Genomic DNA, 144,179 nt, shown 5'->3' on the forward strand with positions numbered 1-144,179 from the left:
ATGAACAGAAGAGACCTGCAAAATCTTTTTCCTGCAGTATAAACTGTGCAGTAGGAAATGAAATGGAAAGGAAAGGAAAGGAAATTCACTCCTATCTTAAAGGATATTCTAAGAGATTTCTTTATCCTCTGAACTATTTAGGTGATCTGAACTGCAAAGCTGGGAACTAAATCTTCCTAAAACACAGAGCTATGCCTGTCAAAGGTTCTGTTTTTGGTCACCAACTGGACCATGAAGGCAGTTGTTCAGCTTAGTGTCTATCTGACTGATCATTAGTGCCACTCTGGAATGTCTGAGAATAGGTGGGGATGGCAAAAGCTGAGGGAGTGAGGAGGATAGATGGATGGGCTCATCGGCAATTCATGACTAAGGACTTGTCTACATGAACACTTAGTTAGTGACAAGGTAGGCTGTGAAACTACACATCACAAGTCTGCCAGGCACTAATTGTCCATGTGGGCCCTGCTGCAATTCACTAACAGTTCCTTGATTATTGTTTGATCTAGTCACATTTCAAAGTGAAGTAGATCAAAGAGCACTAAATGTTCTTGTATACAAACCCCGATTCTGCTAATTTAGCCCTTATCTTTCAATTATCTGAACTCTGATTTTTGCCAACTTGTTCCTCAAAATTGGACACTGCAGGCCAGATTTCCAAGGGTATTTGGGCACTAAAGATTCAAGTCTAGACTTTTACCTTGCTGTTGAGCAAAAAACATACAGCTTTTTATATATATCTAATCCTCTCCTCTTCCTTTAGCTCAGATTGTTATCTAACACGGCTACTTTGTGGTTCTCCTGAATTAACTGTCACCTGTGTGTGTACGAGCTCCCTAGTGTCATATTGAGAGAGTGATAACTGTAAGGTTGTCTAGTCAGCTTTGTGTGTTAGTCATTAATGCTGTCCAAATAGGTAAAAAAAAATCTCTGTTGTAAATCCCACTATTTTAAAATGGACCTCTTGCCTTCTTGGAATTTTGACTTTCCTTGTTTCCTTTTCATATCAGAATCTATGATACTTAGATTCTCAAACACCTGAAAAACTAATTGTTTCCTGGTTCCCGGGATGGGTACCGGTAAAATAATCAAAGTTTGGATGTATAATTATTGGAGTTGAGCAAATGACTGGAAGCAAATATCTTACTAAACAAATATAGCCCTTTTTCTGTTCAGATTTCCCACAATTTTTTGTAGTTAATTCCTTATTTGAAACTATGAGCTGAATACCATAACTGAGAAAAATATAGGATTGTTTAGGGGTGAAAGTTCATCTTTTTTTGGTGAAAATTATAAATTTTGAGATTTTTCTGATCAGCTCTACAAAGTACATTCAGTGACTAATTCTACTTACTCTGTCACATATTTATGGCGCACGAGTCATTGAAACTTTGTCTGCAGATTTTTCATGAACAATTTGGGCGTATTAAATCTGAGATGTGTTGGTTAGTTTTGATGAGATACAGGGATCATATGTTTGTTTCTGTCCCCTGACTCAATGAGCAAACTTCTTAGAAACAGGTTTCTGGTGCAAATATTTGCATTTAATTTAAAATTATGTAAATATTTGCGTGTCAATTTAAAATTTGCTATCTAATATTGTCTAACATTTACTTAAAATTTCTGTTAACATTCCTGCCAGTTAATATTTTTTTCTTGAGCATGTGTGGAAAGTGAATACAAATGACACTGCTGAATTAAATGCCAACTAATGTTCATGGAATATTTTACAGTACTTGATTAATTTGTATAATTACTTTTATTTGAAAATAGCAGAGATACTGGGCCAAGTTCATCCCTTGTGATATTCCATTGACATTAATGCAGTTAAAGCAGTGATGGATTGTTTGACAATATTTTTCCTGATTCTTGTTTCTCAAATGACCACCTAACTTAATCTTTTGCATCAGCGTCAAAATCCCTCCTTTAGACCCTTCTGAATTTGTGGAGTAGGCTTGGCCAATCAGGGAAATGGAACCAATGCCTTTTAACCATATGATCAGAGTTTAAAAGTGCACCACCAAAAATGGAATTAGACAAATTTCTATGTGGAGTTTTCAATGTTTTTACTTGCAAGGAATTTTCTGCAATAAAATGTTGCACTTACATAGAAGCCCCCCATACTCCCCAAAGGGCAAATATCAAGTTTGCATTTTCCCAGTGATGTTTTTACATTGCTCTGGTTGAGAAAATGCCTACTATACTAGCTGCAGATGATAAACAAAGACTTAATTACATCTTGCTGGCAAACATATATTCTTCTCCCTTCTCACTTTTTTCTTTATCCCCATAGTCATTAATATCTAATGCCAGACGGAGAGAGAAGGTGCAGAGGAGGAGGAAAGTCAAGTAATCTGCCTTATCTGTGGGCTTTAGTTTCAGTTCAGCTGCACTTAACTACAAATATATTATTTTTTGCCACAACTAACATAGCTTCCTCAGAGCATATCCGTAGTCAACCATTCTTGCAATTCAGTAAGACCCACGTAATTCCAACATTTCCCTCCCCTGTTTAATTTAGCCGCCATGCTCAAGCAACTGATGAATGCTGTAAGAGACACTACTTGAAGTGTTCCAACTGGTTCCATGTAGATTTTATACACAAATAAGCTAGTGCTTAACTAACTGTTTCTATTTCTTCTCCCTAAGCCTTCTGCCTGACAGCTTATAACTCTCATTTTTAAATGAGTGAGTAACATTTTCAGGTTCTTTTGTTTTTTATTTTTATTTTTTTTTGCCCTGAAAGGCTGCCTTTGTCTGAAATTCTGCTTGTCAGCAGAATTCTAAGCAGCAACACAGGCTTTTCATTTCAGAAGTGCTTTTCTCAGTAAGGGATGCTTACCCTTTGCAGTTCTAGAGGAATTGTTGTAATGGGTATTAATAGTATTCCCACATAGTGTGGTCAGAAGGAAGGGAAGAAAGGCATCATCTTGGCCTCAAAAAGTGATTTCTTCGGCAATTGTGATGAACAACAGAATTTAGCTATTCTGGAAGGAATAGCCAGGAGTAACTTTTCCTACCAAAGTGCTGGGTATGGTACATAATCCCACTTCTAGCCATTGTAGTGGCTCCCAAAACGTACAGTCATCTGTCAGACCCTAGTTTTATACTGTGACCTGAAACTTCTCAGCATAATTTAAAACCTACAAGACGCCAAACCTATTCCTCCCATCCCTCACCAGGAGTTTAGAAATTCAAACTCAGGAGATCCTGTATGCTTTAGAAATAGGTGGGCTGCTGAGAATCCACTTATATGCAATGGCTAATTTGATTACAGAAATGTTTTTTCTTCCTCCTCTATAGCTCCCATGAGCCCTCCTTCAGCCATAAAAATACAAAAGTTGTGTAAAAGGCAGCAACCCAGCACAGGGCATTTTGTTCTCAGACACAACTTAGGTATCCCATTCTTTCATCGCCAGGCAGATTAAATGAGACTGTAGCATGTTTGGAGGCCTTCATGAGTGTTTCAGTACTGATCACCTCCTACATTCACAAATCTTGAGCCAGCCCCCTTCCCCATCACAAAATTGGCTTAAAGATCATGAGACCTTAAAAAATAATACATGTTGAGTTTTTTATTTGCCTTCTGCTTTGAGTGTCACAGGGCTGGCTTCAAAGGAGTCAGAAGCCCAGTCTAGCTGTGATTGACAGGCTCCACTGAAGGGAAGAGCCAACCCAGCTCCTCCAAGGGATAGTTAACTGCCTAATTCGTTGGAAGGCAGCGAATTAAGGGAGGACTACCTGGTGGGGCCTAGTAAAAGGCTCAGGAGAGCTCATGAGGTGAGAGAGAGACACACAACATACTGCTGAGATGAAAGGAGGCTTCAAAAGAGGGGAGCTCCTACACAGCCTGAACTAGACAAAAGCTCTTCATGTAGGGAGGCCTGGGAGAAACCTTGAGTAAACAGGAGAAAAGACTGTGGAGCTCTCCAGGCAGTGGAGAAACCTGAGCCTTAGAACAGAAGCAGCTAGATCCTAGGGACTTTTTTGTTTGAGACTTCCCGTTTTCATCTGAGGTAAGACCCTCACTTGTAGAAGCCCTGCTGTAAAGTTTGTAAATATTTGGCTTCTCCTTGACCAGGATGTTTATGCACCCTCATGTGGGAGGGGGAGCTGTGGCAGGCCACAGCAGAGCCACACTTGGCTGTGAGAGGGATGCTTGTGAAGCGATGGTGCCCGTTCTATGCTGCGCCTTTAGGAGGTGCTCACTTCATGTTTTTAAGCTTTTCTCTGCAACCCTGAGGCTAGAAACTTACTTCTGTAACATGAAAGGGGACAGTCTCGTGTAGTCTCTTGCTGTCAGCAAGTGGCAGCTTTAGGAAAAAAATCACAACACTTGCAATAAAATTGCCTGTGTTGGCAACACTTTTTTGTACAGCACTAAGAAAATAAACTTCTAGCACTCTCTTTTTACTCAGCATGTTGAGGCACTGATTGGTGTTTTGGAAACATGATTGCCAAGATTTTGCTTCTGAAACAAGAAACTCAATAAGTGGCATGGGTTTTTTCTTTTTTTTTTTAAAAAAAAGCCGAGTACCACCAGCTTCCAGTGACCTTAAAGACAACACATCAGTAGAATGAAAGTGTTGCAATTTAAAGTCAGCATTTGTTGAACACTAGAATCTGATATCACAACTTCTCCCTCCACTTACAGTAGGAGATATCTGTGGCTAACCATGTTAACAGTGGTAGGATGGAATTTTCAAAAGTCCTCATGGAACCTCTACACTATGGAGACTATAACAGCATAGCTATGGTGGAGTAGCTATGTTAGCATAACGCCATAGCATAGACACAGCCTACACCAATGGAAGGGTCTGCCCCCCTTATTGTAGGAACACCACCTTCCTGAATGACGCTCGCTGAGTCAACAGAAGAATGCTTTCATTAACATAGCTGCATCTATGCTGGGGGTGATGCAGCTATGTTGATCTAACTTTTATGTGCAGACCAAGCTTCAGTATCATTGGTCTGCCCCTGCTCTTACTATAATATTATTGGGATTCTTACCACTGATAATGGAAGCAGAGTTTGGGTAAGACTCTGGAAAGCCTCTTTTATGGCTTTGCTGGATTTTGACAACAGCCCCAGCAATGAGTCAGGATGCCCAGTCCCCCACAGAAGTGGTGGCATAATAGAAACTACACTGTAAGAATTAGTGTTTATTATACCAGAGACAATAACTTACATATCATCCAGTTCACCAGAGTGCCTGGTGATACTGGTCCATGATGTCATCTCCAATGTACAATTGTCATTTTCAAGCACGTAAGCCTCTACACGTACATGCTTTCACCCCAGCTCCTTTTGACAGCAGCTCTTCTCTTGCCACTATCTGTCTTAGCATTGACAAGAGGTAGCAAAGTCTACATTATAGATGGCCTCAGACTACTCCCCTTCCCACCATGCTTTTATATAAAGGAGCTTAATGGGAAATCCCCCTCTTTCTGTCATCTCTCAATGGAGCAAGCCTGCTCCACCCCATGCCCTGAATGCATCCGCCAGTTAAGTACAAATCTCCCTGTGTCTTTGTCCAGGTTTTCTTCTTCTAAAGCTACCCCAGTTTGCTAACTCTGGGAAAAACAGGGTTCACAGGGCAAACACAAGGAAAGAATAAATTCAACTTGTTTAAATCCCTGACCTTTTCTTCCCTACTTACCAGAAACAGCTTGATCTGTCACATACATAGGTCCAGAACTGAAACATTTCACAGGAGCTTGCTTACTGCTAAGCAATGTTACTGTATTCCTGTTCTGAATATGTAGCTGGTACGTCCTTTTAGTACAATGTAGGCGTGTGTGACTAAGTATATTTTCCCCAATCACTGCCCTGCCCTCCTCAAGTGCAAAACTAAGGAGAGGGGATAGATGAGCCCAAAGATGTGCCTAAAAATAATTAAAACAAAAGAGGAGCACAAAGCTCGCACAATCATTCCCTGAAATTGTGAGCATAGTGCAGGGTGCACAGGCTAGAGGAGAGTGGAACATATCAGAGCTATGAATGACTGTTGGGTGGGTGATCAAAAGTGGCTTTACATTATTCATTTAATAGAATCATAGACGATTAGGGTTGGAAGGGACCTCGGGATGTCATCTAGTCCAACCCCAAACTATTTATATTGGTGTAAGGGAAATGAGTTACACTGTTGGTTTAAAAACCAGCCTTTTAACAGTACAATCTCTTGGGCTTGCTGCATTAGTGGAACAAGGTATAATTCCCATATCCAGTGTGTCAGCTTGCTGCAGTATGAATGAATTTAAGAATAACTCTTGAATTATTGCCAACATTTAAAATGATAAATTAGGATTAGTGGTAATACTTCAGTGTTAATTGAAGAGATTTCCATGCATTATATGCCTTTTTTTGTATCAAGATTTCTGGAGTACTGAATAGTTAAATAGAGTATACACTATTAGAGAAGATTCAGTGGTCACCATTGCTCAATGACCAGCTTAATCCATTTAAAATTTGACCTTTGTGTTTATAGACTCAAATCCAAAAGTTTGAATAATTCTTATTAATTAATCTGTATTATGGAAAAGACAACAAAATCCAATGGATTGCTGACTATGATTTATTTTCACATTTGTGGTGCTTAATGGTTTTGTAAATTTCAATTTGTGTTAGATAATTTATATCAGCATCAATTTACATCAATTTTGCTAGAGCATGGGTATCACTATATTTAGGGAGTTCATAATTTGAAGTTACCAGACAACCATATTAATCAGATGACTTATTATAAGGAGATTGACTCTTATTATCATACATACAGGACCAAAAGAAACACTAATTGCCTTGCTTTAGAGCAATTATTCAGCAGTTGTCTATACCACTGGGTTTCAGCCTAATTTACCATTGTGAGCCACATATGCATCACACTGTGTTATGTCTGTGGGCAGCATCCATGCAATATATATACTACCTGTATTGCCCGGATGATGTCAGATGAGTCTCAGCTGTGTGCTGATTGGGCTGCAGGTTGAGAACCACTGATCTTGACAATGACAGTAAATGGAAACTTCTCTTTGTCATAAAGGGGATAATATCCATGGGAGCAGTCCTTGTCAAAGCTTGGGTAACCCCAAACCTGTACAATTAACTGATTGTTATGGATTGATTGGCAGAAATGTGGCAGCTATGGTTATATATAAATATATCCATAAATGCATGTATGGGAACAAGAATTTCTACATGCAGTGAGTCCTGATTTATGTGCTGTGCAATTCAACTGAAGTCTTCGGGGCTTGGTAGAGAGGTATAAATCATAGCAGAATTAGGGGTAATATATTTGTTTTCATCTAACTTCTGTATTCTAATTTCTAATTCAGACTATCAAAATGTTGTTGTGTATTCAGAAGTTCACCCTAACAGATGGGGTTGTGAAGAAGAAACAGGGAGGGATAAGTATACTAGGACAGCCTCACAATTCTAGTACACACAAGCCCACACAAGTTGTGACAGTGTGAGTAGCCTGAGGCTGACTCACCACTCTGTGCACTTGGTAAGCATTCCCACGTGGGCCAAATTGAGTACATAATTACTTAAGGACAGTATGATTAGCCAGTTAACATGGTGATTCAGCTCCTCAGCTGAGGACAGTTAAGAGAGGGAGAGGGGAAGGCAGGAAGGAAGGGTCAGAGAAGCCTAAGATCTCAGGGAGGTGAGAACCCTTTCCTTGTGCCTATAGAGAAGGTAAACGTCTTATGTTGTGGGTGGACAAGGACTTGTATAGCATGCTGTAAATGACGTACTTGGTGCTGAACTTTTCATTGGTCTGTGTGAGGACTGTTTGCAGAGAGGAATCCAGGGTGAGGGAATCTCATCCTGCAGGGTCCCAGAGCCTAGCCTCCACCTTAAACCCAGAAGTCTACACAGCAGTGAAACAGCCCGAGTCAGCTTGCAAGGGATAAAGACTGAGAAAACACAGCATACTTCACTGCATTGGTTATGTGCTATAGAGACTTATATTAGATGTGATTCACAAGTCTCTTGCAGTTGCTGAAAATGAGAGGATGCATATTCAGAGCTGGTTTAGTTCTACTTTCTATTCAGGCTAATGTTGGTATCTTCCTGTGGATATCTAGAAGCTACGGGAACATGTACCACCTACAGATTTTGAATAGAACAGCCAGAAACTAATAGCATGTTTTCTTCTGCCTCATTGCGTACCTGATGACCGTGTAAATAATGCTCAGAACTATTCTTGGCAACTGTCAGTTCCATACCATACCAGTTACATGTTTTGCTAGGTGTCTAGGCTATAAAATGCATTTCTTTTGCCCCAGGAAGATGTTCCTTAAACATTTTAGTCTGGAAGTGTTTAATTGTCATACTAGGATGAGATTTTAGAAACCTTTTAATAAATGGAACTTTTTGGTCATTGCAGTTGCCCTCATCAGCATCATACTGAGAGGTTCCTGGGATCCTAAACTAAACTGAAGCTTTTGATTGGAACAATTATTTTATCAAAAGCTGAATGAATTTCAAAATCACACAGACTGCTCTGCTGGTGCCAATCTAGTTCTCTCCTCTCTCTCCTTCCCTGCCACCACCATCTATTAAAAATAATACAATGACCCATTTGTCTAAATGCCATTCCCTTGACATGCCACGGAGATCCACTTCTATCAAACAGGCACATGGATGATTTTACCCCGGAGAGCCGTCCCCTTGGATTTACTGGGATTACTTGCATGAGTACAGCTCTTCATCTGCGTAATTATTTGCCGGATTGGGCACGATGAGGGAGATTTTTCAAAAGCACCTAAGGCATTTAGGAGCACAAGTTGCACTGAACACCAGTGACACTTGTTTTGCCTCAATCCCTTAGGCACACTTGGAAATCTCCCTTGACATTTATGAACTATGGGTTTATTCTGCTAGAAGCTAATTACTCCTGCAAGGTGCTGAACTTCCTCATCTCCCACTGTCAGGGGTGGAAATTAAGAGTGCTCAGCGCCTTCCAGGAGTTGTCCGCATATCACAGAATCTCTGGCCCTTAAATTCCTAGGCTCAAGATAACTTAAAACGTATCTTTTACACAAATTGTTTTTGAAACATGGGTTTAAAAGTAGCTCTTGGCTTCAGACTTGTCTCTTCCCCTTGTTTTTCTTTTTTCTAAGGCCTTGACTCTGCAAATCTCTTAAGCATTTCCTTTACTTCAGTGGTACTTACCTATCTTTTTTGTTCAAGATGGACTCCAGCATGTACTTTAATGCTTTGCTGAACTGGGGCCTCCAATTGTCACTGAACTTATGCATTTTGATTTTTGACTGCATCCTGAAAAATACTTTCCTACCTCTGAGAGTATATATGCAGAAGAAATATTCGGCTTAGTACTTGCTGGAGTAAACTTAAGTCAATAGGGTGCATTTCAAACATTTAAATTGATAAACATTGCGGTTTTTTAACTGAGGTGTTTTTTTAGAAAGTAATTATTATGGAAAAATAATAACCACCTTATGTACGGAGAGAGATCAATATAGTAAATATTTCTGGGTGGTAATTGAGAGTTCAAATATCTGTAAACCCTAACTTGTTCATCATAATCTTATGTTATACTGCTATACCTGTAAGCAATTACCTCTGCCTACCTTTTCAAAAGTTACCAGGGGGTTTTGAGCACATCAATTTGCAGCTACCCAGCTTCAGACACAGTAAAATGGATTGATTTTCTCAGAGTTTGGAGTGCCTGGCACTTTCTGAAAATCATGTCCCTTTAAGATGCCTTAAAGTAAGCACCCAAAATAATTAACTCCTTTTAAAACAATGGGCATTCACTCTCTTCAGAGAAAATCATGAAATGCAAACACTAAAGGAGAGAGCTTTGAACAAGTTCATTTGTTGCTGCTCATAAGCATGCTTTTGACTCTTATCTACACTAAAAAGTTGTACTGCTTGAACTTTACCGGTATAAGGAAAGTGGTACCCTCCCCCCCCCACCCCCCCCCCCCACCGCCCCAGTGTGGACACAGTTATAAATACTTACATGCCTTTATACTGGTATAGCTTATTTCTGTGCAGGTAGGGGAATAAGTAATATCAGTAGAAAGCACTGTTATACTATACTATGCTATACTATATTATATGTAACTGTTCTTAAAGGGACTCGGGTGAAGGGGAAATAGATGTGGGTGGCGGCCATGGCACTGTAGTATACTGCATGCCTTTTAGGGCTTGTACTGATATAAGTATTGTGGTTAAAAAAACAAATTCACACTTTTAACCAAACTAGTTATACTGTTAAAACTTTCCAATATAAACCAGGCCTGTTGTTGAAACTAAGGGGCCAAATTATTCCTCATATAGTATAACTGAGAATTCCACTGAGATCAATAAGAACCCAGCACGGGTATCCAAGGGCAGAATGTGGCATTAACTTCATTAACCAATTGTAGTTGTTATAGTTCAGTAGAGACATAAAAAAGTAATAGATTTATGTAGATTCTTTGGGAAGGAGCTGATGTTGATGGAAAGGGGGAAAAAAAACCCCACATCTCATTATCCTATCCAACATCCTGTATCAAAAACACATACATTTGTAAACTATTTTTATATTTTAAAACCCTTTCACCACTTTAAATTAGTATTCCAGTGATCTTTTTTCATCTGGGTCACAGGATTACTTTGCACTAACTGTAAATTTTTTTTTTTTTTTAAAAGAGAGCTTTTATCTTCTGTTCTTAAAAAAAAAAAAAAAAAAAAAAAACCCTTCTGATTGATTTTTCTATTAACAATTATTTTCTAAATTTAATCTCAATCAATCCCCATTTGAAAAATCTCATATTGGCTAGAGGACAAGAACAGTGGTCTATCAAGCAGTGATACATTACCCAGTAATATTTGAAGATAGTCTTACAGAGCACATAGAAAAACCTGTCAGCTTTTCTTTAACGGTGGCCACACTTGCTGTGCTTCGAATGACAAAATATATTTTGCATTTAATTTAAAACTCTGCACTACTAATATAAAAGGGCTCTTTATATTGCATTACTGGGAAAGCCGGGAGCATCCAGTTCAATAAAATAGATTTCTTCTGCTTTACAAATACGATAAGAAAATAGATAATGTGTCACTTACAACTTTTGTTATATGAATAGAAAATATAGTCTGGCAAGTGTCTGCTGCGTAGTCTGTTTGTGGAATGAAATGGAGGATGTCTAGGGCTTTCCATTATTTTTAAAAATCCATTTATAAGCTTTTGCTATCCAAGTTCTTATAAGTTACTGAAATATTCTTAAAGATCTCTTTACTTAATAAGGCATTTCAGTAATGAGACAGATCACAGAATCAGCATGTAGCCTCAGCCAGACATTCCTCTTCTGATGCAATGTGCTGAAATGATACTATAGCTCAGGATAATGAAGAAACAAAGGAATGACACATGATATGAATATTTGTTTGCTATAAGACCTGACACGTTGGACAATGAGCCAAGTTTTGAGTTTGATATAGATTTATTGTCATTTTTCCACTGCTATGATGAGTAGGAAAACTACACTTTTACCTTTATTTGAAGGTTTTGAGTCAAAACCCACTGAAGTGTTTTCATTGCCTTCAGTATGTGTTGGATCACACACTATTTGCAAAAGGGTGGCTTGCCAATGAAGACTTAAAAAGACAAGCATTTACTTTGGTGTCACCAGTGCAGAAAGGTTGTGGTACTGAAGCATAAATGAATTCACATCCTGGATCACAGGCAAGGATATTTGGCATTCATGATTCCCTATGCAAAATGATGATAGAGCTGATCAAATAACTTTAAAAAAAAAAAAAAAAGTGCAAAGACTTTTTTGTCATGTTGTAAAATTATGCACAGTGAATAATTTGTGCAGCTTTCATCAATACTGTAAAAATTCAGTAGATCTTAAGGGTTGTAACAAGTTTGGATATGATCAAAGGACGACTAATACAGTCTGGGTCCTCTTTCTGGTATGATTCTGTTTATTCTTATGAATAAAGGCCCTAATCCTATAAAGACTGACGTAGGTCCGTACTTCTGCACTGTATGGGTTACCATTGTCTTCAAAGACCTCTTCTCGGAAGATGTAATGTTGAGCAGCTGCATAACTCTTTGCTGATCAGTGCTCATGTCCTTCTGATGATGTCATGACTGCTTTTGCTTTACACCTTCGTGTCATGGCTAAGGTACGCTGAGTCAGGCAGTCTCATAAAGGAGAGGTGAGAAAGTTCTGATCATCAGAGGAACCCACAAAAAAAAAAAAAATCAAGTTGTCACAAGTTCTATAAACAGCTTTTTACATTGAGCAGGAAATGTATATGATCAGGTAGTTTTCTTTGAACACAGTAGCTTTCCCCATACTCTCTAAATAAAATAAATTCAGACTGACAATACCATGGACAAACATTGTGGAATTAAGATAAACTTTACTGAGTTATTTTTAATACCTTTGGGGTCTATTTTATTAAAATGTGATTGTGTCTGTGCTAATATAGAATTGTAGATAATTCCTCTAGGCTGGTAGTTTTCAACCTTTTTTTTTTTTTTTTTATTTGCCGACCCCTAAAAAACTTCAAATGGAGATGTGGACCCCTTTTTTTCAAATGGAGATGTGGACCCACTGCTCTAGGAGAAAGCAGTTGCTAATGTAATTCCTCTGGTTCTCAGCCCTTTGAAGCCACTCCTGGAAAGGTTCACATAAAGGCTCAGACAGGATTCTCCAGTGACCAACAAAGAAATAATTTTTGGACAAATAGCCTGGCTTTCAGCAGGATCAGGGCCTTTTTCCTAATCCAACAAATGGACAGGACCCAGTGTTCACAGAGAGCCCTGATCCTTAAATTTGGATTGGAAGGGCTGGGCCTACTGCAGTCCTATAAGGCTGTTTGCTTGTTCTGAGCGGAAGCTGTGACAAACTTAAAACCTTAAGGAGAGACCTCTTGGGTACTGAAGAACTTTTCCTCCCAGAGCCCATGTTAGGGTGCGGGTGATCTCTGGTAAGCTTATTAGCATGCATGTGGATTCTCTTATTGATTTCTCTGTAGTGCTTTTTACCTTAAGGATAAAATAGACTTTCTTAGAAAGAACTGTGTGGTAACTTACAACTGTGGGCAGCCACACTGTTAGCTGTCTTTTGAAGAGAAAGCAAGCAGGTGTGCTTGGGGAGCCTGGCTTTGCTGGGGAATAACACAGTGAAGGCAAGGAACTGTGTGGCTTGCAAAGAAGCCTGGTCAGAGGGCAGTGAGATGGACCAGAGGAGCCTGAAGTCTAGAGTGGGTGCCCTTGCTGGAGCAGAGAGGGGGGAATGCAGGTGCACTTGCCCTGAATTGTGACAGGCTTCCCCCAGACTCTCAATGCAACAAGTTTACCCTTATTACTCTAGAAATGTTATCATCTTCTGCCTTATTTCCCTCTTTTTCCCCCAAATGAAAGCTTCATCTTGGGCTAATTTAACTTTAACACAGCTATTAATAACGACAATTTAAATAGTGTTGCAAAAATCCTCTGTCTGACCTGCTTATAGATTAATTCCCCCTTTTCAGTTCAGCCTTCCATCTTTGTTGCATTAGCTTCATGCAGCTTTTTGGTATTAACTATTCCTTTTTCTGTAGACTCCCGTATTACAGTACTGTATATTACTTAAAGAAATCTGCTCTTAATTCTTTTTGTTTAAAACAAGGCATAATGGCTAAATCACCTTCTTATCCCCCTTCTCTCCACCACTGAACCAAAAATCTGTTGGTTACCCTTTGCTGCAGCTTTCTTGCTTCTGGCCATCTCTTGTGCAACTGCACTTGATATAAACCAAACTAGGTCACAGCGTGCATTATAAAATGTGAGATTGATTTGTGCATATGTACAGACACCTTCTAAGACACAGTTTGTGGCTGTTCCTGTTGCCAATTATCTTCTTCATCCTAAGTTTGTTTTTCTTCTCCTGCGATTGTATTGGACTGTGACACCTATCTACTATGTCATGCTCATTTCTAAGTGACAGGCCTTTATGCAGGTTTTCATGGTCCTCTTACAGTCTTTCATTTGGCTGAATAAAACTTAATGAGTCACCTCTCTTCTGATCCCACGCTTTACCTTCATTAGGTTTAGTTCAGTACTTTTGCAGAAAGCTATGTTTAATCTGCTGCACGATACTCCAGCCAAGCAGTATGGCATGAATAATGCCTACTCCCCCATTCAGTGAGAAAGGGCGTGTAATCTAAGCGGAGCCTGTGTATCTAGGAGGCAGCCGCATTTGGACTCTCTTGGTTAGAGGTTCCACTACTGATGGAAATGGCCAGATCTCAATGAATGTGAGGCAGAGACCAACAGTGGTCAGATACAAATGGCAACTTGCCAAATGTAAAAGTGCAGTGGGAATCGATATATAGATGCAAATGGTGTGAGCGATACCATGCTGGGAGTTTAAAAGAACGAGTTGCATGTACAGTTGTGTTTAGGTTTAGGTGGATGCGTGTGGGTGCTGGATTGTGCTGGAATGGATAGAGGAGGATGGGTTCATCTGGGTGCTGTCAGGCATGTTGCTTTCATAAGGCAAATGATACCTGCTTTGTCCGTTAAATATCAGTAAATGGGGCTGTCTGAAGCTATTGTCCATCTTGTGTGTGTGTGTGTGTGTGTGTGTGTGTGTAACAAACCTGTAATTGAATTAACCCCTTGTAATCCTATATCAAACACAATAACAATCAAACAATCAAAAGTAAAATGCTAGGCGTATCCTCACATCTTTCACAGACCCACCCAGGGGCGCAGTGTTACAAACTGTACTGATTGAATGCACACTTACTGTAGCCTCCAGGCTTTAGCCTCAAGCAACAGAATCAGGATTGCTCGGTCTGGCATATCCCAGTGACAGTGTCTGATACATGAATGTGACTAGAACAGGTCAAGATGTATCAAACCAACTTTGTCTTTAACAAAATATAAAACCGTTATGATTTTTTTTTCTATGAAATCCGAAATGAAAAATAGCTCCTCCTTTGTTCTGTCTCTTCCTCCCCTTTTTTCTGTTGTGCCACAGAATGAATGATATCCTAGGAGGCGTGAGGAGGGGGGGGGGCTATTTTTCATCTGCCACCCCAAAACACTTTTATAAACATCCTCCACATTTGAAAAGTTGAAGTGGCAAAAGGAGAGAGACACAACCCTGGAGCTGCAGGGGTAAAACAAGGAAAAATGGGGAAGAGGGGTGAAAAACAACAAAATAAAACTCCAATTTCCATAGTGTTTGAAAAATTTTGAAAAAGTTGTTCCATTTTTTTCTCTCGAAACCTACCATATGAAAGTTCACGATTTTTACAGGTTCTTTTTCAGCTCTAGGCACGACTCTTCTCTGATGACCAACCCTTTCCTGCTTTTTTCCAGCCAACAGTGTCTTTTGTATTTGCAATCCTGTGCTGAATATCAAGTTACATCTGCATGAAATGTACTCAGAATCAGTGCAGGCTACTAATGACCCAGGAGATGTGCAGACCTGTGTATCTTTGTGTACCGTGGGCTACCTCTGGTCGTGTGTGTGTGTGTGTGTGTGTGTGTGTGTGTGTGTGTGTGTTTAAAAAAAAGGTAAAAAGGTATTTTGTATAGGCAAAAGCCAAGAATATGACTTTTTTAGCCTCTTTCTCACATCTTCATATTAAAATGTGGCATTTTGTTTCTGGGTATGTTCACTGTCATGGAACATTCCCTATATTTTTTCGGGGGTGAGGGGGCGTTAATTATAGGTCTGTGTTCTTATACTGGTGGTTTAGAATAAATAAGTAATTGTCACAGATCAAATGCAATAATTTCAAATAGTAAAATGAATGTTCTGACATTTCCTTGGCCCTATCTGAAGCATAAGAGAACAAACTGAGCGTTCTATATGCAAATGATCTGAATGTAGGTCCAGTATTAATAGAATCCAATATTAATCATCTTTAGAGTGAGATCCTCTATCAGCTTCCTATTTTTCCAACAGTAAAAGTGCTAGTTATGACAGATCAGTCCCCAAACTTCCTCAGATGCTGACAGTTAAAATGGTCTTTGCCAGATTACTCTAATCTGTCTACAGTTGATATGATTTTAGGCAAGCAAGCAAAATAGTGATTCATTCTTGACATTGTTCAATCATGTCTCAGGATTCACATAAGTATACGTTATGCTGTCTTTACTTCCCTGTGTATTTTTAAAAATATTTTATCTTCTCTCTCTCTTTCAGCCCCATATACAATGAAATTATTCCTAGTGTGGTTTACCTGGTAGGGCAGTGGATGGGGCTGATGTAGCTGTGCTACAGCCATGCTGCATGACCTTGGGCAAGTCACTTCTCTTTGGACCTGTTTCCTTCTCCCGCTCTTTATCTTATCTCGTTAGACTGTAAGCTCTTTGGGGACAGGACCCTCTGTTCTGAAGGAGCCCCGTCTGGCTGCTATGTGCAAGAGCCAGCATGAGCACCGACTGATTCTTACTTGCATTGACTCAGGTCAGCCACAAGGGAGAGCGCAGCTCTGATGTCATGCTAGGAGAGTTTCTTTAGGGAATATCTTCACTGCAGAGTGAGATTTGAGCTGTCAGAGGAGTGTTGCTCTTAACTGGAGTCCGGTTCATGTACAGAATCACTTGAGTGTGTAGGCACTTCTAATGCAAGGTGACTGGCCTGTCAGGGGATATAGGCCTCAGCTTGAGTTAGCACAACTTGTCAGCTGCTCACACGATCACTCTATAGTGTGGGCTCAGGCTAGCTCCATGTGAATGTCACTGGTCCTTCAGTGTATTCCACAATTTGCTCCATATACCTCAGAATGACAGACAAGTTCTCCCACAATTTGCTGGGAAAATAGTCATTATCCGTGTCTCTACTTCTGGCAGTATGTACAGTACAGATGCTGCATGCCCAGCTAGCATGGGTATAAATGGCAGTGTGTATGGTGAGGCACTGCATAGGTGAGTAGATTACCCTACACTCCGAAACTCTAGGATATGTACCCTCCGTGGCTCTCTACACACCCAAGCACTGCCTCTCATGTCTACCCTGATGTGTTTTTTATCACTGTAGAGTCCTGGAGCCTTTCCCTGCTGCTGGAGCCTTTGTGGCTATTGGGTCGCTAACTTTTAGGAAGTGACCAGCCCCTCTTGCCCTAGTGTGTGTGTGTTTTTTTTAAGGGGGGGAGGGGCAGGGGAATTCTCCTTTGTAAAGTGACTTGTCTTCAATCACTGAGTCTTCACAAGAAAGCAGATCATGTAAACCTTTTGATCCAGAGCCATTGGAGAGCGGATATTTACATTTCTTTCTAAAACAGCAAAACCACCTCAACAATTTCAGTCTCAGTGTAATTATGTAAAAATGGTACTTTCAGCAAGAAGAGATGTATAAGTTGATTTTAGATAACCGGGTCTTGTTGTTTCACAAAATTGAAGGCCCTGAGCAAGGAGGCTGGGAATTTTATAAGGAAAAATGAACCATCAGATATAATGTCAACATAGTTGGCCAGATGCACAGCTGATGTAAATCTGCCCTAGATGCACTGACTTCGCCAGCTGAAGATCTGGTCTACTATGTTCAAATTGTAGGGTTTTTTTCCTGAAATTTCAGGAAATCAGCACTTCCTTGGTTTATGTGTCTTATGCACCTTTGTTTTATAATTACCTTTCCTGTAGCATTTTAACACACGTTGGGGGGCTGTGGAAGAACAAAACAGCTGTTTTTACAAAGTATTTTAAAACTCTGAACAGATGTAATACTTTGCAACACTGTAGATAGTTGCAAAAACATCTCTACTGTATAACTCAAAGGTGCAGACTTCTCTGATATAGTCTGATAATTTCTAATACTGGGACAAATTCTATTGGTTACATCTGTGCAAACCAAATAAAATCATTGTGGGTTTTTTTGCACAGGCATAACTGAGCATAGTGTTAGGGCCACTACCTATCTCATTTTTTAAACTGTCACCACTTTAAATGCAGAATGCCAAATTCTGTTCTGGAGTAAACCTGGAATAATTGTTTTGCAAGATGCTGTGAAGGTCTGGATCACAATTTTCAAGCACAAGTGCCTAAATGTAGGTACTTAAATCCATGTTTAGGTGCCCAAATCAATGTGGACCTAATTTTCAGAAATGCTGAGCGCTTGTAATGACCTGCATAATTCATTTTTGTTTGTACAATTCTTGAATAATGCAGATCTCTTTGAACACATGCCAACAAAATCTCCCATACTATCATGGAAAATTTTATATTAAAAATTTCTCACCACCAAGACACTCAGGGGACATTGTGGGAGACCACAAAAGCAAGATGTTTGTGTTTGTGTGATCCAACTACATGAACCATTAGTTGCCATGGATTCTCCAAAATCTCACTTCAGGGACCAGGATATGTTAGCATGGCAAATATTTCTTCCACAGTACATAAGTACCTTTCTTCTATATTCACTTATGCATAATTCATATGGAATTTAATAATGTAAAGTTAATTTGCAAAGCTTAAAATATTAAAATCTACTAATTGCCATATACATTTTAGTGGATTGATAGGGTGTCTTGCCTTGCTATATGTTCATATTTAAGAAATGGGAATATTCAGGGATATTTATTTAAAAACAAGGGAGAAATTGTTGCAAAATAAAATGAACATGTGGGATATTATTACAATTGAAATTATGACCAGCATGATCATTGTGGTTTCTCCTAGGATCTCTGTGAGCTCTGCCATTTTGTCTTTCCTCTGGAGGGAAATTCTGAGCAAGAGGCGTTTGAATTTCCATAGATGCTGGTGCAAGTGAGTCATAAGTGAATGGATGGGTCCACTAGTCCTAATATAGTCTACTTCACATTGGAGCAGGTAAATCACCATTTCTTTACTTCCAGTGCATATAGCTCAATTCCAGTTTGGACCATGCTGCTTGGCAATGAGGAGCATTGTGTTTAATATACGGTGATGACACAGCATAAAGAAACTAAAGTTCTATTTCAGTCATAGATATCTTTAGATTAGAAGTTCTTATTGGTTCAAAGAAGAATTAATACTGTTCAGAAAGTCTCTGATTGCCCCTGCCTATCTAGAGCATGTCTCTTTAATGGTATGTCTAAGGCATCTATCCTTTGATATGTCTAAGGCAGCTATCCCCTTGACCTGTAAGCACCTGTCTTGCTCATTTGGTAGATCGCTATCTAAGATATTAAAAGAAATCACTGGGGTTTTCATGACCAAAATGAGCAGGGGAGAGGAGAGGGAAGGATAATGGGAACACTCTTGCTTTTTTCACTTATTGTATTTCAAATCAGTTACGCTGTATTGGGGGAATTTTATTGGATGTTTTAAAGTTTTTTGGTGTTTTATAATTTTTCCAAAGCAAATCTAATGTTTCTGTTTTCGTGCACAGCAGTTAACTTTGTATTTTAAGATCATTCTGATAGTAACATTTTTTTATTACCATGTGAAATTCATATCACTGTAATTTGTGTCTTGGACAATCTTAGTCAAGTGTTTTCTCCTCCCCCACTACTCTGCTTCCTCAATGTTGCTGAAGTTTGGTAATAAATAGCTACTTTTATCGACATGTGCTTGGTATTGGTCAGATGTATTAATATAGGGCTCTGCATAAGAATTGGATATATTCTACTGTTGGCAAATGTTTGGTTATTCTAGACACTGAGTGCTTTCATTCCAAGATGGTTGATGTTGATTCTTGTTGCTTAGTGATCAGTGTGGTTACCAGTGAGACATGGTGCTCACGATCTGCAGATCAATAAGGTTTAATGTGCAAGTTTTTCTACAGATATACTTGTTAAGTACAGAAATTAACTACAATATATCACACTCACTAAACCTGGAGAGCTAAGCAGTCACTAAGAAGGCTGTTTACTGGAACGGCTTTCTTCAGAGGTCCCGCCAGGGAGTCGGTGGATCCTCTGGTCTGACTGGCAACACCTCCCATGGAATCAGGTGTTGATGGAGTGGCCCTCTGTGTCTGAGTGATGACTTTTTATATTTCTCCATACCCAACTTTCACCTATCACCTACATCGGGTTCTCACCCTTAACTACATTCCATTCTCACCATAAATATTGGGATCGTCAAAACAACATCTGGTAATAGGAGGGGTGATTTAAAAAAAAAAAAAAAAAAGCCCCTTGGCAATGGAAAAAAATACCCCCCAGACATCCAAGGATAACTTGTTAATCCCATCACCATTAACAATGTGCAGCTGCAAGCATACATGTTATGTGTTTCGTCTTATTATGCGCTGTGGTACGCAGAAACTGAGACATCTGCAAGGTCACTCAGTATTCCTAGTTGTCTCTGCCTGCCAGAACATGTCAGGCTGTGGAGGCCAGAATGGTCAAGCAAGCAAATTAAGCTCTTCTAGGCCCCAAAACAGTGATCAAGCAGCTCAAATTGCACTGGGCCTCCAAGAGTACCCTCTTTTAAAAAAAAAAAAAAAAAAAAAAAAAAAAAAGAGAGAGAGAGAACCCCATGTACAATGTGCTTTGTGGCAGAAATAGTATATAAAATCTACATTGCTATGGAGCATTTACCCAGCTTTATTTGCAATGTTTGAGAACATCCCATTGAATTCTGAATGGGTCCTTCCCACAGACCAGTGATACTCTCACTGAGTTTCGTGAGCTGCACGTGACTCTTTAATGTGTCTCCTGCAGCTCTTTGCAGCACATGGTATTAAAACACCCTGTGGTTGTTAGCAAAAGCATCCTGATTGTGATTTAATTATGTTGTTAACCAAGTATAATTGATGAAATAATACTTGGTGGGTCATTTTGCTGTGAGAAATATATTTATATAGTAAATAAAACAATGAATTCACATTAGTGTGGCTATTCTGGATAATGTTGAGCGCTAATTTGGCTCTTGAATCACTGAGGTCTGAGTATCACTGCCTTAGACCATATCTGTGGGCTGTTCTTTGTTTTCTTTTTTTCATTAACATACATATAAATGGCTGCTTGTTTGGGGATTGGCCAATAGCCTTTTCTTTCATTTAAAATGAATTTAGTAATGTTGCATTATGCCAACGAAGGTTCGGCTCTGCTTGCTACAGTTTCAAGCTCAACAGAGTGGAAGTCACCTCTGCTACTTGCTTTGGATTTAAAGCCTCTCGGAACACACAAAGACCAAGGATGGTGACCTCACATGCATTTACAAGTCCAAACGTTAGTCTGTTTTACAAGTTTTATTAATGTTACAGTTAAGGTTATGATTACTCATGTATAGAGAAATCCAGTAAAGACCTATGCACAAGTTACAAATATAGTCATACTCACATTCTTAACAATAGTCTTAGGATCTGATGGATGCCTTGCCAATTGATCATCAGTAGAAGGATGGATCCTGCTGGAGCTTTTCCATAGGGAACTCATTCTGTCCAGTCTGGGAGCCCTCTTTTATCTTGTGATTCCGACTGTACTTAGCACTCTGTGTATGTGCATGAAGGTGTCCACCCTCTTTTTCCTTATTTGTATTGTGTACCCCAAGAATATTGGGGTACCCCATTTTTCATAGGTGATTGGTAGTTCCTTTATTCTCATTAGCATTTACATACATTGATTAGGGCATGTGTTAGAAAAAATGTGACTGCTGAGCATCTTTGGGTCAATTTTTTGCAATACTACCCATTGGCACATCTTTTCCAGTAATCATGTGGCATCAGGTCATTCTTTGGTCACTTATTTATGTCAAGCATTTCTTAAGCATATGGGTAAGCTAAAATCTTACAGGCCTCAGCCTGTAGGCTTTGCATTTCAATCCTACCTGCTTATCATTTCTAAGTTCTTATGAAACTTCTACTTTTATAATATACAACTTATATATAATCATTCTGTGCTAAATAGATTTAACATGTTAGTTAATCATAACTTCACACAATAAATGAATGATAAAATGAATTAGTTGGCTACAGTCATTTCTTCATGCAGATACTTGTATTCACTTGTGAAGAAGGGTGTTAATGCAGAAAAAGAGGTAATCGTTATTTACACCAGTGGTTGCAATGTACTGAGCACATGGAGCTTGATTCTCCCTCGTTGCAAACCTTGTGCAGTCTTTTTCACCAGCACAGAGTGGGTGTCACAGCATTCCATATTCACTTTGCACTGGTGTAAATGACTGCACAAGGCCCAGGGCAAGGGAGGATCAGGCCCCACCTGATATTTGTTCCTTAACTACTTTTTTTTTTTTTTAACAGCACCATTGTTCCTAATTCTCTATTTATCTCTCCCTTTGTTTTAGCCAGTTTGCCATTCCAGAAATGCCTCAAGCTGTACACAGATGTAGCAATCACAGGCACATTTCTGGCTTGTTATGTAAAACACATTCCTTTAAAATAAGGATTATATGTTGTGGCTTTCCAGTATCTTTGAAGAAGGTCATAGGCAAAGCAATGCTACTGCCAGAGCCTGCCATGCTATTAATACTACTCTAATTAGGCTAATCAGTTTTAATTAGTGTCCTGTCATGTAACAATCTAATAAAATACTTTGTCTAAGAAAACTGACTTACTTCTGATGCTAATTACTTTACTAGAAGCCCTACCTTGTAATTACTTGCATCCTAACCACCTTCCTTTTTTTGCAATAAATCTTCCATAAGCCCCTTATTCACTTTTTTTCTTTCCTGTATTTTGTCCCTATGTCTCTCTCAATTAATTCTGCCCACAGCTCGGTCTCTGGGGTAACTGAAAAGAACAGGGCCTTATCACTTATCAGAAGGAGCCTTCCTTAGTTAAATTTTCCCTCTCAGGAATTTACCAGATCAGAGACCCAAAATCCTAAAGACTATCTCAGAGTTAAAGCTGACAGGGTTAGGCCCAGGTCAGGCTACTTGTAAATCAAAGGCAAGAAGGTGTTGAGGCTGTGGCTAGAATCAGAGATTTATAGTGACAGTAACATTAACATTACAAAGAAGTATTCTATCTGCTTTCCTGTGGGATTTGTTTACTGCTAATATGTGAGAGAATGACAAGATTTAAAAAAATGGGATAATGAGCAACAGATAAATGATATATTCCATTGGTGCTCTTTAAAACTCTTTCAAATTAGGATTAATTTGGGCTAATTGATGCATTTTAGTGGAAATACATAGATCTAAAGAGGCAACAGTAGCAGTGAGCAGAGGGTGTGCAAATTCCAAAGTTACATCAGTTTACAGGGTTATTCTGATCTCTTTTATGTGGGCATATTGAGGAGATTTTTCTATAAAATTAGTATTTGAGGGGAGGAGAGAGGGAAGATGCTTGTCATGCCTTCATATTTAAGTTTTGTGTTGTATTGGTGGTGTTCCTTCAAAAAGTGTATTGGCTATTTGGGAAATATGCTAAAAAAAGAAGAGAGACAAAATCAGTTTACACAGTGGGGAAGATTGATGATTTTCTGGGGACCAGGGTGGGGGAGAGTTACCTTCCAAATACTGAGAGAAATAGCTGTATATTCTCAAGCCAAAGCAGAGTTAGCAACATAGCTGATTTTGGAGCTACCATTTATCTAATGTCTAATCTATTTTAGGTTTTCTGCCATGATATCTAAGTGTTAACCAATTAGTGCCTAGTCAGTAGAGTGTAATTGAAGTATTAACAAATTCCTCCGTCCCCTGACTACACTCCATTTGTCATTCAAGCATCTTAGATTTAAGCAGGACCATGAACATCAGACATCAAGGTGAAGATCACTGTAAACATGCCTAAATAAATAGATGGATCTTTCAAGTAAATGAATTGAAAGTTTCCCCTATTCATAAGAGCAGTTGGGGTGCTGAGTTGCCTCAGTTGAAAGTCTGTCTCTGAATGTCATGACTTCAATGCTAATTTTGCCCACACTTTTCTAACATACTGCTAGATGGATGAACCAATCCTGGAAAATGTCTCCACTGATTAGGCACAACAAGGGATTCATGTCATTTTACTGGTTAGCCAATGTATGCTTGTCGGTTATTACAAAGCAGCCTCATGGTACTTCTAAAGTCTCAAACATCTTTTTGTTATGGGAAAGAAGCAGGAGAAGACTGTCTAGTTATTGAGTGATCAGATATCTTTCATTTTTGTTTATGCTAAAAAAAATTGCCATGCTCAAAAAGTGTCTTGAACCTCACTTACTAATGAAATAAGAATCTAAAGTCAGATATATTTTGTGGCATTTATGCATGTCAGAAATGAGTGAGAGGCATCTTATACAGGATAAAATTAATCAATTAAGAAAATAACACATTTCTTTACCTGTATTACTGATTAAAACCTTGGCTCATTTTTAGACAGAATTTTAAATCTCTCACTTTTCATCACAATTTTGGCTAGGACCTTTGTTTACAGTCAATTTCTAACTGGTTTGGTTTGCTGGTTCTTGTACATTAGCAGGATGTTGTGTTAAAGTTGCAAATGATGCATGAGATTATTTTTTTAAAAATTATTTTCATTGCCGTTTGGAAAAAAAAGTAATGGATTGTTTGAGTTTTGTTAATCTGCTTTTACAAAGCCTAAGAACACTTTGCGGTCTGTAGGCATCTGTCTCTTTATAATTTACACTCTGATCATCATCATCTCTTAAAGCCAGGCTGCTGTCATTTGGCCAAGCCCCCAAGTAGAGCGAAATGTCAGGAGCAGTTAATACTAACAAGATTTGATTTCCTCCAGGATCTTGATTGTTCCTACATGGGGAGACTTCTCAGGAGTAATTATTGATTCCCAACACTTTCCCCCACTTGAGGTTCAACTACTTTTAAGAGGTTTGCTGAAAAGCCTCAGGTTTGTGCCAGCTTGCAAATTACAAGAAATGGCCAAGAAAGTTTAAAAGCTATGATACCTATTGTCCCCTACGGGGGAAAACCCTGTATGAGGGCCAGGAAATGCAGCAAGTTTCCTACAGATTGTTTTAACAGGTGATCAGTTTTGATCCTTCTAACCTGCAAGTACTTTGGCTCATGAAGAAATAATATAGTAATATTTTCTTTGGGCAACTCATGGTAGCACTTGCGCATTAAGCCTAGTGCCTCCATCCTTTACAGCTTTCTTCAGAAGTATGCAGCTATGGCTCCTTCCCAACTGTCGTCCCCCCAGAATGTCAACAAAGACCTTATAAGAGTATAGATTTTGATAAACTGTGCACTCAGTAATGCAAAAACCACTTGAGATTCTAACTATTTTCCTTAGAGAATTGCTATTTCTAAGACACAGTTGAACTTGATCACCTGTCTGTACTTTTTGGTATTTCCCTCCTTCACTCTTTTCACTTTCCTATTCCTGGCATTTCTTCACTTAAGTGTGTGTGTCTTATATTTATACAGAAACTTAAAATCAAGCACAGAGCCTATAAATAACATTGTAGATTCCAGAATTAATATATCTTTAATTTAATTTTTGTGGTCACAGGCAAGATTATAAAAATCTAGCAGGTAATGACCTTCAAAGTTGAATGTTAAATTATGCTATATTTTTGTCTTAAGCTAATTATCAGTCCATTCATTTTCTTTGTTTAAATGTGATGTTGCATAGTCAAACAAAGGCAGCCACTTCATCTAGCCATTTTTTGAATAACGTGTAAAATTATGGTCTTAATACCTGTAAGTGGCCAAAGATCCCAAACACTATGTCTAACAAGGAGGGATGATAAACATGGCCTCATTGCCAAATATCCACTCAGCTAATTGCCTTCTACTGATCTAAAATTTTCAACACCCACTTTTAATGACTTAAGGACGCTTTCTTTCCTAAGCCGTTCTGCACTGTGTAGCTGTGCACTGTCAAACAGGTGACATGTTCCATGTCAGAGGTAAATGTTTTTTAGTATTGGGTAATATCACCTAAAACTTTGCCAACTTTTACCATACATAACTTTTTATCTACATGGAAAAATTGTAAACCTGGGTACTTCCGTGAGGTAACTTATCAATGTGACACACTGCACCCCCATGTTCACTCTCATAGTGTATTTGTGTATTGTTTAATGCAAAGTACGCCATGTAAGATGTCTTTGGAATGCTCATGGCATGCTGAACATTGTTGTTATAGTAATATGTTTGTTGCAATGTCATGTATGATTATGAGGCTTCCCTGTGTAGTATTCCCAAATATGTGTCTCATGGCTTGAGACAGATTTAGGCAAAACCCTACAGAGTTGAAGGGCAATTTGCACATCACTGAGGCATGCATAGAACAATCCAGCTCAATATTCTAGGAACAAAAGACTGGCCTAGATGTCAACAAGTGAATCCACAAAGGATCACAGTGACTCAGGGCATGGAGGAATCCATACACAGACACCGTTTGTTACCTGACCCTGAAAGGGGAGGGGCGCTAAAGAACATTCCTTAAAAAGAAAGACGTTTTGCTGTTCTCTATCTCTCTCTAATCTATCCATCCATCCATCCATCAACACCACCAAACAACTGAAATGCTGATCACAGGGAAGGCCTGGCTGGAGGCAGACCAGACAGCCTGTGGTGAGAATCCTCTGAATATGTAAGGTTGCTGAAAGTGTTAAGCTTAGTTTAGAATGTGTTTGGGTTCTGTTTATCTTGATCAAATCTGACTCGCTTTCTCTGACTTATAATCACTTAAAATCTTTCTGTACTTAATAAATTTGTTTTTATCTAAAGTAGTGCATTTGGTTTAAGGTGTGTTAGAGACTCCATTTGAAGTAACAAGACTGGTGCATATCAATTTATTTGATAAATTGATGAACATATGAGCTTGCAGTGTTCAGTGGGCAGCACTGAACATTGTAAGATGGCAGTTCTTAGGGTTGCTTATGGGACTGGGGATATTGACTGGGGTCATTACTTTGCATAATCCCATGAGGGGCTGGCTAGAGGCACTCACTCACCCACTGAGTTGGGGTAACATGCTTGCTGTTGGCTGTGCATGAGCTTCTCAGGAGTGGGAGTTCACACTGCAAAGCAGAGGAAGACAGGCTCCAGGAGTGGAGGATTGGGGGTGACATAGTGATTCACCAGTTCAGAGGGGAACGTCCCAGTCAAATTCTGATTTTTTTTTAATATTTTTTTTTACCACAGGATGTCCTTAAAATACTTTTCCTGCTGTGCCACATGAGGCTTAATTATATAATTGCTCAAACATATTGAGATTTCCCCCAAATGAAAGGCTCCAGTATGAATATGTTAGTATAACTTCATTATATAAGCCATTATTGAAGTTCTTCAGTGGTCTCGGATGAATACCAAACTTTAAAAGCATTTCCATCACAGGAAGATCTGATCTGACATCCTGCATCCGAATGGAGCACCACTAAATTCTGTGGAAGTTGTGACACGTTTCTGATCTCCATTGCCCTAGATTTCCATAATGGAGTAAAACAGAGACCTGGATACAACATCCCTAGTCTATCAGGAACTTTGGCTCTGTAACTGTGTGTCTTGGGCTCATCTCTAATTCAAAGAGTTTAAGAGGGGAAAATGCCTCTTATAAAAAAATCTTGCACTACGTGGAACTCTCCCTGTCTCTTTCCACTGTTGGATGCTGTAGTTTCACTGACAAAAAAGACCTGTCTATTGCTGTGTTTGTCCACAGTGCTCAGCATGTGTAGAGTAGGAGCAATGTTGGGAGGGAGCTATGTAAACTCTTAAGAGGCTAATTTAAAAAGATGGAAGGGCAGAGAGAAAGGGAAGGTTAAAATCATTTTTCTTAATAAAAGGGAAAAAGTAATTGAGGGGTAAAAATGTTCTGTACTTTTTAAAAATAGAAATGTGTTCTGATATGAACCTGAATTTTAAAATTTTCAGAACTTTTTGAGTTACTCAGTAAAAGAATATTCTAATTCAGACATGAGTTTTTTCCCACAAATTTTACTTGAAAATGCATGGACTATTAGCAAAATATAGCCACCTTAGGTTTTTTTAAGGTCTCTAAGACCCTTTTCAGTTAGGAATGACTTCATGATGAATTGAAATGGAGATTTTATTGATTGCTCAGAACAAGTCAGGTGAGAAAAGCCCACGCTAATGTACAATGCTGCTGTTCTGACAAAGATACAGTGACTCTCTGGATAATGATGTTAGTTTCAGGACAATGCTACATTCTGTTACTTACTTATTTTCGAGCTATCCTGTGCCTGAAGCTCTTAGTTTCAGACTTGACTACTGATAGATATTGTAGTGTGTGTATGGAAAATACTATCTAATCTTTCTATCTAATGGGTATAGCAAAAACTCCACTGCTGGCTGGCAAAAATGTCACACCTCCTGGCTGGAATATCCCTAAGGAGTCACATTCAGAGTTGTGAATGTGGTAGAGTTGTGAACTACGATTTTATCAAAATGTAAAGAGTCTTGTGGAGAATTTTAATCAATATGACATCAAAATGTAAATGAGTCTGCAAACTGTGATGACCGGCTGGGGTCATCTCTGATGTCATAATTCTACCACTCAGTGAAATATTTGTAGCAGTTGAGTTCAAATTGGCAGCCTAAATTGAGCATTCCCATTTGGGTACTCAGTTTGATACACGGGCATGCAAATACTCATTTTACATTTTTTGGTGCCAATTTAATACCAAGGGCACATTTGAGCTCTCACTAAAGTCAGCCTGGGAGTCCTCTACTGGGTGCATTTGGATTTGGAAACCTATTTCATAAAAGAGAGCGCAGAAAAGAAAATTGGTTTTAAAGCATTGCTTGAGCAAATGAGAATAAAGTGGTTACATCATTTTGGAGAGAAGACTCATTACTATTTCTCAGAATACCAAAAATAAAAGGGGTGAATTGTCTGGCATAGAGAAGAGTGTTTAAGGAAAAGGGATGACTGGGACTGAATTGGTGTTGTATGGTATCCGTATTGCAGCAGGGAGGCCAGGAAGAGAACACATTATGCTGCTGGTGTTCTCTCCACCCTGGAAGGAGGAATTCTTCTTAAGATCATTATTAGTTGTGGATCTTGATGGCATATATGTGACCTGAGTTCATTTCTAGCCTCTTTTTGGTATTGGTTAGAGAGAATCCATTTTAGAGACAGTGCTGATAGGAGATCTTGGGTGGTAGTGGGGGGAGAAACTGAAAATCATTGAGCAAGTAAGGATTCAAATTTGTCTCTGAAGCCCATAGCTTGGGCGTATCTGCACAACAGTCCTCAAATGGAATTCTAAAGCTGAACAGCCCTTTGGAGAAGCGAGGATCTGAATTCAGAAAATTCTATAGCTCCAGACACATTTCTGATATCCATGAATAAATCACCCCTGCGTAGCTCTCCAAAGAGGAAGAGTTTATAGTCAGTAAATATGGACAATTAATGATTTGTCAGGGGGGTGAATCTAAAATTACCTCTTGTGGCCAGTGAACAAAATCTAGCAGGTGAGTAGTGTAAATTAGTGGAAGCAGTTGTGTTGCTGCAGTAGGATTACCTTTCAAATGTTGGAGTATCAAACAAAATGGTTTAAAGAACATGACAGTAATTGGGCCCATGGCACCACATTGGTAACCTGTGGAGAGGGATCACCACGTCTGATATTTCTGTAACATTTATACACTTCCAAAAGTAAAACATAGGCCATTGCACAGACATTAAAAAGTAGGAAGTCTCTTACATTTCTTCTGTCTGTTGCTCCAATCTCTTAGCGTGGTGGGTCAAAATAAATCCCATCTGTGGGGTACAGTACAAATTTTCACTTTGCTTATGGAGTAAGCTGCTCCTCAACATTTGACCCTAGCCCTTTTCTAGATCCTTCCTACACTATCAAAAAGACCCTATTTTATCTAAAGAGAACTACTTAGACCCCAATTTAGCAAAGCATCCCTATTCAGGATAGCATTTAGACATGCTCTTCACTTTAAGGGTGTGCTAAGTCTTGGACATACTTAAAGTTAAGCAAGCACTTAAGCGCTGTTCTGAGTATGGATGGATTTAAGCCTGAATGTTCCTGACTAAGCTTCATATCTTCTTAGGGTATGTCTACACTGACAGTGGCAAAGTGGCCGCCATCGGATCGACTTACCTGGATCGATTGAGCAGTCAGTGTAGACAAGGTTGCAAAAGAAATGTAGTTGATTGGAATAGAAATTAAGAAAACTAGAATGACTTGCTGACTGCATTAGTTTGGCAGTCAAGTTAAAAAAAAAAAAATTAAGAATGATTTCAACTCACATGATATTTATCCCTCTGTAGACACGACATAATGCAATTAAAATAGCTTTTGGAAACCCCTACCAAGACTAGCCAGTAACCTACCACTGGGCCCAGTTCAGCAAAGAACATGCTTAAAATAGTTTCATTTCGCAGAATTGGGGTCTATAGCACTGTGATACTGGTAGAACAAATACTAGCTCTGGCCAAGGCCTAGACGTCAGCTGAGAACTGACAAACTTACAGCTAGAAGCCAGGCCAATTCACTTATATATTAGTATAGCTCAAAGTGATTGATTGATAGATTCTTACATATTTAACAATTTGGTTTTTAAGCATCAAAAGAACTAATGGGAAGTTGCATCCATGGTTTTCACTCATCTATATCCTGTTATAATGTAATAGTAAACATTAACATTGTACATATGCCTGTAACTAAATAACCCATCAAACAAGAAGGAAGCCTTGTGTAAGACTTTAACAGGAAAGTACTAATTTCAAAGCAAGTGGTCATTGTGTGTGATGATAATCAGAGATCAAACTCCAAATGCATTCCTCACTCTCCATCAGAGTGCCCACAGGGGTAGTGAACCTGTCAGCTTGTTGACTGTGAGAAGAAGCTAAGTATGGACACAAGGAAAAAAATCTTCTTTTCTGTGCTGTTTGGATTCTAACAGGACAGAATAACTGAAAAAGAAGACTGAAATCTCCAATGTTCTGGGCAGCCACGAGAGACTTTTGGGAAACTGGCAAGATTACTATGTCTCTAGTACTGTTTGGAATTATAGATTGTGACCCACCTTTGTGTGTATGTTTTATCTGCTCAATAATTCTCATTTATTTTTCCTAGCTAATAAACCTTTAGTTAATTTACTATAGAATTATCTACTGATTCAGCAAAGCATTGGGAAGAGTCCCATTAACTTAACTAGGACTATTCATGTATTTTTAAAATTAGGCATTCATTGACGTACTTTGCTGAATCAGGGTCATACTTTAAATTTCTTTTGTATGCTGTCTAGTCACGGCAATCCCGAAAAGCTGTATCCCAAAGCAATATTGTGGGCAGCTTTTTCCCAAACTGAGTCTGATTCCCTTCTAAGCCCATGAAGAGACCACTCCATGGCTCTTCAATGACTAGGGCTAGGAAGGGGTATTTTATGGTGGGATCAGTGCTTCGTCCAGCCCCTGTTTCCGCAGTGTGTTCAACAATATTCACACACACTGGTACAGATTACTTCTGCCCCCGTTTTCAGTGCAGTTACAGTGCTGATGAATTAAGACCCTGGATTGTGTGTTTTAAAAGGTTCCTAGTTATGGGAATTTTATTCATAATAGATCGTATAAATGACCCAGGTTATTGTGTGAACTCTTGCACAAATGCTTTTAACATACTTTTGTTGGCTATTTTAACGTGGTTTTTGTTGTGTACCCCATAGTATATGCATGTTCCTATGTATGGGTGAGATCACCTGTTTTTTACATGTTTATTTCTGGGTTTCTTTCAACCCTCAGATTTGAGAGCATCATAAGCATTTCTCACTGTTCCTGAAAGAAGTCTTATCTCTTTGTGTTCACAGCAAACCATCCATTTCAGAACACTCAGAGCATTTCCTTATTGTACTGAGCAGGAGTTTTTCATTTTGCACATTCCTTGAAAACTGCTATAGGAATTCCAAGGATTCTGTACACATCCACAATACTAGAGAAATATATTTTGTGTTATTGTTTGGAAACGTAGGTTCTGTGGGAAGATTGGGTCTAGATTTCTTTACTATTGCACTGCAGCATTCCAATAAGATGAAAAGATACCTGGATCCTAATTCTAAAGCTTTAATTTTCAGGCCTTATTACTTCAACATTTCAGAAAAATGCATTTTGTTATGTATAAGAAATTTTGGGATTGGGCAAAAACTCTTAAGGATTATTTTACAATAAGTTATCTCAATTGAGTGCATATCTGTGGAACTTTCACTACAAACATCTATTCTAGCTATCACTTAATCACTTGGTATTTTGTTGCCCATATTTAAATTCAAATATTTTCTGCAGTAGTACTGGGAGGTTACTGGGTGAATTGTACTGCTGATATCCTCCTGATGTCTTTGAGTGCAGCCTTTCTAGGTCTCTTTCTAGCCATCACCTCTCTCACAGGGTGGAATGATGTTATTCTCCCACTCTCAGACTGGCACCTGGGTTGCTACACGCGGACTGCAACCATGATTTTACCTTATGTCCAGACCCCACCGTTCTGTTTCCTTCAGGGCAATGACAGTGGTAATCAGTGACCAAACAGCCTCCTTAAAGCAAAGTAAATTTTTATTTAGAACAGAAGCATTTCAGAGAAAACATATATAAAACACATTGTGTGTGTATATATCTACCTTTGCCCCTAAAACTTACCGTTCTCCGGATGTGGGAAGTCCCAATTTCTTTAGGCTCCCTCTTCAGTCTGTTAGCCTGTCTCCCTAGACAATTTCTGACAAGTGACTCCCTTACCTTTCTCAGAGGGCTTTTAAACTGTTGAGTATCCTTTTGCTCACCAACTTCCCAGCCTGGGAAAACAAGCGTGCATCTTCCTTGGAGACCAGATATAAAGTCATTAAAGCTGATAGTTTTGCCCTCTGTGTCTCAAGTATGTGCTTGGGTGTTCTTAACTGGGAAGTCATTTTGTTGCCTTTAGTTGTTGTTCCCACAGCTCAAAGCATAAATTTGATCAGTAGAATCATACAGGAAATTCTTATAAATCAATATACAATAATTTCCCCTTACTGACCAGAACATATACAGGGTTCATAAAATTTTAATCTCTATATAACATAATTCTATATCAGCTTCACATAGGTGTTCTTGTGACTGACGGGAGCCTGGTTTTGTGGTTTCTGGATGTAGTCCCTGTGTATTCTATTGGATTTAACAGAACCAGTAGGATATCTATTCCAGTCCCCAGAGAGTAGCAGGTTGTTCCCTAAGCTTCAGTATTGGGCTTTGTCTAGTCTTCCACCATTTCCAGTAGAGAGACAAGGTGAGCAAGGTAATATCTTTTAGTGGACCAACTTCAGTTGCCATTTCAGATGGCTACATTTGATCGCTTCCATTGTTGTATGTAATGTAGTTGTAGCTGCCTAGGGGCTAATCCTTGGACTGACACGGCAACCACTACGCTCTATATAACAATGGAAGAAACTGAATTTAGCTGTCTGAAATGAAAACAGAAGTTGGTCCACTAAAAGATATTACCTCGCTCCCTTTGTCTCGTTAATATCCTGTGACTGACATGGCTATAACTACACACCATGTTCATTTGCAAACATCCATATTTCACTAACAGGAGTTGCCTATTACTCCTCCTAAATTTCCTTGTGTTTAGTTTAATCTCAGTTGATCCTGATTGCAATCCTTTCCTTCTTTAGTACCCAGTTGGTTATCATGTGATCAAGCCATCAGTAAGTTCTTAAGTTTTCTCCTAAATCATCTCCTCAAGCCCCCTTTAATTACTTGTTGGTCTTCCCTGTTTTCCACCCAGTTTAACAACTTTCTTATCCTGAAGGGCCCTGAACTTAATGCAACGTTTTGCACATGGTTTCACAACAATGTTTCATACAGGGCCTAGCTGCTCTAAGTGTTGAGCATCTCCTTTGAAGTACTGAGCATTCATAAGTGAAACTGTAGGTGCTTTGTGCCTTCCTGGATTGGGTCCATAGAGTGATAGTATCTTTCCTCTAGAATCTGAGACACCTGCAGATGGAGGCCAACATTGACTTCCTTGTTTCTGACCGCCTGACAGCTTTGCAAGCTTATATATAATTTGTTCTTCTATGTCACCCCAGGCTTCTTTCAGTAAATCTGCTTTCCAAATATATGTACCCTATTTATTTTCTGTTTCAGATTATTCTTATAAGTAAGCTTACATTTTTTAGGTTGAAACCTTGTTATATCCTAGATTCCTCCGTATTTCATTTGTTACAACTGTCATTCAGAACACACTCTAATTTACGATCATCTGCAAATTTAATTAATGTGGTGGTCACTCCCTTTTCTAGATCTTTAGTTAAATTGAAAGGGATACAACTAACTCTGTAAGGATCCTCTCTGGATATATCCTCCTGAGTTGGTATAGTGCAAGTTAAAATTGCCCTTTCTTATAACTCTTTAGCTAGTTTTCAGCGCTTGAATCAAAATTAGTTTGAATTAACTTTTCAATTAAGATTTTGAGATGGTATTTTGGAGGAGGCAGGAGGAAACATATACTGAAGTTCAGATGGATTACATTTCCTAAATTCCTTTGCCTACTTTGTAGATTTGTAATTCCCTCAATTAACTACTTTCCATCACATTTGTCATATAGTCGGAGTTTATAAGACCAGAAGGGACTATAGTGATCATCTAGTCTGATCTCCTGCATAACACAGGCCAATTTCCCAAAATAATTTTCTGTTTGAACTAGAGCATATTTTAAAAAACATCCTATCTGGTAATTTTAAAATTGCCAGTGACGGAGAAATCCCTGAAACTTGGGTACATTGTTCCAAAGATTCATTACCATCAATGAAAAATCTTCATCTTATTTCTAGTCTGCATTTGTCTATCTTCAACTTCCAGTCATTGGATCTGGTTATATCTTTGTCTGTTAGATCGAAGAGGGTGGTGTTATCAAATTTCTATTCCCCACCATAGGTACCTATAGATTGTGATCAAATCACCCCTTAAGCATCATTAATCATTCTCGTGGCTCTTCTCCAGACCCTCTCCCCCAATTCAAGAATAATATTGATAAATTGGACACCTTCACTCTGATCTCTAAAACCATTTACATTTCCTACCTCTCACTGGCACATGACACATGGCTGTGATATCACCAAGTACCTTGAGACAAATTAAAACCAAAGAAAAGTTTAGCATAATTTTCAGAGGTGTGGGACCTCTAATTTCTGCCCACTTCTATTCATGTTCCTCCCCACTTTCCCATTGAAATTGTGAGGATATTGACCTCATGTAAGTTGCATGTCTTTTTAGGGTCTTTGATTTTCATTGTGTCGAGATGGTTCCTTGTTTTAACTGAAATTTTTCAGGTTCCGTGGTTCTCCTTTTTAGAGGCAGCAATTCATTGCAAGGTAGAACTCTTTATTATAAACTTCTAACTTCACTTACAATCAGTCACAAATGATCTCGTCAATAGTCTGTTACTATATGCTACAAATGTGAAAACTGCCACTGCTGGAAGGCTAGTAGTGTTAGAGAGATGAAGAGTGTTATCTGGTAGTAATGATTTACTTCATGTTAAAAGGAAATCTCAAATTACCATCCATTAAGAGATAGGTGAACGTGTTCATGCTTAATTTACAGTCACACTCTCTAATTCGTAAAGTACAAAGAAAAGCTGTTGGCTTCCTTCCATATACATCGTTTCTAAGAGGGGAAAAAGCCACTTTATTTGGTGGCCAGACTGATACTACATTGCCACTAAGAACATGCTGAATCAGATTTTTTAAACCTGATTGTACTTATGCCATAATTAGAACTTCCAGTTCTTGCAATTAGTATAATAATGTTCATGAGATGTGTTCCCCAACCAGTTGTTGCATTGCTTCCTTACATAAATGAGTCTCCCAGGTGGGCCACTACACTTGTGCTTTTAATTGCACTTTATTTAGTTTGCTCAGAATTATCATTTTAGCTTTCATCAGCACTTGGTAATTTAATGGCTCCAAAATAACTTAGTTAAGATCAAAGTACTAACTAGAGAGCTTGCCACATCCTTTCCATAGAGCATTTCTCTGTAAGTCTCAACCTTTGTGTATGAGTGACAGATATGCAGGAAAAACATGCATTCCCATGTACTGAAATACCTTATTTTTCTCCTTACTGTATTTTATTTCCATTTTTATTGTACAGTTTCTCTACAGTGTTGAAACTATGTAACAAACCTTCTCTCTATTAGGATTTACTTTATGGATTACCCTAGTGCAAACACTGTACTGGATATCTTAGAAAGATAGCTATATCCTTACTCTACAACTTAAAGTCTAAGAGCCCAATCATGCAGACACTTACTACTGAAATGAAGCTTACCAACTATCAAAAGTCCCCCTAGAGCCAACGATAGCACTCATGGTAGTAAGCACTACAGTTCCTAGAAAATGTTTGCAGATCAGGACTTGACACAATGCACCCCATGCACACCCTTATGGTGTGATTGTATATCATTCATGTTCACCCTTATAGTGTAACTGTGTTTTGTATAATGCAAAATGTGTCTTAAGGTTTTTGTGGGATGCTCATGATATGTTGAACATTGTTATAGTAGTACGTTTCTTGCAATGTCATGTGTGGTTATGGAGCTCTGCTATGTAATATTCCCAAATATGTCTCGCATGTTTTAAGGCCGATCTAGGCAAACACTAAAAGCAGCAGTAGTTCACGGCTCACAAAGGCGTGTATAAAAAATCCAGCTCTTCCAAGAACAATGGACTAACCTAAGCATCTGGTAAGGTGATGATCCTTGACTCTGGACATGGAGAAGACCAGGCAGGAGTACTGTTGGTCACCTGACCCTGAAGGGGGGGAGGGGAGGGGCCCCAGAGGGGAGCACAAAGACATTTGAAAAGGGGACATTTTTGCTCCCAGGATATCTCTCTCGCAAATTATCTACAAGACAACATCAAGACTGTCCACGAGGGAGAGCCTGGGTGGAGGCTGACCCACCACCTCTGGTGAGAACCACCTAAAGTCTGTAAGACTACCGAAGTGTTAAATTTAGTTTAGAATGCAATTTGCCTTTTGTTTACTTTTGATCAAATCTGATTTATATTCCTCTGGTTTATGATCATTTAAAATCTTTCTGTACTTAATAAATTTATTTGTTTTTATCTAAAACAATGCATGGGGTTTGGCTGTGTGTGGAGACTTCATTTAGACAGACATAGCTAGTGCATATCAATTTCTTTGATAAATTGATATACATATATGAGTTTGCAGAGTACAGTGGGCAGCACTGAACTCTGTAATATGGCAGTTCCTAGGATTGCATCTGGGACTGGGGATATTGGCTGAGGATAAAACCATTGCATAATCCCAGGAGTGGTTGGCTAGAGGCACTCACTCACTGAGTTGTGGGGGGCAACTTACTTGCTGGTGGCTGTGTGTGAGCTGCCCAGGAGTGGGTGTTCGCACAGCAAAAGCAAAGTGAGACACGTGCCAAGAGTGGGGGATTGTGGTGACACAGTGATATACCAGTCCAGACTGCAGAGGGGAATGTCACAAGACCTAAATAATTTAAGCACAGATGGGGAATGGATGAAGTGCAGAAAAAATCAGTATATTGAGTTAGTCCCATGAATTGAGACTAAATATGGTTTGTTACTCCTGTGACTTTTGTTTTGATATATTTTTTAAATGATCATGATCTGTCCTATCTTAATAGGGCTTCTCTGAAGGCCGGACTGAGTTTATGTATTGGTTTTTTTTGAAGGGGAACTGAAGGAGAATTCAGTGCAGGAATATCAGATCCAGAGAGAGTGTTCCTGGTGTGAGTGGCCACTGGAAAAATGGCCAGGGTCTGTGGGACATAAATGGGGAAGTTCATTGTTTTGTTTTGGCTTGAGTAGAAGAAAGGAGAGTAAAGATGAGATCAGAGAGGAAGGAGAGAGCCAGTTTGTGCATATTGGCAGTAATGTTTCCCATAAAGACCTTCTATAGTGTGACTCATTGAGAATTGGGGACTAAAGCTTTTCTTCCTCTAAGTGTTTTAAAAAAAAAATGAGAGAGAAAATGAGCAATTCTGGGCAGCAGTGCTATATAGACATAGAAAGGTAGCTACCTGGTAAAGGAAATGCGTGGGCTTTGGATGAGCTCAATACCATATGCTGCCAAGTGAGAAATAAAATTAGCTATTCTGGTAGCACTGCAGAAGAGATTCACATTGTATATAGAGAAAATGAAATTAACAAAGACAACAGGCACATAGATAAGAGACAGCTGCCAACACAATAAAAGACGGTACACACTTAGCTGTGCAACAGAGGGTTTCTTTTGGTTGTGGCTGAAAAACATATTATGACTGACATGAAGCATAAGTCCTTTCTGTGAAGACATTAGCATGCCATTTATTGGAAAACTAAGCCTCTACTGAATGCTATCCACACCTACCAGATGTGCTGTTAAGGGACAAATGCCATCTCTTTTACATAAGGCTACCTAGCACCCAATCTCAATCAGTGGGGAAAATGGTATCTCCGGATGGCACCGAACAAAGTGTCTCATACACATTGAATAAACTGAATGTTACTTGTCTAACATGCTTGCAGGCTGCTACACAACCTGGCCATTTTGCCTTTTATTCCATGTAAGTCTTGCATAGAGATTCATGTCAATGACCAAAGCTAGTCCTTTTTCTGTTAATGTATCTGACTTTCAGGATACAGGAATTATACCCATTGTGAGTGTTCTAAATGGTTGCCTCTACAGTCTTGTTATAATTACAGCAGCTTAGTACGTAGGCACCACACATGGAATGTTGCTTTAAATTAATTCATTAGTGCTGATGGAAGCACACATAGCACTGACACATTGGCTGTAGTGGTATACAGATTTACAGTTCATCTATAAAGCAACAAGTGAAAGAATCTAGACAAAGTAAAATAGATCTTGCATGACAGATTGTGACCATAGATCTATACAGGGAGTCTTTGCCCTGCGATGTTGCACCACAGCTGTGGCTATCTAACACTCCCAATTGCAAGGGCTGCTCCCGCCTAATGCCCCCCTGGACATTAGCCAACACAAAAGAGGCAAAAACAGAGCCTGCTTTATTATCTTGCAGGTCAACATTGCACATTTTGAAATAGAAACCCTATAGCTGTATCAAACTGCTTTTTTGAAAGCTAGCCAATTGATTATCCTTCCGGGCATCTCCCAGCAGGTCAAGCTGCTCCCATAATTCATCTTGTTGGCAGGTCTCATTGACTTTGTTTAGCAAACATAAATTAATTTAATCCAAACACGCTGCCAACTAAACTAGCAGCTGTACGTATGTTAGGCCTAGTCAACATTTAAATTATGTTGGTGTAGCTATACTAGCAAAACCCTCCTAGTACAGAAGCAATGTATACTGGCAAAACTGGTATTCTGGTATAACTGTCTCTTTGGCTTTTGCCTGTATAGAAGTATTTCCCTGCCCCCAATCCCCCCGCCCCCCCCGTGCCCCCCCCCCGAACCTTCACCTGACATTACTAACCATCAGATGTTCCTAGGGTAGATCTGGCCTTACCTTTTCTCTAAAAGATCTAAATTCTATGCAGGTGATCATTGCCATTCTAAAAGTGTGGATTACCTCTACTATCCTCATTCTTGCTGGTGAAGAGAACAAAGGCAATTTACGCTGTTAAGCGGGTGATGGACACCTGCACAGAGTTCAGATAACTTTTGGAGAAGGGGTAACACAATAGGTAAAGCTGCTTGTTTGGCTGGCAGTGCATTATACTTTCACCAGAGGCTGCCCAGTTTGAGTGGGAATGACTTTTAGACTGTAACCTCTGAAGATGGCAAGGGTCAGGAACTCTGTGCAAAGAGGTGGTTTTTGCCACCTGAGAGAAGTCTGATGATTACACAGAGCTTTCTTGTCTAGCTCACTTCACTTTGCCTATTTCATTCAGAAAGAGCCCCTTGCCAAACGAAAAAAACCTAAAAAGACTGACTTTTGACTAGCATTGAATTGTGAATATTCAAAAGATTGTAAATTAAGTTCATTTGGTGATGGATATTATCTGTGTGTTTTCATTGGTGTTTGGGTAGTAGAAATGAGTACTGTAAACAGCATTTGATGCCCTGATCCAGCAACGCTTACCCCAGCAGCCTCTTTGCAAACACCAGCCACGCTCTAGCTTCCAGCAGCCTTGGTTACTATTTGCAGGGTCACCCCAGCACACTTCCAGTCCCAGATCCCTCCCCCCCACCAATGTATGTATTCCACTGTTCAGCCCTCTCTTGGATAGTTCAGATATATTCAGTCCATTGCACCTCTAAGGGATTCAACATACAACAGTCTGCTACTTTAAATGGAGTTACCCAAACTATTTACAGCACTGGATTATTTTTAATTAAAGAATAAAATAAGTTTATTTACTTAAAAGAAGATAGATTTTAAGTGAGTACAAGTAATGAGGCATTAGTCAGAAATGCTTGCAAGAAAAATAAATATAAAACACTTTCTAAACTTAATAAACTAGACTTGGTTCAAGGTGAAGTCCTTTACCACTTGTTTTCAGTATATTGTTGACTCAACTCTCAGGCCAAGATCTGCTCCCAATGTCTAAAAAAGAAAGGCAGTTTCTTTTTTCTTCACAGGTGAAAAGAGAGAGATGGATAGGAAAAACTACCTGGGGTGTGTTTGTCTCTCCCTTAGGTTAAGTCTCCCTTTGGAATGCATTTCCCTGAGAGTGACCCCTAGATAAAAGTCTTTCCAGCTGAGAGCAAGGAGCTATGGAGTCTGTTGGTGGTGAGGTTTTTTGCTGTTTGCTAAGCTGCAGATCTGTTTCTTCCTGTTCCCATTCCTTGCCAAAGAAAGGCCATGTGATAGGTGATGGCCAATCAGCTTTGATGACGTGGCTAGAGGTGTCGACTTGTCCTTTGTCTTTGTGGAGTGGGTAAGGCTGTTTCTCAGACTTGTCTGGTTAACACATTTCAGTCATTTCAGCTTATGTTCATAACTTTATGTATATTGTTGCTATCTATGTGATATTGACCAGCAAGATATTGGTTATCAAATTATAATCTTCAAACAATATGCTTTGTAAGTTATTACAATAGTGGCGTAAGGTGTGAACACGGGTGCATTCTGTCACAGTACTGACCAAATTTTTCCTTCACAAAGAGAATGTGATAGACACTGTCCTACGGTGGCCATGTATCCTATTCCCTGAGTGTTTTGAGCTATCTGCAAAGGTGGAGAGTATATGTCTGATTGACATACTGTTTCATTGCTCAGTGAGAACAGAACACTGGTTGCATTAGCATATAACATAACTCTGTATCTCTTGGTTTTCAGAAGTTTAAGGTTTGCAAAACTTGATATTTTAATGAAATAAATATTACTGGGAAATTTTATGATTATGGGAAACTTCGATATCCCAGATATAGATTGGAGAACAAATGCTATAAATAATGGTAGGACCCAGGTATTCCTGGATGTGATATCTGACAGACTTCTTCAACAAATAGTCACCAAACCAACAAGAGGTGATTTCATTTTAGATTTGATATAGGTTAGTAGTGAGGACCTCATAGAAGAACTGGTTATACAGGGCAGCCTTGATTAGAGTGATCATGAACTAATTCAGTTTAAACTAAATGGAAGGATAAACAAAAATAGTTCTGCAACTAGGGTCCTTGATTTTTTTAAAGCTTGTCCTTTTGAAATCAAGGGAATTAATTAGGCAAGTGGCCTGGACTGAAGAATTCAAGGATCTGAATGTGGAGAAGGTTTGGTATTATTTTGTCAAAGCCTCAGAAGCTATTTGAAGTCTCGAGCGGGGGAAAAAGTGTGTAGGGAAGGGTTGCAGAACAAGCTGAATGAGCACGCATCTCAAACAGGTTATTATAAGAAAGCGGAAAGCCTTCACGGAATGGAAGATGCGAAGGATCAGCAAGGAAAGCTACCACTTGGAGGTCAGAAAGAGTAGGGAAAAAAACGAGACCTTTCAAAAGCCAAGCAGGGTTGGACCTTGTAAAGAAAATTAAAACAAATAGTAAAAGTTTCTGTGCACATAAATAAAAAGAAAACAAGGAAAGAAGTGGGACACTAAGCACTGAGGATGGGTTAGAGACTAAAGATAATCGAGGCATGGCACTAAACGAATATTTTGTCTCAGTTTTCAATAAGGGTAATTAGGACCTCATGGGTAGTGGCAGGGTGGCTAATGGAAATGAGAATATGGAAGTAGAAATTACTACATCTGAGATGGAAGTCAAACTCAAATATCTTAATGCGACCAAATCAGGGATAATCTCCATCCAAGATCATTAAAGGAACTGGCACATGAAATTGCAAGACCAATAGCAAGGATTTTTAATGAATCCATAAACTTGGCTATCCCATGACTGGGTAATTGCTGATACAGTACCTATTTTTTTAAAAAGGGGGAAAAGTGATCCAGGAAACTACAGGCCTGTTGGTTTAATCTCAATTGTATGCAATGTCTTGGAACAAATTTTGAAAGAGGAAGTAGTTAAGGACATAGAGGTAAATTGTAATTGGGATTAAAATACAACATAGTTTTACAAAAGTTAGATTGTGCCAGACCAACCTGATCACTGTCTAAAAAAATCTATCTTCACAAAAAAAAGGAAATGCCGTAGACCTAATCTACATGGATTTCAGTAAGGCATTTTATACAGTTTTACATGGGATTGCAGAAGATGGAGATTAGTGTGAGAATTGAAAGATGAATAAAGAACTGGTTGGTGGGAGATTACTAGAGGAGTTCCTCAGGGATCAGTCTTGGGACCAGTCGTATTTAACATTTTCATTAATGACCTTTGCACAAAAAGTGGGTGTGTGCTAATAACATTAACAGATGGCACACAGTTGGGAGGCATTGCCAATATAGAGGAGGACCAGAATATCATAGAAGAAGATGTGGAAGACTTTGAAAACTGGAGGAATAGAAAAGGGATGAAATTTAATAGTGCAAAGTGAAAGGTCGTGCATTTTGGGACTAACAACAAGAAGTTTTGCTATAAGATGAGGACATCAGTTGGAAGGAACAGAAGAAGAGAGAGATCTGGGTGTATTGGTTGATTACAGGATGACTATGGACTGCCAATGTGATGTGGCTATGAAAAAGGCTAATGTGATTCTAAGATGCACTAGGCGAGGTATTTTCAGTAGAGATAGGGAAATGTTATTGCCATTATACAACATATTGGTGGGACAACATCTGTAATATTGTGTGGAGTTCTGGTTTCCCGTGTTTAAGAATGATTAATTCAAAACTGGAAAAAGTACAGAGAAAGGCAACTAGGATGATCAGAAGAATGGAAAACCTACCTTAAAAGAGGGGACTCAAGGAGCTTGGCTTGTTTAGCCTAACCAAACTAAGGCTCAGGAGACCTATGTAGTAGAAAGAGAGAGCTTGAGCATGAGGCCTGGTACAAGGAGCCTGGTATGAGGCCTAAAGCCTGAACTAAAGTCAGTTCCTGCTGAGATAAAGCAAAGATAGCAAGAGTCAAGCTAAGAGCAAAAGTGAGGCCCTGTTACAAAGCAGATGCCTATTTTGCAGGTCCACGGTACAATAAATGAACTTGGAAAAAACAGGGCTGGCATTGTAAAAACACAAGCACTACTAGGCACTAAGAATTCACATAAACACATTCCAAAGGGTAGTACCAAAACATCCTGATACAAGATATGGTTTAAACACACTCCCCGAAGATGATACAAGGACACAGTGACTTGAAAATAATACAAGGACACACTCTTAAAGATAAGTCAGGGTGACAGGGTGATGGATAGAGATGTTTTTGATCGAACCAACAGGTGCAAAATAAAGGGCAGTAACTAACCACATCAGAAGGGCAATACTTAACTTGTTTGTATCAGTGTATAAAAGAGGGGTCTTGAGGGGTATCTTTGTCTGGCCTTGGGGGAATGGAAAGTTCCACCATTCATTGAGCTGGTCCATTGTCATGGGCATACATGTGCTAGTGTAACTGTAGACATTTGATCCAGGGATCTAGTACCGTACTTTGTCAGCAATAAACCTGGCCGAGGGCCTTCGCTACTGAACTGAGTCTGTGGTCTTTTTGGGCAGTTTGATGAAGGTCTGCTGTGTCAGCTATCTGTGCAGAGCCGGCACAACAACAGCGATAATGTGCACATATAGCCAACAACTGACAACATATAATTGCTCTATATAAATACATCAGAGGAATAAATACCAGGGAGGGAGAGGAGTTAAGTGCCAATGCTGACACCAGAAAAAATGGATATAAACTGACCATCAACAAGTTTAGGCTTGAAATTAGATGATTTCTAACCATCAGAGCAATGAAGGTCTGGAATAGCCTTCCCAGGGGAGCAGTAGGGGCAAAAAGCCTAACTCGCTTCAAGACTGACAAGTTTAGGGGGGGGGAGAAGGTATGATGAGACCGCCTACAATGGCATGTAGCCAATCTATGACTGCTAGCAGCAAATATCTCCAATGGCTGGTGATGGGAACTTGTTAGGGAGGTCTCTAAATTACTATGGAGGCTTATTTCCCAGGCTGGTGGTTCTTGCCACCATGGTCAGGGTTCAACTCATATCCATATTTGGGGTTGGGAAGGTATTTCTCCCCAGATTAGATTGGCAAAGACCCCGAGTTTTTTCACCTTCCTCTGTAGCATGGGATACGGGTCACTTGCTGGTTGAAACTAGAGTAAATTGTGGATTATCTGTAATTTGACATATTTCAATCCTGAGTTAAGGACTTCAGTAATTCAGCTGGAGGTTATGGGTCTACTACAGGAGGAGTGCGTGAGGTTCTGTGGCCTACAATGTGCAGGAGGTCACAGTAGATGATCATGAAGGTCCCTTCTGGCCTTAAAGTCTATGAGTCTGATATTTTGGAAGAGCACGATGTGCTCCTGGCAACCTTAACTCTATGTTAAAGAAGTTTTGGTCAATTTCCTAGATTTTTGAGCAGAAAAATGTTTATAGGAGTGAGTTTTCATTTTAAGCAAGTGTAGCGATTTCATAGGTTTGCAGTTGAGGTGTTACTGTGGCTAACTAAAGGGAAAGGATGCTATGTTATTCCTAATTGTCCTCTCCTGTCCTGTACACTGACATAGAGGAATGGTGCTCTGAAAAGTTTGAGAGTGGAGTTGCTGACATGGTAGAGCAATCACAGATATGGTCTGCCTTAAAATCTTGACAGTTATATTCCATGTTGGTTACACATACCCATCTTCTTTCGTTACTGTCTTTCCTTCTCCACCGCTGTCCCCTACTACATATAGCACACCCCTGTTATACCAATATTTCCAGCTAATTCTTCCCTTCTGGTCCCATTAAACTATTAACATGTAAAATGTTGCTGTCTGCTGCTCTCTGCTGCTGCATTAACATCACAGGCAGCGGCTCACTGTACAGTCTCACAATTCTTTCATTATATAGGCTGAGCTATAGATGGAACCTGCTCCCTATTGGCCCTCTCACCACTCAGTGAAGCTCCTAGCTGAAATTGACATTTACTAAAAATCAGTTGATTTAAATCAAATCCTTCTATATCTACTCATATACTAGTAGGTCCCGTTAAGAGGAGGCTGCTATTTGGAGGCAATTTGAACCAGTGTTAAAGTTCCTGTGAAGTACTATGTAACCGTGACTGACTAGAGTTAACATATTATGAACTAAGTAGTAGGTGGCTTTTTGCATAAGATTTTAAGTCAATAAGGCGGTAATCGTACCGAAGACCTTTATTTGCAAGAAATGGTCCTAACTGACTGTGGATGCCGCATGTGTCTGTGGGCAGGGAAAAAGGCGTTTGTAAAAGACATCTCTAGTGTAAATAAAGAGCAGTTGACTTCTCAATTTTCAGGAAATCTATTTTTGTATGCTGTATTTGTTGCCTGGAAGAGCATCCAAGCAACAGCTACAATTTAGTCCCACTGTGAAAGATTAGAAAATGAATCTTTGATTGCCTCTCTCATAGTGCTATTTCTTCTGCTTTTCAGAATACCAAAGGAGCTCTCTGTTTGTGTCTTCATCTGATGTGTGTTTGCTTGTTGCATATACTAGGAATTTATTTGTGTATTGATATTTGGACCTGCAAAGTGCCTGCATTGTGAAAACTGAGTGAAAAAATAGTTAAATTGAAATAATCCATTTTATTCTGTTGATAGCAATTACTATTCCTCCAGTCAGGAATAAAATCCACCAACACAGGAAAAGCATAATCGGGCAATAGAGTGCTTGAAAAATGCTGTGTATTTAAAGGAAATCCACACCATTTCTGGGCAGCCCATCTCCTTTGTTTAGAATCTTCAGACTCAACTGTGGGCTGCTTTTGGAGTGGTGAACAGCTGCATTGACCCATTGGGAGCTGTAGGAGGTGCAATGCCTCCCTGAGCTCCTAGGCTTACAGGGGGACCATATCTGCTGCCTTCTTCCCCCTTAAGGGATGTTGAGTGGTGCAGAGGGGTTAGGAACCATGGCTCACTTCCTCCATGCCACATTCTACTGCTTTTGGGGTAACTACTGCTTGCAGTGCACCATCAAGGAGCAATTCTCAAGCTTAGGAGAGTGTACGAGATGCAAGGATGGAAGAATGCAAGACGAGAACTAACATAGCAAACAGCTAACATTGGTTGAAATCTCAGTTAAACAAGTCTGAGTGTAGTTCTAACATGTTAGTTAGTTAGTTAATTGGCTAAGGTAAACTGTAGGATAGAGCCTAAGGTTAACCTCAACCAGCTAACATATTGAAACTGAGTGTCTTGTCTATGGTAGAATTTTAAGATGTTAGTTAACCCATTTCCATTCTTCCTAATATAAACAGGGCCTGATGGATAGTCTGGTGTAGGTCATTAATTCCCAAGAAGGAAAGGTGTGTGAATATGATATGTTCAATGGGCATTCCAATTTGGTAGTCCAGGATAAACTGGTTAGTCAGACAATGATGTGACATGCCATACTTAAGCCAGGTCCATAAGTGACTATATAAATAGGTACCTTTTAAATGCTTCAAGGACCTCCTTTCCTGCCCTATACAGTCTTCTGGAGGGTACAGAGAATGCAAATACTGAGTAGCTCCTAATATATGTTATCTTCTGAAAACGTTTTTGAGACAACTATCTGGAGTGATCATAAACTCTAACATCTGGAAGCTATCCTGCCTCAAAGCAGATGTAGAGTTAAGAAGGTGAGATCGTAAGACACAGCAGTCAGAGGCCAGATCAGGCTGACCTAAGCAGCGATTTGCCTTCTCGAAATGTGACATTTTGCTCTTTAAGCTGAGGACATCTTACTTTCATTGGGCTATGTTGCGTATTTAGATTAATTATGTGAGGCAAATCATTTTTAATTTTAACCTGTTTTTGACTTTATTTTATTGGTGACTTCAGAGACTGCCCTGAAAGAGCAAAGTTTTTCAATAGCTGAGGAGTGGTACAGAAGTCATTTCTGGAATGTAACTCTCCACCTGCTCTTGGGCAAACAGCGTAGAAAACAGAGGGCTTTTCTCCCATAAATCTCATTGTTAAGGCCTGTGACATGCAGTACAGGTGGAGAAGTGGCAAGGGCATGAAGTTGTCGGTATGGACAGGGACAACTTGAAACAGATGTCAAAAATCCAACTGTCCCTTCTGTTCTGCACAACAAACTTTCCCTCAGATTGTAGTTTCCCTCAAGCAGGCCAGGATGTCTCATTTCTAGTGACCAAGCAATGCTAGATCAGGCACTGCACAGCTTCCTCCTCTCTGGAGCGGTCTGACTGTGTTTGATTTTTAGTCACCATATGTAGAAATTATGTTCTTAGGTATTTGTCCTTTGAATTTACCAAAATATTGAAATAGAAATATTTTTTTTCCATGGTGAGAGATTCATTTTTCAGCTAGATTGAGAAAGGTATTTATTTGCAGTTCCACTTCTCAAACATTGTGTTTCTGAAAATTCACCAAAGGAGTGGTCTGTAGTAACTGTCCAGAATGGAGCTGAAACTGCTGAGGGGAAGCACGTTGCTGCTGTTAGTTGGGCTGATTTATATTGGACTCTTCCTACTCCCAGCAGCCTTTGGGGGAAATGAGTGGTTAGATAGATTCAGGGGGGAATTAGTGGTTAGATTCAGCTGTCATGGGTTAGTCCACTATGTGCAGTTGTATTTCAAAAGACCTGTATTCTCTTCCCCATCCAGTGACAATTAACTTGAAAAACACAGCATTTTGAAATTTGTTAAAAAATGAAATTTAAATCAATATGGTCACATGAAATTTCAATGTAAATAAATTGATATTTTCCAACAGAGGAACATACCACTGGAAAATTTTCAGTCAGCTCAAATGTTTGTCTTCCAACCATAAAGACCAAATGACTTGCTTATTGTCTCAAGATTAATAGGTGATAGTCATGACACAGTAGACCATTGCCAGAACCTTGGCACTAGTGTGTGTGTGTGTGTGTGTGTGTGTGTGTGTGTGTGTGTGTGTGTGTGTGTGTGTGTGTGTGTGTACACACACCCTTGTTTATACTTAAAACCAGGGAACTATAGTCCTATCAATTTCCTAAGCTCTGCAAGAACAAAGCTGGAGAGGAACTCCAATCCTACTGGGCATAGGCCCTGCACAGGAATTCTTCAGTTTTATTCCAGAAGAACTTTGGAGTTCAGCAGTGCCAGCAGAGTTTATGAGCACTATTATTGCTGTGGAGCCTAAGTCAGGGCAGTCCAGTTATCCTTCAGGGCTTGTCTATGCGTGTGTTGCTACAGAAGTTTCCTGTAAATTCTGAAAAATCAGGGTTCACTTGTTTTAAAGGTCCCACTGTACATGAATAATCTGTATCCACATCATATATATTCTAAATCAGTAGATCTTAAAAAAAACCCATGCAGTTAGTGAATACGTGGACTGGTATTAGTGTAACTGACCACTATGGATTCACCTTGTTTTTTCTGTGGGGCAGCACTTTAAGTATCCAGCCGGACAGATTTTTTTTTCTTTTTTTGCATTTAAAAAACAATGGGCTATACTCGTTATTGAAATAAAATGTGTGCACGTATGTAAGCAAGCGAGAGTGTGTGTGACCAGTAAATTAAGGAATTCACAGATGGGAAAGTGATAGATGTTAATATACCTCTACCATAATGGGTTTTGAACAGGAGTCTCACAATTGGAGAGTGGATTTTATTCCTGGGGGAAGCATTTTCAAGGCTGGTTGGAGACAGAAATATTTTCAGTCATTGGGAGAAGGGGGAAAAACATTCCTCCTTGGGAGATTGTTCAGAACTGTAGAGGATGAAAACCTATTTATCTCCTTAGGGAGTTTGCTTAAAATATTAGAATTCATGGGATATGCCTGAGTGAAGCATTTTAAGGTCCATAGCTCTTCCTTGTACATTACATTTGGTTTGAAGCAAAGAAAACATAATTAAGGAACATGTCCATTTTATCATTGTTTTTAATAGACTTTATGCAGTGCCAAGTAGTAATAAACCTTTAAGAGACTCATTTGCTGATACTTGAACAGGTAAATATGAATAAATGAAACATTTAAACTGACTAATTGAACAATCCTCAGTTATGCTGTGCGTGATGGTCTGGTGAGTACGCACCCATAAATCCCTCTTCTGCAAACCTTTACTCATACAGCAGTGCCAGGGACCTCCCCATATAAGTTAGGACTAGTCATGGAAATGATCAAATCCTTCTCCTCCACCCCCAATCCCTTTCTCTCCCCTGGTCCTAGAGTATTCATTTACATATTCACCATTATGATCAGAAATGACTCAGACATAAATGTGCTGGCAAAAACAAAAATTACAGCTTGGTTTTTGCTAATTTGGAACCACATCTGGATTCTCCCACACTCTCATACCTTTTTTTATTTTGAAAAACTGAACATTTGTGCAAAAAATGTGAACATTCCTGGGACAGTGAATTACTGGCGTGTAACCAAGTGAAGTATAGGGACACAGATCTAGATATGTAGATACTTACTCTATGCTACATTTAGTGACCACTATAGGGTAGTTCTGGGAGCTACTTTACATCAAGGTAATGGAAACAAGAAGATATTTTATGGACTTTCACGCATAGTTTTTATAGTGGGTATTTTAGTGTCTCCACTTAAGGTGCATGAAATCCTCAGAGCTGGATCCTGCAAGTTCTTTGGCCACAGGACTCCTATCGCCTTCAATGGGAGATCTGTAATATGGTAGGATTACAGGATCGGACCTGCATGTCTAGTCTCAGCAGTAGATATTAAAGAAAATCAGATCCTGCCTGATTAGCTGTTTAAAGTCATGCAGGAACATGCTGCTTCTGCTTTGGAACAAAGGTGCAAGATGGTTTTCAAACTTCTCAGGGAGTCTTCCTACATAATGAAAATCAAAAGATAGAAAACGAGAGGTAACATTGGTAACAAGCGTGGGTCACTTCAGATCTGTGGAAAGAGGTTGAGAGAATTTTACCATAGTAAGTAATAACTGAAGGCTTGATAATGATAGAGATTTGTAAATAACACAGCATAGACTTCCAGTGCCATCTGGCTGGATTTGTTTCCCCCCAAACACATGTTTCAGAACCGTGAGAATTGGTTTTATATTTGTGTAATGTTTATCTAATTTGTGTGCATTTTCTAACTTTCTTTCCTCTGAATAGGCTAATGACATGCATCATGTTGGCCTTAATCTTCACTTAACATTTATACTACTTGTATATTACAATAAAAAATGATTCCCAGCCCCCACCCTTTTCAACAAAGTCCTATCCTGCAGATCTTGCTTAAGTAAAATTCCTGTAGACTTCAGTCAGAATTTTGTATAAGGTCTGCAAGGGATAGGCCGTAAAGTAATACTTTAAGGTAAGCTATTCAGCAACCTTTTTTGGGATTTCAATTAAAGCTGAATCAGCATCTTTTCTTAAACAAGAAGTTTGTACAGCGTGGGAGTTAATAATAAAAGCAGAAAACACAGCTGGGTCAGCAATATTTTCAAAAAGCTCTATGTAAAAATGTTTAAGGGAGGTTGTGATCTCTTGGTTGCTTCTGTTTATATTAATGGCTAATATCTCTGTGTTTTGGTGTCTAGTCTAAGTTATTTCTAGGGCTGTCAATTGCAGGTAATGCATGCGATTAACAAAACTAATTAACTAGATTAAAAAAATAGTCACGATTAATCTCAGTTTTCATCTCACTATTAATAATAGAATACCAGTTTAAGTGTATTATAAATAGTATTTTTCAATTCACCTCCTACAAGTCCACTCAGTCCTACTTCTTGTTCAGCCAATCGCTAAGACAAACAAGTTTGTTTGTGTTTATGGGAGATAATGCTTCCTGCTTCTTATTTACAATGTCCTCTGAAAGTGAGAACAGGCATTCACATGGCACTGTTGTAGCAGGTGTTGCAAGTTATTTACATGCTAGAGATGCTAAAATTCATATGCCCCCTCATGGTTTGACTTGTAGGCTCTAAAGTTTTACATTGTTTTGTTTTTGAGAGCAGTTATTTTAAAAAATTCTACATTTGTAAATTTCACTTTCATGAGAGTGATTGCACTACAGTACTTGTATGAGGTGACTTGAAAAATACCATTTCTTTTGTTTATCTTTTTATAGTGCAAACATTTGTAAAAAATAATATAATGTGAGCACTGTACATTTTGTATCCTGTGTTGTAACTGAAATCAATATACTTGAAAATGTGAAGAAAAACATCGAAAATATTTATAATTTATATTGGTATTCTATTACTGTTTAACAGTGGATTAAAACTGCAGTTAATCACAATTTTTTTAATCTCATGATAAATTGCAATTATTTTTTAATCATTTGACAGCCCTAGTTGTTTCTAATGAAGCAACTTTTACCTCTTCTTGTGTAGTCCTCATTTGTAGTTGCTCTTGCTCCTTCTTCCCTCTTGGAAAAAAAATGATTTGGGTATATTTCTTGTTTTACCCTGTATCGTATAATTAAATTAATCATTGTAAAAAATAATTTAGTGTTTGAGTCTTCAAAATATTAAGACAAAAGTGGAAGTTATTTTGTCTTTACATTCCTAGCAGTGCATTTAATAGTTTTCAAATAATTTCTGCATTTATCTTGTAAGCAGATGGCGAGGGCCAGATTATCAGATGATGTAAACTGGCATGTTGCTGTCAAATGAGGAAATGCCACCCTGACCTAAAGCAGTGAAAAATCTGAAAATTCCTAGAGTATACAATGATTGCCACCTACATTTTTAATGTAGAAGATAGCCATGGTTGAGTTTGTATAGCTTCAGGTTCCAGACTAGAAATAAGGTCACATCTTTAATAGTGAGGATAATTAGTGATTGGAACAGCTGACCGGGGGATACAGTAGATTCTCCATCATTTTAAGTCTCTAAATAAAAACTTAATATCTTTCTAAAAGAGAGGCTGCAGTTCAAACAAGTTATAAGCTTGATGCAAAAATTGCTGGGTGAAATTCTATGGTCTATATCAGAGCAGATGATCAAAATGGCCCCCTCTGGCCTTAAAATATATGAATTATGTCAAATTATGCCAAATGTCAGTCTGGGATAACTGATTTTACATCTAATCTGATATGTAGCACCTGCAGAAGGCCCTTAAAACCATGCTAGGGTATTGGTTAATTAGGAATTTTGAGAAAATTCTCCCACCTATTACTGACTGAGCCATCGTGGTCTGCCACTTCTTGCATTTTGTTTGGACATTTTACAGTCAAGTACCACCCAAGGTCTGATCCCATAGTACTTTGGGTTGTACTGCCATCTTGTCTTACATAGTAAACCATTCTTTCTGCAAAAAAGAAATATGTAGCAACTGTAACAATGTTTACATTTTTACAGAAGGGTTACAAATTATGGTACCAGCACTAACTGGCTAGGTAGATGGGCCAACCTTGTGTAGATATCCTAAACTGCTACTTCAGAGGTGGTGTGCATAGGCGGATATTTTCCAAAAATAGAAAAAATACACCACCGCACTTGAGCTGCTTGTTATAAGGAGGAATAATGCTCTTGCTGCTGTATTTGCTGTTCCTTTAAAAAGCTGGCTTGTGCATCCTCACTTGTTGGATATGTTCACAAAAGCTGGATAACAGCTATTAGGTCACTCTCCATTCACTGAATGCCCAGAAAACAACAGTTTAGTACTTCAGAAGTATAAGTGGTAGTGGCAAAGTTCATCAAACATTATTTCAGTTCTATGTGTTGTGAATAGCTTTACAGAGGGCAATAATAATTAAAAAAAAACAAAAAACCCTGATCCCAACAGTACTGCATTTCGTGCCACGGAATCAGTGAACTGCAAGTATTTAGTCTCCGTCCCAATAGCTCACTGGGATGAAGGACAACATGTCTTCGACAATTGGGCATCATAAGAATTTCAGAAGATTGCTCTCATGTAAAACAGATACTTTCACCCTGCTTCAATGCAGCTATTGCCTTTCATTTCTAAGCCACTGTTATAAATCCCACACCCTGTAAAGAGCACTTGAAGAAACAACAGCTACAGTGATGGTGAATTTATTCTCTCAGCACTGCCAATGTCTGTCAGTGCACTTGTAAACTGTGCATTGTTTTGGGGATGAAGAACTGAGGAAGTACAGTATAAAAATGAGATGTGCACGTCAATATTGAAAAATTAGAAAAAGAATAATAACTAAAGACTTCTATGGTTGAATGAAGTGAAAATCCTGTGCTCAAGGCCAGTATAACAAATGTAAGATTGCATCTGCCTAGGCTAGGCTAGGAAAATGAAGTTGGGAGACATACTCACTTTTCCGTGTCAAAAGTCTGCCAACTTTGCTAGGTCAACAGGAGGTTATTTGAAGTCAGGGTGAGGGGCTAAAAACAAACCACCAAACCCAACAATGCTTAAAAGTACAGAAGGGCAGATATTAAAAGTATGTGGCAGGGCTGGGTACTTGAAAGTATGGTAGATACTTGTACAGTTCCTAATAATGGATGAGTCTTTTGGCACTCAAAATTACTAACTAAAAATACCTGTTTGGGTTAATTTTGCACCAGTTGTAGTGATAGTGTTTTCTGGTCACTGCTTGCTCTTCTTTTCTCTCCTCCACTGATATTTGCAGATTAAAGTCTACTTATTACCTGAAATTTCTCCCCCTCTAATTTTTTCTACCCACAGGATACAATGTCATGAGGCACATAGTACTTAACGTTTAGATCAGTGTTTTATCCTCACTCCCTTTTTATTCCTGCAGTTTGTAAACAAACAATTACAAGTACATCTTAGAAATCTGATTACACTCACGTATAACGTAGCTAGACATCTAGGGCACAAATTGCACCTGCAAATTGTAGCAACAAAACAAAATGCTTGGTGCTGAAAATTGAGGCTGCATGCTGCTGCCAATGATTCATGGCTTCAGTCTTAATTGGTGCATAGGGGCTAGCACAAACCCTCTGCAAGTAAATTTCACCCAACCAATTGGTCCACTTTCAGAAGACTAAGCCTCACTAGTTAAAAATGCTCTATAATGTTCTAATTACTGGAATTATGAAAAATCTTTCCATTGTTAAATAAATAAAATAATGATTTTTTCCATCATTAAGATAAAATGAGTCAGTTTTGAGTGGCTGTTCCTGAGCTATGCAGAGCTTCTAAAAGCAAATGTTAAAAACAGAAAACTCTTTTAGTTGGAAAGGACCATATGAACATCAGGTGCAGAAGAAAGTCCTGCAAAGCTTGCAGTAAAAGATGACCTCTTTGTGACACTAGTGATACGTTCTGTTTCTAGATCAGAGGGGTGATGTTGGAACACAGCATTCTTTCTCCATCTTTTTGGGGATTAAGAATTTACAGCCCCTCGTATTCCAACAGACACCAAAACAGAAGGCTCATAGGCCATACCCTCAGCCTTGGTTGCTTTGCATTGGAAGGTGTGTGTCTAAATTTCTGAGCCTGCTTTGAAAATCAAGCCTTTTCTTTATTATGGTAGGGGCAGGGGCCGCTCAGCAGTGTGAGAGACCATGAATCACCATGTAGTGAGATCAGAGGTGGAACCACACAGCACCAGATGTTCTTCAGTGACTAACAGGAATATGGATTTTCCTGGCCCATACCTGCTAAGCATGAGCAACTATATCTCTGTGTGTTGTGCACCCATGTGAAAAGGGGCACTGGTGCAGGCGCAAGCTCTTATGTACTAAGCAGAAGACTTTTTAAACTGTTCTGTGCAGTTGCTGCCCATGCACTTGGCACCCCATCCAATTCTCATTGAAGTCTAGGGAAAGACTGCTATTGACTTCAGTGAGAAATCGATTGATCTCATGCTGAGCATACGTGTTCAGTGCAGCAGGGGCACGTGTCCCATTCACACCCTGGCATGAATTACAAAATCAAGCACATTGACATCAATGATCATGTGGTTATCTTTATTTCCCTGGAACATTTACTGAGCATTTCTAGCACAGCATGGCGTCACGTTATCTTGGTTTACAGCTTATCTTGTTCTAACAATGTTGGAAATAGCTATCAGTATGTTTTCTCTTCAAAGCAAACTGATCCCAGGTATATTAGCTGCTCCATCCATGGTTGCTATCTATTCCCTGTCTAGTGTATTCTGAATGGAGCTGTAAGTCTATTAATAATTTATCATCACTAGAGATGAACCAAATGATCTAACAGGTCATATGAAGTACAGTAAGTTTCTTAGTTAGAAAAACTACATTTAATGCTTGGAGCCAATTTCCATAACAATTATTTTTTCATATTAGAACATTTGTTTCATAAAACACTAACTCTGACAAGTATATCAGTATTTCAGTAGTTAGAATTTCAAGTTTTTCCCCATCTTGCATTACTGGCATACTGTAATAATGCAGTATACATCATAAAGTTTACAAACAGCTTTGACTCTGAATCACTGCTGTAGTTTAAAAATACATGTGAAAGAAAAATCCAGAGAGAAAATCGTCAATGAAAATTGGATTGAAATTGGATATGTGTGTGTAAATTACAAAAATCATTCTACCAAGATTCATGGAGAAAATAATTCTAGCTAGTGTTACATGGCCAGTGCTGCTGCAAAAGAAATGAACTTTAGAAATGAATGTAGATTGAATATAAATAGCTACAGGCAAATCAGAGTACCAAATGAAAAGGAAACATCAATTAAGAAAGGTTTGTATGCATACAACCATATGCGTACATATTCCAGGAATGAACTGATTTGCAAAGTTTATATGAGAATATTGAACCACACCAGGCACCTGTTCTAGCAAGTTCCCCAGGTATAGAACCCCCAGTGGATTCCTACTGGGATTTCTGAGCATGAGACACTCCCAGGATGGAGTTCAAAGTTTGATATTGTTCAGATTCTAGGTTTTTGCTCAACCGGTTTTAAGGGAGAGAGAAACCAGATCTGACTCTGAATTTCACTAATATTTACTCTCTGTTAATGGATTAATTCAAGAACATAAAACGTTGAATTTTGGAATATATCCTACTATTAAAAAAAGATGATAGAAATTTCCTGGCTACATTATGCTCTTTATTAGTGTAACTGTAGTGCCTCATGGCCCAAATGGCATCTGCTCTGAAGGTTGCTCCAGCCAAGAAAAGGCACGTGGGGGAATGCAGCAGGGAAATTCCTTTCCGCCACCAGGGCACCCGTTCCAACCCCCCTGGAGTGTAAACACACAGACACACACCGGAATAGCACAATGAACATATGAAAAAGAAATATCTTTTAATAGAGGGATGAATTGTGAAAAACAGGGGAGAAGATGGGGAAGCAGTAAAGCAGAGATTCATCCATGGGCCCAGTGGTACCACAATATGAGAGGACAGACGCCGAGCACTGCGTCTAGACTCAGAGTTCAGGAATCCTGGGCAGAGTTCCAGTCTGGCTATGAGTCTTGGGTGCTCCTGGTCATCTTTGACACCTGTAAACTTCCCTAACAAACTCCTCTGGTGCTCTCTGCAAAACGCACACAGAGACACAACTGCCTCACTTAACAAAGTACAGCTTCCCTTATTCCTAATGCAAAGTCACAAGCACCAGTACTCACTGCCCCATACAGCTCTGAGTGACAGTGATGCTGGGTTTGGCTTGGGTTTGTCCTTCTCAGGTGATTTCCTCCTTGGCATAGTGCTCCTCTAAGCTCCTGTCTTGGGACATCCCTCCCGGGCTGATTCTTGGTGCATCACTGTGCGAGGGCCTGCTCGCTGTAGGCCGTCTTGTGTGGAGCTACAGATGCAACCCGCCCCCTGTCGCGCTCTCTTTGTTCACTTTCCTCCCCCTGGAAAAACCAGCACTTCCTCTGCCTCAGGACAACGTTTAGAAGGAGCCAGGCTCTCCAACCCCCCACGGGGGTTACACCAGTATAAATCCAGATGAACTCCAATGGATTCAACTGGGGTTCATAACTCTCTTTTTTCCTCACTATTTTGTAAGCAAACTGTCAGGTCACTGCAAGTTTCTCTGAGCAAGACCCTTTCTCTACAGGCACCCATCAAAATTATATACAACACGAATCTCTCTGTACAGTTCCTTAGAAACCATACTACAAATGTGGCTTTTAAGAGTGACTATGGCTAAAGTTTATTAGACTTGAACTGTATTGTGGGTAATTGTCCAGTAATAACCTTTGCTAAATTATAAGAAGCCTTTCCTTTACTTAACAGGGAACTCAGGATCCCCAACCTCTAATATCATCATCATTCAAGATAATGAGCAACACAAACCATTCTATTACCAATCTAAAAGCAATAAATGTCAAAGTAAAGAACTATGCAATATTCTGGTCTGGAAGAACAAAGGACAAAAGTAATGATAATGCCTTTTTATATTTGCAGTCTATTATATCATGCATAACAAATGTCCCCGTAATTGCAGACAGTGTTATTTTAACAGGTTATAAAGAGAAGATGGTGGGGGAGATGAGGAAGTTTTGAGGACTGCCCTGACAAATAAATGCTGCAGGGTTATTAAACTGAAATACCTGATAATTTCTGAATTCCAGTCTAGGGAGCGTTCTGCTTGGGTTATTCTAAAACTGCTCAGGCTGTATTGTTTAACACCACCACCCCACTCCCCACAATGTGACTGCAAGATCCAAGCTTGCCACGTCAATGGTTTTACTAATGAAGTGTCCGTTGCTTAAGTTTTACGCTGACAGTCATAAGCAAGGGCAAAAATACATTTTAAAACAAAATTATTGATTTTATGGAAATTTCTGATCAGGACACTTAAAGCACTTGGCGGTCACACAATGGCATTGTGCACTGCCAGGCTCAGGCAAGATATGGACATCATTTCTTAGTCATACTGTGCTAGATTGTTACTTGTGTATATCTAAAGTGACTTTTGAATTCATTTGAGACACTGGTGTAAACCTGGAGTAGAAATGAGATCAGAATCTAGCTTCCTGTTTAATCACAGTTAAGAACCATGTCCGAAAGCCTAAGGATAAGGCACTTGACTGGAACTCAGGCAATCTATGCCTCAGTTTCCCCTCTGTAAAACAAGGATAACTCAGTTTTCACACCCTTTCTCCAACTTGTCTACTGAGACTGTAAACTCTTCAGTGCAAGGGCTGTCTCTTAATATGTTTACATTCACTACAATGGGGTCTGATGGCATTGCTTATTACAAAATAAATATTTAATAGAACTATTTCTGTGAGAATTTGAAGCAGTTACTAAGGGTAGCATTGAGAAGGCAATTAACCTTGTGGGAATCTTTGTCTTCCTAGATGTCACTCAGCTGAGACAGAAGGTCAAATTCTACTCCCAGATAGACTAAGTAGAGCTAGAGTAACTCAACTGTCTTCAACAGAGTTACTCAGATCTACACTAGTGTACCTGGGAACAGAATTTGTCCTCGAGTCATTAACAAAAATTTTCTCTCTAGAAATGGACCATACATCACGGACTTAAATCTCCACTGCCTTGCATTTTGTGTAGTCACTTACCATGTCAAAGTGTGTGTACACAAGGATACACCGTACAAGTGTATATGATCACATACAATGCAAGGCAATGTTGAATCAGGCCCTATCTGTTAACAGTGGACTGAGTTCTAATCTGACTTGCATCCCACATTTAGTTATTAGTTGCCACTATATACAGCAGCGAGGGCTAAAGCTATGCCATAGAAAAGCAGAAACTCAAAAGCAAAGCTCTAAAACAGACTGGCAATATTAGTCTGAATGTAACTGAAGTCAAAAGAGATGAAAAAACACGTACTAAAATGTGTTTTTTCTTTTGGTCTCTTTGTCTCATGTCCGTTTCTGATGTCTGTCTTTCTCTCAGGGGAAACAAAAGAATAAAGTTAATCCATATTTGTGTTTTGCCTGCCAGGATCACAGCCCAAACCTATGGCATGACTAGCAATGGTTAGAATGTGTCTGCATTAGCTCATCTCTGGGAAAACTCTAGAAATAGAAGATTATGGTGGTTCAACCACACTGCAATTTTCAGAGCATATTTGGGAAGAGGTTTTCTCAGGGGAAGTCTTTTATACAAGGCTTTGTAGGTAGGTTCCTGAATGCTGAGGAGAGTCCTGCTTTTGTATTCTGTTGACTTATTTTGCTGCTTCCTCATGGCTCAAGAAAACCCAAATCCACCTGTTTGTTTGTCTGATTTTTACTGTAGCATGTTTTTGTAGTTGGATACGTATTTTAACACAGATATACATAAGAAAAAAATTGGGTTTAAGAACCACGTTCAGCTAAAGATGTTTGGATGGTTTAACTGAAGAACCTGTTATGGGTTTTCACAAAAATGATTTTTGATCTATAAGCATTCATGTCCTAACGGATAAAGCACAAGATGGGGTATTAGGTGCTATCTGCTACAGATCATCAAATCACACTAGGAAACAGGTGCGTAAGGAGCTGGTCATCCTATCTATAATGTGTAGGGGGGGAAAACTATGTGATCATGGGGAACTTCAATTTGAGTTACATGCTGGAGGTCTCATACTGCCAGTACTAAAACATCCTTGGAATTTCTAAATATTGTAGATGAGCATTTCCTAATGCAGAAAATGTTGTATCTAATATTGGGGAATTCTGTATTAGAACTTGTCTTGACAGATAAAGAGGAACAGATCAGAGAACTAAAAATTAATTGAACTTAAGTACAAGTGATCATGACTAGATCACATGTATAATGTGCAAACAGAATGAATTCTAGGCCAGTGATTATATTTGTGTATGTGTGCACATACACAGTGCATTAAAAAGGCCAGTTTTAAAAAGCTGAAAACAATTATGAGCCAAATGAGCTGGAAGGAAGAATTTAATCAGAAAAATATGAATGATAACTGGGAATTGTTGAACACTTCACTAGATGCCCCAAAAGCAATACTCTCACAATTGAAGAAGGCTATATTGGTTTAAAAAACTGACCTGGTTTATAGGGGAAGTGATGGCAGCTATAAAAATATATATAACAACTGGAAGAAGAGAGAAGTTGATAGTAATGAATATAAATCAGAAGCTAAGAATTGTAGAAAATAGATAAGGGAGGGAGAAATGTATGGCAAGCAGAGTTCAGGACAATAAGGAGTTTGAGTATAGTAGGAACAAAAAGAGTCCAAATAACGGTATTAATCCATTACTAGATAGAAATGGTAGAATTATCAACAACAATGTAGAAAAAGCAGTAGTGTTCAATAAATATTTCTATTCTGAAAGTGGGGGAGGCAACAGAAGTAGTCAAATCATAGAAGACTCTTTCCATTCCAGTAGTATCTCAGGAGGATGCTAAACAGCAGCTACTAAAGTAATACATTTTAAAATAAGGAAGTCTGGATAACTTGCACCCAAGAGTTTTAAAAGAGCTGGCTGAGGAGATTGCTGGTTTGTTGATACTCATTTTCAATAAATCTTGGAACACCAGGGAGGTTACAGAAGACTGGAAGAAAGCTACTGTTGTGCCAATATTTAAAAAGAGAAAATGGGATGACCTAGGTAATTAAAGGCCTGTCAGTGTGACATTGATCAACATTAATTATATTATCTACTGTGATATAGCAAGGGCAGAGGGCAGTAGGAGAGTGCTGGACAGGAGATATGTGAGCCCCAGAATGCTCAGGGCTCTGTTCCCTGATGACTAACTCAGAGCCATTAGGGGGCAATTAGGAGCAGCTGAGGCCAATTAAGGACCAGCCAGGTGCTTCATAAAAGCCCTCTGCTCCAAACAGTCAGTGCACAAGCTGCAGGAAGTAGGAGTGCTGAGCTGTGCAGAGGAATGGAGTGGAGAGCAGAGTTCTGTGGCAGAGCAGCCAGGAGGAAGGTACCGGCTCAAGAAGCCAGAAGGACTGAAGGAGGGGGAAATTAGCCCAGGGGAAGTGTGTGCAGTTTGGAAAGCAGTGCCAGCAGCACACAGCTGCTTCTCATAGGGCCCCTGGGCTGGGACCCTTCCGGGTCCCTCCCCCCTCCCCTGGGAAGACGGGGTGATGGGCAACTTCCTGGCCCACTACAGGCAGGAAAGCGTGAAACCCACTAGAGGGAAGCCGGCCATCTGCCACATTACATTTAATTCTTTATTAATTGGGTCCTGTATCAGCCACTCCATTATCTTGCCCAGGATTCATGTGGACTTACGGGAAATAGATCCTGTCAAATTAATTCATTTTTTTTATGGTGTTACAAGTTTGGCTGATAAAGGTAATGGAGTTCTAAGCATATTACATCAACGCTGTGTGGCATTTAACTTGGTACCGCATGATATTTTGATTTAAAAAAAAGAAAAGCTAGAAAGACCTCAAATTAAAACTGCACACATTAAATGGATTGAAGGCTAGCTAAATGATAAGTCCCCATTTACAATTACATTTTGAGGACTGTTATTTAACAGATGTGTTTCTAGCAGCATCCTGGCCATACATTAATAAAAAAAAAAATACTTACAGGATGGGGGATTCTATCCTGGAAGCAGGGACTCTGTCCACCATGACCCCAAAAGTTCTTTCAATCAGCTGAACATGAGCTCCCAGTGTAACACTGTGGCCAAAAGGGGTAATGCAATCCTGGGGTCCATAAACATGGGAATCTTGAGTAGGAGGAGAGGGGTTATTTTACGTCTATATTTGGCACTGGTTCAACCACTGCTGGAATAGTGTGTCCAATTCTCATGTCTGCTATGCAAGAAGGGTGTTGATAAATTGGAGAGGGTTCAAAAGAAAAGCCACAAGACTGATTAAAGGATGAGAAACCAATGACAGACTCAAGGAGCTCAATCTATCTAGTTGAACAAAAGGAAGGTTAAGGGATGACTTGATTACAGTCTATAAGTAGATACATGGGGAATACATACGTCATAATCGGCTCTTCAGTCCAGCAGAGAAAGTTATAACATGATCCAATGAATGGTTGGAAGTTGAAGCCTAGAGAAATTCAGACTGGAAATAAGGTGTAAATTTTTAAGAGTAATTAATCATTGGAACAATTTATCAAAAGTCATGGTAGAGCCTCCATCATTGACAATTTTTAAATCAAGTTTGGATGTTTTCCTAAAAGATCTGCTTTAGGAATTATTTTGGTGAGTTCTGTCTTACGTTATACAGGACGTTGGGCTAGATTATCACAATGGTCCCTTCAAGCCTGGGAATGTGAATAAGTGCCTGCCACAGAGCTAAGCGTGAATCAGGATCTAGCTAAAAGATTCACTTAGAAGTCAGAGTATTGTCCTCCCTCTTGAGCTAGCATAGAGCAAGAAGTCAAGGTTTTCCCAGGCCCCACTTGTATAGGGAAACTAATCAATATGTACAACAGTATTGACTTTCCACCTCACTCAAATCTCATCACCAAAACCAATATTGGTTGAAGATTGAATTATCTTCTCAGCCCTTTGGATGGGCTTATCCAAAGAAAGCATACTGATAGGGTTCTGAGAAGATGCTTGTGCTGCCAATGAACTGAGGGTAAATAAGATTTTGCCCATGGGTGAACACTTCCCGTCTGTCAAGTTAAGGGTTAAGAGAATTGCCATAGCATGAGCCCAGGAGACCTCTATCCCCAGTCCTCTGCTCTAATGCCCTAACACTTATGGGGAGAAAACCAGACACTCACTGTGCTCTGGAGTGAATTCTCAGAAAAAATGAGACAAAAACACCATATTACCCATGGGTGAACACTTTAAACATAGCGTTCACTCCCTATCTGATTTTTCAATACTAGTCCTCAAAGGAAACCTGCACTCTATCTTCAAAAGGCAAGCCTGGGAACTTAAATTCATAACTCTGTTTGACACTAAAAGCCACGGATTTAACAGGGACATTGGTTTTAGTGCTCATTACAACAATTTGTAACACACCACACTGCCTGCTACTCTTACTTGCCCACTTCAAACACTTTATGCATAACAATCTAATCCCCCAATTACCCACTTCATTTCAAGTGACTGTCTCCAACATGTTACCCCTTCTGCTTAACCATCTGTCCCAATTTGTATTTACCTTAGACACGCTCTGATTTCCTTTCCCAGACCATCTCTGTGTAGCTGGAAAGCTTGTACCTTCCACCAATAGAAGTTGGTTCAATGAGATATTGCCTCACTTATCTTGTCGCTCAACCAATATTAATGCATAACAATTTTTGGCCTAGTGCATTGGGCTTCATATTGGCAATGGAGAGACAGTCACATTTCAAATGGACTTTCCATGCTTCCAGTTGTGTCTACAGGCATCCCGCAAATCTATTGATGCCTCAGCCAACTTTCTGTTGGGTATGTTAAAGTTTTCAGCAGTTATCTGTATGCTTAGGTTTGTACATAGACTGATGAATAATTGTGCTGAACAGAGCCCAGAAATAAGAGTTTCCCTATAACTTGCTAAATCTTTTGCTAAATAATTTATCTTCTAGCATTGATCACAGACAGGTGCTGGGGAAAAACAAACAAAAACCCATTGGTGCCAAGGGATTTGCTTTCATCTTCAAAGAGACTAAGCAATAAAACAGTATTTTAAATATGTGGAGAAAATATTTAGTGTATTCTCATATTCATTGTTGTAGGGGAACGGTAGCTACAGTTGCCTTTTCCTATAACTGTGCCAGATAAGTATTCAATATTTCCTAAAAAAGTGATTATAAAAACATAAATTATAAAAATAAAACTTCTGCTTTAATGCTTTATTAAATGTTCTTAATATGCTAAATACAGAAGAATTTCATTACAAGGTCAAACATCACTAGCTGGTATTAGAGATTCCATTACCAACCATCTAAGTGAAGATAATGTATCCACAAAAGAATAGATATTGCCCTACTGGAGCAGATTAGTGCTCCTTCTGGGCCAGGTTCCTATCTCCAGGAGCAACCGATACCAGTTTGCTTCAGAAAAATATGAAAGAAAACCCTACAGAAGGCAGTTAAAGAACCATCTGCTCATATATAGATTTAAATTTCTTTGGACTATAAGTCATTCAGAGAGGGGATCATCTCCTTTCTGTGTTTGTACAGTGCCCAGCACAATGGGATCCCAATCCTGATTGGACACTACCATAACTATTACTTTTTTACCCTTTATATCCTAAAGCTTGAGGGTAGAGCTGGTTGCCAATTGGAATTTTCATTCATTTAAAAAAGTGCTCTGATTTGGAACAAGAAGTCAAAAAATTGAAATTTTGCCTAAAATTAAAAAAAAAAAAAAAAAAAAAAAAAATCCTCAGTTTGGGACCATTAAAACATTTTGCTTTGCTATTGTCAAAACATTTTAGACTTTTAATATAAAATATTCAGTATGTATACACATATTACATATAATAAACAATACTAAAGCTAATATTTTAATATACATAAATGTCAACACAAATTAAAATGACATTTGCTAGTACATGATCTTTCAACTATTCCCAGTGAAAAATTTTGTTGAAATAGATGTATGTGCAAAACATCAGTTATCACAAAAGTGCTTTTTTTGTTCAGGGCTGGTGGGAGTGTGGGATTTATATTCCTTCCAAAATGTGTGGGGGGGTTTTGTTTTCTTTTTTTTTATTCTTATCTTTCTAAATATTCTTGTTCACAAATGTCTCATCTTTTTTTCTGGATCCTTCTAGGGCCTTGCGGTAGGATTCACAAAGGGGATTGAGGTGCCTAAATCCAACACTTAAGCACCGCTGGCAATCACGGAATACCTGTTTGCTGCTGTCTAATCCTGTAGGCATCTAAGTTTTTACTGTTGAAATCCCCAAGATGCCTACATTTCAGCTCTTGAGCATGTGCACAGCCACGAAGTCTTAAGACTGCTCAGCAGTTTGATGCCTAAGCACCAGAAGGATTCTCCCATCTATCTTGAGGGCCCAATCTGGTAGATTTGCTCTGGGCACATCTAAACCCGCACAAAACAGAGGAATCAAATAGGAATCTATATCCCGGTGGGTAGGGCACCAACCTGAGAGATGGGAAACCCAGGTTCCAGTGCCCCTGCTCCAATGACTGATTGTTTATATGTATTGTGATACTGTCTGGATTAGGGATGACCATTTATAATATTTAATACCAATATGACAAAATTGCAATGATTCTTACAAGATATGCCATGTCAGGGACCATTGAATAAGTTATAATTTGCTAACTATGATGATATCGTTTATATGTATGTATCAATTTTGTATTTGAGTTCTAAATATGTATGATATATTTGTCTTTCAAACTTGTGCTGTGTTTCTGGGTGACACCCCCAGATAGGATGGCAACATCACTAAGCCTGCTTAATGGCCCATCAAGGGAACACAAACGTACAATGAATCCAGTGAGGGACTACACCTCATGAATCACCAGGACATGTAAGAACATGCCTATGTACAGGGGACTTTGAGATTTTTCCATGCCATGTGCTGTATGGCTTTATTTGGGACAAAGGAAGTACAAACTTCCTGGCAGAAACTATAAAATGCAGCTGCGCCATATCTATCTTGTCTTCATTTCTGCTTCTTTCCTATCTCTGGATCAACTGTTGCACATCTGAATCTGTGAAACAAAGGACTGAGACCCATACAAGTACTGGATGTACTCCAAAGGAACTGTACAAGCCTGCAAACTCTAGTACTGCTAAGAATCTGATATATATGGACTTTGAAGTCATTTGTATGTATCCGATTGCTTTGGACATTTAACATCTCTCTTCTTGTTTATTTCTTTCATTTTATAATAAACCTTTAGTTTTAGTTACTAAAGGATTGGCTGGCAGTGTGGTATTTTGAGTAAGATCCAAACTTATATTGATCTGGCAATGTGGCTGACCCTTTGGGGGATCAGGAGAACATTTTAGTAAAGGGAATAACGTTTTAAATAATTTACCACTGTACTGGACCGAGTTGCTGATTGGGAGCCAGAGACCGAAATGCAATAAAGGGGGCTATGTATTTCTTATTGTAGCTTCTTGATAACCAGTGTGGGAAATCAGGAGCACTGTTTGTGACTGGTTGGGGAATCTGGTTTCAGTGTTACCCACCAGTTCTGGGAGAATCTGCTCTCCTTTTCCAGCCTGCCCTGACCTTTGCATTTTCAGCTGGGCTACCCTTGTCATCGATGGGTCACATATATGTAATGGTGTTGTAGCTGTGTCAGTCCCAAAATATTAGAGAGACAAGGTGGGTGAGGTAATATCTTTTATTGGACCAACTTCTGTTGGAGAGAGAGACCAACTTTTGAGCTACATTGAGCTCTTCCTTAGGTCTGGGAGGAAGAGCTTGGTGTAGCTCAAAAACTTCTCTCTCACCTGCAGAAGTTAGTTCAATAAAAGATATTATAAGATATCACCTACCTTGTCTCTCTAATTATTTATACACAGTGGAACAGCTTCAATGGGAAACACTGAAAGAGACCCACTCCAAAATACCCAAAGCCTGGGAGGAAGGAGACCCAAACTCAAATATTGATGTGCTCCACATCAGGCGAAGATGGGACTGGAACTGGAGTCTTCCCGATCCTGGATGAGAGCTCTAACCACTGGGCTAAAAGCATAAAGTGTGGGGGGGAGGGAAGGGTGCACTGCCACGACCATTTTTCTTGAGACAGGACTGACCTGGTTTAGGCAGCCAACTCCAGGAGAAGGTTCATGGTGGTGAATCCTGGGAGAGATAGGTACCTAACTGCCTTTGAGTGGAGACCACACCCCTCTTCTCAGCATTTTCTTCTGGGTAGTTTAGGCAGGTCCTTGCTGAGCATGCTGGCATTCATGAATCCCGTTCTCAGGTGCCTAATTCTCCCCATGTATTGTACAAGGAGTTTGGCGCCTAATTCAGGGTTAGTAATTCCACCAGCAGAGTACCTACATTTTAGGTGGCGTAAGCCCCCCTTGTGATTCCCGCCCTTGGTCTCGATGTCTAGTTTGTGGCAATGACTTCTACAGGCTAATTGTACATTATATACAACAAAAAGTCCCTTTCCACCACAAAGCAGAGAATCAACTATTTTATATTGTGGCCAAATAAAAATTTAATTACTGTGCAAATACTAACATGGAGTAGTAGAAAGAAGAAGTGAGCTGTGGATGCATAGTGCTGGAAGGGACCTTGGGCGGTCATCTGGTCCAGCACAATCTGCAAAGGCAGGATCCAGTAAACCTAGACCATCTCTGACAGGGGTTTGTCCAACCAGTTCTTAATCTCAATCTCCAGTGATGGGGATTCCATTCCACAACCTCCCTTGGAAGCCTATTCCACAGTTTAACTATCCTTTTAGTTAGAAAATCTTTCCTAATATCTAACCTAAATTTTGCAGCAGATTAAGCCCATTACTTCGTCTTACCTTCAATGGACAACTGCCTTTAACGTATTTGGAAACTTATCAGATCCCACCTCAGTCTTGCCTACTGATCTTGAATAAATTTGTAAACTCCTCCTCCCTTAAGGAGACCATAATAAGAAAACTTGAGGAGGTGAACCTCAAGGAATTTTCTAAGTACTATTGCTATTCCAAGTATTATTCCTCATGTGCATGTTTTCCAAGCAGGATGAGAGCATGTGGCCCAAAGTTCATATAGTGTTAAAATATTTGCAGGAACTCACTTTGAGGAGTGAATTAATCAAATTGGCCATCATTTGGTGTGGTTGATACCATGAGTGTGAGGGTAAGGACTTGTGGGACTTCCACAATTTCAAAACAATGGGATTCTGTACTCTACACTAGGAGGGAATAAGCAGAAATTTGAGGGGGTGTGCACTCTGCTGAGAAGCACTTACCCAAAGTTGTATTGTTGCAGCTGTTATATACAGTAATTAGGGATGGTTTAATGAGAAAATTAGATACCTGAACAGCTGAGCTTCTAAAACTGAAAAAACATTTGTTACTGAGCGGCTGTGATATGATAGCTGTAAAACTATTGATCATTCCAGCAGGCATGTAAACTGCACTGGGACCTCACTGCTGTGGTGTTTTGTTTAGACTCAGATATTTTATTGAGTTGTTCATCAGTCAAACTTAGAGACAATGGACATTTTATTGGGGGTAAGTATTCTCTGCATGGACCAAACTAATTTGTCTCTTAATATCACAGATCTATCACTATATGTTCCCCTCCCCTGAAGCCCTTGCCCAGAGCAACAGAGGAAGAAAGTAGCACTCAATATAAACTACAAAAGACAAATCCTATGAATATAATCTAGTTGATAATTGAGACTTCTGGGAGAAAGGAGTTAGTTTGCTTCAATTTCTCCCAATTTACAAAAGATAATCCTGCAAATTACCAATAAATATCCATTCCCTATTGTTGATTCTCTCCCCCCCTCTCGAAAGATGCTTTGCACACCTGCAATTATGATGTAAAACAACTGTTTTACTTAGCTTTATGCATTACTTGTAATTATGGAATTTAATTTCATTCCATAGTGAAAGTTGCCTAGTGTTTTCAGTAAGAGTGGGACTGAAATCCCTTTGTTAATAAGAATGAAAAAGATGTTGATCATAACCAGACATGACTTACTCTTAGGCCTTGCCTACTCTAGGATTTTTCTCCCCATATTTCCCACCATTGCTACCAGCAGTTCACACCAGAAATGGTGGGAGCACTAGCATAAATAAGGCACCAGTTGCCACCTGTGTTTCTTAAGTTGTGTAATGATGATGTGCTCTGAGTAAAGCATCTGGGGGGCAGGGGAAGGGCACAGTCTGTTTATATAGTGGACTTGACACTTTACGTTCTTCAGGTCTTACAGTATAGTTTAAGATGACCACGGCAAGGTTTAGAGGTCAGAGATATAATCTCATTCACTAATCCTTTCACAGACACTGTAGTAATAGAGAGGAGTGAGAGGAGACAAGCATAGCATTGCTATCAGCTATTTCATGGTCATGTCACATTAAAAAAAATAAAGTAAAACACAAAAAGCCTTGTTTAAATATCTTAGGCCTCTTCATTTAGTGCCCCTCACAATTTAAAATCTTCCTCTTTAGCAATGCTGACATTTATTCATTTTTTAATTTCTAGTAACTATGCACATATTTTTGGGCTGCCAGCATCACTTGGTACTCATCTTTTATTTGACTCCTTCCATACAGATGCAATTCTACCTCGATCCCTATATGACCCTTCCTGTTACTATAACATCTGAGTGCCTCATAGATAATGAATATATCAACCCAGCCATCCCTGTGTGCTAGGAAAATATTATCCTGATTTCACAAATGAGGAACTGAAGCATGGAGAGACTAAGTGATTTGCCCAAATTCATCCCAGGAGTTTGTAGCTGAGGTGGGAACTGGACCCAAATCTACAGAGTCCCAGTGACTTTAACCACAAGACCTCCTTCCTTGGGCCTCTTCTTCCACACACAGTGACCATTGCTGAACTCTTAAATGGTCAGTTTCATATTTAGCTATTTACCATTTTGCATCAACATAGTATGTAGCAACATATATACTGTATAGTATTTTCCTTGTCAGCTCCTGTCAATTGCTTTAAGTATGCTGTCTGTGAACATGGTTTAAAAATGCCTCTCCTAATTAGAGCTGGATGAATTATTCATGTTAAATAATATTTACTATGTCCCCCACTGCTTCCTACAAAATCATTCATTATTCATAAGTATTCAGTGAATAGCAAGGTGGTGTGTTCTCAGATGTCTGAGACTTAGGCTCTGTTGCTCTTGGTGTAATTTGAACCTCTCAAAATGTGTGTCCTAAACCCTCCTTCCTTCCCCCAAAGCGTTACAAGGAACAATTCCAAGGAGCTGCATTTCAAATAACATAACTGGCTCCTGTGCATGGTAGGTGCAAAAGAAGGGTCTGGCCTTTTGAAAATACAGCTTTTTACAGGAACGATCTTCAGCGTCCTGGCTGTTGGCAACCTGCTCGTTCCCAATTTGTTACTCCTGGTGTACGATTAGTCACATAAGTCCCAGGGTATTGTTTAGAGCCAGTGTAACTTTGTTATGCACAGTATTCATCACGTTCTGAACCCTGTCTTTGGGGCCTCCACCAGCTTCCATTGAAGACAATAGGAAGACTCCAACTTGCCTTAACTAGGCAGTCACACCTGAACCTATCCTGATTTTGTGTGAATGTGTTACTGTAGCCCTTCATTGAATAGAATGGATACTTTTCAGAGAATGAGTTGCTCACAAACTTTTCTCTTTGACTAGTTGCTATTGGTGGTGGATGGTTGGGCCCCTATGTAACATGGTGCGACTCCTACTCCTTCAATGGATAACAAATATTTTAAATGAAAACGAATGATATGATATAAAATTGTGTTGTAGTGTCGCCAGATTTTGCAATTTCATCACAAGTCTTGCGCCACTTCCCACATTCATGATTCAGGTTTCCTAAAATAGGAACTTTCTAACTCTCTGCAGTGTCTGTCTATACTGCAAAGTAAAGATGGGATTGTAGTATGGGTAGGCATACGTATAGCCATACCTAGCTAGCACTGGTGGCAATAGCTGTGTGGATGACTTCAGCCTGGGCTAGCAATCTGAGCACATAACATAAGTCCCTAGAGGACTTGTATTCAGGTTGCTACCCCACGCTGGAGTACAAGTCCTCCAGGGACTTAAATTACATACTCAGCATGGGCTAGCAACCCGAAGTCCATGCCTCCACATCCACACAGCTATTGCCATTGGTGCTAGCAAGATTAAAGCTAACTTAGGTATGCCTATCCCTGCTACATCACTCCTTCACTTCTAGTGTAGCCAGAGCCTGGGTTGCTGAGAAAAGTTTGAAAACATAAAGCGAGTGCACCCAAAGGGCAGAAAGCAACCAGAATCATAGAATCATGGAATATTAGAGTTGGAAGGGACCTCAGGAGGTCATCTAGTCCAACCCCCTGCTCAAAGCAAATAGAAACCCAATATTGATTATTTTTTAAAAAGCTTTTGAGTTTGAGATTTATGAACCCCTGGCTTTGGCGAAACAATGTCTATGACCTCTCCTTTCCCCCCCTCATTTATTCTACCTTTTGCATAAACCTATATTGTGAGCATTCCATTTTTAAAAAACATGGCTGTATGTAGTGTTTAGTGCAATGGGGACCTGGACCTTGATTGGAAGCCTGAGGTGCTACTGTAATACAAATGATGATTTGCTAAAGATATTGAAAATACTATACTTTTAACAAATTCATTCTAAAAATCTATGAAAATGTGGGGATTTGTAAACATTTCCTAAATGTTTGGTGCTTGTCTGTTCATGGCTCTGCTGGGTGACCTTCGGGAAGTCACTTTCCCTCTGTCACTCCATTTCCGCATCTGTAAAATGGAGATTCTGAATCTGACCTCCTTTGTAAAGTGCTTTGAGATCTACTGATACAAAGTACTAGATATTATTTTTATTTATTATTACTGAGCGACTCAATTTGGTTTTATTCAAACATACTCTCTCCTAAGCCCTGTCGGTTACACTTCATTCAGTTCTACAGTTCTTTTTTGCCAGTACTGCTAGAGTTAATCAACTTACATTTGAAGGAAGAAAAATGATGTGCGGAGGCAGCACCAGATGGGATCGGAAGAGCCCAGGCTCAGGTACCTCAACTTGGATCAGCACGTCTCAGCATGATGTTTCAGCAAATATTCCTTTCTCTGACCACAAAGCTGTTCAGAAATCTTGTAACAGACACAAGGCTCAAAGTCTCCAATTATGTCATTTTTGCTTTTGCCAAATTCAAGACAGCATCTATTGTCGGGCTGGGAAAAGCTAGCAGTTTTCACCTGCAAAATTGTTTCTGTATTTGAATTCACCTAAGACGACATGAAGTGATTTCACCCAGCAAGTCTTCTGTTGGTGGACCCTCTTTTGTGATATTACCCCTAATAATTACATTAAATTCATTCATTTTTAAGCTTGAAACAATTAAAAATTGTCAATTTCACCTCCCCTCACTATATGGGGTTTTCAATATTTCTGAAAGAGATTTCCTGAGATGCGCCTTCCCAGATTTCCCATTCTTCAAGGGGCTATCTATTCTGTTTATTCATTGTGAATCAAAGGGGTACCTTTGATGTGGATATCTAGCTCAGTGCATAAAACTATGTTATCTAGATGCGAGGGACTGTGTGTCTTGGGAAGGTGTGCGAGATAAAAAAAGAAGTACAGTAGAATCTTGCTTAAGAGGAGAGAAAATTAGATGCAAAATATGCATATTGCATCAGAATATGCTGATTTGGAATTCAAACCTTTTGTGGAGATGGAACATCATTGACGTTGAACTATTAGAAACCCTGCCTGGTTTCCTGCCAGCTTGTCTGCCTGACTCCTCAGCAGTCCACCTGCCAGATTGCCTCAGAGTCGGGTAACCCAGGGCTTCTAGGATCTGAGGTTCTGGGGCATCCAGGAAGGCTGACTGCCATGGCACTTTCAAAATGTTTGGATTTTATTCCAAATTGGAACAAAACTGCATTTCAAAATACCAAAATCTCTGCATAATGTAATTGCCTTTCTCCACCCAGCTCCCAAGGGCACAACAGGGCAAATTAAGGGCAGAATGCAGGTCTTAACACTAATGAGAGGTGAGCAAGTTCACCACCTCACAGAACCCCATCAAAGTTGACTATTTTTGCTAGTCACAACAGGGGGATCCTAATGCTAAGCAACCGCCTTTTCAGCCTCTCAGCAGCAGGCTCCTTCACCCTCCCACAGTCAGAGTGAGTGGACATCTTGCTGATGCCATCATCTGCAGAAAAGTTGGAAAGTCCATTGTTGCTGCTTAGCAATGGGCTCCCTTGAGGGGAGTGATTTTGCTACGTACAACAAAATTCAATAGCCCTATTAGTGTTTGCATAATCAAACCACAGGAGAAGTCTGGTAACTGCTGACAACTACCAAATGGTCTGTTTTAGCTGAAGTGATTAGAACAAGGGAGCTTATACTTAAATATAGGTCTCTATTTGACTTTGGTGATATGTGATTTGAATTTTCCACCATAAGACACAGGACAGAGGTAGGAGTAAATACTTTGAGAGGAAATAGTCCTCTCATCTTGTGTTATTTTTAGCTGCATAGAGCAGGATAAAATCTTCATGGTGCCAAAGAGGTTTGGTCTGAAAAAGTTGATTTTCACCTTAGTGGAAAACTGCAAACATTTTCTCATAAATGTTGGAATTAGAATTTCATTGATTCATTTTTTTTCTAGGGGTGTCTGATGTAACTAAGGCCTGGTTTACATCTAAAACTTAGGTTGACCTAGCTACATTGCTGTGAAAAATTCATACCCTGGAGAAGATGTCTTTAAGCTGACCTAAGCCCCAGTATAGACACTGCAAGGTTGATGGAGAAAGTCTAGTTACTGGCTTGTGAGGCGGTAGATTTAATACAGCGACAGAAAAAAAACCCTTCCATCACTGTACTAAGTATCTACACTATAGTGTTACAGCGGCAAAGTTGCAGTGCTACAGCTGTGCTAATGTAGTGCTTGTAGTGTAGACATACCCTGAGTACATGGCATCATAGAGATTAGTTCAGCATTACCTCAAGAGAGTTGGTTAAAGTGAATTGAATTTGATGTCAGGATTTCGTTCACACAGATCAGTGTCAGCCAGGAAAGGTCTGTTTCCCAAGGACTGATTTGCAGATCAGGCATGAGCTATCCTCCTATGTAGTGTATGTGTAGATTGTGACAGACCAATGCCATCAGCATTTCTTTTATGAGCAGTGAAATTTACCATGCTGCTGAAAGGAAATCAGAAATCAGATACTTGCTTTCATTTCCACCCATGTGGGTAACTTGCATTTGATCCACATTTTGTACAGATGATTACTGATACTGAGCACCAATGGGAAGCAGGTAATTTTTAATTATTGGCACATGATTTGTCAAGTGGCTACTTTTCAACATATCTATATTACAAATGAAAATATGTGCAATTTTTTTAAGAGAAGGAATTGATTGGTTTTACAAAATAAATAGTTATTCATATTCTCAGCTAATGATAATTGATAAACGGCAAAAACAGCTTGCTGTTAAAAAGTTAAGGACTTTTTGGAGTCTGATTGATTTTTATATCATGCTTTGCTGGCTGAACATGGGTTCCGTCTTCCCAGATAAAGATCTTATACCCTTTCTTCATGGAGCAATGGACACTGGATGACATTTGAAAAGAAAATGACATTTTGTCTCTGTTAAAGCTGTTATGAGAGAAGTACTAGCCTGACAGGTCTGGCAACTACAGTGCAATGAAAGGAACACACATACTGCAGTGTACGAATGAATTAATTTGATAATCTCACGTTTACGTTATTTAGTTGCAACTAACCTTGATTTGGTTTAGCTTTCATGTAAGAATGCACTTGCTTTTTCCTCTATGATCGTGTTATGTTACAGGACAGTGTCCTTTAAAGATGCTTTTAGCAGTGATCAGACTCTGAGAGAGAGAGTTCTTGCATTGTACCACTCAGACAAAGTCATTGTAGAGTAAATGTACCTTCACCCCACTTCATCTTGCTATTCCCTGCTGGTAATATAACAGAGTATTCCACATGAAAGATCCATGCAAGGGAAGCTGTTGTAGTGTTCTTAAACACAGAGTGCATATTCCAAATGTTGGGCCAAAGTAGGGCATGAGCAAACAACCTGGTATCCACACCAAATAAAGGAGTGTTCTTAACTAATGACATGTGCTGGCTAAACTAGGCATTTCCAATTCCGTGGACACTCCAATATCTTGAGATTTCTTGTGAGGTGTAGATTCCAAAAAAATGTCCTTTCGGAAACACTGTCACATGGTGTTTCTGAAACAAAAAATGCTCCCTGGATCCAGCAGCTGCTGACTGAAACTGACATGATTCTTATCAGTTAACTAACAGTATAGGGATTCAGCCAGAATTAAGCGGTCAGTTCAGTAACAGTCATCTTATGTTTCCGTTGTGAGACATTTTGCTATACAAACTCAGATCAGATTTAGGTTATCGTATGCACGTTTGTTTCCACCATATATCTATTTGCTGTTTACCCTAAAACAAATTTTATCCCCTTATGAAAATGAAATCTCTTTAAAACTGTGCCACATTGGCATTTCCATATTCACGCAGTATCCTGCCATAGCAGGAGAAACACTGGGTTTAGGAGACGACATACCAGTACTGGGCCAAATAAAATTTTTAATATCTTAAGAGTGGGGGGGAAGGAATAGGAGTAGAGTGCCTCTTATCAGTTTCATGCTGATATTCAGAGGTGGACAGCAATAAAACTGACAAGAATCCTGTCAGTTTCACTCAGCGGCTGCCAGGGCTTTCAGAGACTGTGGTTGCTGACTGCCCTGGGGCACCCTCGGGTTTTCAGACTCATGGACCAACTGGCTCCCAAGGCTGCTTGGTTCTTGGGGCAGCTGGATCACCAGGCTGTGCAAGTCAGGAAGCCTGGAGAGCCAGCTGGCCTGGGAGTCCGGAAGTCCTGGGATCCCCAGCCTGGGGCCGTCTGCACTGTCAGGCTGTCCCAGAGATGGAGACTCTGGAAGCCAATCTCAAGACTGTCAGATTCCCTGCGCCAAGGCAGGGTACCAGGAAACCCTGAGGTCTCTGACCCAGGGCAGTCCCTATGGCAGGGCTGCCCTGAAGCAGCAGACTCTGGGATGTTTTATTAAATATTTCAGGCTTGGCGAACTGGCATTTTACTATAGTTGCCAACCAGCTCAACTAATAAGCACATGTATAGGCAGGGCCAGACTGGTGGGTGCAAGCAGCCTGGGAAATATCTTTTGAACAGTCTTCAAATATTTAGTGATTTTTGTGGGAGGATTAAAACTCTTGTTGGGGGGCTTAAGGTAGGGAAAAAGGGTGATCAGGGAGTGCCTTTCTCCAAGAAAGTGATTTGAAAATAGCTGCCATTTGGTGCAGTAGAGTGCATTCCAAAGGCAGAAAGATACCCCCGGGTCTTCAAAGTTTCATTGTGAGCAAGTGACAAGAGCCATCCCTTGGCATAGGTTGTTTGACACTTAGAGGAATAAACCCCATCATTCTGCACGTGTGTGCACACACACCACCTTTAGTTCTAAAGGTAGTAAACTATGGGCTTGCCTAGACTAGGTTTTAAAGTTGTATGGTAACATATGTTAACTGACCCTTCCTACTGTATTTTAGAAGTGTAGTCTGTACAAGGCATGCTGCCTTCATCATGTGCTAATCAGACAAGGTAAAGCCCAAGCTCCCCCCAGGCTTTAATGCAGCCAGTTTAGCACATGCTAAAGGCAGTTAGCCATTTAAAAAGTGTAGAGAATGCCATCTAACACAGGCTAACATGACCCTTTCAATCTTAGTCTACTAGGCAAATGCTAGAAGTTTTATATAGCATACATACCAGCAACTGATTAATATATTTTAAAAATTGTAATTTGCTACCAGTTCTCTTCTATGCCTTCCTTGCTTCATGCCATCTTTCCCTTCCTTCATTCTGCTTGTCTTTCCTACCATAGATATTGTGGTGTTGTTTTTCTCCATTGGTTAGAGTCTGATGTTACCTTTCCTCCTCAGTCATGTAGAGCCAGGAACAAATTGGCACTGCAGCCTAGGGAAACTGCAAACTTACCAACTGAATGCATGGCTGCTCAGTGGCTCCATCCAGCTAAAATGGATTACATCATCCAATTTAAGAACCAGTAATGCCCTGTGTCTAAATTAGCATTAAAAAAGGCCTTTAAAAAACAAAAACAAACAGAAAAGAAAAAAACCAGAAAAGGTTTAGAGATTCAATTCCGATAAACTCTTACGAGATCAGATGTTTTTCCACACTAGAAGTAAGTCCAAAGGAAAACCTTGGAACTAAATATCCTGAAATGTTGAGATCTGGATGGGAACTCACCAAAATATCATCTAAGACTCTTCTCTAATCCAAACATTAACTGAGCCTCATAGGTCTACTGAATTCATCTAGGAATTGCACACAAAAAAAGCTCTATCATGAAATTTCAAGTACTCACTGCTATTGGTCAAGCCAGAAGTACTGAAAGTGGCCTCTTTGGTGGTTTAGCACCTCTGATTTTATATCCTGATGGAAACCCAGATTAAAATTTGGTGTGATTTAAGATTAATTTAGACTAATTGTTTCATCTCAGTAGGTTCACTCATCTCTAATGTAAGCCAGAAACATCATCACTCAATAGTAAAAGGATAGTTTGATTTGATCTAAGGAGGAGAAAGAGAAGCGTCCCTTCAAATAATCACAATTGTTTGGAGAAACCAAGCTGCTGCTCTTAAAGTAGTATGTGAAAAAGGAACTCCAAAGGTGAAATGTTGGTCCCATTGAGTCTTCCCATTGACTTCAAGAGGGCCAAGATGTTACCTCCGAAGGTCAAAGGAAATAAACAAACAAAAGTAAGCAGTATTTGAGATTGCCACAAGCAAAAACAGTTGTCAGCTGTGTGACACAGACTCCGTTGGCAAAGGGTTCCCCGTTCCTTGCAAACAACTGTCACCTAAAACCCAAGCAACTCACTACACCATACACGTTTAAAGGATATTTGTCCATAAAGAGCAATGTCTTCAGAAAGCTCATCACTTGTCAAGATTCAAAATCATTGCAAGATGTGTGTATGGTTAATATCTAAGGAACATAGGGTAATGTATTTCTACTGATTATATGCTTTAAAATATTGGAGTAAAAATTAGTCACAAGACTGTAATGTGTTTCAGTGTTAGTCCATTTGGGTGGGGGAGAGTTATCACCCCATCCTGGTTAGTTATTAATCCAATACAAGGCTCAATTGTTTAGCCCTGCACACTACTAAGACTTTCCATGGAAACCCCTCAAAGGCAACTCCAAATGATTGAAATCAACAGAATTTAAAAAAGGAACTTTACAATAAGATGGGAGGCTCACCCTGTCTGTGAATAGAAACAAAAAGCGGCTGTTCAGTATAGCACACAGGAGGGAGAAGTAGTCAGGGTCCATTCAGTGGGATACTCCTTGTGGAAGGAATGAGGGTGTTTTCATGAAATGTTTGGATCCTGCATCTTGTGAAACCATCCAGCTCTGCAACAGACTGAACTTTGGGGAGAAAACCTATAGTATTAAATAGGAAAGGTAACTATTAATAAGCATAGACCAGGTTTGTGTTTAGTGATTTTGTTTTGTATTGTAACCATTTGTTTCCACTACTTTCTCTCACTTCCAGTTAAATTTTTACCCTCTCGTAAACAAACCCACTTCTGTTCTATTATAAGTGCTCACAACTTCTGTGTGTTAGATGGGAGTGATGGTTTAAGTTAAAACTAGTAAATTGGGGGTACACTGCACCTTTGGGGGCAGAGAATCTGTAAATTCTGTGAATAGCCAGTATCAGAGACTAGGTATCACAGGGGAACACTTCAAACAGACTTGAGGATTGGGGTGCACCTATTGTTAGCCTGGAAGGCGAAGACAGGGATGACATAACACAGAGGAGAGCGCTTGAATGGCTGACAGGCTGGTGGTACTAGGGAGCTGACGCCCAGTTACCATAAGAAAGATGCCCTCTCACTAGAGGTGGCGGGTAGCAAGGTAGCTCCCAATCCTGGGTGCCCCAAGAACCGTCACAAGCTGTCACTCAGAACATTCTAGTATTCTGAATGCTGCCACCACCATTCCAAACTGAGTCCGAGTTCAATATCATACATTATAGTTCTCCAAAGATCTTTGAAGAGCTATTAAGTGCAACTGGAGTTTTGAATAGAATAGTTTCTCTGATATAAAATGTTTGCATTCTTTATTGTGGTAGAATTTACAAACTAGTGTTAAAGCATGCTTTAGCGTGAAGTTTCTTTTAAGTATAGATTAAATTAGAAGCTTTTCAAATTAACACACTCCATCTTAAAATATAAAAACACAGACAGGGTCATGATAAAAATCATGTTAAATTCTTTTCCAAATGCAAAGAATAGAAGAATAGGAATAGAAGAAAAGAAAATTAATCCTGTTTAAGAGCAGAGACCAGCTGGATATATTTCATGAGTATTCTGAAAATATATCTGGGAACAGTATGATTAATCAGGTGAGATACCAACATAACCTTAGATTATCAAACTGAATTAAAAAAACCCAAACCCAACATTCGCTACGTACATTGTTTTACACGCTGTTCAGCTTGGACAATGACAAACAGTATTCTGCAGCTAGTCATTTTCATTTTCTGGTTCTTATGCCCTTAGCATAACAATAATCTATTTGGATTTTTCAACACTAGATCAGACACAAGTCCTGTGAAAAATTGGATGCCTTCCAGTGTGCAAAAGAGTGTTATCCTGAGAATGTAGGAAAACATTTTAGTTAGTCCCAGTTTTAAAAGATGGGAAGGTTGCTGGCTAAGCAACAACATATAACTAACTCACTGTGCTCTCTATATGCCTATGACCATATCACTCATGACAATAAGACAACATGGAAGAATTTCATATTATGGAGCAGGAAGTTCTCTTATCAAGAAAGGCCACTGTGCAAACTCAAAGTGATGAATTCAGAGTGCATTTCAGTGGGGAGGGGAAGGTTGTGTAGTCTCCTAGGATTTTGTTTATGTTAAGTGTTTATTGAAAAAGAGCTGCATCACTAAAAACAAAACAAAAAAAACAAACAAACTGAAGGATAATAGATCTGTGTATCCTCTCATACACACCAGTGTAAATCAGGAGGAATGAGTGGTGATACACTATCACTTCAAAGGAGTTACTTTTTGTGTAAATAAGGGGTAAGAGGAGAATCTGGAGAATTTCCTGGAGAAAGAGGAGAATTAAAAGCATGACATATGTCTCTTCACTGCAGGGTCTGTAATAAAATTTAAAAAAACTACACTGTCTTATCATTTGAGTCTCACCTCATTGGACAATATCCCTTCAAATCTTTTTTTGCCTTCCAAACAGATTAACAAAATGATTTGTTATACAATCACCTAAAATCTGACCTGACACGCCTTGTTGTGTTTAGGAAATGCCAGTACTGTACCAGGCAGAATTTTTAATATCTTTTAAAGGAGAAAAATGTGTCTCTGTGAAGAATAGCAGTAACATGCATGTAATTTTCATGAGTGTTTCCGTACTCCAGAGTGTACCTTACCAATTTCAAAGTCAGAGAGACTAGGGTCTCCAACAGAATTTAAGCAATCTCATAAGAACATAAGAATGGCTATATTGGGTCAGACCAATGATCCATCTAGCTCAGGATCCTGTCTCCTGACAATGGCCAATGCCAGATGGTTCAGAGAGAATGAACAGAACAGGGCAATTATCAAGTGATCCACCCCTGCCATCCAGTGCCAGATTCTGTCAGTCAGAGGCTTAGTGTCACTCAGAGCATGGGGTTGCATCCCTGACCATCTTGGCTATTAGCCATTTATGGACCTATTCTCCATGAATTTATCTAATTATTTTGTAATGCAACATTCCCTGGCAATGAGTTCTAGAGGTTAACTGAGTTCTGTGTGAAGAAGTATTTCCTTTTGTTTGTTTTAGACCTGCTGCCTATTAATTTCATTGGAAGACCCCTGGTTCTTGTGATACATGAAAGGGTAAAAACACTTCCTTATTCATTGTCTCCACATCATTCATGATTTTATAGACTTCTATCATATCCCCCCTTATTTGTCTTTTCCAAGATGAACAGACTATATTTTTAATCTCTCATCATATGGAAGCTGTTTCATACCCTTAGTCATTCTCTGTACCTTTTCCAATGCTAATGTATCTTTTTTTGAGATGGGGCAATCAGAATTGCATATAGTATTTAAGGTGTGAACATATCATGGACTTGTGGCATTATGATATTTACTGTCTTATCATCTATCCCTTTTCTAATGATTCCCAGCATTCTCTTAGCTTTTTTTGACTGCTGTTGCACATTGAGTGGATGTTTTCAGATAACTATCCACAGTGATGCCAAGATCTTTTTCTTGAGTGGTAACAGCTAATTTAGATCCAATCATTTTGTATGGGTAGTTGTTATTATGTTTTCCAATGTGCATTACTTTGCATTTATCAACACTGAATTTCACTGGCCCAGTTTTGTGAGATTCCTTTGTAACTCTTTGCCATCTGCTTTTGACTTAACTGTCTTGAGAATTTTGTATTATCTGCAAACTTTGCCACCTCACTACCCCTTTTCCCAGATCATTTATGAATATGTTGGACAGAACTGGTCCCAGTACAGATCCCTGGGAGACCCCGCTATTTACCTCTCTCCATTCTGAAAACTGACCATTTCTATCCTTTGTTTCCTGTCTTTTAAGCAGTTACTGATCCATGAGAGGACCTTCTCTCTTATCCCATGATTGCTTAGTTTGCTTAAGAGCCTTTGGTAAGGGACCTTGTCAAAAGCTTTCTGAAAGTCCAAGTACACTATATCCATTGGATCACCCTTGTCCACATGTTTGTGGATACCTTCAAAAATTGTAATTGATTGGTGAGACATAATTTTCCTTTACAAAAGCTGTGTTGACTCTTCTCCAACAAAACATGTTCATCTATGTGTTGGATAAATCTGTTCTTTACTATAGTTTCAACCAATTTACCAGGTAAGGAAGTTAAACTTACCAGCCTGTAATAGCCAGGATCCCCCCTGGAGCCTTTTTAAAAATTGGCATCACATTAGCTATCCTTCAGTCATCTGGTACAGAGTCTGATTTAAGTGATAGATTACTTTTCCCAGTTAATAGTTCTGCAATTTCATATTTGAATTCCTTCGGAACTCTTAAGTGAATACCATCTGGTCCTGATGACTTATTCCTGTTTAATGTTTCAGTTTGTTCCAAAACCTCCTCTACTGACACCTCAGTCCTGGACAATTCCTTAAATTTGTCACCCAAAAAGAATAGCTCAGGAATTTCCTTCACATCATCTGCAGTGAAGACAAAGAATTCATTTAGCATCTCCATAATGGCACTGTCTTCCTTGACTGCTCCTTTAGCACCTGGGTCATCCAGTGGCCCCGTTGATTGCTTGGCAGTCTCCCTGCTTCTGATGTATTTAAATATTGTTGTACTTAAAACACCTCCCCACCTCTGTTTGACAAAAGGAAGTAGTTTCACTGACATTGTTTACAAGCAGTGCTATCAAAATAACTCACTATACAATGCACATATGCTGTCCCAATGAGAGCTACAACCACTTTTGAGGATTGACTGATCTTAGATGCACAGGACAGAGTATTTTCAATGATTTCTACTCCTTTGAATAAGGCAGGAATCCAACCCTACCCTTGCTACATACAGCAAGGATGGTATTTTTTTGTTTTTGTTTTTGCCTTCCTCTGAAGTATCAGACTCAGCTGGAGGCAAGTGGTCCAATTTAATATGAGTAATCCTATGTTTCTGTTGGCTATACACACTCAAATCAGAATTAGGCCCATTATATGTGTGTTTACATGATATATATATATATATGCTGCCTAAAACAGATTTCATCCACTTATTAAAAAAATATTTTTTTCAATCTGTGCCAGAGTGGTACTTCTGTACCATGCAGCATCCAGCCATATCAGGAGAAAACACAATCACAGACTGAGCTTTCTCATCAATAAAATAACTGTCTAAGGACTAAACAGGCAGTAATTATCTGTACACAGAGCTCATTCTTGCCCTTAAATCACCGATGAAAGCATTTTGCTGGTCTTCTACCAGATCATTGCTCATTCTTCAGTGGCAATGCAGAATAGTGCATAAATTGTGTAAGATGAGTTCTTGGCTCTGCTTTCTATAGTTCTGGCTGGCAGCACAGAAAAAAAAAATGTTTCAATTGGGGCAAATCTGACATTTCTGGAAGGGCAGCCTTTTGTGTGATGTTTTGACTTCATGGCAGAGCAGCTTCCAGAAGGGATGTTACCTTCAGTAAGAAGAATGCCTTATATCCAGCCAGTAAAATGTATGAGAATGTGAGTGTAGGAAGAAAGAGAAAGACGGTCTTACACAGGTCAGGGGAACCAAGTCCTCAGGATGAAATTCACCCTATGCAGAGGAAGGCAACATAAGTTTTAGGCACCACTTAATCTGTATCTTGAAAGGATTAAGTAGGATTTAAATTTTATTCACACACTCACACTCACTTATATAGGGGCTGCTGAAATTGCACTGTGTTTGAAGAGTAAGTCACACAGTACCTTCCATTCTGTACTGAACATTTACAAGAACCTCTTTGATGAAGAGGAAACACATGGGCCTACAATCTCCATTTCACCTCAGTGAGTTATGAACCAGATGGATCCATTCTGTCATCTACTAAACCCAGCAGAATTTACTACTCTATCATCCTTATTCAGTGTTAGTTACAAACACAGTCATCTAATCTAGATAAAAGAGGTGAATCTGGTTTTAGTTTTCTGCTTTATAAAAACATGCATCTCTAACTTCTCCAATTTACTCATTCCTAAAATGGTGGAGTGATCAACAGATTTAGGGGTAGAGATGGAAAGAGAATTTTTTCCTCCCTTTTTCTTAATATTTTTTCACAGGAGCTTTAGGCAGCAGAGAAACCAAACCAGAAAATTCTTTACACATGTAAAATCAGGAAAATCCCAACCCAGGTTACAATCCAGCCATGTATCAAAGCATATAGCTATGTTCCGCACATTCTTCTTCACACAACGGATCTCCTCTTTGATAGTGATAGTACGTGATGTTGTTACACCCTGCAACAAAATAGTCCTGAACACTGGTCTGTCTTCTATCAAAGTAAGAATAAGGGGAATGCTCCCAAATTCTGACTATCACCTCACTTACCACCTCTTTGGGAATCCTACTCACTTCTCAGCCTGGCCAGGCACAAATGGGAGATAAAGTGTGTGATAGAAACACAGGATATGTCTGCATTTGAAGTGTAATTTCCAGTTGAGGAAGACACACGTGGTAGGTCTTACTCAGCTACTGCACTAAAAATAGCAGTGTAACCACAGTAGCATGAGTTACCTAAGGTCTTGGTCAGGATTGTTCTTGGGCAGCTAGCCCATGCTGCTGTGGCTCCACTGATATATTTAGACACTAGCTCAATGCCTTGGGATCCATTCCTTTACTGTAAATAGCTTTCTATGGCCTCAGCCTTCTGATTCTTTATTTCTGACAATGATTTTCTCTTTATGCTGCAGAATACTATACAACTTTTTGGTATTATATTTAAAACTGCTATACACTGACAGTGATATGACTTTCCCCATGTCAAAATTTGAAGAATAAACAAAATGGTAGCAAAAACACACAAATTCCTACACTTCTAGGTTTTCATTCACTGAAAATTAATGCATCATTAATTACAAGATTAAACCAGCTAGAGACATAAAGGGTAACAAGAAAACATTCTGCAAATACATTAGAAGTAAATGGAAAGACAGGATAAGCCTGTTACTTACTGAGAAGGGAAAAACATTAACAGAAAATGTGGAAATGGCAGAAATGCTACATGACTTTTTTGTTTCAGTTTTCACCAAAAAGTTTAGTAGCAACTGGACATCTAATTTATGGTAGGTCTACATTACTGCTTAAGTCGATATAATTTACGTTGCTCAGGCATGTGAAAAAGCCACCCCCCAAGTGAAGCAAGTTACAGTGACCTAAATGCTGTCCACACTGGTGCTATGTCAGCATGAGAATGCTCTCCTGCCAACATAGCTTCCACCTCTTGTGGCGGTGGAGTAATTATGCCAACAGGAAAGCTCTCCCCAATCGGCATAGAGTGTCTTCACCAGACATTCTACAGGGGCACAGCTGCACCGATGCAGCTGAACCAATGTAGCGCTTCTAGTGTACACTAGCCCTTAATAAATGCGAGTGAAAATGAGGTACGATCAGAGGCTAAATTAGGGAAAGAACAAGTTAAAAATGACTTAGACAAGTTAGATGTCTTCAAGTCAAGAGGACCTGATGAAATACGTTCTAGAATACTCAAGGAGCTAACTGAGGAGATATCTGAGCCATCTAAAGCTAATGATCTAAAGAATGATCTTTAGATTCATTAGATCTTTGAATAGTCATGGAAAACGAGAGAATCCAGATGACTGGAAAAGGGCAAATATAGTGCCAATCTATACAAAGGGGAATAAGGACAACCTTGGGAATTACAGACTAATCAGCTTAACTTCAGTATCTAGAAAGATAATGGAGCCAATAATTAAGCAATCAATTTGCAAATACATAGAAGAACATAAGGTGATAAGTAACAGTCAGCATGTATTTGTCTAGAAAAAATCACGTCAAACCAACCTAGTGGCTTTCTTTGGCCAGTGAACAAACCTTGTGGATAGAGGGGAAGCGGTAGATGTGATATATCTTGACTTTAGTAAGGCTTTTGATTAGGGATGTAAAAATTAGTTTAATTTAAAATCCATTGAAATGTTCTAAAAAGAAAACATTTAAATGATTAAATGCTGGGAGGGGGCTATCATGCTGGACAGCTCTCACTTGTGGGGAGCTGAGCAGAGCCAAGTCCAGCTATGGCTTGCTCCCCCTGATGGGCTCCCGGGCACTTGCTGGGAGCTGAGCCCAGCTGCGGTTCGCTCTGTGGCTCTGGGCTCCTTGATGCTTGCCAGGAGAGGAGCCCAGCTGCATTTCTTCTTCCTCCTCATCCCCCCTGCACTGTGTTCCCTGCTGGCAGGGAGCTGAGCCCAGCTGTGGCTACCCTCCCCCGTGCTGGGCTCTGTGCTTCTATGTCAGCAAGAGCTGCCCAGCTGCTCTCGTTGGCAGGGAGCCAGCCCAACTGCCATTTCCCTCTGCCCCCTAGTTTAAACTGTAATCAGCTGTTTTAAAACATTTAAACAGTTGATTATCTTTTAAACATTTAAACCATTAACTTTTTACATCCCTACTTTTGATACTGTCTCACATGACTTTCTTAAAAACAAACGAGGGAAATACAACCTAGATGGAGCTACTATAAGATGGGTGCATAACTGGTTGGAAAAGTGTTCCCAGAGAGTAGTTATCAGTGGTTCAGGGTCAAGCTGGTAGAGCCTATTGAGTGGGATCTGGCAGGGATCAATTCTGGATCCAGTTCTCTTCAATATCTTCATCGATGATTTAGATAATGGCATAGAGAGTATACTTATAAAGTTTGTGGCTTTAATCAAGCTGGGAGGGGTTGCAAGTGCTTTGGAGGAGAGGATTAAAATTCTATTTGGACAAACTGGAGAAATCGTCTGAAGAAAATAGGATGAAATTCAATAAGGACAAATGCAAAGTACTCCACTTAGGAAGGAACAATCAGTTGCACACACACAAAATGGGAAATTACTGCCTAGGAAGGTGTATTGCGGAAAGGGATCTGGGGGTTATAGTGAATCACACACTAGACTGAGTCAATAGTGTAACACTGTTGCAAAAAAAAGCAAACCTCATTCTAGGATGTATTAGCAGGACACAAGTAGTAATTCTGCTCTACTCCACATCGATTAGGCCTCAACTGGATATTGTGTCCAATTCTGGGAGCCACATTTCAGGAAAGATGTGGACAAATTGGAGACAGTCCAGAAATGAGCAACAAAAATGATTAAAGGTCTAGAAAACATGACATATGAGAGAAGTTTGAAAAAAATAGGGTTTGTTTAGTCTGGAGAAGAGAAGACTGAGGGGTGATATAACAGTTTTCAAATACATAAAAGGTTGTTACAAGGAGGAGAGAGAAAAATTGTTCTTTTTAGCATCTGAGGACAGGACAAGAAGCAACAGGCTTAAATTGCAGTAAGGGTCATTTAGGTTGGACATTAGGAAAAACTTCCTAATTGTCAGGGTAGTTAAGTACTGGAATAAATTGCCTAGGGAGGTTGTGGAATCTCTGTCATTGGAGATTTTTAAGAGCAGGTTAGACAAAACGCCTGTCAGGGATGGTTTAGATAATATTTAGTCTAGCCTTAAGTGCAGGGGACTGAACTAGAGGACCTCTCGAGGTCCCTTCCAGTCCTACACTTCTATGATTCTATGATAATTTTTAATGGCATCAAGGTAAAGGTAAATAAGTTTGGACAATAAAATTAGGGGACACTAAGTTTCTATAGAATGTAGGTAACTTTGGTACTAAAGTCAGCAATGTGTCTTAAAATTAGGGCCATATCTTTTCTTCCCTCCTCCACAGTCCTCATTTTTAGAGGTGTGAAAATGCCTCATCTTTTTCTCATAATTGGACTCAAACACAAAACTTCTAAATTTCACTTTCTGTGAACCAGTTCAGACAAAAAAGTGTCACGAACTAGCTTTTCATTGTACTGTAATACTTAGCTACAGATGGTTCCAGTTTGTTTAAAACATTTATATTAAATTATGAAACAGCTACTTGGAGTCATTCTTGAATTTTTATTTCTGCCCAGTAAATATGAAATCATCTCCCACTGAGTTTGGAGAATCTGACATCCTAGCTCATCTTTCAATGCCTTTCTACTTTCAAACTACAGCATAGATTGGTGCAGAGAGAGAAGATGAGAAAACAGCCAGAGATTTTGCTCTGTAGCAGGGCTAAACAAATGAGAAGGGAAGTGTAAACCCTCCCAAACATGACTGACAGGAAAATGCTGGTCCCATATGTAGAACTTCAGACATTGCCAGTTTAAAGAGAAACAAAGTTAAAGTAAACCCACCACTCAGACCCTTCTGATATTATTTTTTTGTTAAATATGGAAGTATATTATGTTAAGAAAAAAGAAAAAAAAAAACAAGCCTCCTATTACTGGGGGAGAGACTCTTACAAACAGGAGAAACCAATCAAAGCCCTGATCTGGCACACTACTCATTATAGGCAGACCTTTTTTGCCCACATGAGCCTCCAGTGAAGTCAGTGGAGATCCGCCAGCACCAAGAAGTGTGCATGATCAGACCTTAACTAATCCTTATGGAGAAACCATTGACTCTGACTACACAGCAACAAATGTTTCTTCTTTGAACTCTTTCAGCTTATATTAGTTTTAGGTGTTACTGGTAACAATAGTAGGAAAGATATTTGGGTGGCCATGATTAAATATCCCTTTAAAAATAATCGGTATTTAAAAAGACACATTTTTCTCTCTCTCCTTAAGTGTTACTTGTATGAAGTAGCATAACATCTTAGATTAATAAAAGGGAAAGAATTCTATAAGAAATGTGCTTTTTATTAGTTACAGTTGGTTACTTTGAATTTTTCCCCACAGAAAATTAATTTTACCTTTTAAAAAAATCATTAACTTCCCATCACATGTATAAGAGATATAGAGTGACCAACTAATGTACACTGACGAAAATCAGGCTAAAAACTTCACTATGCATATGTACACCCAGGGCTAGATAGTCTTTTCATTCACACTGGTGTAAATTAATTGGTTTCAGTGGAGTTCTCCTGATTTACATTGGTGTGAGGGGAGAATCAGCTGTTAGGGCCCTAATTCAGCAGATAGTCATGCATGCTCAACTTTAGTTAATGGGACCATTTGCTTGTTAAGTACATATAATATGTCTACATGCAATAAAACATCTTGGACTGGCTTCTGTCAGCTGGCTTGGGCTGCGAGGCTATAGAATTGCAGTGTAGACATTTGGGCCCAGGCTCTGGGACCCTCCCCTCTTGTGGGTCCCAGAGCCTTCCTTCAGCCCAAACTTCTACATTGCAATTTTATAGCCCCACAGCCCGAGCCACATAAGCCTGACTCAGTTGACCTTGGGCCAGCCCTGAGCGTTTTATTGCAATGTAAACATACGCTATGTGTTTAACTGTGGGATTGAGTCCCAGCCTTCTAAGGGCTTGTCTACACTTGGAGTTATACCTGATTAACTGATCCTGATTAACTTCATGAATGGACATGCTCTTATTCCTGAGAGAGTTTCCATAAGGATTTTAAAAGTGATTTTAAAAAAAAGCCTGTTTGCTGCCTTTATACGGGGTGGGGGTGGGATCCTACACTGTCCCTTTAAGTTCAAATCTAGTTCTTTATTTCATTTCCTACTGCCTAGTTATTCCCTCCTTCCCCAACTCCATAAATATAAAAACTTACTAAACCAAAAATATAAATGCAAAGTCTGTTCAGATGCTTCAAATACCTTTTCATTCTCATCAATCAGCTTTTCAGTGCAATGGAGAAAATAAAGTGTGCTTACCAAGAATTAGTAAGCCCCATAAAAGGAGCATATAAGGAAAGCCTTATGCTGCATTATGGCATATACAGCTGTGGATTCCATGATCAATAACATTCTCTTTTCAAAGAATGAGGCTGTCCTTTAAAGTTAACACCAGATCTTATGCCTTGATAGAATGCCAAAGGGTACAATAAAATGAAGAAATAGCTTCCCAGGTATTCTTTTGATATTCCACTAGGGGTTTCTCCTCAGTAATACCATCCAAATTAGATAGGAACAACACAAATCTATATGAACTTGATAAATGCTGAAATTATGGATTGATTTCTTCAACAGTATTTTCTCATACTGCTAAATGGCTGTGATTGGAAAAGGCTTACCTCGCAATTTCTGGTCAGCTGTGATTCATGCACCAGCATTTTTTTCAGGGTTGATTACCTCTTGTTGTCTGTAAGAATAGTTCAGATGCTTTTTTTAAACCTCATGTTGAATGCATCCCTGCATGACCAGATTACACAATACAGAGGGACCTAAAGCAGGAAATTCCACCTCTGCGATCATATAACCTTGTGTACTTCAGACACACGTGCATGCTTTGCAGATTCTTTACAAACTGATTATTGCTGCTATGTGAGTATAATGATCCTGATTTCTGAGCCTGCCTAATGTAGTCAGATGTAGGAGCAGAAGACTAAAAAGGAGGGATGTGCATTATCTGCCTAGATACTTTTAGAGGGGGGGCTGATGGGGTGGGGAGAGAGAACTCAGGTTCCCCTCACTGAATTTCTCAAAAAGTCATTGAGGGTATGTCTACACTGCATATTAAGCTCACACTCTGACTCAGCTTTGAGCCCAAGCCCCCCTTCTGTCCACACACAAATCAGTTTGACTCAGGTCAGGAAGCACTCAGGATTTAGGATGTTGCTAGGGGTGTGGGTCACAGCTTAACCTGCTGTGCCTCAGGTCCAAGCTCTGTCATTTTGCAGTGTGGGTGCAGCTCAAACCACACACCTGAGTCAGAAGGTTTGTGTAGTGCAGTATGGCCTCGTTAGCATTGCTGTGAGACCCAGGTTTACCATGTAGTGTGGATGCTCAGATGCTGGCTTGGAAACACCGAGTCTACAGGCCTGGGTCCTGTAGGCCAGGGCTTAGTGTGCAGTGTACACATACCTGCTGTTGAGCATGAGCTTACTACTCCATGCTCCTCAGAACCCACTGAACCAGTAGCCATTCCCCCACCAATACTGATTGGATGCAGGGTCTGTCTTTGTGTCCTTAGGCACCGCTGTAAAAGGTCTGATAAATCAGTGGGATCTGTGGGATGCCTGAGCCATCTGTGCTGAGGCCTTGTGCCCACCAAAACTAGCCCCTCGGGCCCCTACCCCTGCTCTAATGTAGCCGTGGAACCTGAGCATCTGAACTCACGGATGTCTGTAGAACACTACTTAGCCTGGCGTTCCACTGCCCAGAGAGGGTGTATGCAAACGGCAATACAGCTTGAGGCTGTATTATATTGTGTGTGGATCCCTGCATTACTTAGAGAAGATTAAGCACGCACTTCGCGGAGCCCTTTCCCTCCAGCTACAGATCAGCCTGCCTCTTGGCTTATATACAGATCTAGTACCCTGCAGAGGGTTCTCTATAGTTCAGGAAAAAGGGGATACTGTGCCTGGAAGGTGTCTGTCTGCCCCTTCTGTGCGAGGAGACAACCTTTTCAGAGCACGTCAGAAGGGACTTAGCTGCATGAAAGAGTTTGCATCAGCTTGATTTCCTTGAAAGGGAGCGGCATGTAACAAAGTTGATAGATGTTTCTGTGTTCCCATTTTATAATAGAATTGAAAAGGGAGTGTAGTTTTTACCTTTTATAGCAGTTACTTCCTTAAACGAAAGTCACAAATATACAAGATAGCAGGCAGTGTAATTGCTGTTTTTGAAAAAAAAATGTAAGGAGCATTTAGGAGTCTAGCTTTTGGGATATTTTAGAGAGAAAAGGAGCTGAATTGAAACAGGAACAGCTCCAGAATTTATGGTTCACTCAGTTTTACTTGAGAGGATCCTTATGAGCAAAATAATAGTACAGAAGAATATGATTACTGGAATTCCCATTACAGAAATTAATGAAAAGGCTGTATAGGAACTAAAGAGAGCAGGCAAAAGAAAAAAAAAAAAAGGGGGGGGGGGGCAGCATTGTGCAATTAGAGGAAATTATAATACACAGTTTTTGTGACAGGTTGTTCAGATCTTGAAAAGAAATTCTGCTTTGAGTCTATGATAAACTGAGTGTGCTGTTCAAGAGCAATGTGCAAATCCTCACACGGCACAGCCTGCATGGGATCATGACCTAAAACATGGGCTCTGGGTCCCCAGGTAGTGCTCAGCACAAAGCCATGTGAACCAGTGAAGAAGGGGGCCAGCCAAGTTCGCAAAGGGCCCCGCCCATGAAGCTCCAGAGTGGGGAGACGTTCAGCCCCACCGATTAGTTTGCGTAGAGTGTCCCAGCCAGAAGGAAGCACAGGAAGTTGTCTGAACAACTTATCTAAGCAACTAAGTGAATCCTTGGCTGGTTGCTACTATGTACCCTACCTACTTTCCTGATTCCTGAGCCTTGCCACCCACTTGTTCCTGTTCTCCTTATCCCAGAACCCCATCTTTTCCTGGTTCCTGCCTTATTCCTATGCCCTACCCCTGACACGGACCCTGGCTCGGATCTTTGGCTTGCCACTGTCTCTGGTTCTGACCCCGGCTTCAGTTCCAGGCTCCTGACTCTAACTGCCCATGCTCTGGTGCCTACACCATCTGGGTCTTCAGACTTGGTTTCTTTCTCTATCTCTGATAGAGATTTGTGGTAAAGTGAATTTCTTCACTATTTGTACAAGATCCTTTCAATGAATCAGTCATGGAGGGGCTGCGGAGAGTAGGAATTACAGTCAACCTAAACACAAACACCTTTGAAGTTTCATAAACTTCAGTTTATTATTTTTTAATTATTTGTGTTGCTAAGACAGGGCCACTGTTGTGCTAGATGCTGCATACACAATGCATGAAATCTGGCTCACAAAAGCATATGGTCTAAATGAGCAAGACAAAGGGAGTGCTATTATCCACCTTTCTATAGAGGAAGAGCTGGGTAAGACACAGAGAGTAAATGACTTGCTCAAGGACACACCAGAAGTCTGTGGTGGAGTTCGGGGTGAAACACAAGTGTTTTGAGTCACCATTCAATGCCTTAATCAGAAGATCATCTTTCCTCTAATTGCTTTAGCTCCAATCCTATGAGGAACTGTGTGAGCAGATGACGTCAGTGGTGTTTTGCCAAAGGTCTGCTTTTGTGGAAGTCCTTGGAGCCTTAGTTTGTTTGTTACTTTTGTATGAATCTCTAGTTTCCCTACATTTGATAAGGCTGAATTGGGAAATTGGGGATCAAGTTAACCCTTACTTGGCCTTGGTTAGCTTAGCCATTTAGGTGGCTCAACATCTAAAAGTTTTTGTATGTAATCACAGCGTTGTAAAGGCCAAGTTGATTTATGTTTATCTTTGTTTTGTTTAACCTAATCAGAAATGTCTTGTTTCTACTAATTCACAGTTTCCCCTCTGCTAAGCATATCTAATGGAGCTGGCTTAAGTATTAATCGTTTCTCTTAGCCCACTCACCCCAAACAAAACAAAACAAACAGCCTGTTTTCAAGTTGGTGAAACATCCCTAAAAACAGAAGTAATGTTATTCAAAAACTCTCCAGGATTTTTCAGAAGTGTTTTATCAGTGAGATGTCTCAAAAGCGGGACACGTTTTCATAATTACTTTTCAAATTTTGATCTATGTTCATTGGCTGTGATCGGTCACACAAAACACACAGTTTTGGTTCTGATTCTCCCATTGGCTGAGCTCACACCATGTGGTCAGGATGGCTAGTACATATTTTAACTAAGTCTGTGTGTGTGTAAAATCCTGTCACGAGCAAGTAGTTCTGTGCTTTCGTATGGAGCATAGGGCTGCTTATCACCCATCTCCTACCTCCCCGCAACAAACTCCTGGACTTTAGCTTGGCCCATCTTGCTTACTATCCCCTTTCTCCCCTTGGTATCCCCTCTGGGTGGTTGTTTTTTGTTTTTTTTTTGTATGTGTGTGGAGCCAATCTATCCAAAGATGCTAAAGGAGTTTGCATAGCACTGATTCTTCCCTTGCAAGAAGGCAACACCGAATACCAAGATGAAAGCATGTGGGAACAGGAGACGTTATTGAAGCGGATCCTTGTGGGTCAGGATAAGCTCCTGATCTCTGAATGCTTGATGTTCCCCCATCACTAAATTTAGGGCTAATATACTTTGTGCTTGTGGGGGCCATCAATTACTTTGAATAATTCAGCAAAGGATCTAGATACTGAAGTTTACATGATTCTTCCATTCCTAGCTTTATATGCATTTTGGCTTTGTTGGGTCTGGTTTACAGAGAAGCTTTACAGGTACTTTCACTCTATACAACACAGAGTCAGGGATGAGTTAGAACGTGGCGGGACGTTTGTATCAACTTCAAACAAACATGGAATCTTTACACAAAGTGAACTGCTGATTCATTTTAAGGTTCATCCATCAGTAGTGTACAAAACTGTGACTTGCTCAAATGGAGCCATTCACCATCAGCATCTCTCTTTGATACGTGCTTCCAGCACACTAATGTGCTTTTCCCATCCATTTCTCAAAAATATAGGAATAGGAAAACTCCTTTCACAGTGTTGTGAATCTATTTAAAATCTGTATGAATCATGCAACTCTATCAGCAGCCAGACGCAATGCATCTTTCTCATAGTCAGGGCTTTCTATAGATACAGAGTAGGATGGCTACCTGTTCCAGTTTTGCAGAACTGTGCAACTCGAACTTTCTAATATGTCATACTACAGGCATTTATCCTACCAGACAGCTAAAGATTGAATTCCTGCTGACATGTCTCCTACATCCACAATGGGCCTAGAAGAATCACAGCCATTTTAGCAGAAGAAACAACCTTTCTCTAGCCTCTGAAGAAAGTTATCTGAACTGAATAAATTCTCTTGGTATGCAGTTACTATTCATCTGTCTTTGTACGTTTCTTTCTAGACAGTGGTGATCTTGCTTATTTTAAATCCCCTCTGAAGTTAAAAAGCTTTATTCTTCATTACAATTAAAAAAAACAAACAAACCAGCACCAGCTTCTCCATGTATTCACCTCAAATCTCCAGGAGGCTCTTTTTGCTTTGCTCTCTCCTAACCTTCTTAGCTACCTTTAATGTGCTTTTATTTCCAGCTCCATTTTAAAACTGAGAATGCTTTGATGGCCTAACTAGGTCAAGCCATACCCCTCACCTTGTTACATTGACTGGTCTATATCTTAAGTTAAGTTTTCAACAAATTGAGAGTTTCTTAATTATGAAGAACTTCTAAATCTTAAAACAAACAAACCTTATTTGAAACAATTTTAAAAGCCTTATGATCTGTATTTCTACCGTTATCTGAGACGGATGTGTCAAGTCCTCCTGCAACACTGAAGAAAGTCCAGAGTAATTTCACTGCACTCACAGTTATTTCAGATTTACTCTCACCAGTATTTTGTCTTCTGTGAGTATCTAATATTCCTACTATACAGGTGACTTTACCTTACCATGCTCCCATCATATTACCTATATGAGCAAAGTTGTATTTCTGCAGCCACTTTATGACAGAATACTAGTGAAATGTCCTTATTAGCCTCATGGTTCGGTAGGGAAAGGAATAGGAGTACAGCTACATTTTCTACCTGTTGCAAAGATGAGAGAATAGTTTAGCGGTACATACTACATTGCAAGCCAGCAGCAAGTATATTATTACTAGGGTGAGGGTAGAGAGAGAGAGGGTAAAGATAAAGAGAGACACTCTGTGATCTTAAGTAAATTACTCAACCTGCCTATAGGCCTCTGAATAAACTGCACTCCATTCAGTGGTACCACCCTGAAATTAGTGAAACAGACTTTGATCAACTATCATTTAGATCTGTTTGAGTAATGGAGAATAGTAATGCTATTTCAGCTGCCCTGCAGTCCGTAAGCTGTCTCCATCTCCAGCTAAAACACTCATACATCTTAATACATCAGTGCTATATTACCTGTCTGTCTAAGCATCTTTACTTTCTAATTATCATCACAATTACATCTGAATTTCAGTCTACTTGTAGTCTCACAAACATTATAGGGCTTGGTAATTAGCAGCCATTGTCCATTTAAAAATTTATTCTTCTTACATTCAAGTGTTGCTAACACCGTAGAGAGAATGTTGAGAATATTTTGTATGTAAGTAGTTTGTTATATCAGCTTTTCCATGACAATCTGACAGGGATAGAAATAAGAAGTTCAGCTCTTAAAAGCTGATCATGTACCTTGACACTCCACCATCACTATACTTTTCTTTCTCAAGTCTCAATCCCTCCTCCTTTCAGAAGAGCACCTTCAAGGTTATTTCTCTGGTGGAGGTAGATGAATTGCTTTATAGCATGTGTGGTAACATAGGGAATAGGTATAGCATTGAACTAATTAGATACACCTTACACCTTCCTCTCAGGAGCATCTCACTTTGGCTAAGATCTGAGAGAGGGTACCTGACTGGATGGATCAATGATGTCATGTTGAGATTTCATGGCTGGTGAGTAATGAGTGGATGTAAAAGCCATTGCATGTTTGTTGTTTATAAGGTGTACATGCACATTGGGGAGCACAGACGTGGGCAGAACTTCATTTAGAAAATGTTAACATGCAGAACTATATGCCAAATAAGAGCACTTTTATACTTGGCTTATCTTTGCAATGCCTTCTTTGTTACAGTTGGTGTGTTCTGGTCTAGCAATTCCCTCTCTCTCAGTTGGTCTACATAATTTGTGTAGCATTTAACTAAGTCAAAAGCAATTTAATTAAATTGGTGCACGCACTTAATAGTCAGCTCTTATGAACAAAGTGAGCTCTATAAATTAGCCCTTTCACTTTGAGAGACTTTTCCCATGAAAATACTAATACTGATTCCCCTTCTTCCACTAACTATTTATGTATTTGTCCCGTAAAGAAGTTTTGACATTTCCAATAGTGAATATAATTTTGTGAGTCAAATACACCAACAGGCTGACCCCTCCAACAAAATCAGAATTTTGTTTGTTTACTTGGGGGCAAACTTCTCCATTTTCCCCCCAGAAAAATTGATTTTGTTTTAAAAAATAACAACTCCTCTGGGCTAAAATTCTCCCCCCCCACCCCCCCTCACAGAAACTGTCTTTCATTTGCTGAGAAGGTTTGAAAATGTTTCACTTTTCCCAAAAGCCTGCAAAAGCCAGATTTCTCCTCCGCTTGCCCTGGCAGTGAGAATTCTTGTGTATAGTTCTGGCTGGGAGCCCTAGCTACCAAAGCAGAATCCTCCAAGAAAGCATCACAAACTGTCTCTGCTACTGCGTGAAGCTGGCTGAAGTCATTATTTTTTAAAGATGTTCTCAAGTATTTGGCTTCAGTCTAGCTGCCATTTCTCACCCATTGGCCTCAGTCAGTGGGGGGGAGCCTTTTTGAGCAGGGCTGCCAACAATGAAATTTCACTAGTTGTCACATGCTTCTATTTGGAATTTCATTTTCTTTTGCCTTTTCTCACAAGCCCCCTCTAGTGTGACATTCACTCTTCTGCTGCTTCTTTCTCTTTTGCTCGGAATCTCACTCTCCTTCTTCAGCCTTCCGTCATTTCTAGTGCACTCAGCCCTCACAGGTGAAAAACCATGGGCAAAATCCAAAACAATCGTGAGACTGGCTTAAAGAATCACAAAGTTTTAAAACAAATATTGCGTTGTTGTGGTCTGTCTCCCCATTGTTTCAAACTCTTAGGAGGAATTCCCCTTCCCCCTCGGTGGTTATATTGCACCATGATGCATTTCTATGGCTCACTGTACAAGTGCTCTTTCAAAGTTTCCCTGAGCCATATAGTGCCATGTTGAGCTTTCCTAATAGTCCTTGTGTCTGGTTGCTCAAACTCAGCGGCCAGCCTTTCCACCTCCCCCCTCCAACCCAGCAGCAACTTTCCGCCTTTGCTTCACAGATACTGTGCAGAACACAACCGTTGGGATGTTTTTTTCACTGAGATCCACTCTTGTGCTCAAACAACACTAGCATCCCTTCAATCTACCAAAAGCTCATTCAACTATCCTTCTGCACCTGCTGAGCCAGTAGCTGAGTCTTTCCTTGGTGCTGTCAAGATGGTTCGTGTATGGCTTCATGAGCCAGCGGAGCAAGGGGTAGACTGGGTCTCTCAGGACCACTATTGGCATTTCAGCATCACCAATGGTAGTCTGCTGGTCAGGAAAGACTGTCCCTTCTTGTTGCTTTCTGAACAGTTCAGGTTCTTGAAGATGCAAGCATCCTGCACCTTCCCTGACCAGCCAATATTAATGTTGCTGAAATGTCCTGGGTAATCCACCAATGCTTGCATAATCAGAGAAAAGTAGCCCCTTTTGTTGATATACTCTGTGGCAAGGTGATCTGATGCCAAAATAGAGAGATGAGTGCCGTCTATCGCCCCACCACAGTTCAGGAATCCTATTGCTGGAAATCCATCCACTTTGTCCTGCACATTGCAGAGTCTGACAGTCCTGCATAGCAGGAGATGATTACTGGCCTTCCACACTTGTATGACAACAGTGGATTTTCCAACTCCAAAATGATTTCCCCAGGACCAGTAGCAATCTGTCATTACAGGCTTCCACAGTGTGATTGCCAGTCACTTCTCACTGCCAGTGCAGCTCTCAGTCTGGTGTCCTTGCACTGGAAGATGGGGGTGAGCTCAGGAATGTGGCCTTGTGATCCAAAAGTTCTATAGCCATTGCGTGTCATCCTATATCTGCATTATGATACAACCCCACGTCAGTGCTAGTTTCTGGGGCCCAGAAGTGAGGTGCCACCTTCTGCAGCTACTCCCTGCCATCAGCAACAACCTCAAATTGGCTCTAACCATGTCCCACAACAATCTGTCCTCCACAAAATTATCATGTTCCCAGGTGATTTAGTTCTTCTCGCAGCTCTGCAAATACTGGACGATCGTGCATCCTGTGCTTGCAATGCTCTTAACAATAGTGCAGAGCTGTATGGGCTCCTAGCTTCTGTCAGAGATGGTCACTTTGGTTTGTGGGATTTTTAAAAAAAGGTGTGAAAATTATGAGATATAGTTGACATTATGGGATAGAGAAAGTTGCATGCTGGGAAGTTGACACCTTGCTTCTAGTCACCCCTGTGTGAGTCGTTTCTGTTCCACTGTGCATTGCCAAAACTTCCCAAAAGACAGTCACAGGACGATGGTGAGTTGCACACGGGGATACCTACCACTGGTACATCGCACTGTTCACTAACACAAGCACTCCTGGTGAGTACGTGTATCTCCGACACAAGGAGCCAAGTATACATGCATGCAAGTGATATACTAACTGTGGCAGCTCTATGTCAATGTAACTTATGTCGGCAAAACTTTGTATGTAGACACACCCTAACATACCAATGCTATCTTGAAGAAAGGGCCCAGTCGTAAAATCTCATCTACTCAAAGCCAGAAAAAGGGTCAATTCCAAATTGCCTAAAACTGGTTCTTCGCTAAAGATAACAATTGTCAGTGACATCACTTGTTTGTCAAAGGGTATAAAAAGGTGAACTCTTAAAAAGGGTTCATTGCTATTACCTGCCTGAACAAATTGGTCCTGCCAACATGTGTTTGAGCACCCCGAGTCTAGTCCTTTTATGGGTATTCTGATCAAATGCTTATAAATGTGTGCTACCATATAGGTGTAGTAATTGCTTATTATTTTGGCTTTTAGACATGTTTACAGCAATTGTACAAATACCATTCAGCCCTTAGATTCGATAAAGGAATTTATGGTTGAATTAGTGTTATAGTAATATTCTGTATCATTATTAATAATGATTCCAACTTTTGGCTTCAGTTCAACTGAGAACAATAGGAAAATACTACTGGAAGTCTAAAAATGACTGCAGATCTAGCAACTATACTTTTCTACCCCTTTCAGCCTCCTTTTTAATGCATTTCTCTTCTCACATTCTGCTTCTTTCATTCCTCTTGTTACTTTTCTGCCCCCTTCCCTTTTTCCTATCCTCTTCTGTTCATTTTCCTCTTTATTTTTCCCCATTCCCTTTTCTCCCTTTCTCTTCCCTCCCATTCTGTCCCTTTTGTTCCCCCCTTCTTCCCTCCCATTCAGTCCATCTCCTTTCCCAATTTGCCTCTTTCCTTCATCCATTCTGGCCTTTTAATTTCTGCTGTCGATGTAGCATGCATGCTATCACAGATATCTGTAGACACGCTACCTGAACATGTGATTGTCAAAGGGCAAAGCCAAGCACCAAAGATAAAATTATTAAAGGCTTTAAGATCTCTGGTTTAATATCTTATCATTGCCTTATTCACTCTTGAACAGCTCCTTTTTCCATTATGAAACCATTTATTATTGTTAAGACTTGAGGAAACTATCAAGATTTTTTCCTCCAAAATGACAACCACTATCTCTCTATGTATTTATCTGATAACATTTTGAATTTCTATAATTGCAAAGTTGTGTTTTAGGAACAAAATCTTTATCTATAAGCTTGTTAGTATGTTCCAACAGCCCTAAGAAACCTGAAAGATAGAAAACAGCTTTCTAACCCCTTTTTAAAAAGATTTACTCTAACATAGTCAATAGCTTTATTTTTTCCAACAGCAGGATAATGTAGATTAGAGAGATAAATAAAGAGTGGGGTGAGAAATCTGCTCAGAAACATGATACTAAAAAGGGATGGACATGTTGTGTATTGTATTATGGACTTACGCACTGGGATTACAAAATACCATTTTTTACTATGGCTGTTTCTGACTTTCCTCTCGTATGAGTGCTTTTAGTTGGATTAGCAAACCAATGTTCTCATCCCATCTGCTGTTTATCTCTATTGTGTACATTGCATTGACAGTTAAAACAACATCCCAGTTAGAGAGAGGTGCCAAATTATATGAAAGCTTCTGCATGTGGCAATCTGTGTTTGGCTGCTGGCCAAAGAAATGCCTGTAAAGCTCATCAACATCAGTAACACCTTGGTTACACATTCTTTTTTATTTTCTTTTTAAATATAATTTAGCTTAATGCATCTTTGCAGGATGCCTGCAAACACAGGACAGTTTTTAAGATCACCACCCTCTTGGAAATGAGAAACAATAGTTAATTCTCCAGCATATAAACTCAACAAAAGACTGTCCACATTAATAGAGTTAGAAAGTCCTTTAGGAAATTGCCCTGGTGCCTAACATTGTTAGCAGTGAATTCATTATAATAGCAATATTTACCCTGTGGAATTCACTGCACCAGGAAGTAATCAAGGAATTTTTAAACAGTTAATACACTTTAGGAGTATTTGTTACATAATATTTATTTCCACGCAAGCTAAGTCAATGGGAAATTAAACCTTACAGGTACATAGAAACTGGCATACCAAAATAGGCCAATGATCTGTCAATCCAGTATCTTCTCCCCTACAATGGCCAAAAGAGGATGTTTTACAAAAAAGTGTAAAGCCCCCATAATTGGCAATTATACACTAACATGCATACAGGAAAGTTTCTTCCCAACATGGAGCAGCTGATAGTTGGCTTACATCCTGAAACTTGCAAGTTTATATCACAAATATAGTTGCAACTTCTCTAATGTGACTTGTCCCATCTATGGAATCAAGCTTCCTGGTACAATCATAGACAGGGCTTGGGAATGAATTTTCCTTCGTGTGTCATGGCAGTGCAGTGTTGTATATGGACGTTATGAGGCTTTCTCAGCTTCCTGGGAAACATTCAGTTTAGATCACTACCCAAACCAGGACACAAGTGGTCTTACAGGGTATGGCAAGCCCTACGTGCCCAGATCTCATAACAGTTTAGTACAACTATGCAATCTAATGCACTGTCACATCTCTTCTATCTTGCATTGCTTGGCATAAGGAATTGCTAGACAAGAAGAAACCACTTGGCCCCCAAAACACTTAAGCCTGTCTCTTGGTTCTCTTTGTTGTACCAGGGCCTTATCTTTTTGTATCCTGTATCCACTGTATCTACTGTGTACAGTATATCCATAGTGCAACCCTACCCCAAACACCACACACACCTGTCATTTGCCAGAGTATCTTTCTGACCCACAAAAGTCAACAATTTCTTTCCCCTCAGGCAACTAATTATTGTTCTAGCCATTTATCACACACCAGTCATCATATTACTTAGGAACAGTGATCTTTTATGCTTCATCCCAATGAAAAATATAATTTATCTTTGGCCTCATAGAGTTATAGATTTTAAGGCCAGAAGAGACCAACAGGTGGTGAATTTTGTCTGACTTCTGGCATAACTCGGGCCACAGGACCACACTCAGCAATTTCTTCATCAAGCCCATAATTTTTTTTAAGCTGTAGCATATCTTTTTGAAAGATATCCAGTCTTGATTTAAAGATTTCAAGTGATGGAGGGCCCACTAATCCCTTGGTATGTTATTCTAATGGTTTATTACTCTCACTTAAATGTTTTCAGCTTATTTCTAGTTTGTATTTGCATAACCTTGGCTTCCAGCCCTGGGATCTCTCCTGCCTTTCTGTGATAGATTGAAGAGCACTCCACAATCAGAAACCTCTTCTGAATGTAGGTACTGTCTGTTCTTTTATTTCAGATTCAAGCTATGTACTCAATACCTGGGGCCCACGTCATTGATCTATAAGATGATATCAGCGTGCTTCTAAGGCATAGCAGACAGAGTCTTGAAAACCTTTAATAAATGTCAGCCTTAGGGAACATAGCATAACTGTAGCTGAGAATACTTTTCTTTGGAAAATTCTTTGTGAACATTTGTTCTCCAGGTAGGGAAATCCAAAATCCATACTCTTTCTGAATATTGTAGTTTGCTATTAAATACTTAGATATAGCATTCAAAATCTGTAGGCTGTTAATGAGTTCTGCGAAGCTGATCTTCTATAAAACATTTATGGAGTAAGGAGTATTTTGAATATTCAAGACTATACTATAAATAGTTGTTTATAAGTGAACTGTTTGCACTTTTCAATTATTGCATCAAATAGCTCTGGGATGGAAAGTTTTATACAGGATGTAGATGAGCCTGAATATGCCCTTCAGTTTAAAAGTCACTTTCTGCATGCTACTAGTCCAAGAACTAGTAACTTTTGCAATGTGGGGTATAAGGCTACATTTCCCCTAAGATTAATTTGCTTTGTTGCATGATTAACCAAACTGAGGGATGGGGAAAGAGGCTAAATCAGAAAGCATATTCCTGTGTGGTTCTCAGACTTCTAATTTGTGTAATGGAGCCATTTGGATAATTAAGATCAGTACAGGTAATTTAGTTAAAGTGCAATCTACAGGACAGATTATCTGGCAATTTACTTGTTTCTCTCATTTTTGTCTTGTTTTTCTCTTTAGTTATTTATATACACATGACTAAGTAATTTAAAAGCTTCCATTCCAACACAAAGCAGGCATCTTTTGTGTTATTAATATTTGTGCCAAAGTTTTCACATTTAAGAGACAAATTCAATTTTGAGATGCTCATGAAAATCTCCCATGGGACTTGATTTGCCTTCATATGGGCCAAAGATTAAAATTCATCCTAGTACATGGGGCTGGGCTTATGTAAGATGTTCTCCTCCTCCTAAGTCCTGCAGAAGTCCTCTACAGGAGAAGGGGCTGCAGGCAAACTGACTACACATTGGGTTCTAAGTCTCATGTTTCTGAGTGGACTTGGTTCTTTCCCTGAAGTGACTAACACGAAGGATGGGGATGTAGGCAGATTCTGGGAAGAGATACTGGATTACACCAATACAGTGGCCTCAACACTGCACACACATGGCAAGGAGGGATTGTGGCTGATATGCCAGCCAACTGGAATAGCTACACAGCAGCCCTACATCTGGCCAGGGCTGGTGAGGTGGATTTCACTCCCTCCTCTACATGATGCTCCATAAATAGCAACTGCATCTTTGTTTAATAAAAAAGTTTATCATTTAGTGCCAGATTCTTACACCCTTATTTACAGCAAGTATCATTTTACTCCACGGGTGATTTCCACGGATTTCAAAGGCACTACTGGTGAAGTAAAGTGCTGGGTATTGGAATTTGGCCTTGATACATTTGAAATGCAAGGAGTGCCCTAGCAGCAGACTGTCATTTTGGATATAGTCTAAGTAATATGAGGCACTGTGCATTTGTCAGAGAAAATACTATGCTACAGCACTGAATTCAGCAGAAGAAATTAATCTCAAATTGTGGAATGTAGAATTGTACATTCTACATTTCTTACCAGAAGACTACATATGACCTATATCAATAACATATAGGAAACATTCTGCATTAGAAGGACAAGCAAAAGCTAGTTAAAATGGAATTTAAATGTATGATATGTCTGTTTGTTAATATAAGAGCGGCTGATAATCCTATCATTAATATCTTTGAAATGTTTGCAATGAGCTGGCTTGACACTTCAATGAGAGGACTGAAATGTCACCTGCTTTCTGAAATAGGACGTGTTTCTGCAGTCAGACTATAGATTACATTGCAGACCAAAATAATATACTGTATTAGTAAACAATGAAATGCAGGAATATTCAGACACTGTATGACAGGTTTGATCTTATGAAGCTGAGTGCCTTTTGCAAGATACTGAGTTCAGGAGGCTAGGCATCATGCAGGATTGGGTGATATCTTAGCTGAAAAGGATGTATATTTTGATGCCCAAATTCTAAATAATGAACATGAACTACGCAAGTTACCAGTTACTCCATGAAGTGCAAAAATTCAGCACCTAGTCAAGCTCATGAATCCATTAAAGCTACAGGCTTCAGGCTAGCTGCTGCAGTTCCACCTAGCCTAGCAGTAATATTTGTAATGGTCTGTTATTAAATATATTGTACACAGCTGCTCGCCTGCCTCTTGAAATGTTGTTTACATTGTTGTGGAAAAGGAAGACAAATTGTCCTTGTTATTATCAAAATTAATACTTACAGATATTGTCCCATACCTGGCAGATATGTAATTTATTCAGTCCTTTCCCCACTTCCATTTAGCGATTTAAGGACTCATCCTACAAACATTTACTACAGAGCTTACTAGTGTGAGCAGACTTCAATGGGTATGTCTAGACACCCGTGGCTGGCCTGTGCCAGCAAACCGAGGGTTGCAGGGCTCAGGCTGTGGGGCTGTTTCTTGAAACTACTCATGGTAGTCAATGTTTGGAGGATTAGACGTCTATATTTTAAGAAAATCAGACTAGGATGGGATACCAGGCAACTCTTAGATTTTCCAAAGTACTGTGCATGTTTCCCTAAGAAGAACACTAAGCTGCTTATGGCTCATATTTCAAGCACTGCAAGTACGAGGCAATATCAGAAAAATCCAACTGGTGACTAGGGACGTACATTTGGGTTGTCAAAAGGGAAAAAAAAAGTCTAGCTGGGAGTGTATATTTGGACTATGAAGCATCAGTCACTGCAGAAGTAATAAAGATCTAACTGACAGCACAGCTTCAACATTATGCCACATGTGCATGTATACCTAATCTGGGACAATGACACAACTGAGCTATTACAGCTGTGCCATTCATGCTGCGCTGTAAGGATTCAAAATCTTCCATTCAAAACCACAACCCTTAGCAGTTTTTAAACTCAGCAAGACAAAGTTGCAAAGTTTCCCTCTTCCCTCCCACTTTTTTTTAAATAAAAACATGTCTAAAATGTTTTAGATGATTGGGAATTACACCCATCAGCTTATATTGTCCATAGAATTGTATTGATTTTGGATGCTGTTTTGCATTTTGAAGTCTGTACAATCTGATTTTAAAAACGATCTTATGTTTTTATGTTAGCTTACAGATTTTTAATTTTTTTTAATGAAGCAAGAGTTAAAGAAAGTGAAGATATGCAATATTCATACCTCATTCGCTATCAAAACACTGGCTCATTCCATATTCTATAGGTCTATAGCTGCGATGCTCAACTTTGAAAAGTGGGACTGTCACTTAATGGATTGGTAAAGAACTATATATAATCACAAGTCACTATTGTGATGTTAAAAACTGTGTTATGATGTTGCACATTCAAAATTCAACATCATGATGAACACACTGCAAAGTGATGTCAGGGATAAACACCATGGATATGTGTACACTGCAGACTTGAGGTGTGATTGTAACTCGTGTAGGCATTCTCGCGTAGGCTAGTTTTAATGTAGGTAGCTTGGGTCCTGGAGCAGTACAGCCTGCAGTGAAGCCCTTGCTGCCACGACTTCACCGCTCCAGTACCCAAACTAGCTAGATCAAAGCTAGTTCAGGTATGTCTATACAAACTGCAGCCACATCCAGTGATTGCAGTGTAGACACACCCCATTATTTTATAGGTCTGCATCTCCATGGGGTGCAATTTTTTCCTTTCATCTTGTGACACTATATGCTATCTATGTTTTATTTACTAGTGGCCCTGTTGTGCGAGATGCTGTGCCAACATGTAGGAAGAAATGATCCCTTACCCACAGAATTTACCAAGTTCATTGAAGGTCCACTACAAACATGCTCTGTTTTAAGAGAAACTTGAAGACTTTGAGTTTGCAAAGAAGCATTTGGCCTGGTGCATGTTCCATTTTGAAATACTGTTATTTTAAACTTTAATTTGTTTTTGTTATTAAGATCTGAATGGTATTATCTGTTTCATAAGGTACCAAAAAAGCTACAGCACACAAGCAGTATAATATATATTACAAGAAAGTGGATGCACGCAAGGAAAATCTTCCAATTTCTTCCAAAATCTCCCAATTTTTGTCATTTTCTGTAATTAATTGTTGAGATGCCAAAAGACTTCCATCCTACGAGAACTGAACCAGACTACTGCTTGCCTTGCTGCAGGAAAAATATGGGACCGGATAGATCAACACCTGGATTCTACAACTCCACCAGTACTAAAGACTGACCAAATACTGAAATTAATTCTGAAACCTCTTGGGGGGCTCTCATCTCATTTTTATTTTTTCATTCTTCTCAAAGCAAATATGCTAAGTAGATAGATTTCCTTGCACTATTTAGGCATTCCTGAGCCTAAACTGAATTGGGGACTGCAGGGGAGACAAAGTAAGAAGAGTTAAAAAGAAATTACTGAAAATAAGCTAAGTTCAGGCTGGAACTGTGTGTGTGTTCTTACTACATATCAACTGGGATGCCTATTGGTATATATGCAGCTATGTAACTGCTATTGTTGTGTGGTGTTTTCTCTACATTACTGAGAAGCCTGTACCTAGGAGGTCCTCATTATTGAAGAGCAGTTTCAATTCACTCCTGAAATGAGAGGGAAACATACAGGAAATGTAACAGAGTGAAACTACCTAGAGGAAACTTCATACTTTTGTTCTTCCTGTTTTCCTTAATCCAATAACAGATTATTCAGTCAAAGCATATTCTCTGCATGTGAAAGAAGTAGAACATAACCTATCCCTTGTTATAAACTTTTAAAAGATAATACAGCTTTCACAGATAATTATATATAAAAACTGTTCAACATTCCATAGGTCCATTCTGCATGGATCATTAAAGGCTCAATCCTGCATCCTGGAGGTTTAATATTATAGTTGTGACAAAGGTGTAAAGAAGCAAAACTGTTCACCTTACTGAAATAATATATTTGATAATGGATCAGATGGCATATTAGCTAATGAAGCTGCATCTAAGACAGTATCACAAATAAGAGTAATTTGATGTGGTACATGGTACTTGTTCATTCACAGTCACATTGTCAAACCTACTGTATTATAGGCAGTATCACATGCAGTGTATAGGAAGTGCTGGTCTACCATTAACAATCTCTGAAGAGATCCCCAGCTGGAAACTGGCTTTCTGACTGAGTGGGGCATGACTTTAAAAGGGATTTTAAAAGGATTTTTTTTAAATGTGCTTTGGTGAAAATACACACCCAGACACACAGCAATTGTGGACACCTGATTCATCTTGCACCTTCTCACACACTTCTCTTAGTTGCTTTTTCTGCTGCAACTCCATCCTTGGTTTGCTCCCAAATTTACTTACAGAGGTGCCAGCAGGTAAATTACATCGTTATTTACATGTCCTCATAATTTGACCATGAATGTCTGCCTCAACGCCCTTGCCACACAAAGAAGGAATAACTCATATTTGGAGCCCTTTCTTTCCTGACAACTCAGACTTAGCTGTGATGATACCCTGGTATCTGATAACATTAGTCTTTGATGACAATGGTTTTGTTTCCTATTGTGTGTTATCTGTAGTATTTATGGATATTTTCATTTATGTTCTGTATTTTTTTATGATTATTTTATGTGGGTATTTAAAAAGGAGGTAACAGCAATCATTGTGGCTTGCTAATGCAGTGGTTGCTGTGACAACTAGACTGTACTGTTTCCAGTATGTATTGATGCAGCAATAAGAAGTTTAAATTATACTTTTTTCTTTAAAATAAGTTAAATTTGATCAGTTTAAGAGCCTACTATGTGATAGAATCATATAATAGAATCATAGAATATTAGAGTTGGAAGGGACCTCAGGAGGTCATCTAGTCCAACCCCCTGCTCAAAGCAGGACTAACCTCACCTATATCATCCCAGCCAGGGCTTTGTCAAGCCTCAGCTTAAAAACCTCTAAAGATGGAGATTCCACCACCGCCCTAGATAACACATTCCAGTGCTTCATCACCCTCCTAGTGAAAAACTTTTTCCTAATGTCCAACCTAGACCTCCCCAACTGCAACTTGAGACCATTGCTCCTTGTTCTGTCATCTGCCACCACCGAGAACAGCCTAGCCCCATCCTCCCTGGAACCCCCTTTCAGGTAGTTAAAGGCTGCTATCAAATCTCCCTCATTCTTCTCTTTTTCAGACTAAACAAGCCCAGTTCCCTTAGCCTCTCCTCATAAGTCCTGTGCTCCAGACCCCTAATCATTTTTGTTGCCCTCTGCTGTACTCTCTCCAACTTGTCTACATCCTTTTTGTAGTGGGGGGCCCAAAACTGGACACAATTCTCTAAATGCGGCCTTACCAATGCGGAATAGAGGGGAATAATCACTTCCCGTGACCTGCTGGCAATGCTCCTCCTAATGCAGCCCAATATGCTATTAGCCTTCTTGACAACCAGGGCACACTGCTGATTCATATCCAGCTTTTTATCCACTGTTACCCCCAGGTCCTTTTCTGCAGAACTGCTGCCTAGCTCGTCGGTCCCCAGTCTATAGCTGTGCATGGGATTCTTCCTTCCTAAGTGGAGGACTCTGCACTTTTCTTTATTGAACCTCATTAGATTTATTTTGGCCCAATCCTCCAGTTTGTTTAGGTCCTTCTGTATCCTATCCCTACCTTCCAGGGTATCTACATTGATGGCAATGTGTCCCAAAAGTAAGGAGCATAACAGACTGAAAGTATTCTGGACACAGACAAAACCACAAAGGCAGAGCCCAGAGAATGTCCCCAGTAAAGAAGGAACTGGGAAATCTGACAAATCAGATTTATTCCTTATAGAGCCACAGATTTAACATCAAGAAGTTAAAATCGATTTCCAGCTTTATTGGAACCCAGTGGAGCCCTCTAAATAAAGGAGTAATGCAAGGAAAAGTTCTGTTCCCTGTAATCTGGCTGCCGAATTCTGAACTAACTGCAGATGAATACCCAGAAAGATGTGCAGCAGGAAATAAAGAGAGGGAAAAAAGAGGAAGAGGTATGGGATAGAGGATTAGATTTACTAACTTCCAGGCTTTTCCAGTGAGACCCTGTTTGAGATTGGGTTAGGGATGTAGCTTGAGCTAACTACTATTACAGTAATGACATGACATTATAACTGCACAATATATGTCAGGGAAAGTAACTTATAAAGAAGTCACTGTGACAAAACAAACTCTTTTTTTAGGAAAACAGCAGCATGAACACCGGACATTGAGACATGAGTATAGAGCATAAACTAGTGTGATGTGTGTCGCTATGGTTCCAGTTTGTGTGCTGCATTCTTAAATGAAAGAGATTTGTCTGCCTGTATTGTAGAGGGAAAGGCTGTGACAGGATTCAGATGGAGGGGCTTATTAAGTCTATGTCATTATGCAGTGCTGTCCAACGAGAAACACACACATTCTTTTTGCATTTGGAGATAGTACTGAATCCTGTGCACAAGGCTTCAGTATCCATCTACGTGTAATGGGTAAAGCAACTCTTAAAAACTTGTCACATTAACAAGGCTTAAACTAGGCCCAGGGTCTCCAAAAGTTATTCAACTCATTAGTCAATTCTAACCCACATTTCAGTACAGCTGTGCTAGTTAGTTATTAAAAAAATGGAAAAAAATATGTATTCTACTTTTCACAGATGAAAACCCTATTCACAAATTGTGTGTGCAATATCCACCTGTAGAGGGCAGCGGTGTCTGATTTCCTCAAGGGTATGCTTGACCTCTACTGGGTAAACCACAAGCTACATTATAGGCATGTCTAATTTGGATATAAGGATATTGCTCTTCAGGGACTGCTGATAAAATCCCTACTCCTACTAATACAGTCAAAATTATTTAATTACCTATAGTCCATGAAAGAGCAAGTCATTTTGTTTTTACCTTTTCTGAATTACTTAAAGACAGACAAATAATGTTCTCCTCCAACTCCCCCCCCCCCCCCATCAACATTTGAAACTGGGTAGAGTACATCTAATGTTGCCACTGAACAGTTATTTAATGGAGCAATTACAGTAGTAACATGAATGCAAGGTATAGTTAAGCAGGAATAATCAGGATTTCTTTAATGACGAAAAATTATATCACAGTGTGTATGAAGAAAGAATCCTTATGGATTTTTCAAGGAATAGACCTAAGTCTTAGCTCACCTTGGTGTGACCATACAATGAACATCATTAAGTAAACCCACAGCACAAGAGCTGGCAAGCAAGTGTATTTTACTAGAATATGCCAACTGGACACTTAAGACTAAAGGCTCTTTAGGAATTGTGAGTGTGCCTGAATGCCCTTCTGGAGTGTTTCATTATTATTGTATGCAGGTGACCATCCTGTATCTCATTTTACAGATGGGGAATCATCATCATATGATCTTTAACTGGGTGAGAACTGCATTTTATCCTTTGGATGGAGACATGCTTTTCTGGAGGGTTTCATAGGAATATAAATTTGTATCTTTTCCTAATGTTTAATCCATTTCAGGTTGAGAGCATTATACTATGCTGCCGTCGCACACATTTGTGTTCAGTACAAATAAAACTGCTGTATCTTTGCTAAAGAAGAGTTCATATGGTTATTGTGAGAGAAATAAATGCAAATAAGTATCTGTATTCTGCAGATGGTTATAAACTCCTCTGCTTTTCAGTGGCTTAACTGGAAAATTGGGTTAAGCCTTAGGGCATGAGCAAAGTAGGGTTTTGTATTTATTCTGTATAATCTATTTTTTCCTTTCTTTTTAGTATTTGTTTACTTGTCTGGTTTTTCTTCCTGGCCTCCTTTCTGCTGCTCAACCCTGGGTTTTGCTCTCATGTTGTTTATTGGAGTGAAGACATGAAAGGAGAAAGAAATGGACATTTTAATCAATTAACTATAGCTTGATTAAAGTGTCATTTTTCATTATTATTTATTTATTTATTTTATTATGTTTAAAGTGTCTTTATTTACAATTGGACCCAGTTGGGCTTTTGAATGCATGCAGAACAAAGCCACTTTTTGCATGGAAGAGCAAACTTTGAATCCAGACTGTATTTGATCAAGACCTCACTTTAATCATAGATCACATGAAAGGCCTACATATAAAGTAACGCATATTACTAATCTTACTATGAGACCTAAATGTTTATGATAGAAGGGAATAGCTTTTCTCCACTGCAGAACACTCGTATGTGTCGACATAGCAAGTTACACTCTGAATGCAGGTCGACAAAAAACAGTGTAATGTTTTTAAGTACTAAACATGAACCTTATTGGTGGGGTGGGGGAAGAAAAGATGGAAAACTGGGAGAAGGAGCTGATCCTGACTGGGAAGATGACTGGGTCTGAGAGCCAGAAGAGTGAGTGGAAAGAGATGAGGGTTAGGGCAGACAGATGTGATAGAGAGTTGGGGTGTAAGGGTAGAACTGGGACCAGCTGGACAAAGAGACTGGGACGAGGAATGCTGAAACTGGACAAGGAGTATAATGAGGGATACTGGGAGTGAGAGACAGACAGACTGGAAGGGGAGGTGGAATGGGAGGGAACTGGAACTTGCTGGGTAAGGAGACTAGGACTGTACGAGAACCCTGAGGAGTGGAGACAGGAGCTGGCTAGATATAGAAATGAGTTTGGGATGATGAGTCAGTGATGGGGAAGACAGAGGACTGGGACACAGACAGGGTTTGAATGGTGTAGTAACTAAGGTCAGGGCCACACATTGAACAATGAGAAGACAAAATATGGAAGTGAGCACTATGCATTCGGTGCACTAAATGAGTGAGGAGTGCTTTGGAAAAAACTGTATGCTATATAATTATAGAGTGGCATAATGCATATGCTGAAGGGAGCCAAATTAAGATTGCATAAACAACCTTAATTCCAGAATTTCCTAACTTTTGAGTCCTTCAGTTTGAAACCTTAATAATGTTCTTTTAACATATGTGTCTGTGCAATACATACATAGAACATAAGACTAACCCTGGATCAAACAGCACCACAGAGGATCCCAACTTTTGATTCTCAAATCCGAGATGTTTCTCATAGTATCCAAGTCAGCAGAAAATTGTTGCAACTAAAATATCCTTTCATATACCACACAATTGATGGTTAAATATTTTATTTTGATATCTCTGTCTCTCATTGTTCAAGAATTAAACTCAGCTCCCTCCTTTCCAGATCATCTTTGTGTTGGACCCTGTAACAGAATAAGAACTCACCCTAGGCTTGGAGTCCTGGCTCCTGTACATCAGGTCCCAAAAGAGGAAACAATTCTAGTTTTAGCTGGGGGAGAGGGGGGGAGGGGGAAGAGCAGAACAGCTCCATTCAGCCACAAATTTCCCCCAAGCCTCCAGAACATACACAGGCTGACTTTCTTCCACTTAGTTCGAGTGCCGAGAAAGGGTTTTTTCACTGAACCACAGCACTACTTGTGGGAAAAACACAACCACTACCACCATATTTCTTATTGTAATAACAGTCTCTGGGCATCAGTACAGCCCTTTTCAGTACAAGTCCACAATGTATTTCCCCCAGTTCCTCCTTTTCCCTAGATAAGGCCTATTACAAGAATCTGTCACGAGACCAAGAAAATAGCTCATTTCCTTCCCCAGGAACACATTTTCCCTCCCTACCCCAGACCCTTTTTTCCAAATGGCTTCACCAGTTAGAAGGCACAGCTGTCAGCCCTACCTACCACTCAACAGCCTAACAAGCCACAGCTGCCAGCTTTTCTCTCCAAGTCTGGCAGCTCAGTTAGTCCTTAATGACTAGGGAAATTACCCCCTTCATAGTTCACATAGGGTGCACATACTCTGTCCCTGTCACAGACCAACTTAGCAGACCATACAGTGCGGTATAGTGAACTGCTGGAGCCAAGTGTACTTGCAAATTTTAAGAATTTGGATGTGCAATACTTTTATACTGTTTCTTCTGAAAACAAGTCACCAAATAGTCAAATTCTGCAGCAGATTTAGTCAAATATTCCACTCTTCCTCATTGCATAGAAATTAAGGATAGCAGTAGAGTATACTGAATCACGGTATAATAGGAGTGCCATCACTTCTGGACATATATCTAGAAGGCATCACATCTGGGTATGCTGGCATAGCACCAAACGAATAGGATTCCTGCCCTGACTAGTGTTTCCAGAAGTGACTTGCTTGTGGCATGAAAAACTGATGTCACCTTGCAAAAAGAGTAGCATGGTTAATAAACCTACTTTGCTCGCAATTCCACTGCATTTCTAACAACACCTGCATGCTGGAAGAAAGTTATTTTCTTGAGGATATCATGTTAGATATCAAAGTACCATAGAAATTGAATCTACTATAGCTAGTTTATCTAAACGTGTTCAGTCTGTCTCTAGCTGAAATCAAGATAAGCCACAAAATCATTGCAAAGCATCTCATGCTTCAGGGACTAAACTGAATCAGTGCAGGGATTGAGAAGGCAATTTCTTCCTATTATTAACTAACTTCGCTACTGCAGCAGTGCCCTAAATCCAGAATCAGGCCAGACCGCATGGTGCTAGGCAAAAACAGAATGACAGTGCATGCCCCAAAGAACATACAGCATTACATAACTGGCCAGGTCCATTATAGAGGGTTTTCATCTCCCTTTTACACATCTGGTATTGGCCACTGCCAGAGGCCATCCATTCCCCAGAGCTGGGCTAACAGGCCTTCTCTATTCACATATTAATGTTGTGTTTAAAAACAAAACAATTTTTTTTTCAGATAAATGAAAGAGACAGAAATTTTCTTATTACTAGAACACAGAAGAAGAGTTGAAGTATTTCTTTCAGCACTAAGCTGAGAGATTCCCTCCTGAAGGGCTGAATTCTGGTTGGGGCTGCACACAGGAAGATGGCAGGTAGCCCATATCTCAACACTGTTCATATTTATTTGGTGAACACAGAGCTGTGTGTCTGTCTCCTGTTCTTTTCTCCTGTCAGCAGGATGAGGCCTGTTAACTTAGGGCCTGTCTACACAGTCAGTCTGCAGCAAGCCAGGGTGGGCAAATGTACAGTGCACTAACCTGCCATGCACTAACTGGCTGTGTGCACCCTGCTACATGTTTGAAATAGCCATAGGTCAAAGCACATGAGACATCTTTCAGTGTATGGTAACAGGGTGCATGCAAACAGTTTGTGTGCACTAATACCAGGGCCCCCACATGTGGGGGGGAAAGGTACACTTTACTAGGGCCCGGTGGCCCTGGGGGTGCCCAGCCGAGGCTGCAACCCTCATGGCTATGAGTGTGGGAGAGGGCCCATGTTACAAGTTTGTACTGGGCCCGAAAACGTTATACTTGGGCCCTGACTAGTACAGTGACACACTGGTTTGCCACACACTAACTGACCATGTAGGCAAGCCCATATATATACAGGCACAATGTGGGTTCATATTGTGGGGGAGGGGTGATCTTGGAAATCTAGGCCCAGAGATGGCGTTTGCATCTTGCTCAGAAACCACCGAGGTACTGCTCGTGCTTATTTCTTCCAAGATTGAGTTCCTGATTTATGGGTCGTTCATTTGAAAGCCCTGCTTCCCGTACACCCCACTTTCACAAGTGAATGCTGATCACTTGTTTTAAAGAAACAAAATGCTTAATTTTGGCCTGTTGACACTGACATTCATGTAAACATACACAAACAAAGAAATGTATCTGTTCGGTTTTTTTACTTGTTTGTCCAATTCATTACCCCCAGCGGTAATAGTTAATGAAAAAAACTCTATTAATTAAACATTCAGAACAATGCAGTTTGTTGCTGCCAGCCACTTGTTTAGAATAATCTTATATGCATCATAAGCTTCTATCTCTGTGTTTAATTGCTTTTTTTATTTCCCTTACGCCAGAGCACTTTTTCAAAATCTCTCCTGACCTTTCATACTGCTTTTGCATTTCATGAAACTTCAGTTAAGAAATGTTTAATTACTAAATTAATCACTTTTGCTTTTTTAATCTGTTTATACTTTTCCAGTTGGCTTCTTGTTCTTTGGCTGTAATTCTTGCTGATTTGCAGCGATGCCTATTTTAAGGTAGAACTGGCCTCTCTCAGACACCTACGATGACGACTTCATAAGTATGGGTCACCCCTGAGTGCCGATCTTTAAGCTCGCAAGTAGTCTCACTGCAGTCAATGAAATTGCTTGCATGCTTAGTCAGGGGCAGAGACAGAAACATGTCTCACCAAAACAGGAATCGCACAAGGGGGCCATAACTGAATCAAATAAGGATCTATGCTTTCATATCCCAAGGTCTTCGTTCAGTGCCCAAGGAGTAGTATTGACTCAGCATTGGCCTGATCCATGCCCACTGAAGTGAACAGGAGTCTTTGCTCTGGCTTCGGTGGGCTTTGCTTTAGGCTTTGAATAGACTGGGGACAGAGCTATTCATTCAGCTACACAGGTTTAAAGCTGCGGTAAACAGAATTATCCTGGATTTACACTTATGTCACTGACAGCAGAATCGGGCTTATTAATATTAATGAAATGACAATGTAAAAGTCATAGATTGAAAAGTCATAGTCATCCAGGTTAGATATATTTGGTATGGCTTGGTTACATGTATCACAAGATCAGCCAAGGGATCTGGAATAAAGAAGAATTAAATGTAACTACCTCTGACTTTACTGGGGCTACTCGTGTGAAGAGAGGGTGCAGAATGAAGCCTCAGGTCTAGGCAGTGCAACCTGTACTTACACAGATGAGCACTTACATAGAGACGGTCTCTGGTTCACTAAAGCAACTTGTGCTACAAAGCCCCCTGGCAGGGTAATGAGGGAGGGGGCATGGTGGAGCCAAGCTCCTCTGAACCTGATCTTCCACTCCCATCAAGTCTGCCAGTCCCACAGGCTTCAACTTGTTAGGGATCATTAGTTTGCAGAATTACAGGGGTTTCAGCATGAGACGGTAGCATGTGCTGTGCATCCTTTTACAGAAGCAACAAAAGAAAGAAAATCCTCAGGACTGGCTTGTAACCCTATAAGAGGCAGCATATAGTTGTACTGTTCTAGGAACATAACAGGAACCAAACTGTAACTCAGGCATGATTTAGTCCCTGCTTCCTCCTTGCGCCATGGGGAAAGAAAGCAAGTCCTTTTGCTAGCACAATTTATCTCCCTCTGCACTGCTCTACTCCTGTACATCTTCACAAAACAGGCAGTAGGAGCGTGATGGCACATCTTCTCACCCATGTTCAGTGTACAGTGGTGCATTAACATGCCCCATTCCCCTCCACGGGCTCAATCAGAGTCCTCAGGGTTTACGATGAATGTATTTCACAATTGATCCTTTTTAGGTTTAGAAAGAATCATTTATGCCTTTGGTGATGCTGCTATTTCCTGTTTGCTGTAGCTAATTTGCTCTCTTCGCTTTGATTTTATTGGGAACCCAAAGTGTATGCATACATTCAGCCCCAACATCCTTGATTTATGAAAGAAAAAAATTAAACCCATGTTTAAAGTGAAGCTCTGGACCTGCCTAATCAGCAGAACTTGAAACACTTGCTTCCCAAATGTTACGCATCTGCTGAATCAGTAGGTTTTTTGTACCTGCAGGTGTGGAGATCTCTTCTCTTCCTTGTTTTTTTTTAAAAACCACTTTTTACAGCCTAAGCTTAAATGAGTACTGTTGTCCTTCATTAAGGCTCATGTTTTGCAAATGTGCAATATAGCCACATGTGCCTTCCAATTAATAGAAAAGCATACTCAGGTAGTAGAAGATAGAAAAGAAATGCTTTTGGGTGTTTTCTTTCTCCTAGTTACCCACCAGAAAATGAACATACAAGTAGCAGACCTGGTTGCCCTAATGGCAACCAAGAGTCCAAATTACGTGACCTAAGGTAGGAAGACAGAGGGAAAAAGAAGAGACTAAAGAAAGAAGAGAACGAAGGGTGTCAGCGCTGGCCCTAGACCAAATGGCACCCCAGGTGAGGATTTTCCCTATTTGTTAAACTTTTGAATACTTTATTTTTTCATGCATTTGTAGCTCATTTCACAACTTTGAGCACAATTTGCATTTATGATTTTTCCCTGTCATATAAGACAATAAATTTGCATGCTAGGATCTGTATTTATTCATGCTATATGTAAGCAAATAACAAAAATAATTTCCTCTAAGCTTATAGAACCTTTTTAATTTTAAGAATAACTGAAATGTACTATCAAGAAATTGAACTGTTCACCCGCATTGGGTTGGACCAGTATTAAATAGAGTTACAGTAGGTGACCAACCTTAGAATGTGAACCTTCATCCTTTAGTTCAAAAGGTCATTTTTCTCATGAAATGAAACACAGTGTCAAAGACGTGCAAAGACTGGCCAATGGCATTTCAAGCAATAAAACAGCAGGCGATGTCAGTCTCTCATCAACCATCATCAGTAGAAGATATGTTTTAGTGAGCCTGAGCATCAAAAAGCTGCGCTCACCATTCACAACCATGACCAGCAGTGTGAGCAGAATCCTGAAAGCTATCCACACATTAGGAAAAGTGTCCTTCTGCATCATGAATGAATTGGAGAACTTGGAGTGGAGAGTGCTTCCCATGGGGCAAAATGTGATGGATGTTGTCTAATTCTACATACATTCTTTATCATTGATATCCAAACTTTATTATTCTTTGCAAGGAAAAGGGTAATGGAGACTAGACACTCGAGCACGTTCCTCCAATATTGGGTTTCTACATTAATAATGCATTGGTTTTCTGCATCTACGCATATATTCAGCTTCAGCCTGGACTCAACCTCTATCCATTTGGAGTAGGCCGTAAAATGGCTGGGTGACTTTTCATGTTACTTCAGAGCATCAGCTAAGTTATGCCTGTAATTATACCTGGAAAGTGCAAGCAATGATTTGGCATTCTTGTCAAATATTTTGCAACAAAAACATAACACTTTATCAGTTGATTTAGAGTAAACTAGTCAACGCCGATTCAGTTTCTCATCATTCTTGAGCATTCTTTCACAGTGTGACTTTGAGAAGTGTCGTTTTTGCTCATTTACTGGAAATGTCATATCCTTGATTTTGCCCGACCCATTCAAAGTTATATGATCAATATTGGCAGAGCTTAGGATCACCGGCCATAAAGCACGATCTGATGTATCGATTTGTGGTGTACAATTTTTCTCACTACTGTTTCTGTCATTATGCATGGCTGATTCTTCTTTATCATTTCTCTCCTTTTCATGTGAGCCACATTCCTCTTTGTCATCACTCTCCTTTACACTGCCAGGAAAACTGGACAATTCTCCATCACTTTCATCACATTTCCATTCCTTATCTTCTGGTAAATCTGCTAATTCCTTAGTAATAGCTTCGCTCCTCAATTTCTTCTGCCCTGGGACAATCGCTATTGCCTAAAGCTTTGTCTATGTTGTTCTGTTTCAGATATTTTCCCATCAGATTTGCCCTTGCTGCAAACTAGATTGCAACTGAGGTTTTTGCTTCCTATACTGAGCTCCTGAAGGCTTCTTTGGGGTCATCTTTTATTTTCTACAGGGGAAAACAGACAGTATTAGAGAGAGCAAAAATCTATGTTCTGCAGTCTTAGAAAGTCATCAAACGTTATGCGCTAAACATGGAAAAAGAAGTAACACTATTTATTTTATATTGTTGCATAGATAGGGGATTGTAGCAGAGATATCTCTGGTGTCTCATTAAATATGTCCTATATTACTTACACTCTTCAAGTCTTAAAACACAAGTACACTTTCACGATTACACAATAAAACAAGGTTCACAATATCTCAGCTGGGCTCTCATTTCACTTCAGTTTGTTCTTATATCTCACTGACTTACTGGCGATGCCCCACCCCTCATATACCCACGAAAGCATGGCTGAGGTTGAGGAAAATGTAGTTCTCAGAAAGTCTGGAAGGTTCCACGAGATTCTGCAAAGGTCCAGAACATTCCAGGAGGTTAGTGAAAAATGAGTCTACATACAGATACCAGAAACATTTTCCTTCAAACATTCTATTTTCCCTTTTGTCACTAACAACAAAACATCACCCTGAACCCAGTGCCTCCCAAGCCAAGTACCTCAGGTGGTTGCTTGGGTCACCTGCCTCTAAATCCGGCCACTTTTCTTTTGAAATTAAAATGTTTCCAGATTGCATCCAAAAATAGCCATCTACCTTTGGGATTTAAAAATCTCAAACAAATTCAGAGACGGATTCTGACCTCATTCACACTGGTCTGAATCAGAATTAAAATGGGCACCAGTGGAGTTATGCTAGTGTGACATCAGGATTAGCCCCTCAACATTTTCACTTTACCAGCATCTCTGATCCCTCTAACATTGAATCAAAGCACTATGCTTGCTGCATCACACCAGGGCTTTGCTTGGGACCCCCGGACTCTCCCTCCTAAGGTTTTTCTATTTTCCACCTGCTGAAATTTCAACCTGAATGCACTGCTGTACCCAGGAGACTTACCTGAGTTACAGAACTGCTAAATACTATGGGCTAAGTTGTGGTTAGTTGACACACAGCTGCGCAGAGGACCCTTTACTCACACAGCCCACATAAGGGCTGCCCAAAATTGCAGCCTCTGAGCTTTAAGAAGGCAGGGTCTGCTGCTGAGCTCAGGATTGATCCTGCAAAATGCTGACTGCTCTGGGTCCAATCCAACAAAGCACTTTAGCATGTGCTTAATACTAAGCAGAGTGAGTTCTTCCACTGACTTCAGTGACTTAAGCACATGTTTAAATGCTTTTCTCAGCATCTTGCAAGAATAAGCCCTTGCTCCCACTGGGAGTGGCTCACTGGAGAGAGAGCAGGAAAGAATGGAGAATAGGCAGCGCCTTGGCTCTGCCTTGTCATTTGCCAACCAGATGTGTTGGCCAGCTTTGTGTGGGGAGAGTATTCTGCATCTGTTGAAGGACTGTAGCAAATTACGCTCTGTGTGTGTGGGAGCTTGGAGGGAGGGTGGGGATTGAACTGTTCTTCCTAAGGAAGATTCCTCCTGATGCTCCCTTTTGTCAGGACTGTGGTGAAATGCCACAAAATTTAGCCCTCGGTTTTGCTGGACATTTACAGTTCTAATTGTAGCTAGGATTTGTAATTGTGCTCAGTATTTACAGGCATACTCTTGGGAATACTTTTCAACAGGTGCAATTGATGGCAGTGCCTACCAAGGTTATTTTCGCATATTAAAATGTTTGAAAGTATAGTTTGTTACAAAGAAAAAGAAACTGTGTTGGCCTTGGCCAATGCAAAACTGTGCTCCCTTGTGCAGTTATTAACTTCCTGTAATTGAGCTCATAGAAATGCATTTTCATAAGATGAGCAGTGCTACACTGTGTTTTGTGCATTTTTGTTTACTTTGGAGGATGGTGTTTGCCTGCCTTTGAAATCACTGACTCACACAGTATGAAGATGATTATGAACTAGTAATGCATCAGGCTGATGGCCAAAACATTATTACTTTCATGGTATGGAGAATCATGCTGATCTCAGTTGCTCTTATTTCCTATGAAAAGAAAGCAAAGGCTTGCATACTTCAAAGTGAGGCCTTAATTAGAAATGTAGATTTAAAAAATTATCTAGATTACACATGAGCATTTACAGCAAACTGCACAAAGTGCTGGTGTATGAAGCTCCTCAGAGTTTATGACCTTTCTGCCACTTTGGCAGTTGCTCTCTCTGCACTGTGCGCTGGAAGATGCCTGGTAGGTAGACCTCCAAGAGGTTCTGGGAAACACAGGCACTACCCCTTCCCAATTCCTCTGAACTCTGTGTCCCCATTTCCCTTCTGCACCTGCCTGCATAAGGGAACCTAGCCCTGGCGAGTGTAAACTACATCCAATCAACAGATGTCGCAGCATCCATGTCCTCACTGTGTACTGGGGACCTGATTCAGGCACAGATCAGGACTATACTAGTTTTGCCAGAATAGCTACGTAAGTCAAGGGTGTGGGGAAAAGAAACCAAAACCCACACATCCCAGATGACATTGCTATGCTGGCAAAAGCCCCAGAAGAGTTATTCTGTTGACACAGCTAAAACCATTCAGGGAGGTGGTCTTATTATGCTGACAGAAAAGCTCTTTTCACAATAAGCTGCATCTATGGTAGGGAGCTCTGCTGGTATACCTATACCAGAAAAGCATTTGTAGTGTAGACTAGGACTCCCTCAGGGTGGTACAACTCTTCCCCACACTGTCCTGAAAGATACTTGATCTGAAGGTACAATACCACTGACTGGAATGAGGAGAATTCACTCCCCATGACCATTCACAGTCCTTTGTCTCTTGCTTAAACTTACTTGAGCAATGCCAGTGGTAGTATTTATGATGTGGACACTTATTCACTGAACACTGGTCAGAGCCTAATGAATTTATTTCACATAGGCCAATGAACAGCCATTATTTGCTATCAATTTTCAGTCACTATTACCCTGGACCTCATTACATTTTTTCACACCCTTGCCCTTCCTGGTTCTTGCTGGGACCAAAGATAGAAGTACTGAAAAAAGATGATGAGAAAGTCTGTTTTAATAAATTTTTCATCCATAGTTGCAGATTCCAATTGTTCTCTGAAGAAGTACCAGGGGAGAAGTCTGTCTTTTCAGGTTCAGACTATCTAGTCTACTATGATGCATCTGGAAGCTAATATCTGCTACTTCACAGCAAAACAATGCCCCGGAGAAACATTTATATCCTCATAATATACTACTTTAAAAAGTTATATAGCCCAATTAGCAGACCCCATAGGTATGTCATTGCAAACAAAATGTGCACTGAGTTGCATAGATAATGCAAGCAAATCATATTAATGTGTACGCATATGGATAACATGTTAATTTCTCTCCATATTTACCCAATTTACATATGCAATTGCTACAGTTATGCACAGAAATTATGTACAAAGTTGTATGCACAATTTGCACGTGCAGTTGCACAGCTAAGGTGTTTAAAGCCCAGGCCCATAAGCTCCTCATTGTGTTTAAATAAACTTGCTTTTTTGCCTGTGATGCTATCTATTGGAGAGAACACTTCTGTTAGAAAAGCAAACTGAACTTCGCACTTGCTGGTATTTCCCAGCTCTTGAAAATCTAGCACATTGAGTTTGTTAGCCAAGTGGTTGTGCTTGCTTAAATATTAACAATGATTTATTTTCTGTGTCAGTTACAGTATCATCATTACTGGGGGATCCAATTGTGCTGAATGTTACGTTAATAAATCATCAAACCCAAAAATCGATACCCCAATGAATTGAATCAGATGAAAGCTTTTCTGTTGTACAGTTCCACCCATAAAGTCGAAACCTCTGCTGTCTAAGTTCATAAAACTTCTCTCGGATTGTTAGGTCACAGCCATTCTAAACATCTCTACAGAATCAATGTCAGATAAACCATCTCAGTTGATGGATTTTTTACATCAAACTGTCAACTTGTCTCTGGTATTATAGAATGATATTTGCTTCCTCCATAATGACTTGAATTGCTATTTTACTGTAGGTCCAAAATGATCCCAAAGGGTAGTTCTGACCTGCTTTTCCCCCCTGTAGTTTCCTAACCTTTTTTCCTAGATATGTAAAGAATACAATTGTTTCGTTTGTTTCCCCTACTTGGTCAATGGCCAAATACTGAATATACGAAAATTTATACACCTGTAGAAACATACTAGTGATTTGTGCTAGGACAATTATATACTCCGACTTGATTTACTGGTGTAACATTTTCACTCTTTCTAAATGTATCTGTTCAATTCTGCTATTCCAAAGCCTTGTGCTATAAATTGATGAAACTTCACTATAGAAGCTGGCATTAGTCTTCCTAATGATGGGGAATTTTATACGATGCACATGCACACTCTCAGACATGCACATCAATAACGAGAGAGGAAATCTTTATGCAAACTTAATCATGGCTAGTCTCTCATCCAGAGAGTAATGCCAAGTCTAGCACTAAGGCTAAATGCAAACAAATGATCTAAGCAAGAATAAAAGCAGATTACTTCTTTAAAATCATAATGGAGCATTTTCTTTCTTCCCATCATTGTAAGCAATTTAGCTGTAGAGTCTTACAGAACATTTTCATCCGTTGTTCAAAGAATTCTTGATAATTAGCATGCTAAAGTCAGCTGTTGCATGAGTGCATGCCTGTACAAAGGTGATGAAGCATAATTTTCTATTACAGGAAGTAATATGAAAAATGAAATAAAGATAATCTTTGCTCTGCATTTGTTTGTCTGCAGATGACGAGACAGAGCCATGTGAGAGAAGTAGTGATGACACAGGGATCCTTTCTCCTCTACAGTAGGTTGCCACTACTTTGAATCTGTCTTGGGCTAGCAGTGACTGAAAGTCGATACATCTGTTGACGGCTGATGTGAAATGAGTTCGGTGGTGTTCAGGCACTTCTTCACATAAATGTTTCATGAATGTTCACGTCACAGATCCTACCACCACGATCAACATACTTGATGGCAGTCTCAGCAGCGATGCCATGGATTTAAGGGGCAAGGAGAATAAATCCTATAGATGATCCAGAGCATCCTGATCAGGGACAATAGGGGGATATCTGCACTACTGCTTTCAAGGCATGTTTTCATGAGCACTCGGGCCCAGATGTGTAAATGCCTTTGAGACTCTAACTCCCATTGATGTTGGCCCTACGTTCTTTTAAAAAGTAGTTCCATCTCCCACACGCAATCCACCGAGGGCTCTGCTTCCCCTCCCCGAATTATTCCTTCGCAATGGGCTCTAGATATCTCCTCAGCCCCATCTTTAAGTGATTCATACATATAAACGGTAGCTCCTGGGCAGAACAGTGGATCCATGCCAGAAGAAACTAAAATTACAGGTAGGAAAATTAATTTTGCCTTTTCATGCGACTCTGCATTTCCTGATTTCAGCTGTAGAGGAAGTGCCAAAAAGCTGTTCTTGTGCTATCTTCAACTCAAGTAATAACACAAAGTAGAGGGCATGTTATTTTCAAAGCTGTGATTGGGGTCTTGATGTCATTTTGGGATATATATATATACCATGCTTTAATCTTCTAATCATCTGTGTTGAAGTGCCTGCAAAACACTTGGTAATAGCTAGGTTGCTGATATGTTGTGTATTTATTATGCTAATGATAATTGTCACACTTTTACCTGGTGCTCCCCCTGTGTTTCTTGTATATATCTTGTCTCTTGCCGTAGTCTTAGTTTGTAAGCTCAGTCTTTTCACTGTGTGAATGTACAGCGCCTATATGTGAGGTACTTAGACGCTATGTCGATGGATACCGTTATAAGAATAAGAACCTAGGTAAATGGACATATTCACAGATAGATCAGGTATTATGAATTTGTATGGTAGTGGTGTGTATTTTATAGTGCAGCCCACTGCTGATCGGTTATTTTTTGATTCTGTTGATACTAGGTGGCTGAAATATAAACAGCATAAAAGCCTAACACTGTTTAAGATTTGCTCAGTATCAGGCATATAGTTCACAAGCTTAAGGGATAAGGACTCCAGGGTGCTTGCAAACTGCACTGTCACTCCAAAGCCCGCATTCTACCCACGGGTATCTCCCTCCCATCCAACTCCAGGTAAGGCACCTGCCACCTCTCTTATTGGTTCCTTGCCTGTCACTTCTCCCATTTTGTCTTTTGGCACAAGGGCCACGCAGACATTGCAAGGTCTGCCCAGAGCTATAGGGACTTTTTAAAATTCATCCTACCAGACTTCTGCCAATGTTCATGGCACAGATACACTGCCCTGCTCCTCTGCTTGCACAGTTAACATAACTCAGCACAGACATGAGGGGTCCATGATCCTCTTTCGTATACTGCAGCGTGAGCTGTGGTGACTTGCACTCCACCTCCGTGTGACGCGAAGAGTCAATTTTGGTGTGCTTAGGTTGACGCAATGTCAGTGCAGACACTATGTTGCTTATATCGACTGTTGCTGGATTTCAGAAGCCATCCCACAATGCCCCAGTTCACTTGATGCAAATGCTCCTGGTGACGAGGCGCACCGCCAGCACAAGTAGATAGCAAAGTGTAGATACAAAAAAGTGATATATGGTGGCTGTATGCCAACATAAGTTAGGTCAACTTGATTGTGTAGTGTAGATATGCCTTTTATGTCTTCATAAAGCCAAATCCTGATTCACTGTTGTTTCCCTCACCTTTGGGCTCATTTCAGCTGGTTTTAGCAAATACACTTGTTTCCCCTAATGTTAATGATAACTTTAGTTTGCTCTATCACTGACCAAGCCTACACTCAAATGGTGCTTTAGTGTCATCATGATCATATACAATTATATTGACTTAGACTTATTTCTAGGGCACCATTTTAACAAATGCATATACAAGAGCACACAGCAATAGCCATTCAAAAGTTTCCTGTCATCATGTAGTAGTTGGTGCAATCTGTGTTATACTATACTAATGCTATTTTATGTTATATCTGCTGCATCTACATTGAAACAGCAACAATAGGAGCTTTCTAACTTTAGTCTGTTGGTATTTAACCACCAATGAAACTTACCTTCTAACAAGTAAACACAATTTAGGCAGAATTCCAGTGTTTCAAATTCCTGTTATTCTGCTAACAATGACATCTTCTACATACATACTGCCGCTAGTCCTTTATTTCATGATCACACAATGATTAAGGCCAGCTGACAGGGCACTGAACTGGGAACTAGGAGAAGTCCTGGGAGTCCGTCTTGGTAAGCCATCCTCATTCCATGGACTGGTAAGGATGTGAGGAAGAGACAGTGACTCTGCCTCCTCTGAACCCCCCTTTTTTGCATCCTGCTCCCCAATAGGATACATGGGAAATCTATATTGATATTCAACTAGACTTTTAATTACTTCAGAATAGGTATTCCTCTTCAGAACATCTTAAACAATCCCTCTTCTGCCTGTTTTTCATTCTTCAGTGATATGTAATGGGTTATATTATTCATCTCTCAGTTGTTATTTGCTCAAGCTATTATATTTAGTTCTTTTAATCTTTCCTCAAAATCAGTCAATACAGCCCCTTAATCACTTCAGTTGCTTATCTCTTGCAGCTTACGATCATTCATTTCTAGTACACGGAAGGTACTCAGCACTGTATGAAGAGTTCTAAGTGAATAAGAGCCTGTGGAGAGAGACGATCGCCTCCCTGGTATGCCTGTCTGGGGATAGGTTTAAACTGGTGTCGCTCCACTGACGTTAAGATTGAAATCTATGTTGCTATTCCAGTTTATACCAGCAGAAGGTCTGGACTGAGGCATATGAAGCCCACATCTACATCAACTTTTTACCATCATAGCAATATATATCTAATTTATGCTGTACTGTCGTTCTTAGATGTTTTCTGGCATTACTGCTTCTCAAGTATCTTCCTCTCATTGAATATCTGGATTATTAGTCCCCAGATGTACTAGCTGGCATGTTTCCATGATTAATCTTATTTCCCAGTCCAAATCTTAACCTGTCTAGGTCTCCCCATATTGTTGTTTGCAACATACCTCAACTTAAATGATCTGTGAATATAACTTGCAGCTCTAACTAAAAAATTAAATAATGGACACAACACTGACCCTTGGAGCACCCCTTCTACATCATCAAGGTTTCCTAGGGTCATTACACCGCTGCTGATCATTATGTTAATGACAGCACACACAGCTAAGCCAATTTGGATGCCTTTTCTAGTGTGATTTCACAGATATTCTATCAAATGTTTTACTAGAGTCCAGATATATTTTATCCACTGCATTCTCCCCCCCACCACTAATTTTGTAATAGCTTTTTGCCTGGCATGACTTGTTCTTCACAGATCCATGCTCTTATTGATCATGGGTTGCCTGAGGGTGGGTTTTTTTTTTCATTTTTATTGGAGCCAAATGAATCTTCACACTTGATCACATCTATTGACATTTGAAATATGTGATAGAAAAGAATCACAAAGGAGTGAGACAAAATAAGATAAAAATCTCTTACAGGAAGCTGTGCCTGGCAACAAGGTTGCTTGGGGTCAAATGCAAACCAAGATGTCCCTCTTTTTAACCCTCCTGGACCTTCTTCCTTTCTCCCTCCCTTTCCATTCCTCTATATGTTTGTTCTTTTGAATTTTTTTCTGTTCTCCCCTTATTGGGGGGGCGCGGAATCAACAAATATATAAATATAAAAGATTGCTTGAGAAACCCATGGAGAAATCCATTAAGAACACACGTGGTTTCATACAAAGGTAGTATATAAATGAAGAGCCTGCAGGTACTTTGTGTGAAAATAAGTCAATGTCCCCAGGGAAGTGTATCTGTCTCAAAGGAGTTAAGATGACACTGCACAGCAAAACTTACACAATTACCATGAGAAGGGAGCAAGTAACTAAGAACTTCATCCTGCTTCCACTGAAGTTGCAAAAGTCTGCTGGTATTCAAAGGGTGTGTGAGCAGACTTTTAGGAAACAATGCATAGAGACCATAACCTTCAAATTCCATCTGTCCTACAGGCAGGGAGTTTGTTTTCCACAGGAACTCTGTGTTATGCAGCGGAATTCACCCCACAGGGTAAGAAGTCCCCTGCAGAACTGGAGGAATTTTAACACTTCCAGGCTGGATTGCTAACTGTTGGATGCCATTTCACAATGGTCCAACACAGCTGATATTTATTAGTTCAAGCTATGCCCAAACCATAACACTTGGCTTGTGTGTGCTTATAGAAGAAACCCAAAATATAGATATACTGGTAAACATGAACCTTGTAACTTTCAGAAAGAGCTGCAAGATGCACCTCTTTCCCCTGGCCTACCCAACTGGTAGGAACCCATCCTGGCTTCCTAGCTGACTGTTAAAGCTTTATGCAGTAAGGGAGCAGGATGTTGGTCTCTGGTACTCAGATATTTAAAGTCTCATCGTAAGCCTTGGAAGGCATCCAAACACAGGGGTTTCAGACACCAAATAGACACTTTTATTATTACTAAAAACATTAAACTACTCAACAAATGCTTCTAACAGGGCTAGTGTTTAGGCTTTTCAAAATCGACACAGATGGGACTAATATCCTCATTACAAAAATAAAGAGAATTGTTGGAACAGTTATTTAGCACAGTCCCCCTCTCACCATGGCACATTACAGTTCCACTATTTAGGAAGATTACCCTGTGTTTAAAAAAGATAAATATAAGCTATGACTGGTAGCTCATGATCAGATGGTGCACACTGGATTCTTCCTTTCTTTTATTATTATTAAAAAAGAAGGAATTAAAAAATCAGGGTAGGCAGTAGTGAGATTCAAATCCCTGAATTAATTTTGAAACTTTTCTTTTGGTGGCTTGTGCAAGTTGGCATTTATGCCTTTAAAAACCACAATTGTATTCTTTGCCTTGGCTCTTTGACATCGCCATTTGTATGGTCTAACTTAAAAAAAAAATACAACAATGCATTTTGTTGTTGTTTTACAAAAAATCCACCAATTGTCATACTAACATTATGATGAAAATAAAATGAAGGATGTCCTTGCCATCACTGACACTGACTTCTGTTTTTATGCATTTGACAGTTTCAGTAGATGCATAACTGTGATGGGGCGTCTGCCCCACACCGGCAAGGAAGGGATTAAAAGCAGCCTAAGGAGGCTGTGCAGGGGGCAGCCAATTGGAGAGAGGCTGCATGGAGCAACCAATCAGGGCCCAGCAGGCTCACATAAAAGAGAGCTGCAGGGCAGAGCAGGGTTAGTTGCTGCAGGAAGCCCACTGGCTGAGAAGTTGAGGAGAGGCAGCAGAAGGCTGCTATCTACAGGGTCCCTGGCCAGAACCTGAATTAGTGAGTGGGTCCGCCGCCCACCCCACCCCACCCCACTTGCCACAGGGGAAGTGGCTGGACTGTAGAACTGGGAGATACCCAGGAGGAGGAAAATATGGAGGGCTGAGTCATGAAGAGAACACTGGGAATTGGACTGAGTCGAGTCTTCAGGTGGAGAAGATGACAGGAGAGGCACCACCAGGAGAGGGCACACTGGTTGGTAGAGCTAATCCCCAAAATGGCCAGCAGGAGGTGCCACTCTGGTGAGTAAACCACATCACAATAATACTGCACTAGTAACTGAAGGTCAGATACAAAAAAAACACATAGCCATAGGACAGCATGTCAAAGCCATTGTATTTAGAGTCATTTAAGAAAGCTGTAATATTTAAAATGTCCTGTTGTAGGGCCAAAACACTGTTTAGGGTTTGGCTCTAGCCTCAGATTTGGATATGGGTATCAGGGTTTTTGATTCAGGGTTTTGTCTGGTCAGTTATAAAGAAAGTGACTGTTTAAAATTTTTAGATCCAGAGTTGGCATGGATTTTGAACACTTGCAATAATCATCAGGGTGTTTGAATCTTGGTTTGCAGCCATCTCCAGTGACACGGGGAACACTCCACTTAAAATCAAGGAGTGTTACACCTGGGATGAATTTACATCCAAACCTTTAGTTTGAATATCAGTCATGTAACAGAATACACGATGTGCTATGTCCATCCATAGCAAACTGACCACACTGGGTAGAATGGCGTCTGGTGTTGATTCCAACTAATGGCATTTGGCTTTTCTGGTTCCCATTAACACCCATCACTGATATAAGGAGGCCACACTGTCTCCCCCTCATTGAACTCTGGGGCTTTTGACGCATCAGCCCAAAGCACTGGCTCCCATAACTCCCACACTGATAAGGAGAACAGTTTGCAATGTCCCAGAAAAACACCACTCAGTCCCACTTCCTGTCTCCCAGAGGCAGGAGTGGGGCACAGCATACTTGTACCTGTCTCTCTGTCAGAGAAGTGTGATGACTGATAAGAAATTAAGAGCTGCATATGTGAGATGAGACACAGGGCTAGGGAGGAAAGAGACGAGAAGGAGAGACATAGGGGTGGAGATAATAGAGTGGGAACAGTGAGAAACAGCTTGGGAATCTTGAAAGGACAGAGAAAAATCAAGGACTATGATAAAACAAATATTGGTTAGTAGCAGGGACACTCATGCAGTGATATATATGAATATGTATGTACAGATCCTGATTCTTCACTTCACTACAGTGATGTAACTCCACAGAAGACAATGGCGTTATTGATTTATTCTGGCATAACAGAGTGAAGAATAAGGTCCATAGAATACAAACACACACACACACACAGAATGAATCCAAAGCTGCATCCCTCAAGGAATCATTTAAGAAATTGCCAGTTGCTTTCCTTATAAAACAAAAAGTTACAATAGAACCTTCTGCAGAGAGGTGACTACGTTTCATATATTTGCCTCATTTTTTTTCACAATCCCTTTCTCGTGTATTGGTGATGTATCACCACTAAAATGCAGCAACTGAGGGAGAAGGGAATCCTAACACACTTTTCTAATTATATGGCATCACATTAAAAAAAAAAAAGAGCAGTTCAGCTGGTGCTGTACATTTTACAAATCCCTTCCATCTTTCAGAAATCCTGCCTTTATCTTTTTTAGAATTCACAGAAGTTGATATTCAAAAGACTACCTTTCATGGAATGTCATTGGGGAAAAAAGTGTATTATTTTTACTGCAGAGAAGATATAAATCTTTATCTACTGTTCACAAAGGAAACTCAGCCTGTAAATATAAAGCAAAAGGTGTGTGTGGTTTCTAAGTAACTGCTGCACAATCTGTAGGTTTTTGTGAGGCAAATTGTCAAAGTACACCTGACAACTAGGAAGGAATCAGTAGGAGTCCATAAACTGGGATTCCTGCAGGCCTTTCCCTTCAGTGGATAAATATGTGATTTTTTGTTCTTAACTTCCAAAGCAAAGGAAAAGAAAGGGGGCTAGTACAAATTGTACATTGACTTCAGTGATCTTTGGATAACACAGCATTACCATCTGATAATCACAATTTTCCTCTTATCAGGGCTTCTGCATGCAGAACCCACCAAAAGTATCAAACATCATTTACATTACAGGTATTACAGTGATTAGCTTTTTTTTTTTTTTTTTTTTTTTTTTTTTTATGTGTATTGGTTCTGCTTCTGTAAGAGATAAAGAAGCAATGGTAGTATGAAGATAAATGACATTTTGCCATCATTCCCCATCAGGTTTCACTTAGGATTGTGACCACTTCAGCATGAGCGTTTGGCCCTAATAAATTACACAAATGAATTATCACACATAACGGGAATGTGTTTAGTAGAGTATCTGTATTTGATGTTGCTTCAATCAGAGGGGAAGCAGTGACAATCCCATGCTATGGCCACAGTAATTTAAATATATGGTCAAGGGGAGATTCACAATAATAGAAATATGTTTATTACATGAAAAAGAACAGCGCTTTTTTCAGTCACAGCCTGAGGCACAAAGCCTAGATCTGGATCTAAGTCCAGATTTTTTACAGCATGAAGTATGGAGATGTTTGGATACAGGGGTTTGATTCCGATTATTATAAAGATATAAACCATTTTGGAAAAATAAAACTTAAATTCACAGTTACAAATACACAAAACTGGTAGATGTTTTGATCCCAGATTTAAATTGCTCTCTTGAAGTAGAGAGTGGAAAAGAGAGTTAGACCCAAGAGGTCTGGTCACCTTACCCTGAAAATGAACCTGATTTGAACCTTCCTTTTAATTTTATTTTCCACGTGCTTCACATTGTAATTCTGTCCATTATAGAAGAAATAACAAAAATCTCATAAGAAAATATATTCTCAAAGGATTTTCAGCCTTATTTTGTAGACCAAACAGCTTTGGATAATTTGAAGAACAGTTAGATACTCATCCAAACTTCTGAGTGCTTCTCTAACCAAAGTCTGAGGTTTGCCTATCAAATAATTCCAATGAAGTCCAAGGAATACAAAAAAGAACTTTATTATAAAGGCAAACTCATGAAGTTGAGTGAAAAAATGTCAGGGTAAGATACTTTCAGCCAGTTTATGGCTGACTCTGCATGGGAGTGAAAAGAGCCCCCTCCTCACTTTCATGCCCAGCTCCAGTCCTTACATTTCCTGGGTGTTAGGACTAGGGGAGTTTATTGTACCACTTCTTTCAGTACCACACATGAGAATAGAGGGGAGAACATGCAGTAGCCTTTTAAAAGGCAGCACAGATCTATCTCAGGTACTCACATGATGCCCATTGTCACAGTATCTTTAGTGTATTTATCTATCCTTGGCTGTAGGGAAATGTGTGTGGGAGGAGTTATTATCCCCACTTTACAGCTAGAGAACTGAAGTAGTCACACTAAGTGTATTGCTCCAGATCATATATGAAGTCTGGAGGGCAGGGAATTGAACCTAAGTCCCAAGATAGCACCCTAATCACTGGACCATCCTTCCTCCTCCCCTGGTGTCCAGAGTGAGTCAGAATGTCTCTGGCAACTCCTGGTTCTCTGTGATCTCTGGCCACCATACCAGATGTGATTTAAAAGTCCCAATGTGGCCTTGCGGTTTTAGCTCTTTTGGGGCCTGATTCTGGTGTCAGTTGCTCCAGATGCTCACCAGTGTGAATCAGCTGACGGCAGTAAAATTACTTCCAATTTACTCCAGGTGAGATAAGAATCTAGAGGAAAGCAATTTCATAACACAAAGGCATACACTGAACTGAGGCTCACAGATACAATTATTTGAAAATTTTCGGCTTGGTTCTCCATGGCTTTGCATCTGACATAGTCATTTACACCAGTGCACAATGGGTGTAAAACTCTGCCATTCTGAACTGGTAACATTTGAGAAACTCACTTTGCACAGCTGTGCAAGATATTGGAGAATCAAGCCCAACAGGCCTACAGCAGACCTAAGAGACCGATAATATGGGAACAACTACTGCAACTGTGTTTTAACAACTTTTTAATTATGTGTTAATTATTTATTCATTGCATTGTTTAGTCTCATACTTCATCAGAAGTCTCAGGTGTCCCTGAATGGAAACTGCAGTTCTCTCAGTGTCTTGGAAAGAGTCTTGCAGTGTTACAGTAAATTTTATTGCATTTAAGCTAGTGATGATGGGAAAACATTGATCAGTATATTAAGCCCTCTCACATTTTATGGGTATAAGCACTGAAGTGAAAACTTTCAAATGTCCCTTATTCCATGGGTGAGGGATCCTTATGTTATTAGTGATGCTCCTAGAACAGTGGTTTTCAACCTGGGGGTCCACAGATATATCTAAGAGTTCCACACCTCCATTTGAAATTTTGTAGGGGTCCGCAAATGAAAAAAGATTGTAAACCACTGTCCTAGAGGACACAGTTAAGCCCTACATTTGCCAAGGTATTGTGTAAGGGGGAACAAAATCTGTCACAGCTGGTGAAGCTGGCAATGTGTCAGGTTCCTGACAAACTTGTGAAAAGAACCAGATTTATACGATAGCTAAAGGTACTCTCCTTTGCCCCCCAGACTCTCCCCCGGCAACCCTGCTCCACCCGCTCATCTTTGTGGTGGGTGGAAATATTACACAAAGCCTAAGACTAAGGAAAATAAGTTAGAAAAGATCCTCCCCACCAAGGGGGTCTTACACCCTCCAAATGGTGATCAATATTCAGCAGTAGTACATGCATTCCACGTGGACTGTTCTTTGGAGAAGGCTTGATGCTGGGTCCAGAGCTACAGTGCTACTCTAACATTCAAGCTGGGTATGAGAGCAGGAGAGCACAATTTTTTTCTCTCTGTCTACTGGTGAGGGGGTTATGGCGGCTGAAACAAAAAGAAATGTATAGAGAGGAAAGATGAATGAGAGAGAATCCAACCTTGAAAGATTCATTCAGCTGAGGAGGCTGCAAATCTAAGAATTTTAATTACTCTTTTATGAACATGAATGATGTCAAATAACATTTTTTTTAAAGTTAAAGTATATTCTTAATTGTACCTCATAAAAATACTCTATTTTCAGCTAAAAATACTTCAGAAAACCCTTAGGGCCCTAGTCCCTCAATATGCATAAAAGAAAATAAGCAGACACACACTGACAGCAAAATATGCTGGAGTAATAATGACAATAAAAATAAATAACACTTCCCACTTCTGAAACAGTGTTAATCACAGATTGCTTCAATCTACACTTGCAGTTAAATTGTGTGCTAAACCAATTACTGACCTGCTCTTGTTGGCAATGGCTAATTTTTCTATTGTAGAGCAGGCCAATGCATGTTCTTCTAGTGAGACCTTTCTTTTGTTCTTTCTTGTGGTGGTAGTTTTTTAATTTAAAAGTACATGACTGCTCTTTATGTATGGAACAGCAGTAGACTGCAGGTCACCTAGGGAGATTGTGGAATCTCCATCACTGAAGATTTTTAAGACCAAGTTGGACAAACACCTGTCAGGGATGCTCTAGGTATACTTAATATTGCCTCAGCATTGGGAAATGGCTTTTGAGCCCACCCATTTACCCCCAGCTGTACATGACTATGATTCTATGAAAATATATTGTGTTAGGTGCTGCCTGCATAGGCTACTTGTTAACACAGAGTTCCTGGGTGTTTTCATTCTTTAATAACATACCCTGATCATATTTCTTTTATAGCTATCATGCAGTTACCAGACTACTCTCTTTTTACACAGATTATAAAAATTATCTTGAAAACTGAACTATAGTCAAGAAACTGTCATTCCGAATTTCCTCCATTAATACCTATATATTATCCTGTGTCATGTCACGTTTGGTACAAATCAGAAATGTCACATCACATTATATTGTGTAAGGTAATAATGCATGTGGTGTTATGAGCCATCAGCCTGAAAAAAGAGAAGGCTTAATTTTTTTAAAAGATTTCTTTTTGAACAAGCATATAATGCAATCAAGCCTATTAACTCTCTTGATTAATGAGCAAGTTGTTTTTTCCACAAACATAGTACCAATCGAATTCAATGTTGGTGTAAATGGACACAATTCTGTTGCAGCCAGTAGAGCCATACACACCTTTCTGAGAACTTGGCCTAGTGTCTGACACGTGAAACTTAGAAAAACCTTCAAGTTATTCCTTTGCTCCCCAGTGGTGCTCCTGCTCCGCATACATTTAATGTTTCTAATGATGTTCTTTATCTTCCCTCAAGTTCTTTCTGGTCAAATAAATGCAAGAACAATATTCACTTTTATAATTTTTATATGGCCAAATCTTCACTGAGTGTAAATTGGTATAGTTCTATTGAAGTCAATGAAGTTATGGCAATTTACGCCAGGTGTGGATCTGGTCCAGAATGTCAGAAATATGCATGTGGCTTTTCAGGAAAATATGAGACAATATCCAGGATCAAGGGGCCTGATCCATCCATACTTTCTCATATGGACAGTCCTTACTGACAGAAATAGTCCCATTCAAGACAATGGAGCATATTCTTATGTCTGTTACACTAATGTAAATATGAGCAATGCCAATAAATTAATGGAGTTATTTTGCAATTACCCTGATGTAATAAGATCAGAATCTGGTCTTATGGGACATTTGAGTATCAGTTGCCAGACTGGATCCATATGAAACGCCCAACACAATTGTGTAGCCTTAAACAACAAACATTATCCCCAGAAACCTTTTTGAGTGTGATTAACAGAAATGAGCACAAGTAATTTAGGGGGCCTCAGGTAATGGCCGATTGATATCTGGTTTATTTCTAGCAGTATTTTATTTAAAAAAAAAATGCAAATAAAATAAGTGGTGTAGGCATTCCAGTGTTCTCATTTTAAAAGTATAGCAAACAGACTGTCAGCTTTTCTCCATAAGTAATGTCTTTCTTCCATGTATTACTTGTCAAGGCCATCAATCAATAGTGTCTTTAAACTCATGATTACTTTTCATGTATGCATAAAATATGAATTATTTACCAAAGCATACTTGTCAAGTACTTAAAAATCTGTAGACATTCATATAAACAAAAGTAGGGAAACTACAGATCTTAAAGTTTGCCATAAAAATTTATTCAGCTGAAATGTTAAGTTATGTGGAAAACATCTTGAAAATAAAACAGATTCATGGACTTTAGAGATACAATGAAACACTATGATCATCTAGTCTGATGATCTGCGTAATAGAGTACCGAGAACTTCATCAAGTAATTCCTCCAGTGGATTACTCTTGTTGTTTAAAAAGGTGCATTTCATTTCCAATATCCTCTGCAGTTCGTTGATCGTATAGAAAAAGATTAAATGAAGAAAACCATATCCTCTTGTCAAATAAAGTTAATACTAACAACCCTAATTTATCTGTTTCAGTGCAGTGGACCATTTCAGAGGTTGGTTTAGAGGAATCTAAATTGTGTAAAGGAGTCTAACTGTCTGTAAGCAAGAACAAATTAGTTTTAAGGGCACTAACTTACATTGCTTTCCATATCACCTGTGAACCTGGCTTAGTATGTAATAGTGACTTGAATAAAATTATTTTAAAGGTCCTGTCCCATGAAGTGCTGAAGACCCTGAACTCCCAGTGACTTCACTGAGCATCAAAGGTGCTTGTGTACTGTCACAAGAGCAGGCCCTAAGAAAGGTGCTCAAACAATTTACTGCAGACATAGAAATACTCCTGCTTATGAGTAAACCCTGAATAGTCAGGGATCTTTGTGTATGAAGGGGCCACAAGTCACACCAGTACCAGCCAAAGGTCCTTGGAATGAGAACTGGTTGGAATGTTTTGAAAATTCAATAAAAAATGGGGGGTCTTGGGCAGAAGAATAGCAAAAAGATTTCTATTTTTGATCAGCTCTGGTAAGTAGAAATAAGGAGATGGAGAAAATAGCATCTCCCTTCCAGTAAAAGCCATGGAAGTGCCCTCTTCCAGTTTGTATCTCTACAGTTTCAGGAGTAACACTGGAGAAGAGGACTCTCTCTGCAGGACCTACTGTTATGACAACTGTGGGAACTTGTTACACTGGCTACTGTTGATTGAGGGTCCAATCCAATTCCCTTTGAAGTCAGTAGGAAAGTTGCAATTGACTTCCAAAGGGAGCTGATAAGACACGATGTTGGCATTCTCTTTTGAGGAAACCCACTCTGAGCTATGATAGCCAACCCAGGCAGAGAAGTGCTGGAAACAGACACTGATGGGATTCCAAATAAAACAGTATTCTCATGGGAATGCTTTTGTGGAAGTCCTATAACTGAAATAGGGATGAAAAACAAGCAGTGTGCATTCATATGAGCTGCCACAAGCACAACAGACATGGTTTTATCCAGTTCTTTCCCTCTCTCTTTCTCTCTTTATATATAAATATAAAATGTTTCTTCAACATTCAAAAATCAGTCTTCTTTTTATCCCAGAGCATCTTTGCAGACACTGGGAGCAGTACAGGATCACCATCCATTCATATTCGTGGCTTGTTCCTCCATTAAGGCCAGCCTGGTCATGTCCCTACCTACAATGTCACACCATCTAGTTGGTGATTGGCCTCTAGATCAGAGTGACCTTGGTTGTGTTTGCATCATTTTCCTTAGCAAGTCCCCACCGTCACAGTCTTTTCAATTGTAGCCAATCCTGTACCCTTATTTAAACATCCTACTCTCCTTCTAACATATTCATTTGTCTTAAAATAATTTTACACTTGCCATCTTTTGAAGAACTCTCATTTCTACTGCCTCCAGCCTTTTGAGGTCTGTTTAATTTAATGCAACTGCTTCCAGACCATAAAGTAATATTTATTAAATTTATGGTTAGAGTATCAAAAATAAAAGCATGAATGATAATTCTATTTTCAGAGGTTTATTTTATTTTGCTAATCTAAATCTCTGTTTCTGAGGAAAAAAAAGTCCAATTTGTTTTAATTACTGTAATTGTCACACCTGAATGAGTTTCTATTCACTACCAAACTTCATTGCTTTTGAAATATTGAAAGAGTTCTGCTAATTTCAAATAGATCTGTACTGCTAATGCCAACAGCTTCATTTTCCTTTCTATTATTTAAAAGAGTGAAATTTACAAATGAAGTTCAGTTTCTGTTAAGTCACTTCAGTGTTTTTAATTCTGAGGTGTAAAAATGGGTCTGAAGACAAAATGAGCTTTGTTTCAAATTTACAAAACTTGCTTTCATTTTTCCACTAAAACATTATCCTTAACTAAGTGCATATACTGCAATTTTTAAGTGTAAATTATTCCAGTTTCAAAAACATTGAACCTTAGTGCCATTTACATTCCATAAAGAGCTAGAATGCATATAATTATAATTGCAGATGTACTGTGTGCAACCACATAAATGACAATAAAGTCTCCTTCGTAGGAAAGATTATTTCAGATAAATAACCCATCTTCATCTGTTTTAATTACAAAAAGTTTAATTGAACAGAGTGAGCAGCTTAGTTTCATCAGTATATTCAGATGAATTCTGCTATATGTTAACGTCCTTATTTATTTATTTATTTATTTTAAGCTATGTAATTTCAAAGGAACAAAAAGGTAAGAGCAGAAAACACCCACCAATTTAAAATAAAGTGCGTAAAAGGCCTTGTTTTTATACTTTACCAATTACTGAGAAATTCCTGGGTTTTTACAAAAGCTATTATTTGGATTTTATTGATTTTTTTTTCCACCCAAAGTTTGGGCCACTGAAATACATGAAAATACTGATAATGTTAAGAAAATCCAGTCCATTACATTAGGTCAGTGTGTTTGTTAATATAATAAATTAATCTAAGTATAAACGTGAAGCTGTCTGTTAAAGTAAGGCGGTGTGGAAGATACACACACATGTATATGCATACCAGTGCTTGAGTCCTACAAAACAAAGTGCCAGAACACCCCAGACCCAGCTCCCTGCTCCAGAGGGAGATTTAACCACCTTCACTTTCAATACTCTGACTTTTCTCAACCTGTTGCCCCCCCCCCCCACCTCAAATTTAACCCAGAAAACTGTGAAGTTAATTTTTTTCCACTGACTCACCTTTTTTTAATTTTTGAATAAACATTGATAAATTCCTGGGAAATGTTAAAAAAAACAAAGGCTTTGAGTCCACAACTCAGGCTTTGTCAGCCAGTAGGAAATGAAGATGACCTAATAAAAAATAGTTATTGTTAAAAAGCTGGTACAAGAGTATACATAAAATCTGAATTTATAAACTAGGGTGGGCTTGTGGCTGTGATCTAGTCACTTCATATATCTCAGACCCAGGTACCTGAGCAGGATCCATGTACTACTCCTCTCCCTCTGAGCAAGTGGGCATAGAAGAAGGGATGGACTCCAGCAGACCTGAACTGGACAGCATATTGGGGTGAGGAGGGAAGGCGAAGTACCTTGCACATGATAAAGGGCTGATGCAGTTATTTTCCATCCCTCCCCTCCAGAGCAAGAGGGAAATTATACTCTTCCTGGATTGATGTGTAGTGCCTCTCTATATTCAGGGCACTGACCAAAAGCACAACCTAAATCAACCAGTTCAGATAATACAGGTTTTAAGGTATTAAAAGAATTAGCCGTAAACAAGCTTACTGTAGCTATTGGCAATTATTTCTGGAAAGTGATGGAAACTGAGCATGTCCCAGAAGCTTAGAGATATGTAAATGGAGTATCAAACTTCATAAAATGAAAGCAGGGTGATCCTACCACTTACTATCTTGAAAATCTAATTTCTATTAATGTTAAAATAAAAGATATATTAAAAACAAACCAAAAAAAAATACAAATATCGGAAGGTAATAGAACCATGAACAATCTGAATGAAAGAATAGTTCTAACCAGACAGATTTAATTTGTTTTTCATTTTTCTTTTAATAAGGTTACAAAGTTATTCTTGATGAAAGAAAATTAGAAGCAGATGTCATATTGGGAGTTTAATAAAGTATTTGATACACTTTCTTCTAAAGTTATTTCAAAGTTACCTTGAGAACCCACAGTTTCATGTGAATTGAAAATTGGCTGATGATCCATAAACAAACGGTTCTTATAAATGGCAAAGCACTGCATTGGAGGAAATGACTAGCAAAATACTGTTGGGATCTGTTTGGTTTCATGTTATTAGCATCTGCAGCTGTGCATAAAAAGGTACTTGTGTTTTGCAGAGGATTTAGATATTTTGAAATTTGGTTTCATTCTAATTAGGAACAAACCCTCTACATTTTGAAATTCTCCACAAAAGGGAAAGCCCCTGCAGTTTGCAAATCTGGGACAGTCCACCCTATTATTTGCCCTGAGGCTACAGAACCTGGAAGCCTGGAGGTTATAGACTCAGAGACAGTCAGCCTGGTTCGTTGCCCCAGGGCCATGGATTTGTGAAGCCCTCCTAGGATTCCTGGGGCAATCTGCTTGGCTGACTATCCCAGAACCTGAAAGCCCAGGCTCTCCAGAAGCCCACCAGAAAGTTTCAATTTTGATGAACTGATAAAGTCTAATGAAAAACTGTTTTGTTGAAATTCTTCCAACCATCTCTATTATTAAGTTAGAGACGTAAACAGCACAGTAATGAAATTCATAGATGATGCTAAATTGAGAGGAGTTGTAAGTGCCAGTGAGGAAACAAATAATACAAAGTCTATTAAAGAAATTAGAAACATTGTCAGGAAATTCCAAAATGAGATTCAATTTAAAATAATAGAAGCTAATGTGTGCTTAGGGGAATTGGGATAGGAGAAATAATCTAAAATAAAAGTATTCAATGGAGAAACCTCATAAACAGTAAGAGACTTAGGAAATACTAGCATTCACCATATTAGAAAGAACTTAAATAAGATATGATTGCAAAAAGGAAAGATATGTGTGACAGAGCAGTGATCACAAGGAGTTAGAAAAATACCTCAGTGAAGAAGAGATTCTGTAATATGAAGTGTCACTGGGCATCTCTTCACCAGAAAGATTATATTAAACTAGAAGAAGCTCATAGAAGGGAGACTGGTAAGGGACTATATGGACTGATTCAGGAGGAAGGAATGAGAGCTCAATATGTACAACTTTGCTAAGTAATAACTAAAGGTGTAAGAGATGGCCCACAAAAGTTTGAAGGATGTAAACACAAGGGAGAGTAATTACTTCGCATAATAAAATGGATATATCTGGCTGTAATTGGATGAAATTTTAAAAAAGAGAAACTTAGACTAGATATCAAGAAAAAATCATGTCAGTGAAATGGATTCAATTGTGGATTGATCGCTGAAGTACAGTGGATGAAGCCCTACTGCTCAACAAATTGAAATCTAGACTGGAAAGCAACAAAATATGTTCAGTACAAAACAGTCCGGCACTGGCATGAAGATAAACCAGATGACTAAACAACAGCCTTGTCTGTCGATTTGATGAGCTTCCGACATGCCCTGTCAGGAATCAGTCTTTTTAAAATAATCCCATTTATTTTAATGGAACAATGGAAGTGGAAGGTCACCCAGCAGATAGATTACTTGGCAGCAACATACTTATGCTGTGCTCAAAAGTTGAACAAAATACAAGTATGCAACTTTTGCTAGAATACAACAGAGGCTTTTCCAAGTGTAATGCCATTATCAATGGTAGAAGGAATATTTGCTTCCTCTGGTTGCTGAATTGTACATTTGAACATTCCCTCACCTTCACCCACTCCAGTCGGCAGAACTTTTCTTTTCCTAACACAGAAATCAATACACTTACATTTGTATTTGTGGACAATGGAGAGTTTGTAAAATAGGTGTGCATTCTTAATCTCCTGTGGAGAAAATAAAGCTCTCTTTAGTGCCTGTGAATCTGAGATCCAGCAGAGTGGCAGAGATCAAGAGATACATTCCAGAATATAGCACGGTCAGTTGTTTTAATCTTTGAAAGTGAATCCATACAAAAGCACAGCTGTATAGTCCTTCTATGCTTCATAGTTTGGTTTTACTTTTAGCAGAATCGTATTTACAGTAAATGATGGACAGAAAAGAGTATTTAGCTGATATCAGCATCTTCAGTGCTTACCAACTGAGTGACCTCCTGGTTGATGGATAGAGTACCAGCTTTCCCTAAATGTTCAATAAGCAGGAGTGAAACTGATGTCTTCACCCTGATTGTAACTGCAGGTATGTTCAACTTCACAGACTAACAAACAAACCAAGCAAACAACACTGTCTTCTTTTCTAAAAATTATGCCAAGTAATATAGTACTCCAGTAGGTACAATTATAGTATATTTTTCTTGCAGCTCTTCTGTGTGGCTACATAGTACTCCAAGGATCTGCACAGACCTAAGTTTATGGAGTAGCAGACACTATTGTAAAATTGTTGGGGAGAAGCCTAATGGTTAAAGCTGGGGACTGGGAATTGTGTCTAGTGCCACGCTCAGATATAAGGGCTACAGGCCCAAACTCTGGGGGCTTAAGGAATCAATGGTTAATAACATGAAAGAGAGGGAAGGAAGTTTATTTTTCCTTTATTGTTTAAAGAATATGCTTTTATATAACCGTACAATAGCATCTTAATATAAATACCATAGGGAACTATGTGGCACCAACCATTTGGAGCCTTTTATAGTGCTGAGAGCTTGCTGAGACACTGCTAGATCATTTTTTAAAGTAACAGAATAATGTGGGACGGTTAAGGGGACAATATGACAAAGGATAAGAACTGCCATATCGGATCAGATAAATTGTCCATCTAGTCTGCTTTCCTATCTGCAAACTAGATACTTCATAGGAAAGTGGTAAAAACCTGTAAGAGAATAGGGGAAATTGCTTCCTACCATACCAATTAGTGTTGGTTTACATGTGTATACGCTTTATGTGCTATCCCATTTAAAGTAATTGTGGATTGTATAAATCACTAATCCCTTTTTTAATATTATTAAGCTCTTCTCCTCAATCTCTTGTGGCAGTGACTTCTGCAGGGTAATTATGTATTCTATAGAAAGCTACCTTTTAGCAAATTTAAATGTGTTGCCTTTCAGTTTGATTGGTTGTCCCCTGTTGTTTTACAGAACTGGTCAGAAAGGGCTCATCTGACTTTGCCAGGAGCCCAAATAAGAGGTAGTCTGTTGTTCTGTTGCCCCAGGAGCAACCTGGAGGGTAGACAGTAAGAGTCAATCTCCCTGCTGGTTCTCCACTCCCCCCCACACCCGTCCAAACAATTCTCCAGGGAGGGAGTAAACTGCATCAGGTTTATACAAGGGATAACCTACATTCACTGGAATGCCCAGTTCTGACTCCTCTCTCCAGCCCACCTATATGGACACAGAGGTTATGTGGAGCCTGCTTCCTCTCCCATATTGTTACTTCCAATGTAGGAAGCTGGCAAAGGGGACATCATGCTAGCTGGACCACAACTTGTCTCAAGATAGACAAAAACAATGAGACACTTATTGTCAAAATAAAGGCTGCAGCATATTCTGAAAATATAGATGAGAAATGCCTGATGCAGTAACCGTAATCACCCCGTACAAATAAAGGATTTCATTCCCATCAAAGCTATGTCTTCCACTGTAATAGAGATAAAATGATTAATCTGCTAGAGTATCTGCTGTGTCATACGGTTTTTCTAAGGTACCTAGCACATATAGCATCTAAGCATAGTTAGTCCAGCATCTTTATGTTACTTGATGGTCTCCATGGTATGGTGTATGAAGGTAAAGGTATTGCCATACCCTCCAAATGAAGAAATTCTACAGCTAGAGTACATTCTTCTCAAGCTTGGCACATGTATATCAATACATTACTCAGTTTCCCAGTGTCCCCACCATTCTCTACAGAGGCATCAAAACACACACACATAAGATTTTGGTACCTAAACTTTCACTCCCAATTACAAGAAATAAGCTGTAAGTTAATGATTAAGGTTTTGATGGTGCCTTGCCCCTACCCTTCCTTTTTTCTCTCCCAAGCTAGGCATCCATTAACACAGATCACTGTGATCCCAAAAAAGTGTTTGCACATGACACTCCCAATCCTAAATATTGTTTGCTCACTACACTTGTGTAACAAACCTAAAGTGCCCCATCCACCCTTTCTCAAATACTGGGGAGTCCAGTAATGAACCTAACTGTGATGCTTCAATTACTAGCATTTTGATGTACATTTTATGTTACTTTTTAATTGTAGTGCCACCTTTGGCTGTATACTAGTGATATCTTGTAGTAAAGGTTCCAAATACTTGTCTATCTGAACCTGGGGTTGGTATTCATCGGGAGGGACCCCCAGCGATCCACCATATTGCAGGGATTTTCATTACCTTGCCCATCATGACTTCATGGCAGGGTAAACCCATGGGATGCTATGGTGGAGCATATAGCCATTAAGATCAATATAGCCATTTATCCCAGTCTTTCCCCAATGACCTAACTAATTTGTGTAAGGCTGACTTTATCATTCTATTAGTGCGCTCAACTAATCCTGATGACCGTGGATGACCAGGCATATGAAACCTCTGTTTTATGTTTAGAGCTTGACAGAGGCACTTTACTACCTCCCCTGTGAAATGTGGACCTTGGTCCGAATCTATTGTCTGAGGAAGACCAAATCTTGAGACTATCTCTTCCATTAATATCCTTGTTGTTGTTACGGCAGTATTTTTTCTGGT

At 39.6% G+C, this 144,179-nt stretch overlaps 1 long non-coding RNA gene across 2 annotated transcripts; it reads left to right on the plus strand.

Annotated features, from left to right (window-relative positions):
- Positions 1 to 18,652: 18,652 nt before the first annotated feature.
- On the plus strand, positions 18,653 to 110,717 carry LOC137151910 (uncharacterized). Of its 2 annotated transcripts, XR_010919403.1 has the most exons (4): positions 18,653 to 18,796; positions 95,672 to 95,752; positions 101,811 to 101,997; positions 110,605 to 110,717. It is a non-coding gene; the product is annotated as an uncharacterized lncRNA (long non-coding RNA). The 2 variants fall into 2 exon arrangements; XR_010919402.1 differs by lacking the exon at positions 110,605 to 110,717 and having other exon boundaries at positions 101,811 to 102,119.
- The last annotated feature ends 33,462 nt before the right edge of the window (positions 110,718 to 144,179 follow it).

This window comes from Emydura macquarii, unplaced genomic scaffold (assembly GCF_026122565.2).
Source record: "Emydura macquarii macquarii isolate MOO-44397 ecotype Brisbane River unplaced genomic scaffold, CSIRO-AGI_Emac_v2 contig_1119, whole genome shotgun sequence".
NCBI classification, from domain to species: Eukaryota; Metazoa; Chordata; order Testudines; family Chelidae; genus Emydura; species Emydura macquarii.